The sequence below is a fragment of the Pleurodeles waltl genome, chromosome 9, assembly GCF_031143425.1.
Source record: "Pleurodeles waltl isolate 20211129_DDA chromosome 9, aPleWal1.hap1.20221129, whole genome shotgun sequence".
NCBI lineage: Eukaryota > Metazoa > Chordata > Amphibia > Caudata > Salamandridae > Pleurodeles > Pleurodeles waltl.
In genome coordinates this window covers 1,064,498,671-1,064,642,849 of record NC_090448.1, presented here as the reverse complement: position 1 = coordinate 1,064,642,849, position 144,179 = coordinate 1,064,498,671, and positions in this window count along the sequence as shown.

Sequence of the window (144,179 nt, the reverse complement as noted above, 5' to 3'; positions counted from 1 at the left end):
CCCTCAGTGAGCAGGCTGTTGAGCTTCTGAGGTCCATCTCTGTAGGGCAGTCAAACATAGTGAATGTCATCCGGGGGCTGGCATCCTAGATGCAGCAATCCAGTGCCTACCTTGAGGGAATTCACGGTGGCTTGGCGGCCCAACAGAGATCGTTTCAGGCCCTGGCCTCCTCTCTGATGGCAGCCAGTGACCCTGGTCCTACCGTCACCCCTCCAACTACCACTTCCCAGTCTCCTCAACCCCAACCCATCCCATACACACATACAGACAAACATGCACACACAACATCACACAAGAGTGGCACAGACAAACATTGGCACCAAACTTCAAGTCACAAGCACTCACACAAATACCAGACAGATCCACACACAACAACATCCACTGCCTCCACTGTCTCTCCCTCCTGCTCCTTCCTCACAATCACATCCGTACTCACACATGCATGCACTGCATCAATAGTTTCAGACCCTGCCACCTGTACACCCTTGCCCACAGACACCACAGGAGCAGACCCGCAGACACGCACACCACATGCGCAGTCACCATCATCTTCACCACCTCATGCAGCACAGCCACCTCACTTGCAGACACCACCACAACATCCATCCACACGTCCTGTTTGTCCTCTCCCACCCTGTCTGCTCCCCTCCAAAGAAACACAAACGCTCTCAATCAGACCCCCAACAGCCATCCACCTCACACACGCACACTGTCCATGCACCTGCATCCAAGTCTAACACACCTACTCCTCTTACTACCACTCCCTCTACCTCCACTCCCATCCCTCCTCCCACATCCTTCCCCAATATCCTTAAGAAGGTTTTCCTTGCCCATCTTGACCTCTTCCCTACCCCTAACTCCAGTCCTGCCCATAAGTGCAAGGTCCCAACCAGCCAGCCAGGCACCTCAGCCAACCAGACTGCCACTGCTCCTACCCAAAAATATGCTGCTGCCACTAAGGGGCCCCTGAGTAGGAAGGCAGCCACTCCCAGCAAGGACACAGCTTTGCCTCAGAGGTCTAGGGTAGCAGAACCCAAGAGACAGAGGACAGGATCAGTAGAGGCACCTCCTAAACCAGTGGAGACAAGGACACAAGTCACATGACAAAGGCCAAGGGGGCCCCTCATGGGAATGAACCCAAGGATCCCCATCCACCACCTGAGGGCAAGGATCCCTATCCACCACCAGAGGACAAGGATCACCATCTACCACCCGAGGCCAAGAATCCCCATCTACCACCTGAGGGCAAGGATCCCTTGCCACCACCAGAGGCCATGTAGCCCCCCCCCGGACTGTGGCCTAAGGCTCCCCCCCAGGGACAGTAGACAAGGAGCCCCCTCCATAACCAATGGGCATGATACCCACTCCAGGGACTGTGGTCTAAGATTAACCTCCAGGGATAGTGGGCAGGGAGCCCCCTCCAGAACCAGTGGGTATGATTCCCACTCTAGGAACTGTGGCCTAAGACTCCCCTCCAGGGATAGTGGGCAAGGAGCCCCTTCCAGAACCAGTGGGCATGATACCCACTTCCGGGACTGTGCACCCTATGCACCGCAACATTGCCACCGGCTCGATTATAAGCCTGAGTCAATGTTGTTGGATGCTTCTTCTAGCAACATGTTTATTTTTTGCACTCCTTGGATAGCTATAGAAAGCCTAATTTCTGCTTGTGAAGATTTGGTCTGTTCCAGATCCTGAAGAGATTGATTGGGATAAGGTTCCACATGACTTTTTTGGTCCTACCAAGTCTATTCAAATTGCATGTTTTTAAGATTGCGATGAACAATGTGATAACACTAACGCCCTCATTACGAGTTTGGCGTATAGAAAAGGCTGCCCTCCAAACTCCCGCGGTCAGGTCACCGCGAGTTCTGTGACCTTCCTGTGGCCCCTATTATGAGTTTCCCATTGGGTCAGAGGGCAAAAATAGAGTTTCCACCCGCTGGCCCAGCTGGGAACATCCCACAACATTGACTCAGGCTTGTAATCAAGCCGGTGGCAATGTTGCGGTGCATAGGGTGCAATAGCACCCGTAGCACTTTTCTCTGTCTGCTAAGCAGACAGTGAAAAGCATTAAAGGGCTGTCCATGAGGGGCCCTTCAGTGCCCATAACAAGTGCATGGGCAATACAGGGGCCCCCATGGGGTCCCATGCACCCTGTCTCTGCCAGCTTTTACATGGCACGGCAACCGCCATGTAAAAGCTGGCAGAGAAGAGGGTTGTAATCCCCAGGGCAGAGCTGCATGCAGCACTGCCCTCGCAGATTAGGACCGCCCAGCACTGCCTGTCCCTCCAGTGGAGGGAAACATTCATAATGTGGCGGTCTGGCGGTCTGAATGCCCCCAAAACTGTCGGACCAGCGCTTTGGCGGCAGTCAGACCGGCATCGCGAGTCTGGCAGTCGTAGGACCACCAGACTTGTAATGAGGGCCTAGGTGTTGTATCTGATGATTGGGATATGACCACCATTTCTTCAATGCTTTCTGAGCTTGAATATTATACTGTTTAAGAAAGTGAACACATGTACATAAATTCAGCCAATTGCTGTGAAATGTTTTGTTACCATCACTATGCAGACAATTACCTACATAGAGCTAGCATCCCAATTTTTTATGGGAACATTGCCCAAGTCCACTAGTAAGGAGTTCTAAAACATAGTAAGACATATTCACTTATTTTTCATGGCATGATACTTCAGAACTGGTAACATACTTTGTTAAATTACCATCGACAAAACCCAGAAAAAATATGTTGACCACTATTAAATTAATTTACTCAAATTCATTTGATTCCCAACTGGCCAATAAAGGCTAGGAATAGTGGAAAGATGCAATTGATTTAAAATCGGTTTGGGGAACAAAGGATTGGCAGGGCAGGTCACGTTTGCCTTATTTAAAGCATGTCTGATTCCATCACAGATGATTTTTTTTCTAAATGACACAATTCAGAAGATAACTTGCCTAGGTCTGGCAAAAATAAAAAAAATGAATGTGCTCAATATCTCTTCAATTTCACAATTTGACAATGGCAAATCTTTGGCAAATTACACAGAAGATCAGCTCAAAGGTCTGGTACAGAATGGTAAATTTAATTCAATACTTTCAGGTCCCAATGGGTGTTTAGAGTGGCCAGTGAACACAAATGGTTGCAATGCACGTTTAAAGCAAGCAGACCAGACCCTCGTTATATCCATACACAGTACACAGGATTTGTCACCAATTACAGCATAGGGAAGTTATGCCAGCAATGGTTACAACATTCCACTGTGTCAGCTGTATAAGAGCACCTCTCTCTCCTCTCTGATGACATGAATGTACAAGAGTTCTTGTTTTGTCCTATCTGCCATTTACAATTAAATTTGAAAGCCTTCTCAAGTGCAGTAAATAGATGTCCCTCCTATGCAGTTTTCTGAGGCATAGTGGCATGCAATGGGTGTTGCTGTAGGCTTTCCACCGCAATACCCATTGCTTTTGACACTGAGCCAGATTTAAGAAAAATCATAATTCTGTGGCAGCGCCAAAAACTAACACTACCCCATGGATGGCAATAGCATGATGCAACGAGAAAGAATACTCTTATTCCTCCTTGTTTTTGCTTTTTCTATATGCGCTGCATTCTGCAGCACACATAGAAAGAGCAAAACACCATGAATGATTGATTATGTGTAGGGAGGTGTCCTTTCCTGCACATAAACAATAGTTCAAAAATGATGATTTGGTACTTCTATGTGTGATGTATCTTACAGCACACATCGACGTGCCGCATCGCCATTGTAGATTGCTTATGTGCAGGAAAGGACACCTTCCTGCACATAAACAATCACACCCCTCAATGCAGACACCCTTGCACTATGGTGCAAGGATGCCTGCATTGGTGCTGGCAGCTAAATTGAGCATCCGTTCAGGGGGAAACACAGGTATGCACCCTATTTTTGCAAATACAGCACATTACTGTGTTTTAAAAGAGGCACAGCATGGCACTTCAAATTCTGTTGCTGCACTGCACCACTTTTTTGTAAATCTGGGCCTAAAGGTGAAACGTTTGACTGGGGAAATCCACCAACTTCTACACAACAGCAGTCCAGTTTGAGCCAGTTTTGAAAGCTGAGTTACAAATGTCCTGTTCAGCCTGTATACTACCATTATTTTTCACTTTCTCTGTGTTATTAATAAAAAAGTAACTGTTTTTTCTATAACTCTGAAACCCTGAGTGCAAACGCCTTCTTATTATTGTCATTTTACTCAATAAATGATTCTATTCGAGTTTAAGTTGTTTGGCATTTGTATTTGTATTGTTGTATTGGTGTTTTTCCATGTATGTACAACATGCATTACACGGAGGAAAACCACGCTCATTATGCCAGACTACCCATGGTGAGCATAGTATTCTTCACAGAATTCAGCTTCCCTTTCAGATTGTTTTGGCTTTGGGAGTGCAGTCAACAAAAGGCTTTGGACACTCAAAAGCATACCAAATTTCTGCAATGTTGTTCAGGTTGCTAAGAGTATTGTTATGGTATTAACAAATACCAAGATGCTTTATTGGTAAAGACATAACAGATTAGTGTCTTGTGTCACATTTATGATAATATGTGGAAATTGTATTTACTTTTGTTTGGGATATGGAGATTTATTTAGATGCATTACAAGTCTACCAGAATTAACAATGAGTGCATTCTGCATGTTTAGATGTCTATTGCTGGGTAGGAGAGAAGAAAACATATAAACCTGGATAACCCTTCAGAGACTGGAATGAAGCAATGCAAGTGAACATACATTCAGTGTAGATGTAGTATGATTAGATACATATCTGTCCATAGTTGCTTCCAAATTTACAGATAGTCAGGCTGATTCAGTCTGTGGTGCTGGCATGGTACCCAGGCATTATCAACGTCTAATAAACATACAAAGCAAGGTAGATAAGAGATCATGCATGATGAATGTCTCAGAAGGATATGGATGATAAAAGACAGTTGCTTGAGTAAAGAAACATTTCAGATGATGGAGAGCTCATTCAACAAAAAACATGTTTTAAATCTTGTTTCTTAAGAATCCCACTTTTTTATTTCTGTGTTAAGAACAAGCAGTGATAAATTGCCAATAGATAAATTTACAGATCCTAATATTGAGTTGAGTTAGGCAACCAAGTTACCAAGGAAATCTATTTGGGATTCAATGAAATGCCACTAGAAATTAAATGAAAACCTAGATATCTCTTTTATGATTTCCATATGCTCATTTGTCTGGTTTCCAATATGGTTGGTGTTGACAAAGCTGAGCCAGTTCCAAAGTGGCCTGGAACCTGAGACTTTCAAGTATTTTAGTTAAAATAAATATATTACCAATGTTACTCGAATGAGGATTAACATTAAAGAACAAGAGACGAGAGGCATCTAGCAAAACAGGAAACGGTTCATTTAGTTAAACATTACGTCCGGGAAAGCAATTACAGCACCGGGGTTTGAAGTCTGTCTCTCATAGCACACTGAAATGACCCAGATTTTATACATTTCTCTGGGAACAATAAACACAAAATATTTTTTCTCTGGTGAAATATGTGAACAGTTGACAAGGAGTCGTAGATATGATTTCCAGATAAGGAATGCAGATGAGCCTCAACCTGATGTGGACACTATGCGGACTAGCGAGTACATGTCCAGATGTCCAGCTTGAGGGGTGCATGGTCACTGCATATGCTGTGTGTACTGTGTCCTGATTGGCTAAGTGTACCTAACTACTTGTGGCATCTACCTTTGTGGTGCTTAGGAAATGCATGTGTCCCTTTGGCCATTTCTGCTTTACTGGGGCCAGTCTCTGGGGACAATGTAGTGTTGCTGCCTATCTGTTGGATCTGATCTAAGTGTGTGTGTTTGGCTGTCAGGTATGTGTTACCCTACCTGTGACCTGTCAGTTATTAACCTTCAGACCTGGGCCACAGAGCCTGCCTGACCATGTACCTACATGCTGGAGACGTCAGAGAGTTCATGATGGGGAATTCCAAAAGGGGTGATGTGACTTTGTTTGTGTATGAAAATGTATTGTTTGTGTTTAAAGGTGTTGTGTGCATTGATTGATCCGATATCAATATTCCCCACTCCAGTTGAATTTTAGCTACACCATTAAACCCATAAGTCATGATAGTCACACTTTGTTGTTGCATCTCCCTCACTACTTGTACTTGCACCCTACCCAATTTGGGGAGTATGTTTTTACAGCAAGAATCCCCCAATTGCAGGACACCACTCATAAACAATAACATGATGAAAACAAGTAACAATGACTCTGCACAAACCGGTCAGCCACCGGGGAAGCCAGGAAAAACAGGTTTTGAACCACTTCTGCTCATAAGCACCTCACGCATGTCTTTGTCCAGTTGATGCAATGCTTGAATGGCAAGTGTCAAAGTTTCATTGTCCATGTCATTGCAAGGCACAAAAGTCAGTACTGTTCATCATCTTGAGCATGTCCCACTGTGTTATCTGCAACCAGTGGGTGTTTGCTTTTGTCTGCAAGGTGATGAAGGGTAGAGAGCCTCCTGCTGATAATTGAACATTAGTGAACATTCTAAACTCCTCAGAAATGTCCTTGTACTGAGCCCAGCCAAAATAATCAGCAACTCTTTTCCTTCGACCCTGATGCAACAGTGTTTTTTCCTTCCTCAGCAGGTGTTGGTGCAGTTCAGACAGATCTTCTCCAGGGATGGCCAGGGTTGGAGTGTGTATGGTGAGGAGGGAGAAGAGGCCATCCCAACAGAGGATGAGCTGGATATACGTGAACTTGCTTCATTGACATATGTGTCCATCAGCATGGAGGTACCCCATTGCAGATCCGGTAATTGCAGTATTGTACCACAATTCGTGTTCATGCCCAGCGGAATTGTTCCTTTGACTCTGAAACATAAAGAATATAGGCGGTCATTACAACTCTGGCGGTCGGTGTTAAAGCGGCGGTAATACCGCCAACAGACAGGCGGAAGACAATGTACAGCCCACACTATTATGACAGGCCAATCCGCCACCTTTTCCAGGGCGGATTCACCGCGGATAAAAACACGGCGGAAACAGGAATCCCGAAGGAAAAACGCTCACCTCTACACACCCCACGAGGAACGAGGACGAGGAACGTGGACGCCATGGATCTCCAAATTCTCCCTGCGATAGTCTTCCTGCTCCTCTACCAGGAGCACGAACGCCAGCGGCGAAGACCACGGTGAGTACTGCACCTCCGACACAGTGGAGGGGGAGGGAAAAAACAGGGACACACACACGCAACACCCCCACCCCCACCCCCACCCTCACCCACTACAACACACACACTAATGCATATCAATACATCACAGTTACACCCCCAAGCCCCCCAGAAGAATGCAAAGACAATAGAAAATGAGTGTAACCATTGTAATATATTCAAAGCATGTAGGCAGAAATATATATATATACACCATGTACATAATATATACCAAGCATAGTGGTCCAGGTAGTGCACTAAGAAAGTCTGTGGAACACTGGGACCACACGGTATGGGTGAGGCCCACACAAGATCCCCGACCATGACGGAGAGAACACTGCAGGGGCATCAGACAGCAACTAAACAGGCACCTCAGGGGGAGGGAAAAGGGGGGGCACCTCAGCCGCTTGAGTGCACAACGCCAAATCCACGAGGGGGCCACATGCCCACTTCCATATCCTGGGGAGTGCAAAGCCACAGTCTCTCAAGTCTCTACAGTGGGTGGGTTGCCCACTGCCATATCCTGGGGGAGTGCAAAGCCACAGTCTCTCAAGTCTCTACAGTGGGTGGGTTGCCCACTGCCATATCCAGGGGAGTGCGAAGCCACAGTCTCACAAGTGGATGACAGTCTCCACTGGTTCTGGAGGGGGCATGGTGCCCAGAGTGCTTCATCCTGCTAAGGACAGAGGTAGTGGATGTATCTCTCCACTGGTTCTGGAGGGGGCATGGTGCCCAGAGTGCTTCATCCTGCTAAGGACAGAAGTAGTGGATGTATCTCTCCACTGGTTCTGGAGGGGGCATGGTGCCCAGAGTGCTTCATCCTGCTAAGGACAGAGGTAGTGGATGTTTCTCTCCACTGGTTCTGGAGGGGGCATGGTGCCCAGAGTGCTTCATCTTGCTAAGGACAGAGGTAGTGGATGTATCTCTCCACTGGTTCTGTAGGGGGCATGGTGCCCAGAGTGCTTCATCCTGCTAAGGACATAGGTAGTGGATGTATCTCTCCACTGGTTCTGGAGGGGGCATAGTGCCCAGAGTGCTTCATTGACCCTCTGACGGACTCAGTTGCGTCAGTGCCCCTGCCGCTCATGGGCTAGCGGTGCTTGAGACGGCGGTGCCCTGTTCAGCGGTGCTTGAGATGGCGGTGCCCTGTTCACCGGTGCTTGAGGCGGAGGTGCCCTGTTCAGCGGTGCTTGAAGCGGTGGTGCCCTGTTCAGCGGTGCTTGAGATGGCGGTCTCCATTGCAGGGTCTCAGCTGCTGGCGGTCCTTCATGGCCCAGCAGAGGGCTTTTGCTGGTGGTCCTTCATGGCCCAGTGGGGCTTTTGCTGGTGGTCCTTCATGGCCCAGCGGGGCTTTTGCTGGCGGTCCTTCATGGCCCAGCGGGGCTTTTGCTGGCGGTCATTTATGGCCCAGCGGGGCTGGTACTGGCGGTGGCCTCCTGGGCAGCTGGGCTGGAGCTGGCAGTGGCCTCCTGGGCAACGGGGCTAGTGCTGGCGGTGGCCTCCTGGGCACCTGGGCTGGTGCTGGCGGTGGCCTCCTGGGCAGCGGGGCTGGTGCTGGCCTCCTGGGCAGCGGGGCTGGTGCTGGCAGTGGCCTCCTGGGCAGCTGGGCTGGTGCTGGCGGTGGCCTCCTGGGCAGCTGGGCTGTTGCTGGCGATGGCCTCCTGAGCAGCGGGGCTGGTGCTGGCCTCCTGGGCAGCTGGGCTGGTGCTGGCGGTGGCCTCCTGGGCAGCTGGGCTGGTGCTGTCGATGGCCTCCTGGGCAGCAGGCTGGTGCTGGCAGTGACCTCCTGGGCAGCTGGGCTGGTGCTGGCGGTGGCCTCCTGGGCAGCGGGGCTGGTGCTGGCGGTGGCCTCCTGGGCAGCGGGGATGATGGCGGTCTTCTCCGCTGTGCCGCTCTTCCCAGACTTGCCGGGTTTCTTGTGGCCCTTCCCCACCTTGGAAGGTGTCACAGCTGACTCCACACTCCCACCGGGACCACTGGGAGCAGCTTTGGTGGCTGGAGTCTTCCCCCTCTCCCGCCAGGTACTGGCCAATTTCTGATGCTTCACAGGTGGGGGACTGTCTGTGCTGTGGTTCCGTGCCACACTGGCTGCCCTGGTGGCTGGTGCACTCCAAATTCCGGTGACTACAGGCACCACTGGTCCCGGAGATGTTGTGGCTGAGGTGCTATTTCGGGACCTATGAGACGGACGGGGTGGGGGAGGTGTGGGAAAGAGGTCAAGGTTGGACAGGAAAAGTTTTTGGGACACACTGGGAGGGGTAGCTGGAGGGGGTTTGGGAGTGGAGGAAGAGGTGGTGGTTGTAGGAGGTGTACGTTTAGTGACTTTGGGTGAAGGTGCATGCGCTGGAGGCTGTTGTGAGGTGGATGACTGTTGGGTGGGTGTGTGCCTGCGTTTGTGTATCTTGGGAGGGGGCGTCACAGACACACTGGGAGAGGACACAGGGGACATGTGAATGGTAGTGGGGGTGGTGACTGCACATGAGCGGGGTGTGGTGATGGGTGTGCTGGAGAGGGACGTAGTGGCTGTAGAGGTAGTGCATGCAGGTGTGAGTGTAGACGAGACTGGGAGGGAGGAGGGAGACGAGGAGGAGGGGGACACAGTGGAGGCAGTGGATGCTGTTGTGTCTGCATGTGTGTGATGCTTGTGTGAGTGCCTGTGGGATGTGTGGTGCTTATGTTTGCCTGAGCTTTACTTGGGTGTTGAGGTGTGTGCATGTTGGTCTGTAGGTGTGCTTGGGATAGGCTGAGGTACAGGGGATTGGGTCGGGGTGGAGGAAGTTGGAGGGGGGAGGCTAGACACGGGGACAATGGCTGACATCAGTGCTGAGTCCAGAGTCTGAAGAGCTCGCTGAAGGGCCGCCTGACCAGAATGAATGCCCTCCAGGAATGCATTGGTTTGTTGCAACTGCCCCTCTACACCCTGAATGGCATTCAAAATGGTAGACTGCCCAACAGTGAGGGACCTGAGGAGGTCAATGGCCTCCTCACTGAGGGCAGCAGGGGTGACTGGGGCAGGGCCTGAGGTGCCTGGGGCGAAGGTGATGCCCACCCTCCTGGGTGAGCGGGCACGTGGCAAAGGCTGATGGGCTGCTGGGAGGGCGTGCTGGTAGGGGGGGTGGCAACTGTACCTGTAGATGCGGGGGGCACAGATGTTGCCACCACCACAAGGGATCTCCCATCAGAGGACGAGTCTGTGTCGCTGGTGTCAGCTCCTGTCCCCGCCGTGGAGCTCCCCTCGCCCTCCGTCCCATTGGTGAATTCAGACTCCGTAGTGTCACCCTCCATGGCCATGTGGGATGCAGCTCCCTCGTGCTCCGGTGCCACTGCTCCTCCGCCTGATGATGCTAATGCACACAAGAACAAGGAGACCACAAAAAGGGGGGGGGGAGACAGAAGAAAGACATGTTGAGTACATGCATTACCGCTACCGTTGGGGGATACGACAGACACAGAAGCCCCCTGCACTATGCCGCGATCTTGGGCTCCACTGTTCCGTTCCTGGGAAATGGCCTACAAGGCTATGGACGACATCTGCACGCGTAGATGACACAGGGGCATGACTAGGTGTACTTGGCACTCTACAGAGGTGGGCTGGGGTGCCACATGGCCTGCCTTACGGAGGGGCCTTGCCTACGGAACTCGCCCTGGCCTAGGGAAACCCACAGCCCACCTCCCCCACCCAGACACCTCCACTGCGCACAAAGTCAGCAGAATGAGAGTGTACTCACCCCCTTGTGGCTGCTGTGATGCCCTCAAGCACCCATCCAACTCCGGGTAGGCCACCGCCAGGATCCTGAACAACAGGGGGGTCATGGTGCAACGGGCACCCCTCCCACGTTGGGAGGCCATCCCCAGCTGAGCTTCCGCCGTCTTCTTGCTCCAGCGGCGAATGTCCTCCCATCTTTTCCGGCAGTCTTTGCTCCGTCTGTGGTAGACCCCCAGAGTCCGAACGTCCTTGGCGATGGCACGCCAAATATCTTTTTTCTGGTGGGCGCTGACCTACTTGAAATGAACAGGGGAAAATGAGAAGTTATTACCAACTGCACCATCAAAGTGATTGGCCCCCATCCCTACCCTTGCCATGTGGCACATGCATTCACCGTCTTTCATGCACGCAGCACTCTTCCCCCTTCCTTCTTACATCCAGCCCTCTCCACACAGGCATAGCCCATACAACATGCTCCCTGTGTACTTACCTGTTTGTCTGGAGGACCGTAGAGTAGCGTGTACAGGGGGAGGACCCCATCCACAAGCTTCTCCAACTCCTCCGATGTGAAGGCAGGGGCCCTTTCCCCAGATACTCGAGTCATTGTCTCTTCCAGACCGAGGTCACAGCAGCACTTGCAGTGTAGGTCCTCTCCTGTCGAAGATCAGGTATCGAGTGATTCAACAGATATAAAATGGCGGTCACGTCCGTGGTGGTGCGTACCGCCACCGCCGGCGTACATCGTCATTGGCTCCTGGGACCCATAGGGTCCAATGTTAACAAATGCAGCATTGCGCCGAGGTCTTCGACCGCCTACCGCGACGGTGTACAACGCCAGCGCAGTTACCTCACATCCCATTGTCCCACTTTACAGGTCAGGCAGCCGCCATTTCAGGGGCCCACATGGCTTCATTTCCAAATGCGTCACACATACCTAGGCCTAGACTCAACACACATACAGGCCACATTTTGTGTATGATTGGTGTTCTGGGTAAACTGGGGGTACATACCTCTGAGTTGTTTGACTCTGTGCTCGCTGTTGTCCTTCATAGGCACCGTCCGCTGGGACATGTGAGGAGATGGCGGCATCCTCCGGTGTACCGACCGTTGGTGGACATGTCGACAATGGAGGAGCGACATTTGATTATCACATACAGGCTTGACCGTGCCACAATCCAGGAACTGTGTACCCAGTTGGAGCCAGACCTGATGTCAGCAATCCGTCATCCCACAGGAATCCCCCCTCAAGTGCAGGTGCTGTCAGTGCTCCATTTCCTTGCAAGTGGGTCTTTTCAAACAACAGTGGCCATAGCATCAGTGATGTCCCAGTCTATGTTTTCCAACGTGTTGTCCAGAGTGTTGTCTGCCCTTCTGTAACACATGCAGAGCTACATCGTTTTCCCTCAGGTGGAGGATTTGCCTACAGTGAAAGCTGATTTCTATGCCCTGGGACACATCCCCAACATCATAGGTGCCATTGATGGGACACATGTGGCTTTGCCCCCCCCCCCCCCACACAGGAGTGAACAGGTGTACAGAAACCGGAAGAGTTATCATTCTATGAATGTACAGATGGTATGTTTGGCAGACCAGTACATCTCCCATGTGAATGCCAAGTTCCCTGGCTCAGTGCATGACGCCTACATCCTGCGGAATATCAGCATCCCTTATGTGATGGGTCAACTCCAGAGGCACCGTGTGTGGCTATTAGGTGAGCACCTGGAGGCAAGTCAGTGGGAATGGTTGTCTGGGTCTGGGGATATCCCTCCAGGTTAGTGCATGTCTAACAGTTGTCCCTCACCATTTCCAGGTGACTCTGGTTACCCCAACCTGTCATGGCTACTGACCCCAGTGAGGAATCCCAGGACAAGGGCAGAGGAACGCTACAATGAGGCCCATGGGCTAACTAGGAGGGTGATCGAGCGGACCTTCGGCCTCCTGAAGGCCAGGTTACGGTGCCTCCATATGACAGGTGGATCCCTATTCTACTCACCAAAGAAGGTGTGCCAGATAATCGTGGCCTGCTGTATGCTTCACAACTTGGCTTTGCGACAACAGGTGCCTTTTCTGCAGGAGGATGGTCCAGATGGCGGTGTTGTTGCAGCTGTGGAGCCTGTGGACAGTGAAGAGGAGGAAGCAGAGGAAGAAGACATGAACAACAGGGACTCAGTGATCCAGCAATAGTTCCAGTGAGACACAGGTAAGAGTACAGACCTGCCTACTACATGTACTTTAACACTAACACCTCTCTACTGTGTGTCGTTTTCACCCAGTGTATGGTCACTGAGTTGTCACTTTCCCTTATGATTTCACAGATGTGGGTCCCACTGTGTGACATTTGCTTATATTCCTCATGGACTAGAGCTGTGTGACATAGGTATGTTGACATTACAATTGAACTAACATTTTGTCACTGTAATTGCTAATACACTATTTTTAAATCACAGACAGACTCCCGATTGTTTTGTGCTTTAACTGTGTTTATTTAAATACTTAATATTGGAGGGGGAGTGAAATGGTGAGGGTTGATGGCGGAGGAATGTCCATGGCAGAGTCCAGTGTATTAGTCTCACAGGTGCATTGCCCAAATGGGCATAGGAAGTGGAGCTGGGGCAGTTAAAGTATGGACAGGGTGAAAATGTGGGACAGTAGGATGACAATCAGGGTGGTCTCATTTCTTGGCGGGGGTCTTGGCACCGTGCTCTGTCTTTGTCCTGGATCTCAGGGACCGTTTGCGGGTTGGTTCTCCCTCTGCAGGGGGTGGGGTGCTGGTGTGGTGGTCCTGTGGCAGTGCCTCCTGTCCACTAGCGCCGGCGGAGGTGGCGGGCAGTTCATCGTCCATGCTAGTGTCAGGGGCCCCTTGTAGTGCCACAGTGTCCCTCCTGGTGTTGAGTACTTCCTTCAGCACCCCTACGATGGTGCCCAGGGTGGAAATGATGGTTCTGAGTTCCTCCCTGAAACCCATATACTGTTCCTCCTGCAGGCGCTGGGTCTCCTGAAACTTGGCCAGTACCGTTGCCATCGTCTCCTGGGAGTGGTGGTATGCTCCCATGATGGAGGAGAGGGCCTCGTGGAGAGTGGGTTCCCTTGGCCTGTCTGCCCCCTGTCGCACAGCTGCCCTCCCAGTTCCCCTGTGTTCCTGGGCCTTCGTCCCCTGGACCGTGTGCCCACTCCCACTGCCCCCAGGTCCCTGTTGTTGTTGGGGTGGTGGGTTATTCTGGGTTCCCTGTAGTGGTGGACACACTGCTGCTTGACGTGTCCTGGGGACGGAGGTATGGGCCCGCTGGGTGGGTGCTGTGCTGGTGTGTCCAGAGGGGGGAAGGTCTGTGGTGGCCTGTGACTGGGTGAGGGGAACCGACTGTCCCGAGGTCCCCGATGGGACGGCTGGTCATCTAGATCCAGTTGGACAGAGGTGCTGTCATCACTGTGGGCCTCTTCTGTTGGTGGTGTGGACATGTGTGGACCCTCCTGCCTGGTGACGTTGGGTAGGGGTCCTGCGGGGTATAAAAGGATGGTTATTACATCTGTGTGTGTCATGGTGTGCAATGGGTGGGTGACCGTGTACCCCAGTGCTTGCATTCCTGTGTGGGACCTTGTGTGAGGATGGTTTAGGGGGTTGTATGGGTTTGAGCAGCGGGCATGCTTTAGTGATGGGTGTCCATGTTTTGTTGTTGCATGCAGGGCTTGGTGTTGGGATGGGTGGTTTGTGATGTTGGGACATATGTGAGGATTTGGGGTGCTGGGGGTGAGGGTGGGGGTATGTGGTGGCATGCAGGTAGGGTGGGGGATGTAATAATTAAGATTTGTCTTACCAGAATCCATTCTTCCACCTACTCCTGTGAGGCCCTCAGGATGCAGTATCGCCAAGACCTGCTCCTCCCTTGTTGTTAGTTGTGGGTGAGGAGGTGGGGGTCCGCCGCCAGTCTGCTGAACCACCAGGTGGTGGCTTGAGACCATGGAACACACCTTCCCCCGTAGGTTGTTCCACCGCTTCCTGATGTCCTCCTGATTTCTTGGGTGCTGTCCCACTGCGTTGACCCTGTCCACTATTCTTTGCCATAGCTCCATCTTCCTTGCTATTGAGGTGTGCTGCACCTGTGATCCGAGTAGCTGTGGCTCTACCCAGACGATTTCCTCCACCATGACCCTGAGCTCCTCCTCTGAGAACCTGGGGTGTCTTTGCCGTGCCGTGGGGTGGTGTAGGTGATGTGTGGGGTGGAGTATGTGGTGTTAAGTGTGCTGATATGTAGTGGTGTGTTGTGTGAGGTGCGTGGAAGTTCTGTGGGTGATGGTGTTGTGTGCCTGTGGATGCTGTTGTTCTTGCTGTTGCTATCCCTCTCTGGCCTTCTTTCGGAATTTTGGGTCGTGGGGGTTTGTGGGTGATGTGGGTGTGTGTTTTATATTGTGATGGGTGTGTTGGAGTGGTGTGTGTATGTGTATCAGGTGTGTGTATTTGGAATTGTCCAATGTGGCGGTGTTTTGTAAGAGTGTGTGAATTTTGAGCGCGGCGGTGTGTACCGCCAATGGAATACAGCGGTTGAAAGACCGCAGCGTGGATTCGTGTGTCGTGATAGTGTGGGCGTATTTCTGTTGGCATGACGGTGGAGGTTTTGTTTTCGCCAGTTTATCACTGACCTTTGGTGTGGCGGACTTGTGTGGGTGTCTGAATTTTGGCGGATTCCAAAATGTGGGTCAAAATAGCTGTGGCGGAATTCCGCGGGCGCGGCGGTGTGTTGGCGGTCTTCTGCACTGCGGTAAGCGGCTTTTACCGCCAGGGTTGTAATGACCACCATAATGTGAGTTTCCGTACCATTATTGGTTGACCCTTTCCTCCTGTCCATGTGTACCTCTCTACCTCAATGTCCCAGATCTCCTCACACGAGGTTTCTATACTGTTATTTAACCCTCCCCTATGAGACTCATTTCCTTTCATGTCATCGAGGTGGATGACCATACACTGAATCTCCATATCCAGGGTCCATTTGTTGGTAATGAAGACTGTCCCAGACATATTAAGGGCCACCCTGGGAATGCAGATGGAAGCGAGGTGGATGTGTTTGTGCACTGATTTGGTGGTTTAGCTACCTCCAAGATTCTTGTCTTGTGAAAATCTCAGGGCCAAACAGTGTCTTCCTCATAACTCCCTTCTGGCGGATCCTATCTAGCTTGGTTTGGATGTTGCTAGGCTTGGTCAGAAGGTACAGTGCTGTAGGTTTGTTCTCATAACGTGTCAGATTTACTACTACCCTTTGGGTCTCTACTCTATTAGGTTGCATTTTAGCCCTAATTCTACACAGGTACAGATGAAGAAGGAATTTCGTTTTCTCAGGGCTACCTGTTGGGATAAGTGCAATTTATCTGCATCTACTGCATGTGATTTCAGCGAGCAGACATAACATGACCCGGCTGATGTTTTAGAGCCCACGGGGTCATGTGCTGATACCACATGTTGTGTAAAAGAGTGCTGTGTAGTGCGTGTGGGGTGCAGTGTAATTAAATGTAACATGAATGAGGTCCCTGAGCAAGGGTAACAACTCATGAATAGACTCCCTCAGATCAGACTGTTCATTAGAAATACATGGATGTGGTAGCATTCCTAACAACCAGAGAATTTAGAAACACATTAATACACATAAGTTAGGCATCAGTGTAGTTCCAAAGGTGATTCCGGCAAAGATGTCTTGTGGTTTTCTTGGTGATGGAAAACAGCTGAAAACGGTTCTGAAAGAGTCCTTGGGGCAAGGTGTGGTACGTGATCCCGTTAGGGGTATGGATGCAAAAAAAATTGTTGGAGTGTGTTGTGGCTCTTGATCCTGCTGGGTATTCTGGTGAAGCTGATGAGAAGGTGACTGTCTACTGTAGAAGTGGTGCATTTAATCGCTTTACTGCAAACCTTTTGGGAAAAAGCTATGTTTGTTCATTCTGAATGAAAAACATTGCATATCTGTATGTTGCCAATTGATCCTTAAGCATTTATGAACTCTCCATTTATTTTGGTGTGGTGCTGGGAGATTGACCTCAATAGAGACACCTGGTTCTGGACGAAATAAATTATTTATAAACATTTCATTTTTATACATCATCAGGTCTCCCCTCTCTCCTTGATTAACAATGTATATGTTTATATGGTGTATTTTATGGGGTCATTCTCATGTAACACGTGGTTTTCAACCTTTTAATTGGTGCTATGTTTTCATTGCCAGCCCCTCAACACCCTGGTGTGTGCACGGGGCAATGTCAGTGGAAAGAGGCAGTGTTTATAGCCTACATGTGTAGGGGGATGCGAAAAGGGAGGCGTTTCACACTGAACGTTAGTCAGTGAACACAATGTGCTCTAAGGTCCCATGTGCACCCAGCTGGCCTCAGCACGTGGTGTGCCCTGTGATCCTCCCAAGTGGCACTATGGCCCTTATTACAACCCTGGCAGTCAGCGCTAAAGTGGTGGTAATACCGCCAACAGGCTGGCGGTAAAAAAAATGGGATTTGGACCATGGCTGTTACCGCCATCCAAAACCACCACTTTAACACACTGACCACCAGGGTGGTAACGGCCGATGGGCTGGAGACTTTAGTCTCCAGCCCAGCGGCCGCCACAATCCCACCCTCAGGATTAAGACCCGGTCTACCGCCATGGTTTTCGTTCCAAACATACTGCCACAAAAACCATGCCGGTAGGCACTATCAGTGCCAGGGTATGCCTTCCCTGGCACTGATAGCGGTCTCCCCCGCCCCCTCCCGCACCTGCCCCCGCACATATACACACCCACACGCGCACCCATATACACACATGCACACACGCATACCCACCACCACCCATGCATGCACACCCAGACACCGCAACACACACCAACATACCTTGTCACACACATGCATTCACAACATACAACGCTCACAATCACTCATTCACGCATGCATCCTACGTGACTCACACCCGCATGCATGCTTATCACTACATACACACACACAACCCCACATACACACAACACCCCCCACCGCCCTCTCCAGTCAGAGAACCCGACTTACCTGCCTGCAGGAGGTCCCCCGACTGGAGGGCGGTCCGCAGCAGCGTCCACCAGTAAAACACCGCCAGGCCGTATCCTTGCTCCTGATACAGTCACCAGTGTTTTGCTGGCTTGGCGGTGCTGCTGTCAGCAGCGCCCCCTTACCACCGTCCGCCACCATGACCATCGGCGGTGTTCCGCCAGCATTCTGGTGGAATACTGTCAGCGATCATGATACCGGTAGATGGCTGGTAGCCACGGTGGCGGTATGTTGGCGGCCGTCGCCGTGGCAGTAGGTGGTTGATACCGCCAATGTTGAAATGAGGGCCTAGTCGTCCTAACTACACCCTTTTTCCCGAAACTTCCTTTGGGAAAGCTTAGGGCTTCTTCATTTGTTCTTGGGTGTTTCCCTAGACATCTGAACTTTATTGTTGCATACTGGTGGGAGTCGGAGTGTGGCTCCGTTGCCCCTGTGTCTCTTTTTTAGGCAAAACTCAATATTGGAATTTTTGCTCCCTTTGAATGGTATGAGGCCTTGCATATCACCCTATTGCTAAACTTGTTGCAGGAGTGAACGTATTCCTGCGTTCTGCTCGGACCTGCAGTGGATGGTTTGGAGTGCCCTCCCTAGTACCCCCTATCCCTTGGACCATATCTTTTTGGCTGTTATTAGGAAGCTCTGAGGGTAAGGAGGAGGCAAAAGACATCACCATGTGGGAAGTATGGAGGAAGGCCAGAAACTCGTTGGAGTTTTTTGCTCGCATTATGGTGATGGTCTGAGGTGGTTGCATGTCCTGGGGATTTGATGCCATGTGGTGCCTCATTGGAACTCATGTGTGTGTTGTGAGCATTATGTGGTCAGGCTACCCCCAGTGCATGGCACCCTGGTTTCTATTGCTGTGGCCATTTTGGAACCCTCTGGATCCTGCAGTGCAAGTTCCCTTCATGACTGGTGCCATATGCACGATTAGTGTCAATTTGGCCCCCTCGTGGGTGGTTTTCCTTAGCTTATGTTTGATCAACTTAGCATTGTCCCTCTGGGCCTTTTTCTCTTTCTCCTTATCTTTTTCTTGTTTCCTCTTGTGAAAGTGAAATATCTGTGCATATATGTCTCACCAGGGTTTGTTTCTAGCTCTACTATGCTGTTCAAACCACTTTGTATGTCGGATGGCTGTCCCTTCTTGAGAATGTTATAAAAGAAAATTACTTGAGGGCCCTATCTGTCCAATGCTGTCCTGTTCTTGTCCCCACTGTTCTCTCATCCTGTCTAGGAAGTCTATAATGGTCTTACCAGGTTTCATAGTTTACACCATTAATCTACCTACATCTGGGCAGTTAGGGAAAAATTCACTCAGTCAGGGAACAATTCCCTCAGGGCCATCCATATCTTGTGCCAGTAGGAATTAAACGCGGCCCGTCATGCTCTGAGTTGGTCAAATGACCATTGGGATGTGGACACGGGCGAATAGCATGTTGATCTGCTGCTGCGTAGAAGACTCTTAATGTCACCTATGGCTAGAGTGATCCCTGTGGTGTTTTTCTCACAGCATGAGAACCATTTCCTGACCCCATTCAATAATGTTGGTGGCTTGGCTCTAAACCCCTTCTTATCAATCTGGGCCCATGGCACATAGATAGTCCCTGATGTGCCCCTCTGTAGTAACAGACACATTCTCGCTCTGGACATCTCTAATGGTTTTCCCTCTCCATGTAAGGGAAGCTCCATTTGGGATCTCCCCTTCATGCTGGATGAAGTCTTCAGCAGTCGCTGTTTCCTCTGGTTCGAAGGCCAAGGCCTATCGTACTGATCACTTCTTTTGGTCCAGCAAGCTAGCAGGTGGTAAAAGGGCAGGTGAATATTTTGCCTTCATTCTGAGCTACTATGTCCCTTTGGGTTGGTTTACCTGTCCTGTGCATTTTGGGGGAGTAGCAGATGTCCTCGTCGCTGCTCTCCTCATGTGTACACAGTGGTGCTATTTTGGTCCTCCTGTGTCTAAGCTGGGTCTGCACCAGGCTGCCTTGGTCCCTAATCTCCTGTTCAGCCCCTCTCATTGGCTGGCATTCTGGTGAGGTATGGACCCCAGTCAAAAGCTTCCCTTCTGGCTCTATCTTGCATTCTTCCATGACTGGGGCTCCATACCTACCCTGACTCTTCTCAGGTTGAGGATACTCTACTCTACTCTCTCGCTGGGCTTCCAGGGTGTGAGCTCTCTCCCTCTCTCTATTCAGTTCATGCCTTTCCCCTGACCCTCATCTAGATTGCCTCCTATGCTTGGAGCTAGGTGCTGTCCTTCTAAGTTGGGACCTGCTCTAATGCTCGCTCTCACTGGTTTCCTTGACTACCTCAGCGTACCCTGTGGCTCCCTACTCACTGATGGATCTCTGAGGGCTGGGTCCTATTTCCCTCACTCTTGCTATCTACCCCACTTTCCAAGACGGCTATAAATATCCCTTTCACTCAGGTTTGTTCCCCGCTGTGCCACTGAGTCTCGGTCTGCTGTCTGTGACAGACGGGGGGGTCAAGCTTCGGGGCACTCTAGCACTGGACTGGGGTGGTGCAAGGAATGTCAGGTCCTGTGGGCATAATGATCTGCCTGCTGTTAGGTAGGAGCCCTGAGCTCCCTCGACTGGGGTGTTAGTGTATCCTAATGCGGGGATAGTAGACATCAGGGAGAGCAGCACCATACCTACATATGATAGGGGTGGTACAGACGCCTTGCTTACTGGTGATGGGTCAAGGTTATCGGCCTGGACTGCCTCAAAAATGGTCCAGAGAGTGCTTCCTTTTTGTCCTTCTTTTGTCCTGTATACTTTGTTTGTACGTATGTTCTTATGTGTGCAATTATATTAGTGTCAGAGGTTTTTCTTTTTGCCAGGGGAACGTGTGAATCTTGGTATGTGCGAGTAACTCATGGCAGAATTTACTAAGCTTTTTTGTATGAGTGGGGAACTTACTCTGCATGTGTTCTAAAGGTGATCCCCCGGTGGTATTTGGATAGTCTTTTCAGGGTACAGGCATTCTACTAAGTTTACATTCTTTATCTGGTTTTTAAATTACATGAGTTCTCTCTTTTGCTTTTTATTGGGTTTTCTTTCTCTAGTTGATACTTTTCTGTTTTTATGAGTTTCTAAATTTTACCTCTCTGGAAATGGGGACTATATACACAAGGGATTTACCAAACTTAATCTGGTGGGGGAGGATATACACACGGGGATTCCTAGATCTTATGAGCTCAAGATCAGTCACAGATGCATCAGAAATATACATTTAACAAACAAATGCATGAAGAGACACAATCTTAGAAAAAAGTGCAGCTCGCAATTTGGCAACAAAATAGCAAATCTTACTTTGGCATCAAACAACAGATTGTGCAACTCAACAATTTCTTCATGAATACATTAATACATTGACAACAACACAACACAACATTCAGCATTTAAGACAAACCTCGTCACATTGGTCTACCAGCATCATAATATCAAAACGACACCATTTCAACTCGCAGGAGAGATGCTGATTATGTCCCAAAAAATCAGGGGACCGTCCTACCCCCAATACCTTAGCCTTGTCCATTTCTAGCGTACCTTATCCAGTGACTAAGGGAAGTTCTGCGTTATATAAAGCTTGGGGAGACTGATAATCTTGTTGACACCAGTTCGGGGGAAAAGATTTCAGCAATTTATGTTGATAAAGAAAGGACTTACTTCACTGACCATAGATCGTACTTGCCAGAATAAGGCCATGCCTAATCCCAATCGCTCTAGTACCCTAACATCCGGATTCCCCCTATGTCACACCCAGGGGTCCTGCGTACCATCTGTGTCACAACCGGTGGTCCAAGCGAAGCATACCTCTCACTTCTTTCAAATACCACCAGCGTTAAGAAACAAGTGGCACTGAGAAAACCAGGATAGCTTAATAAGATTAAGATGTGTGACCTATACCACACCCAGAGCCTATGTGTACCGACTGCATAACTCCCAGCGGTCCACACAAAGGTACCTCTTAAAACAGGGAGCTGGCTCTATGTCAAACCCAGAGCCTTATGAGTACCATCTGTATCACGTTCAGCAGTCCAAGTGGCCAGCAACCCAAACACCCTTTATTACTCCCAGGGGTCAAGCCTACCAGCTGTGTTATGCCCAGGGGACCAATCGATCACCCTTCCTGACACTCACAATCAAGAAAGTGACTTCCACTGACTATGATTTGTCCTAGTTTGCCACATTCCAAATGGTAGGACTAAGGCTCTGATGTAGTCTCTTACTCTTCTGACAGTGGCTTCAGGATGGATCTTTGGTTGAGGTTGAGTTCGCAGAACCAATCAGCTCCTGTCTGACTCACCAAAACGCTGCTCAAATGTGAATTTACCTTAAAAAGCAAGAGACAAGAGGCATCTGGCAAAACAGGAAACAGTTTGTTTAATGAAACATTATGGCCGAGAGAGCAGTTAGAGCACCGGGGACTGTCTTTCATAGCGCATTGAAACAACTCACATTTTATACATTTCTCTGGGAGCAGTAAACACATTAAATATTCTTTTCCAGGTGAAATATGTGAGCAATTGACAAGAAGTTGTAGATAAGATTTCTCAATAGGGAATGCAGGTGGGCCTCCACCTGGCATGGACACTATGTGGGCCAGCGAGTACGTGTCCAGACAGATGTCTGGCCTGAGGGGCACGTGGTCCCTGGTTGTTCTCTGTCCTGATTGGCTAAGTGTACCCAACTACATATGGCATCTAACTTTATGGTGTTTTGGGAAAGCGTGCGTCCCTCTGGCCATTTTGTTTTATTGCCGCCAGTCTCCTGGGAACATTGTGGTGTTGCTGCCTATCTGCAATACTGAGGTGCAAACAGGAAAAATGGAGCAAATAATTAACCTGCTCTGTAGGTTTTCTCAAAATTACTCTTCAGTGTCTCTTTCCTTTTTCTTAGCAGAGAATAAACCCATCCTTGAAACGAAGAGTGACTTGCAACAAGCACAAGTGTGAGGTAGAGTTGTGGTACATAATCCAAAACATGAAAGCCAATGAATGTCATAGTATTTCTCTTTTACAAGAGACAGACTCTGAGATTTTCTGAACTCTTGGTAGGACGAACAGAGCACACTCAAACCAATCCTTAATTGGTACCACAGTATCGGCAAAAAACAGCCTTACTTCTGTGATCCTTTACAGTCTCAGACGAAGGATGGCTTCTAGTTTTCCTTTGCAAAGGCTCTTCCAGAAATGATGAGGCATCATTTAGATTCACCTCAATCTTTTGAGCAGTGTATGTCCAAGGCAAATGAAGAAATCAAGAACTACAACTCTTCCTCCTTTCATTTCGGTGCGCCTGTGAATGATATTGAATTGTAAGTGCTGCTTCAACTAATTCAGAAAAGAATATAGAACAGGAATGTAGCAATTCATCTTGAGTCCCTCTATCAGATCTCCACTGAATAAAGTAATTAGTGTTTTCTCCAACCATGGGACTTCAGCAGCCAACTAACTGGCAACCTGTTTCATAAGAGAGCATACCAATATGCCATGTTCAATATCACACAAGACTTCTTCTGCTAACATCTTCTTCTAAGAGTTTAGGAATCCCACATACACATCAGGACAGGGACTTTATTCAGCCTCTAAAGAAGTTGCGAAACTTTCCCCCAAAAGACTGCTGTTTTATTAGCCCACCTTAGAGAAAACAAAAGAAAACTTTGCGTTTTGAAAGGCAAAGTGTACTAACAAGTTGTCCAGAAACTGTTTTCATTTAGATGGGTCTCCAGAGTAGTAGTAGATTATGGTGGTCATTCTGACCCTGGCGGTCTTTGACCGCCAGGGCGGAGGACCGCGGGAGCACCGCCGACAGGCCGGCGGTGCTCCAATGGGGATTCCGACCGCGGCGGTAAAGCCGCGGTCGGACCGGCACCACTGGCGGGGTCCCGCCAGTGTACCGCGGCCCCATTGAATCCTCCGCGGCGGCGCAGCTTGCTGCACCGCCGCGGGGATTCCGACCCCCCCTACCGCCATCCAGATCCCGGCGGTCGGACCGCCGAGATCCGGATGGCGGTAGGGGGGGTCGCGGGGCCCCTGGGGGCCCCTGCAGTGCCCATGCCACTGGCATGGGCATTGCAGGGGCCCTCGTAAGAGGGCCCCTACATGTATTTCACTGTCTGCTGCGCAGACAGTGAAATACGCGACGGGTGCAACTGCACCCGTCGCACAGCTTCCACTCCGCCGGCTCGATTCCGAGCCGGCTTCATCGTGGAAGCCTCTTTCCCGCTGGGCTGGCTGGCGGTCTGAAGGCGACCGCCCGCCAGCCCAGCGGGAAAGTCAGAATTACCGCCGCGGTCTTTCGACCGCGGAACGGTAACCTGACGGCGGGACTTTGGCGGGCGGCCTCCGCCGCCCGCCAAGGTCAGAATGAGGGCCTATGGGTCTAATAGCCAGATCATCTTGAACAGCCAAGGGTTGCCTAAGTCTAGCATCTTCACGTCATAATTGTTATAATTCTTGAGATTGCTATTGAATTTCTGCAGCCAGATGCTGTAATGGGCCCAATGCTGAATTAGCACTAGGGAGTAATTGAATTTGCAATTGATGGATGCAACAGCTGCACCACCTTCTCCCATCAAAGCTGCCAGAAGTGACAGTGACTCCATCCTGTAGCCACTGTGCTGCTTAACACTCCTGAATATCATGTTGAAGCAACAGGCATCTCTTTGAAGGGTCAGTAATTGGAGGGAAAAAAGAAAAGAGGCAAAGAGCTACTGTGTTGCTTAACACTCCTGAATATCATGTTGAAGCAACAGGTGTCTCTTTGAAGGGTTGTAATTGGAGGAAAAAAGCAAAGAGGCATAAAACCATTCCAGGCAAGCAGTCAGATCCGGAGTAGAGAATTACAGAGGAGACTGGCAAACACAAACTCTATACTGTGATAGATGAGGACTGGATCAAGCAAGCACAGAATTCCAGAACTGAAAACAATATCCACAATCTAGGAAAAATTCTGATGGAAAAATCTGGGACAGAAATCAGTAACTAGGGGTGAAGAACCAGCTACCAACAAGGATTGGCAAAGCCAATATGTCTCGACTATACCAGACCTATTGGCTTTGGCAATGTGTTTCTCCATGTTGTACCCCAGTGTGGCTGCTATTCACTTAGTGGTGTCAAGTGTCAGAGTGGAGTAGGGGAGGAGAGTGTCATAGAGTGGATTTGATGGAATGTCGTAGTGTGGAGTAGGAGGACTAGATGTTGTAGAGTTGAGTAGAGGGGTGTAGAGTTCAGTCGTTCAGTAGCAGAGAGTGGAATAGGGTGGAGTGTGTTGGAGTGGATTGAGGTAGGGGTAAATTGAATTGGTGTAGAGTCTGTGGATTGGATTGGATTGGAGTAGAGTAGGGTGGATGGTGTGTGTTGGATTGGATTGGAGTGGGGTAGCTTGAAATGGAGTGAGATGGATGGGATTGGGGTGGATTGGATTGGATTGGATTGGGGAGGGTGGTTTGGATTGGAGTGATAGGGCTGGGGAGGGGTGGATTGCATTGGGGTAGTGTGGATTGGACAGGAGTACAGCGGAGTGGGGTAGATTAGATTCAACTGGAATAGGGTGGATTAGACTGGGCTGGAGTCGGGTGGATTGGATTACAGTGGGGTAGATTGGATTGGAGTGAGGTGGACTGGAGTTAGTGGGTTGACTGGAGTGGAATGAGGTGGATTGAAGTGGGGTGGATTGGAGTGGGGTGTGGTGGGCTGCAGTGGGATGGAGTGGGGTGGAGTGGGGTGTGTTGGATTGGATTAGGGTCAATTGGATTCAGGGGGATTGGAGTGGGTGGATTGCATTAAACTGGGGTAGATTGGAGCACGGTTGGGTGAGTGTATTGGATTGGAGTGGGGTGGAGTGAACTAGGGAGGGGTGGATTGAACTGGAGTGGAGAGGACTGTAGTAGAGTGGAGTGGATTGGATTGGGTTGGATTTGAGTGGGATGGACTAGAGCGGGTAGGCTGGATGGATTGGAATGGAGTGCAGTGGACTGAACTGGGATGGGTGGGGTGGATTGGGGTAGAGTCAGGTGGATTGGAGTGGAGTGGGGTTGATTGGAGTGGGGTGGAGTGGATTGAAATGGGTTGGGGTGGACTGCAGGGAAGGAATGGGGTGTGGTGGTTTGGATTTGGCTGAGTTGGGTTGGAGTGGGGTAGACTGGAGTACAGTAGATTGGACTGGGGTGGATTGCACTGAGGTGAGATGGATTGGAGTGGTGTTGGGTGAATTAGACTGGAGTGGGATGGACTGGAGTGGGGTGGACTGGAGTGTGGTGTATTGGATCGGGGTGTAAATTGGATTGGGTTGTCTCAGATTGGGGTGGGGTGGAGTTGAATGGATTGCAGTGAGGTGGATTGGATTGAGTGGGGTGGATTAATATGGGTGGGGAGGATTGGATTGGATTGGAGTGGGGTAGATAGAACTGGGCTGACTGGGGTGGATTGGTGTGGGGTGGAGCGGAATGGTATGGGGTAGACTGGATTGTAGTGGGGTGAATTGTGGTTGATTGGAGTGGGTGAATTGGGACGGAGTGGGGTGGATTGGAGTGAGGTGGATTGGATCGGGGTGGCGCAGATTGTTTTAGATTGGAGTGGGTTGTTTGGGATTGGAGTGGGCAGATTTTTTTGGATTAAGGTGGGGTAGACGGAGGTGCAGCAGAATGTTATGTATTGGAGTGGGGCAGATTGATGGATTGGATTGGGTTGGATTGGATAGGTGTGGGGTGGGGTGGGGTGGATTGGATTGGGTTGGGGTGGATTGGAGTGGGTGCGGTGGACTAGAGTGGAGTGGACTGGAGTGGGGTGGATTGGATTGGAGTAGATTGGATAGGATTGGAGTTGGGTGGGGTGGATTGGATTGGATTAGATTAGAGTGGAGTGCATCGGAGTGAGATGGAGTGGATTGGATTGTTGTGGGGTGGATTGAGTGGAAAGGTGTGGTTTGGATTGAGCTACAGTAGATTAAGGTGGTTTGGAATGGGGTGGATTGGACTAAAGTAGGATTGATTTATGTGGACTGGATTGGACTGGAGTGGGGTGGATTAAAGTGGATTGTATTGGAGTGGGGTGGATTGGATTGGAGTGAGGTGGACTGGGTAACAGTGGATGTAGTTGGAGTAGGGTGGATTCAACTGGATTGGAGTAAGGTGGGTTGGGTTGGGTTGGATTGGAGTAGGATGGGTTGGAATGGAGTGGGGTAGGTTGGATTGGAGTGTGTAGGATTTGAGTGGGGTGGATCCAACTGGAGTGGGGTGGATTCGATTGGAGTCGGGTTGATTGGACTGGACTGGATTAGGGTGGGTTGGATTGGATTGGGGTGAGGTGTATTGGATTGGAAGGGGTGGACTAGATTTGGCTGGATTGGGGTAGATTGGATTGGTGTGGGGTGGAGTGCATTGTAGTGGGATGGATTGTGGTAGATTGGAGTGGGTGAATTGGTGTGGAGTGGAATGGATTGGAATAGGTTGCGGTGAGGTAGATTCAATAAGAGTGGGTCAGATTGCTTTGAATTGGAGTAGGGTGTTTGGGATTAAAGTGGGGCAGATTGGAGTGCTACATGCTGTTCTGGATTAACATGTGGCAGATTGGAGTGTTGCAGGTTGTTTTGGACTGAAGTGGGGTAGATTGGAGTCGAGTAGAGTCTTCTGGATTGGAGTGGGGCAGATTGGAGTGGATTTGAGTGGGGCAGATTGGTCTGGGTTGTAGTGGGAAAGATTGGCGTAGGGCATATTGTTTTGGAGTGGAGTGGGGCATATTGTTCTGGATTAGAATGGGACAGCTTGTTTTGGATTGGAGTGGGACACATTGTTTTAGGGTGGATTGAAGTGGGGTGGATTATATGGGTGTGTGGGGTGGATTGGATGGCAGTCAGGTGGATTGAATGATTGTGGGATGGATTGGAGTGGGATGAAGTAGGATGGAATGGGGTGGATTGGATTGGGGTGGGGTGAATTGGATTGGAGTGAGGTGTACTTTTTGGATCAGAGTGGGGCAGATTGGAGTAGAGTGGATTGGAGTGGGACTGATTGTTTTGGAATGGACTGGGCAGACTGGAGTTGGGCAGATTAAAGTGGGGCAGATTGTTTTGGATTGAAATGGGCAGATTGGAGTGTGGCAGATTTGAGTGGAACAAATTGTTTTGGATTGAAGTGGGACAGACGGGAGTGAGGTGCATTGCAGTGGGACAGATTATTTTGGATTGGAGTGGGGCCAATTGTTTTGGATTGCAGCGGGGCAGACTGGACTGGGGCAGACTGTTTTGGATTGGAGTGGGGCAGGTTTGAGTAGGATAGGTGGGAGTGGGGCAAATAGTTTTGGATTAGATTGGGGCATATTGTTTTGGATTGGAGGGGTCGGTTTGGAGTGGATTGAATTGGGGTGAGTGTTTTGGATTGGAGTGGGGTGGATCGGTGTGGGTAAAGTCAGGTGGATTTTAGTGGGACGGATCGAAGTGGGTGGATTTGGGTCTACTGCATGATAATGTGCCAACGTATCACTTTAGAAATTATACATAATAAAGAACCAATGTTGCTTTGCAACACTTCAAACAAGTTAATTGTCAACTTTTGAGAAAGTGCCCATGAGCAAAAACAAAAGGAAACATGAGTGGAAAGTGAGAAAAGATGTCTTTGCAAAATTAAACAAAGTTAGCTTTAAAACAATAAAACTTTGCAATTTTGTTGTCCTGCTGGTCACAAGCCTCCTGTTTGCAGTGCACTAAAAGTTTAAAAAAAAACAAGATAGTACTTTGATCATGTCGAGAGCAATGGATGGGCATTAATTAAGTTGAATCAATCAGTGCTTGGTCCCTGCTCCACACAGAGGAGCGGAAGTGATGCCTGGCCTGTCTTAACGAATTAGAAGGCTGTAAAGTAGAGTGCCATGTAAATCATCAAATTGTGAGTGACAGGCGGGCTCCAAGCCCTTTACTGTACACACAAGAGTCCTGCTAGCAAGAAGCATGCACTAGCGCATGCACTCACAGACTCAACCCTAAAAAGTTCCTTGAGCATTTGTAATGCATGGTACTAATGGTTCCAGCTGTACAAGCAAGGAAAAACAGGAAGTTAGTAAGGGGAAAAGCAGGAGTGAGATGCAGAAACTTACTCTGGTTGAATGGATTGGACAAATGTGAAACAGATGATGGGATCCAGGTTCAGAAAAAATAATGTCACTTCCTGTTTTGGAAGATGAAGAAAGAGGAATGGATGCATTCTGTGCAAGGCCTAGTGTTACTCAAAAGAATCAGGAAATGTTTCTGGGCTTGTGGAAAGTGAACAACATTTCCCATTGGTGGGTTCCAGAAAAACATGAAGAATGAGAATGCTTGATTTTAAACAGGAATGGGCTTGTGTGTCTTCATTTTGCTCCAGAAATTCATGCTGGGAGGAACACAGATTGTGCAGGTGAGGGAAGAAGACATCACACAGTGTACAACCCAGAACAAACACATGTGCCTTTGAGGGAATTTGCTTGGGGATCCTTGGTCTTTTTGCATACCTGCCAAACATGCAGCACAAAAGAGCAGATCTGGATGAATGGTTGCAGGGAGGATTTGATGGATGCATTTTAAAAGCAATTGATGGTTGGGTAAATGGCAGTGTTGTTGTACTTATATATAATTTGATCAGAAAGTTGCAACAACGTTTGGTAACACACTGACTCCGGACATCTTGCCAAAAGGGAGAACTTGTGAAACAGACTGAGTATTAAAAAAGTCCCACAGGTCCCACAAGAAGAGGCTGTTGGGCCTCCACTGAGAACCATGGTAAAAGAGAAAAACAAGCTACAATTGGTGAAAGTTCCACTATGCTGGTATAGCACGGCAGACCTCTATTTTATTACAAAGTGTGGCTTCTGTAATGGACACAGGAGCTGGGTAAAATATATTTAGAAGTAGCAGACAATTCTAACTTAGGCAGGCCAGGCTGCTGAAACGAGTCACATATTGTTGAGTCAAAGTAGGAGTGCTTACAGTGATGCTGAGCAAACCCATAGTTTTGCATCAAAATCATAGCCAGAGTACTAACAAGGATGGTAATCCACAAACTTACAGTCAAGAGAATGCTACACTGAGAACCCATAGTGAGCAAAAACCCATAGAAAAAGTCATATTTGTATTGTGTAAGCTAATGATAATCACCTCAACATAAGAAATTAAAAACATAGGAGTAACTTTGTGAAAAGGCACTAGTTGTCACATGGAAGCAAGACTACATTTAGTGTAACAAATGTTTCTCTTTTACAGTACGTATAAAGATGAAAACTGGCAAATGGTAGAGGTTTAGAGTAGGATTAGGCAGATTATCAAACAAATCTTGTCATTGTAACCTGGGGGAAGGCATGTCAGATTATGTGATGAGTACGAGAGACTAGCAATATCCAGTTCTACCTTAAACTCAGTTAAAAATTCTGCATAGGACACACTTAGTACCCCTCATCATACATTGAATATATCCCAATCCCTCCAGCAGTTTCCTGGCTTGCAGATCAGATATGGCAGTTATGTACCAGATGATTGGTCACTAGGGGCCAGATGTAGCAAGCATTTAGCATGGGATAAACTGCGAAAATCGCAGTTTGCGCAATGCAAAATGCCCATCACGATGCACATTCACAATTTGTGAGTCGGTACCGACTCGCAAATTGTGAATGCGACTCGCAAATAGGAAGGGGTGTCCCCTTCCTATTTGCGACTCGCATCGCTATGCTAAATTGCTTTGTGACCGTGAATGCGGTCGCAAAGCAATTCGCAGTTACCACTAGTGTCACTATGGGACCCCTTCCCCTTTGTGAATGTTGCCCAAAATGTTTTTTCAGAGCAGGCAGTGGTCCAATGGACCACTGCCTACTCTGAAAAAACGAAACCAACTGGTTTCGGTATTTTTTTTATTTTGCAACTCGTATTCCTTTAAGGAAAACGGGCTGCAAAATAAAAATAAAAAACTGCTTTATTTAAAAAGCAGTCACAGACATGGAGGTCTGCTGTCTCCAGCAGGCCACCATCCATGTGAGTGCAGGAACTCGCTGTGGGGTCGCAAAATGCAACCCTCCTCATTAATATTAATGAGGTGGGTCTTTGCGACCCCATAGCAAATCGCAAATGGTGAGTGAGACACCGTTCTGCATCCGATTTTGCGAATCGGAAATTGCGAGTCGCACCGACTCGTAATTTCCGATTCGCAAAATCAGAACTACCTACATCTGGCCCCTAGAGTTGTGGCACTATTTTGGGACAAATAGTGACCACATTGAGAAGAGGTGTGGGGAGTTTGAGTCCTTTAACTACAATGCAATTCATTGTGGACCTGCATTTAACAACAAAGAAAGTGAACCTGTTTGATAGTGCCGCAGTAGGGACCTTAAATAAATATTTGGTTTAGGGTGTAAATCTTACCAACTCATCCGGGTATAAAGTCTTCGCTTTCTCATCTGGGCCCAGGTCATGGACTTTGTTGATAGATGAGAGTAACCAGGAGCTGCACATCAAATCAGCTTATCACCAAAAATGATTAATCAATTTCGTGTTCATGGGAGTCAATGATGAGATTTTGGTATGTTTCAAAGCTTTATTCACTTTTTTAGTAAGTATTTCTTTATTGAAAGCCATCAATATTGATCAATTAAATTATCAGTACAATACAGAACAAAGCATGAAGCGCGTTCCATATAAGTTGATCCCTATTCTAACCTACACAGAGTGAGAGACAAGCATCAGTCAGAACCTATAAAGAGCTCTAGATTTGAGATGTGAAGGCATAAAGCTTTTAGCATGCATTTCAGATTGTAAGCAGAACTTTCCATAAAGAGAGGTTTGAGAATACCCAGTAGAGTATCAGAGAAGCATAGTTTCAGGCAGGGGAACTAAAGTGTCTCTCAGAATGAATCTGAGAAGCATCATCATTGTGCTCTGAAGACAGTATGGGGAGTGAGAGTTCTCAGCCAGAATGGGTGTAAGCATGTGTTTTCGTATCTTGGAACATGTAGTTTAATAAAACTTCATACTTGTAGGAGAAATAAACTGTTGCAATGCACAGTCGGCTCATCAGCATTCAGTGTCATTATGGGAACAGTACACATTCTGTCTTCTAAGCAAACTAAGACAAAAGAGATTCGAAACATAAGATACAAATGTGCTAGAGATTGTAATGTGACTAGCAAATCAATTTTGGTTCCCATCACCTTTTGCTATAAAACAAAAAGGATTCAACATTACATTTCTAGGTGAAGCCATTCCCTTTCACATACACTTCTATTGACAAGATCTATTCATAAGGACACATTCTATGGAAATTAATACAAAGTATTGCAATGAGAAAGTTGAAATATACAACTTTATCCATGGAGTATACTGACACAATATATATTTGGGTAATTTAGTTTTACATTTACATTCCTGACTCAAATTAGTGTGAAAGGAAAAATGCATTTGTCAGCGGTTCAAATTAAATACATGTGGTTATGGAAGCCTACTGTTCACATTTGCATTTAAAATACTGCTTTTTACTTAATGCCTACACGTGTTATTTCTACATGTTAATTGGATTAATTTATTTAATTGTATTAAAACATTTTCACAGTAGACTAGTTGTGCTTTGCTTGTTATTGGCACAAAATCTAATAATGCACCATTTACATGATAAGAGCCCATTGCATGACTTATGGTGCAAATATGTCCATTAATAAGCTGGTGCTGAGGAGGGTATGGATGGACAAGAAGCCCGATGATAACCTGAATGCATGAAGATAATTGTGGGAGATATCAAAAGGTCACTGATAAAGATAACCATACTCAAACTACTGAAACTTGAATCATGTGATTACAGTGAAATTTGTTGAAGAGCCAAAAGTGTAACGTTGTGGATGGAGAACTCCATGATTCTCATGAATCCACATCTTCAATTTACTTCTTAGGACTAATATTCATATGTTATAATGTAACCAAACAGCCTCTATTGTAAACAATGTCTTTATTGTTGTTTCAAAGGATTCAATAACATACATTGTTTGAAAGAAGAAAGTTAGTTGAGTGCATCCACCAACACATCTCTTATGAACATGAATTAAATTACATGTATCATGGGAAGGACCTGATTCTTGCATTGTGAGAGCAGGTTTCATTAGCCCTTCTGAACAGCCGCAATCCCAATGAGAGAACACAACTCAAAAGCACCAACAAAAATACATATTTCTAGACATATACACTGTAAAGACCGAAACAAATACTCCTACTGTAGAGCCAGTGAACAAGTATGAATGCCAGGCATAAAAGCACAGAGAATCAGCGTACAGCACCTCTACCCTAACCACCCTCTATGAATACTATTTGATTAGTGTTACTTGACAAACATTCTGGTGTGTGTTTTGTATTATTTTTTAATATATAGTTGACTTTATGCTCTTTAGTTGTGATTTAGTATACTTTATTAATGACTTTAGTAGATGAGTGATGTTATGCTCTTTATTTCTTAGATGTATTATTGCTTGGTTGCTGTACACAACACAGCACAACATTTTGGATATTGCTTGGACACCTAGGTCAAGCTTCCAATTCTGAGCCATGGTTTTTCTTTATTGCATCCACTGTCAGGGCAATATGTGAGCACAACCACAACTGCCACCAACTTTGTTGCATCTATTCATCATCTCTTCCTCATATCCTGATAGTGTCTCTACAATCTACAAGCCCATACAAAGCCATGTTTCATGGCTTCTTGTGGCCTTGTAGATACGGAGTATGGCAATGCAGCCATGTTGCTGTGTTGCCTTACTTTGCATCAGGGAGGCATTCTATGGGTGTTGCAGTGGGTGTTCCCACGCAACGCCCATGGATTTTGACGCATTTCCTGATTTACAAGGTTTTGTAAACCTGGGAATGCGTCAAAAGCCGATGCCTCCCAGGTGTGGCTTTAGGGTGGTGCAACATTATGACTCCCCTGTTTTTTTCCACTTTCTACTTGTGCTGCATTTTGCAGCACACATAAAAAGAGGAAAACGCCTCTTGTGATTGTTTTTGTTCAGTAAAGTGTCCCTTCCTACACAAAAACAATCATTCCTGCAATGCAGACACCCTTGCACCATGATGCACAGTGGTGTAACAAAGGCCTCCGCAGCCCTGTGGTGCGGGGGAGCTCAAGCTTCAGGGGGCCCCGTCAGCACAGTACCTAGGCCTGGGAGCGCCTGAGTAAGTATGGAGATGGCCCCCTGCATGTGCTTTGCAGGGAGGCCCCCTCATACTTAGTTACGCCACTGATGACCCAAGGGTCCGTGCCTTGGCATGTGACCGCAATTTGTGCACCAGCGCAGGGGACAAGGGCAGAAATGCACCATATCTTGTAGCTACAGTGCATTACTGTCCTTTTTATGACAAAAGGCAGTGCAGCAAGAACATCTGCAGCACTGTCCTGTGCCAAAACTTTGTAAATGAGGCCCTACATGTATTAACCCCTTCGCTGCCAGGCCTTTTCCCGCTCAGGTGGCAAGCCTTTTTTTGGCTGTTTGGGGCAGTTCGCGCTTAGGCCCTCATAACTTTTTGTCCACATAAGCTACCCATGACAAATTTGCAGCCCTTTTTTCCAACATCCTAGGGATTCTAGAGGTACCCGTACTTTTTAGGTTCCCCTGAACGAGACCAAGAAGTTACCCAAAATACAGCAAATATTTCGGTTTTTTTCAAAACAATGGGAAAAAAGGGCTGCAGAAGAAGGCTTGTGTTTTTTCCCTGAAAATGGCATCAACAAAGGGTTTGCAGTGCTAAAATCACCATCTTCCCAGCTTTCAGGACTAGCAGACTTGAATCAGAAAAATATATTTTCAATACAATTTTGCCATTTTAACAGGACATACCCCATTCTTACTATATTTTGTGCTTTCAACCTCCTTCCAGTTAGTGACAGAAATGGGTGTGAAGCCAATGCTGGATCCCAGAACACTAAACAGTTCTGAAAAGTAGACAAAATGGTGAATTAAGCAGGGGGTAGTTTGTGTAGATCCCACAAGGGTTTTCTACAGAAAATAACATCTGAAATGAAAAAATATTGAAATTGAGCTGAAAAAGACAGCCATTTTTCCCCCCGTTTTACTCTGTAACCATTTCCTGCGATGTCAGATTTTTTCAAGCAATATACCATTACATCTGCTGGACTCTTCTGGTTGCGGGATATATAGGGCTTGTTGGCTCATCAAGAACCCTAAGTACCCAGAGCCAATAAATGAGCTGCACCTTGCAATGGGTTTTCATTCAATACCGGGTATACAGCAATTCATTTGCTGAAATATAAAGAGTGAAAAATAGGTATCAAGAAAACTTTTGTATTTCCAAAATGGGCACAAGATAAGGGGTTGAGAAGCAGTGGTTATTTATACATCTCTGAATTCTGGAGTGCCCATACTAGCATGTGAATTACAGGGCATTTCTCAAATAGATGTCTTTTTTACACACTGTTTTACATTTGGAAGGAAAAAAAGAAGAGAAAGACAAGGGGCAATAACACTTGTTTTGCTATTCTGTGTTCCCCCAAGTCTCCCGATAAAAATGGTACCTCAATTGCGTGGGTAGGCTTAATGCTCGCGACAGGAAAAGCAACAGGGACACATCACATTTTTAAATTGAAATCTGACTTATTTTTTGCAAAGTGCCTACCTGTAGATTTTGGCCTCTAGCTCAGCCGGCACCTAGGGAAACCTACCAAACCTGGGCATTAGGGGAATCCAAGATGGGGTGACTTGTGGGGCTCTCACCAGGTTCTTTCACCCAGAATCCTTTGCAAACCTCAAAATTTGGCCAAAAAAAGACTTTTTCCTCATATTTCGTTGACATAACATTCTGGAATCTGAGAGGAGCCACAAATTTCCTTCCACCTAGAGTTTCCCCAAGTCTCCCGAGAAAAATGGTACCTCACTTGTGTAGGTAGACCTAGTGCCCATGACAGGAAATGCCCCAAAACACAATGTGGACACATCACATTTTCCCAAAGAAAACAGAGCTGTTTTTTCCAAAGTGCCTGGCTGTGGATTTTGGACTCTAGCTAAGCCGGCACCTAGGGAAACCTACCAAACCTGCACATTTCTGAAAACTAGACACACAGGGGAATCCAAAATGGGGTGACTTGTGAGGCTCTCAACAGGTTCTGTTACCCAGAATCCTTTGCAAACCTCAAAATTTGGCTAAAAAAACACTTTTCCCTCACATTTCGGTGACATAACATTCTGCAATCTAAGAGGAGCCACAAATTTCATTCCACCCAGCATTCCCCCAAGTCTCCCGATAAAAATGGTACCTCACTGTGTAGGTAGACCTAGTGCCCGCAACAGGAAATGCCCCAAAACACAACGTGGACACATCACATTTTCCAAAAGAAAACAGAGCTGTTTTTTGCAAAGTGCCTAGCTGTGGATTTTGGCCTCTAGCTAAGCCGGCACCTAGGGAAACCTACCAAACCTGCAAATGTTTTAAAACTAGACACCTAGGGGAATCCAAAATGGGGTGACTTGTGGGGCTCTCACCAGGTTCTGTTACCCAGAATCATTTGCAAACCTCAATATTTGGCCAAAAGCGTGTTTACCTCTCATTTCAGTGACAGAAAGTTCTGGAATCTGAGAGGAGACACAAATTTCCTTCCCCTCAGTGTTCCCCCAAGTTTCCCGATAAAAATGGCACCTCACTTGAGTGGGCAGGCTTACTGCCCGCAACAGGAAATGCCCCAAAACACAACCTAGACACTTCACATTTTCCCAAAGAAAACAGAGCTGTTTTTTGCAAAGTGCCTAGCTGTGGATTGTGGCCTCTAGCTCAGCCGGCACCTATGGAAACCTACCAAAGCTGCGCATTTGTGGAAACTAGTCACCTAGGGGAATCCATGATGAGGTGACTTGAGGGGCTCTCACCAGGTTCTGTTACCCAGAATCCTTTGAAAATGTCAAAATGTGGTCAACAAACAATTTTTCCTCACATTTCGGTGACATAACATTCTGCAATCTGAGAGGAGCCACAAATTTCATTCCACCCAGCGTTCCCCCAAGTCTCCCGATAAAAATTGTGCCTCACTGTGCAGGTAGACCTAGTGCCCGCAACAGGAAATGCCCCAAAACACAACGTGGACACATCACATTTTCCAAAAGAAAACAGAGCTGTTTTTTGCAAAGTACTTAACTGTAGATTTTGGCTTCTAGCTAAGCCGGCACCTAGGGAAACCTACCAAATCTGCGCATTTTTTAAAACTAGACACCTAGGGGAATCTATGATGGGGTGACTTGTGGGGCTCTCACCAGGTTCTGTTACCCAGAATCATTTGCAAACCTCAATATTTGGCCAAAAACATGTTTTCCTCTCATTTCGGTGACAGAAAGTTCTGGAATCTGAGAGGAGACACAAATTTCCTTCCCCCCAGTGTTCTCCCAAGTTTCCCAATAAAAATGGCACCTCATTGAGTGGGCACGCTTAGTGCCCGCAACAGGAAATGCCCCAAAACACAACCTAGACACTTCACATTTTCCCAAAGAAAACAGAGCTGTTTTTTGCAAAGTGCCTAGCTGTGGATTTTGGCCTCTAGCTAAGCCGGCACCTAGGAAAACCTACCAAACTTGCCCATTTTTGAAAACTAGACACCTAGAGGAATCCAAGATGGGGTGACTTGTGGGGCTCTCACCAGGTTCTGCTACCCAGAATCCTTTGCAAACTTCAAAATGTGTTCAACAAACAATTTTCCTCTCATTTTGGTGACAGATAGTTCTGGAATCTGAGAGGAGCCACACATTTTCTTCCCCCCAGTGTTCCCCCAAGTCTCCCGATAAAAATGGTACCTCACTTTAGTGGGTAGACCTAGCGCCCATGACAGGAAATGCCCCAAAACACAACCTGGACACATCACATTTTTCCAAAGAAAGCAGAGCTGTTTTTTGCAAAGTGCCTAGCTGTGGATTTTGGCCTCTAGCTCAGCTGGCACCTAGGGAAACCTACCAAAGCTGCGCATTTGTGAAAACTAGACACCTAGGGGAATCTATGATGGGGTGACTTGTGGGGCTCTCACCAGGTTCTGTTACCCAGAATCCTTTGAAAACGTCAAAATGTGGTCAACAAAAATTTTCCTCTCATTTTGGTGACAGAAAGTTCTGGAATGTGAGAGGAGCCACAAATGTCTTTCCCCCCAGAGTTCCCCCAAGTCTCCCGATAAAAATGGTACCTCACTTGAGTGGGTAGACCTAGCGCCTATGACAGGAAATGCCCCAAAACACAACCTGGACACATCACATTTTTCCAAAGAAAACAGAGCTATTTTTTGCTAAGTGCCTAGCTGTGGATTTTGGCCTCTTGCTCAGCTAGCTCATAGGGAAACCTACCAAAGCTGCACATTTTTTAAAACTATACACCTAGGGGAATCCAAGATGGGGTGACTTTGTGGGGCTCTCACCAGGTTCTGTTACCCAGAATCCTTTGCAAACCTCAAAATTTGGCTAAAAAACACTTTTTCCTCATATTTCGGAGACATAACGTTCTGGAATCTGAGAGGAGCCACAAATTTCCTTCCACCCAGCATTCCCCCAAGTCTCCCAATAAAAATTGTACCTCACTTCTGTGGGTAGGTCTAGTGCCCGTGACAGGAAATGCCCCAAAATACTACGTGGACACATCAAAATGATCAAATACAAAACAAACTGTTTTTGAAACTGTTTTTGTGGGGGAGTACCTGCTTTTTTGGTCCTGGGCTCAGCAGCCATGTAGGGAAACCCACAAAACCCAAACATTTCTGAAAGCTAGACACCCGAGGGAGTCCAGGAAGGTGTGACTTGCGTGGATCCCCCAGTATTTTCTTACGCAGAATCCTTTGCAAACCTCAAAATTTGCCTAAAAAAAACACTTTTTCCTCACATTTTGGTGACAGAAAGTTCTCGAATCTGAGAGGAGCTGCAAATTTCCTTCCACTCAGCGGTCCCCCAAGTCTCCCGATAAAAATTATACCTCACTTGTGTGGGTAGCCCAGGTGCCTGAAACAGGAAAATTCCAATAACCTGTGGAGATTGAGGGGTTAGCACAGCGAGTTGATAAGCACATATTTTTATTTACACATCTTTTAGACTGACTCTGCTTTGGGGACCCACACAAGTGAGGCATCATTTTACTTGAGAGCCTGAGGGAAACACTGGGTGGTAGGAAATTTGTGCCAGAGCGGTGATCCTACAAAGAAAAGTGAGGAAAATTAGCTTTTTCAAGCAAATTTTGAGGTTTGCACAGGAGTCTGGGTAAGAAAATGTTGGGGGATCCAGGCAAGCCACACCTCCCTGGACTCCTTGGGGTGTCTAGTTTTAAAACATGTCTGGGTTTGGTAGGTTTCCCTAGATGAAGGCCTCACCAGGGACCAAAAACATAGGTGCCCCCCACAAAGAGAGGTAGTTTTGCAATAGATCATTTTGATGTGTCCACGTACTTATGTGATGTTCCAAACACTAAAGTTGTTAAAAGAAACACACTTAGGATATGATAAAAAGACCCCTCACCCACCAACCAAGTTGGTGGCATGCTTCATCATCGGGGTCCCACCCGAGACACCTAGTATGTCACTGGTGTGCTGCAACGCTTGATTACAGCGGAGAAGGTTTTGTTATTTTTATCTCACATACTGATTGGATTAGGCACGAGGGTGATTAATAGTTCAGTAGATCAAATTTTATTAACAAGAGATTTCACAAAACTTAAATGCACTGTTAATAATTGAAAGGCCAAAAAACTGAACCAATGACTCACAACCAGTAAGCTGTAAAGCCACAATAAAGCACCTACCGCTTTACAGTTCTTTCACACACCTTTCATACATGACATGCACAAGACCATTCACCCTGCCAGCCACGGGCCCAGCACATTACAACACTCGCATTGACAGACAGCGCCACTCAAGGGCCCATCACTCACATATGCCCTCATGTCTGATACAGCAATCACACCAGCAGAGGGGAGTGTGTGGACTGGCGTTTGCCTGGCAGTGTGTTGCAGTAGCCAACAGCAAGTCAATATTTACACCGCCAGCCAAGCGCCACACCACACACACCGCCAGCCAAGTACCACCTGATGCACACCACCAGCCTAGCGCCACCCCACGCACACCGCCAGGCAAGCGCCACCCCATGCACACCACCAGCCAAGCGCCATCCCACACACACCACCACTTTTGTTCTGTTTTTAAACAACAAAGAAACCACTAATTATAAATAAGTACAAAACTACAAACACAAAAGCTCTAACTGAATACATGACAGTAATGCCAACCGTGGAACTGAACATATGAAAATATAAAGCAGCTCATGGTATTTCCCAGTAATTCTTCTGTGTGTGGTAGCTCCTGAAACAGCCACCCAAACACAGCACCCAGGCTTTGAAGGACAATCAGGGCAGTACATCCTAGTCTCCTTCCTGATACCTCTTCGAGCACAGACTCTACATCTCTTAGCAGGAAAGTTTTTTTTAGCCGTGGGAGGAATGTGCTCAGCAAAGTGACGATCTTTCAATCTAGCCACATCCTGCACCACTGCTTCTCTAGGAACTCTTGCCTCTTTCAGCACAACAAGGCTCACTAATTTCACAAATGTCATCCTTGACTCTGGAGAACTATCCTTGAACACAACAAAAGCATTAAAAGTTGCCAAGTGGAACAGGTGAACCGCTAATTCTTTATACCAAACATAAGACTTACGAGCAGCAGTGTAAGGTTCCAAACGCTGATCTACTCTATCAACACCACCCATGTGCTTATAGTAGTATAAGATGCACACAGGTTTGTTCACTTCAGCAACTTGACCCCAAACAGCCACAGGTGAAGTACTCTCATCATGGATGCTTGTTAGCATGCACACATTCCTCCTGTCTATAAATTTCCGAGCTAGCAGCTCATCATTCCGCATGGCACTGCACTGTCCCTTCTCAAGTTTTTTACAGACAAGCTCTCTTGGATGGCCTTTCCAATTAGAGCGGATTGTGCCACAAGCAACAGTTTCCACTCTGAACAACTCATTAAACAACTGAACTCCATTGTAGAAGTTATCTACATATAAATGGTGATCTTTGTTAAACAGTCGTCTACCAAGTTCCCACACAATTTTCTCACTAACTCCAAAAGTAGGTGGACAACCAGGGGGTCAATACTGGAATACCAGTGTAGACCCGCAAATTATAAACATATCCTGTACTACTTTCAGACAGCATATAAAATTTAATTCCATACCGTCCCCTCTTGCTAGGAATGTACTGCAAAAAAACAAATGACCCTTGAACAGGACCAAAGACTCATCTACAGATATTTCTGTGCCTGGAACATAGATCTCTGAAAGACGATCTACCAAATGATCAAGGACAGGTCTAATCTTAAAAAGACGGTGAGAATTAGGGTGATCCCGTGGCAAGGCTAAAGCATTATCTACAAAATGCAACATCCGAAAAAGAAGCTCATACAGGTTACGACTCATGATTGCAGGACATATAGCAGTTGCCATCAAGGGACTAGTAGACCAATATGAAGACAGCGATGGCTTCCTTATCAGCCCCATCAAAAAAGTTAAACCCAAGAAGATTTTCAACTCTTCCAGATTTGTGGGAATCCACCGGCTAGCTCTAGAGTGTGGCCTAAGTCTGGCAGTGTTGTCCCTCAAATACTGCTCTGCATACAAATTATACTGCTCAACAATCTCGTCCAAAAATATATCGTCCATAAACAACTCAAAGAAGTTGACAGGCAAAAAGTTTTCTGTGTTAACTCTCCACCCTGGGAAACCAGTAAACGCAGGTAACTGTGGCTGCTCCATGTTTGGTGCAACCCACGTGTCAGGTCTTCCAATTGGAAGCCTTTTAGATGCTGGCTGCTGCACCATTGACACATCAAGTGTCCTCCTCTAAAACAGGCCCTTCATCAGCTCTGAGAGTGGCTTCATCATCAGATGATTCTTCTCTGACAGAAAATTCACTTCCAGAATTTTGCACTTCTTTCTCTGCCTCAGATGAAGAGTCAGTCTCATAATCATGGTCGGAAGACGACTCAAAAAGCACACCAACAACCTTCTGAGCAGTCATCCTACGGCTAGCCATGATCCTTCCTACAAAAAGTAACCAGACAAATGCACCACCAACAACCAGCACTGTGTAAGATAAGTAACAAAGTGTAGATTTATCAATAAGAGTTATAAACTCAAAAACTACACCACTCACTTGCCTGAAAAAGCTTGACTCACCAGCAACTACTCTGCATAGCCGCAGCAATCACAAATGATATCCCACTAAAAAGAAAAAAAATGCAAATTAGACATATGACAACACAATAATCATTGTGCATAAATCTAAGGACAATTTCACACACAATCCTGCATTCAGTACACCACCTACAAACATGTCATTCATGCATGGCAACAATACTCCTTTGGAGTAAATCTATTTACTTCCCTAAAACATGCAACTACGCAAACCACAAGACAACCACTGCCTAACCGCAACAAGCCACAGCAAAGAAAGCAAAAGCTTTGAACTAGAACAAAAAGGAGAAATAAACTGTTATTATCATAAATGTAAATACTTCGCCAGTTGACAAACACCCCGCCACCAACCATTTTAAAATTTTCCCTGGTGTCTAGTGTTCTCTGCTTGGTGGCAGATGGGCCTAAAAAAATAAGCCAATCTGCCCCCAAAGGGGGCAGAAATGCCATAGAACATATTGCCCCCTTTGGGGGGCAACCCTTGCCAAAGGGGCCACCCCCCCCACACAAGGCACGCACTTGATCCCTGGCGCTAAGTGGATTCTAGATGGGCCTAAAAAAAAGCAGGCCGATATGCCCCCACTGGGGGCAGAACTGCCCAATGGTGCTTTTTGCCTCTTGGGGGTGACCCTTGCCGAAGGGGGTGCCCCCCCCCAATACAGAAAAAACAAAAGAAAGAAAACCAAAAACATCCCTGGCGTCTTAATGGTTTCTGCCCCCCTTGGGGCAGAAGGGCCTAAAGGAAATAGGACAATCTGCCCCCAACGGGGCAGAAATGCCATAGAACATATTGCCCCCTTTGGGGGGCAACCCTTCCAAAGGGGCCACCCCCCCCACACAAGGCACGCACTTGATCCCTGGCGCTAAGTTGATTCTGCCCCCCATGGGGGCAGCTGGGCCTAAAAAAAAAGCAGACCGATATGCCCCCACTGGGGGCCGAACTGCCCAATGGTGCTTTTTGCCTCTTGGGGGTGACCCTTGCCGAAGGGGGTGCCCCCCCCCAAATACAGAAAAAACAAAAGAAAGAAAACAAAAAAAATCCCTGGTGTTTTAATGGTTTCTGCCCCCCTTGGGGCAGAAGGGCCTAAAGGAAATAGGCCAATCTGCCCCCAAGGGGGGCAGAAATGCCATAGAATATATTGCCCCCTTTGGGGGGCAAACCTTGTCCAAGGGGGCCACACCCCACACAAAGCACACACACACATGATCCCTGGTGCTAAGTGGATTCTGCCCCCCTTGGGGGCAGATGGGCCTAAAAAAAATAGGCTGGGGGCAGAACTGCCCAATAGTGCTTTTTTTCACTGGGGTGACCCTTGCCCAAGGGGGCGCCCCGACACAAAAAAAAAACAAAAGAAAGAAAAAGGAAAAAATCTGTGGGGTCTTCATGGTTTCTGTCCCCCCACCACCCCGGGGGCAGAAGGGCCTAAAAACAATTTGGCCAATCTGTCCCCAAGGGGGGCAGAAATGGCATAGAATATATTGCCCCCCTTGGGGGGGCGACCCTTGCCCAAGGGGCCACGCCCCCCCACCCAAAGCACACACACACATGATCCATGGCAATAAATGGATTCTGCCCCCCTTGAGGTCAGATGGGCCTAAAAAAATAGGCCAATCTGCCCCCAAGGGGAGCAGAACTGCCCAATAGTGCTTTTTGCCCCTAGGGGGCGACCCTTGCCCAAGGGGGCGACCCCCAACACACAAAAAAAAGAAAAAAACCCTGACGTCTTCATGGTTTCTGCTCCCCGGTGGCAGAAGGGCCTAAAAAAATAGGCAAATCTGCCCCTAAGGGGGACAGGAATGGCCCAGATTATATTGCCCCCTTTGGGGGGGCGACCCTTGCCCAAGGGGCCACCACCGCACACAAGCACACACACACATATGATCCCTGCCGCTAAGTTGATTCTGCCCCCCTTGGGGGCAAATGGGCCTAGGGGGGCAGGACTGCCCAGTAGTGCTGTTTTGCCCCTTGGGGGCAACCCTTGCCCAAGGGGCCGCCCTCCAACACAAATAAATCAGCCACAAAAACAATCCCTGGTTTCTAGTGGCTTTCTGCCCCCCCTTGGGGGCAGATCGGCCTAAAAATAAAAGGCCGATCTGCCCCCAAGGTGGGCAGAAACAGCAATAAATATAATGCTCCCCCAAGGGTCGCTCCCCCACACTGTAAACACACACACAGTAATTCCCTGGTGTCTAGTGGCCATTCATGCAGCCTAATCGCATTGCGATCAGGCAGCAGGAATGCTGAAAGAGACATCGAGGGAAAGGAAAACCCTTTCTTTTCCCCAATGCCTCTTTTACAGTAATCCCCCACGCCCAAAGAAAAAACTCACCTCCGTTCTGTTGGACGCGATGGAAGCAAATGGCTTCCAGCGCGTCTTGCACTCTTTGATGATGTCAGCACGCGATCGCGCGCTGACGTCATTGGGGGGCAGGGGTGGAAGGGGAAGCAATTCCCCTTCCAACCCTGATCTCGGGGGGTTCTGGGGTGGCCTTTGGGTGCCTCCCCTGATGGCCGGTTCATAGACGTATTGGTTACTTCCTTGGCGCCTGAGAAGCTCAGCCATGGACATAACAATTAAGTCCATGGTGAACAAGGGGTTAAAAATCAGTGAGGAAAACCATTACAGGATATATAAGATGAAAGGCCCATATAGGATGTAGGCTTGCTGTTGACACTTCCCAGCATATATTAGCAACTACCTATGTTTAAGTTCCATACAAGAAATGGATGCCCTGTGTGGGTCGAAGAGGAACAAGCATTGTTTGTGTTTTCAGGCAACACCATAGGGTTGCATGCCTGGACTTGTGGAAGCACTGTGGTGACTCTGGAGGATTGTTGAACAGCCATCTTGGACTACAGGTAAAGGACTGTGGCAATGGGATCATAGAATGCAGTGCTGGGAAAATATGACCTTGGGTTTCTTCTTTGCTTGCCAAGTGCCCACCATGATTTCTTTAATGAGGGTGTGGTCAAGCATGATAATGTACTCTTTCCAATATGGTGATCTCTCTATAGCATATTATTTGAGAATTCCAATCTAAGTACAGTTCCTCTTAGAAAAATATAAAAGGAAGCATTTAGATGTGATGATAAATAACTGAATGAATGTGTTATAGGGACTCCTTCATTTAGAAACATATAAAAGGAAGCATTTCTAAGTGAAGGAGTCCCTATAACACATTCATTCGGTTATTTACCATCACCTTCCCTGCTTTAGGTTCTATTTGTGCCCCTTATTTTTGTTTTTTGCAGCTGGATGCTTCTACTGGATTCTATTTCTGGAATTTGGGCTGGTCGTTTCACCTTCCCATTCCTGAGGACGAGATTGTTTCTTTGCTTTGTCTTTGTTTTTATTCTTCACCTTTAATCAAGATTCATATGAATGCACGTCAGCATTTCCTCTTTTTTCCTTCCTATTTGTGACCCGCTTAAGGAGACACTTGTCTCATTATAATATACTATTCTGTGCAGTTTGGCACTGTGGCTACCAGGAGCAGTCATCCTTTTTTAAGTCCATCTATAAGGGGACTCAACAGATGATCTAAGGGGCAGATTTACAAGACACTGGCGCATCAGCACTGCTGCGCCATTTTTCTTGGATCGGCCCTACCCCACCTAACGACATCATGGGTGTGCGGATTTATAACACGGTGCGCCATGGCTCATGTTAAGGCAATAGCGTCAACGTTTTTTATGCCATTGTGGTCCTTTGTTGACAATAGCGGAGCAAAGTGCAAGGAGGCACATATGTTAATATGGGGGCTTCATTTTAATGTCTGCTTTGAGCAGGTGTTAAAATGACGCCACAAATGGCAGAGTGAAATCTTGTAGATTTCACTGAGTCAATTTTTGTGGGCCTCCTAACGCCAGAATGCCCTTCTTGCATACATTATGCCTGGTGCAGGCATAATGTGGTGCAAGAAGGTGCAAGGTGGCAGAATGCATCCATTGCTCCACATTGTAAATTGGGTGCAACAAAAATGCCGCCCTAACGCCAGATTAATGTAAAAAAATAATGATGCTAATGTAGCGCAAGAAGGCGCTAGGGCTTTTTTAAATCTGCCCCTAAGTGTCCAGACTCAATAGAACCTGCACTCATGTCGGAGATTCTGTACATACAAAGCTAGGCCACAACAGTGCTGTCAAGAAACGTATGGCCAGATTGACAAGGTCCTAGCGCCTCTTAGTGTCACACTAGCGCCAGGCATATTGTATGCAAGGGGGGCTGTCCTCCGCAAGGAGGCCTGTAAAAATTATGTAGTGACATTTATAGCATTTCACTGTGCCAAGTTTAGTTTAGTGAAAATTCTTGCCACTTACCTTTCTCTTTTCTTGAACAATCTATGAAACAACATGAGGTCTAATGTACATACAGGCATCGCAAGAAGTGGATGCAAAAAAAAACAACTTTTTGACACCGGCATGCTGTTTCCTGATGTGACCCATGTGCTAATGAGTCACGCTTCCATTTGCAGAGGTTCTTAAAACAGCCTATTGTTAATTAGATGGGTAACAATTTGCGGCACCTATTGATTGACTGTGAATGCAGTGATAGCGGTGTGCATGGGGAGATAGTCAATTTACATTTCCAAACGGGAATTTTTTTTTTAGCTGTCAGTGGCAATGAAAGGGACAGGTGCTGCTTTAAAACAAAAATGTTTCCAATTTGGGAAAACATCGGGCAGAGCATGCAGTGGTTCCCTGGAATACCTTCTGCTCCACCTGAGACTGTCCACCTTTTTTTCCCAATGGTAGCTATTCCACATGGACAACTTCTTCTTTGCGTTCCTAATTCCACCCACTTTGATCAATGCTTGTGACCACCATTGCGACTGCAGAGCGTCGAGACAGTATAACTCACAAATAGGACGGGAACATGCCTTTGATTCTCTCGCCAATTTGCAATTTACACTGAGTAGCAAAACACCTTTTACGAGTTCGAGAGACTTTTCTGACTCGTAAAATTGGTTTTGTATACTGCAAAATATTGTCTTGTGGTCGCAGCCCCTTTTTCATTACTATTACTTATTTTTGCTATTCACAGGATTTGCAATCTCACAATAATTTCCTACATAAAAACCTTAATTGCCATCTACCACTTTATATGACGATTGTTTGCTGATTACCTCTCACATTTCCCGCATGGGAGGTGGTCATAATATGCACAACCACATTCCATAGTATGTTTATTGCCCTGAAATTATTTGCACAGTAATAAGATTTGCATACCAAACCACTTCATTCTCTTTTATACACTCTTTACTATGTCCCCCCTATTAATTTCACGTGCATGCAATAGAAAATAAGATACAAATGATTACATGTAAGCTGCGATCTCGCTTGGACATTTGTCCTGGAGAAGTGTGGCAAGAATAAGAGGCATAGAAATAGCCCTCCCTCAACTTTGAAAGGAAACATGTTCCCATTAATAATCACGTCTCCGCACCCCTGGCAACAAAACATCCAAACTATGGCCTCTGTGTCCTTCATTACCCACCCCCCAGAAGACCAGTTCTGATGAAGCAGGACTTTTTCTGGGTGAAGAAAGGAAGGTGAGCTATAGGGGGGGTCTCAACCTCATTAGTGGCAATGGGAATCATTCCTCGGGTTCAGGAGGCCTCCATTTCATTGATTTTTGTTTTTTCTATATTTCTCCAGTTCTACAATTTACGAGGTTGACTGATTTAAGAAAAGATATGCAACGATGCAACACTTTTGACTCCGCAACTTGGAAGACCTAAACTTAAATCACATTAAATGCATCACATAAAATTCATTAGAACCTATAGGTCGCATGTGTCATTGGAATCTAATTTCAAACATTAATTATATGTACACACATTAAATAATAAAACATAAGGACGTAGTAGATGGGGTTCTGGGTGCAAAGAAGTGGGCATTTAGAAGTTCCACCCGTGGTTGGAATTCTAAAAATAATGGAGGGGCCTTGCTCAGTGAGCACTGCACTGCACTGACTGCTCGGAGTGGGCTCTCGACACTCCATTGCCCTCAGAAGAATCACGCAGAAATACAGTTCCCACTTCATCACTGAACAAGTGACCTTATGTGACAGTCTCTGCATGAATACTCCGCTAATCACAGGAATGATTGTGTCTTGTTCCCGCTGCAGGAGTCCGCCAGCACAGCCAGTCACATTATCAATTGCAACTCGGGGAAATCCATTGCCATTACCGGGAGAAGTGTGACAGTGTTTATGAATGAATGCAGCCTTTACACGGGGATTCATTTCTCAGCACAGGAGAAGGTATTTCTTTTGATCTTTAAAAAAAGATTGGACTTGCCATTTATAATCATTTGAGTTACTCTGCTAAAATACCAGGAACCATTTATTTCCGGGCATTGTTGCTCTGGAAATGCTGAAGACGCTGCTAGATTGACAACTTTAGTGGGTATGAGATACGAGGAATCCAAAACGATGAAAGGAGAACAAAGGAATCTAGTGCCACACATTTGAACTCTGTTTTTGTTGTTTAGTCTATCTTTCAGTAAGGTATTTTTCTTGGCTAGATGATGTAGATGCTTCTGTACCAAAATGTTTGCATCAGTTTTACGAAAGAAAAACGAGAATGTTAAGATTCAACAACTTGATAGTGAAACTTTAAGCATTTCCTTTAGGTCCTTAAATTGAGAGTTTTTAATACTATGGGCCTCATTTACAAGAAACTGGCTCATCATAGATGATGCGCCACTTTTCTTGCAACCCCTACCAGCATCTAACGACACCAGGGTTGTGCCATATTTGCAATACGCTCTCCATGGCGGTCGGTAGCACAATAGCGTCAACATTTTTGACTCTATTGTGGCACTTTGCTACACTACCATCAAACCTTTTGACACTAATGCAACAAAGCACAGGGAGGCCCATTAAATGCAATGGGTGTGTCATTTTAATGCCTGCACTGAGCAGGCCTTAAAAATGACAGGAGAAATGGTGCAGTGAAATGTTGTAAATTTTACTGAGCCATGTTTTTGTGCCTCCCAGAGCCGGAATGCCCCCCATTGCATACATTATGCCTGATGCAGGCCTAATGTGGTGCAAGGGGTGTTCAGGTGGTGCAATGCAAGCATTGTTCCACTTTGTAAATATAATGCAGCAGAAAAGCCACCTTTTGGCTGCTATGGCAGCGCTAAGGGAGCGCAAGAGGCTAGTAAATATTTGTTATTTTTCATTAGCATTTTATTGGAGGGCTTCTAGAACGTGCAATGTCCATTTTACAGAAGGTTGTGAAGGCTAAGATATTAGTTTTTACATTGTATTATCAAAACGAAATAGTGACATCCCAGTTAAGAAGCTCTGGCAATGCCAATTGTTTTGACTTTTTTTTTATGTAGAACAGATGTTGACAAGCTTGAGTAATGAGAGAAGAGGCTGCACGAGGGTAGCAGTGGTAATGGTTATTTCCCACACATAATTTTGCTCTGCTGCCACACATGCATCTGATTTGTGTATAGAAGGAAACGTATTAAGCTACCACCTGTAACTTTTCTTTGCACTAAGAAATGGAGCACTTCTTCTGGCCATTGTGGACCTTTGTGATATCGTAGTGAAGCTTATGGACCACCTTTTGATTACACAAAGTACTAAGGGCGTCATTTATCAAGCAGCCATCTTGCTGTGCTGCGCTGCATGAACAACTTTCTAGTCCATCTTCTGAAATCAAGATGTTTAGGTGCCTTATTTAAGCTTTTAGCATTCAAGGGATGCAATGCCTTTTTAACAAATGTATTTTAATATTCTACTTGGAGGGGGTTTCTTATGTAGCCTGTAATTGGCAGGATTTTAGATTTATATTTTGATCTTTTTCTTGTATGCTTAACAATTTTTGTTTAGTTTATATTGTACTTACCTTATGTATGTTTGTATGGTTGCTTTACAACTGAATAAAGTTATTTGAACTGAATTGAATTGAACAGTAAAGGGCAGGGGTGCGCTGTATTTAGTATAATATGGTGGATTCCTGTCTTTTCCTTGTGCTGGTGCCCTTTTGGCTGCCTAGTGCCAACAATGGCACCCTTGCACCATGGTGCAAGAGTGTCTGGGTTGTAGGCAGGATTGTTTTTTGTGCCGTAAGGAATACCTCACTGCACAAAAACAATCCCCAGAGACATTTTCCTCTGATGCAGAATACATAAAGCTTAGAAAGAGAAAACAACGGGGAGAAATAAAGATATTTCTGCTTGTTGCGCCTCCCCTGGGGGTAGCGGTTTGACACATTTTCAGGTTTACCAGTGTTGGTAAATCTGGGAATGCACCAAAAGCCATGGGAGGTTGCATGAGAACATCCATGCTTCACTCATGGAACATCTCCCAGGGTAGAGTAATGCTATGCAGCAATTTGCGCTGTGTTGCATTACTCCAAGTTTATCAAGCCACACAGGGACACACAAGGTGGCATTGCATGGCTTGATAAATCTTACTTTATTGTTGCGTCACCCTTGCGTTCCCTTTGCCTAGTTGAAGAGCAACACAACACATTGCTCAATAGGCCCCTAAATGATTGGCTCTATTATGTGCAGGATGGAATTGGGTAGAAAGATGAGTGTGACTGGGTGGAGAAAGCATGGTGCAAGTGGTTGAGTAGCACAATGTTTAACGGGGTGGGTAGTACAGAGTGTGATAGTATGGGGATAAAGACGTGTCTTGTGGAGGATGAAACTGAATTAGGAGTGTGATTTGCAATAATGAATAACAGTGCAAGGAAAGTGGGCATGCTGCAAGGTGAAAAGGCATTACACCAATGGAAAACTAAGTACAAGGGAGAACATAGGTCACAAGGTGGCTTTAATGCCCGAGTTGGAAGGGGTATAAAAGGTGTAAGAGGGTGACATCACAAGACGTGTAAGGCTGTGGGAAGTGCAGCATGCAATTGGAAGGGGAAGTCTTCGATGTGAGGAAGGGCATGGGGAGTGCAGAGTGAAAAGGATGAGAAATCCATGGTGCAAAAAAATGGACAGCACAAAAAGTACATGGGAAGTTTCCATGAAACATGCATCAATGAGCATAATAGGAAACGAAAAGAAAAAAAAATAAGGTAGGTCACAGTGCAATAAATTAAGTAAAGGATAGTTTAAAGGCACCATGTTTGAAGTAAAAAAAGACGAAATCAGAGGTATCAAAATGGTAAGACAGAATGACTTTGAAAAGCTATCTAAATAACAAATGGATTCCTAGGGGATTGAGAATACTGACTTTTCCCACTTCTGAAGACCTTGAGGAGGATATTCTCAAAGTATGGGAAGATAATTTACCTGGTGCTTCCTTTAACATGATGCATTTCTTGATAAATAATGCTGACAGAAAGGCTGAGAAATAGAAGACTCAGATCTTTGAATTGGAAAAGGAAATCAAGGTAATGCATTTAAAAGAACTAACTGACAAGAATAAGGGATCTTGAGGGATGTGAACAATACACATCAGCTGTCTATTAAAGAAAGGACCATGAGTAAGATTAGAAGTGATGAAAAGGGCTATAAAAATGGTAGGATTTTCACCTTTGCTAGACAATTTGATGAAGCCTTCAAGTTGGGGGTTCATTAAAGATAAAGATCAAATGATAGAAACTAGCTGTGTTCCGAATTGTAGCTCAGAGATCTCTTCATTTGATGAGCCGGGGCTAGTAATAGTAAGAGAACCTAAAATCCTCCCTGACGGGTCTTCTTTTTCCAAAGAGGTGCAGAGAATAAGAATATTAACGTGGAGCGGTACAGGAAGGCAAGGAGAGGAAGGATGAGGTCCAGCAAAAACAGAGATGGTTACTGGAATCCAGGAAAGACCAAGGGATGAGGGCAGATGTCAACGATGGCAGGTCAGAATGTGAGAACATGTTACAGGTGATCACGATGTCTCTGAGAAAGTCATCCTTTTTTGTCATGATCACTCCCATTCTTTGACTTTTACTGTTAGTTTCTTACTCTGTTCCCTGGGTTCTGCTAATGCGACTTAGTGTCAGTGCCTTGTTTAAAGGGCATATGGTAATTAGGTAAAATTACAATTGGCATGACAACCTACCTGTAAGTCCATAGTCTATGGTAAGGCGTGTAAGTTTAGAGGCTCGGTAAATTTCATACACTTACATGTGCACTGCTGTAGTGCCTGCTTTCATTTTTAAAGACAGCCCTGCCCTGCAGGCTGCTTTGAAAAGCAAATTACATGTACACTGAACTTTAGAATTAAAGGTACTTCCAAAAGTCCTAAACTACCTTATGTTTACATATATGTCACCCCTAAGGTCTCCTATAGGTGCCGCAGGGATAGGGTGCCATGTATCTATAAGTCCAAAGATAAAACTTTGACTGAGGCCTCCTGCTCAGTGTATTCGAGTCGGACTCCATCACGGTCAGCCTTAAACTTTGACTTGGTTCTGGTCAAGCACGACCATATGTCCCCAGATGGCGCTATTGGCTATCAAGCACTTGAAAGCACATTGTTTGATTTATTCTTTAAATATTCATCTCTCTAGTTCCCTACATCAGATTTTTGTTGTTTTGGTGTCATTTCACTCATAAAACATTTCCTATTTTTATAAATTGATGTTGGAATTTTATTTTGTGTTGTGTCTTACTTATTTATTGTATTAACAATTTTGGAACTGCAAGATACACATGTTTTGTTGTAATTTTATATTTAATAATGATGAATTGAATGTGGATGACTTGTATCCTTCATTGGATATCAAAATAGATTTTAACTGTGATAGTGGCTTGGGTCCACCTTCTAAATTTACACATCAGGGAAGTCAGATCTCGGCTATTGATTTGTTTATGAAAAGGACATCGTAAGATCTATATAAATTAGAGGGCAAAACATTTAGAAGAAGGGGTAAAAAGATTTCTGATACCAATAATAATTTGGCCCATGGGGGCGTGGCTTCGGGCGTCAAGAAGGCGGTCGCACTCTAATAGTGCTCTGGACCCCTCCGTCATCCGCCCGTGGTTAATGCGGTCTGGCTGAGTGAAAGACACCGTTCCAAACTTCCTCGCGGCCCTCGGATCCCTGGGGGGCCGGGTGCGGTGAGCAATCGAGGATTTCGGACCCCGTGCCCTCGCTACGGCCCGACCGACCTGAGCGACAAGATGGCGGCCGCGGCTGGGCTTGCCCGGCAGGGCTGAGGTTGGACCGGTGACTCCTCTCGGCGTGACCGCTCCGAGCCGGAGGAGCGGCGAAGGTCTTCAACAATCTGGGCCGTGGACCCCCACGGGCTGGGGAGCCGGCGCGACCCGACCCAGGAAGAAAGCTCAGAGTGAGCGGAGCCGCTCCTGCGCGCCTGTCCGAGGGCGCTGACCGGGAGAGGCTGCGACGCCCGCCTGACTAGCGGAGCAAGCCTGCGGGACTGAGCCGGGGCAAAAGGAGCGCCGCCGCAGCTGCGTTCCCCCCCCCCCCGGTGTCCCAATTGGCCCAGAGAGCGCGCTAGAGACGCGCAGAAGACCGGGGCTGAGCCGGAGATCGGGCACAGCCCCGTGGAGGGTGCGGACACAGCCCGAGGAGGAGGAGAGGGAAGAGGGGAAGGAGAGGAATCGGGGATGAGAAGGACCCCCCCTTCCCTTCCCCCTCTAAAACAACGGAAGAGGGACCCGGTGGCTTGTCTCCGCACCCCCCCTTCAGACCCTTGATCGGATGGGGCTCGCCATAGCCCGCAACAGTGGCTGGGAACAAACTGGGTCCTGAACTGTGGAGAATGGCTTCCCAGAATTGTATTATAATCATGACTCCGAACCACAGATGACCCGTCCCGGCCAACTTGATAGTGGAAGTCAACGACCTGCCTGAGCTGAGGCTGGACCTGTCACAGAACTGCTAGGCCCTGGGAGTGAGAGGGGTTGGACCCCAAGCTGTAGCAAGTTCCTTCCCCCCTGCGCAGAGAAAGTGAGGAGGGGGCGGTCGGAGGAGGACCAGCGACTTGGGTCCCCCATGGAGCCGGTAGGGGGGCTGTCCTTGTGAGGCCCAGAGGAACATGGATGGGACTGGAGGGTTCCCCTGAGTTTGCGACCTCCCGGCTTCCTTGCGCTGAACACCAAGACCTCCTGGATCTGCCTGTTGTGGCGGGTCCACACCGTGATGTGCCCTCCCTAGACCCTTGATAGCCGAAGCGCATTGGGGACCTAGACTTGAATCGAAGCACGGTGGGAGCAACATATCTGGCCCCCGTCCCATGTGCCACGATGGGGAAGGACAAGGCGAACAAACAACCCCCACCCTCCCAGCAAAAGATTGACCAGTTCACGATGATGACGGGCCAGCGAGGAGGGGGAGACGCGGCTAGTGGAGGCCCAGCGCCGGACGGAGTGAATGCCATCCTTCTGGCTATCCAATCAACGCAGACGGCCGTGGAGACCAAATTCGGAGAAGTGCGAGAGGATATGGGCCTTATTAGGCAAGACCTCAGAAATGCAGTGCACAGAATCACAGAGGTTGAATCCCGAGTCTCCCAGAATGAAAATGATCTATCTGACCTTAAAACCAAAGTGGCCCAGCTGCAGACCCGAGCCAGCGAGCTTCACTGCCGCGCGGAGGATGCTGAAAACCGGTCAAGACGCAATAACCTGCGTTTCATCGGTTTTCCGGAGGGCATAGAGGATGACAGGGCCTCCGAGTTCCTGGAGAGATGGATCAAAACTTGGATGCCGGACCAGTCCCTCTCACCCTGGTTTGAGGTTGAAGGGGCCCACAGGGCACTTGCCCCGCGCCCCCCTCCCGGTGGCCCAAAACACCCAATGATTGCACGCTTCCTTAACTTCAAAGACAGAGACAATATGCTTTAAGCTAGGCGATCGGAAGATCTTCAATGGGAGAACCACAAAATCCTAATTTTTCCGGACTACACCCGGGAGGTCCAAACTCGCCGCCGGTCGTATGAGCTGGTTAAACAAAAACTTAGAGCAATGCAACTTTCATACATGCTCCTCTTCCCCGCGCGGCTCAAAGTCCTTATGGCTGGGAAAGCGCACTTTTTTGAAACACCGGAGGAGGCATGGGACTGGCTGACAGAGGAGGGCGTCAGAGCCCGGAGGGGCCCCCTAGGGTCTGCCAGGAAGACCCCACGTGTCGGACCATCCCCCTCGGGGGCCCCGGAGGAGCCGGCGCCGTACCAGATCCCGAAGAGTTAGACAGAAGGACCCTGACACTCCTGCGGACAGTGAGACGGCCCGAGACTCTGGTTCACAGACGGAGAAAATATCCGCTGCTCCCTTTGGACCTCAGACCTCAGCCCAGACGTCTGAAGACAATCGCCTGAGCCAATCCCCGGTGCTCGGCTGACATGAAGTGTACTGCCTCTTCGATGGACGTGGAGGGGACTCGCACGGCCTGACTCGCTCGCACGGGCCCCGGAGGGGCTACCATTGATGACACTGAGCCTTCCTACTATATGGTGCCTAGAGCTCGACTTGTGACCGTTAATTGCAATTGATCCGATTGAAAGGAGGGGTCCACCACTCCACCCCAATGACAGTCCTATTGGCTGTCTGGTTCTGGTTGGGTATTTGGGCGACAGATGCTTCTGGGGTGGGAGTATGGGGAGGGGAGGTTTGGGGGGGGAGTTTGAAATAGGTTTAGATGGCAACGAGTTAATTAGCCTTATTTGTAGTTTTAATATTCTACTGATATGTTTGAAATGGTCGTCCCTAGGTCTGCAGCCACACACCCAGCGTTGTATAGCACCTACGCAACCCACGCCTGGCCCTCACTGACTCAGGTCCTTTCCTGGAATGTAAGCGGCCTGTTAGACAAGATCAAGAGATCAGCAGTATTTAGCACTCTCCGTAGATATTCCCCCTCAGTGGTCCTTCTACAGGAAACCCACCTCCTCGGGTCTAGGTGCCCCATGCTTGCGCGAGGAGGATACGACAGAGTATACCACGCGGGATTTTCCAGAGGCTCTAGAGGAGTGGCCATTCTACTCCATCGGTCTCTACCCATTGTGATCACAACCACGCAGTCCGACCCACAGGGCAGATTTGTAGTAGTCACCGGGACTCTCCAAGGGTCACCGATAAAACCTAGTGTGTGCTTACGCCCCTCCGTCGGGACTTGATGCCTTCTTGCTTTCGCTCCACCGGGTGACTACGGGGCTTCCCCAGGGGGCCACCCTGCTGGGAGGAGACTTTAACGCTGTTCTCGACCCCTGCCTGGACGTCTCTGGTGGGATTACCCCCGGTAGATCCAATCGGGCTTCAGCCCTAAGTAACTGGGCGGAGAGCCTCGGCCTATGTGAGGTGTGGCGCACCTGGCACCCTAGTGAACGCCAATATACACACACATCGGCTGCCCACCAGATGCATTCCAGAATAGATCTTGTTGTCATGCCCGCCTTGGACTTCTCAAACGTCACGGGGGAGATACTCCCTCGGGGAGTCTCAGATCACGCACCAATACGTGTCCGACTGGGCGGAACAGATCCCACCAGGCGCCCGGTGTGGCGCCTGAACGCATGGCATTTACAGGACAAAGACTACACACACGAGATCAGGAACCACCTCAATCAATATTTTGAATTGAACCTGGGGTCGGTTCGATCCCCAGGAACAATATGGGCCGCCTGTAAGGCTACCCACAGAGGGCATGCCAAGCACCTCCTCCGATCCCGCGAGCGAGACCGGAACTCTCAGGTCTCCGAGCTGGAGACCAAGGCCTTAAGACTGGAGTGCCAACATGCGAACTCAGCGTTGGCCTCTACCATGAGGCAGCTGATTAGGGTTAGAGACGATATTAAGCACATAATGCTGGATTCGGCCAAACACATGTGGAGAGCCTCAGCAGCCCGAATATATGGCTGGGGGGACAAAAATGGGAAGCTTCTGCACTGGTTAGCCACCCGCCCCCTGGCCAACAGGATTATACCTGAGATTTTAGAGGACACAGGCTCCCTCGCCACAACACCTGTCGGAATCGCACAAAGCTTCGCCTCCTACTACACTCGTCTATATGCAAAGCACCCTCGTCCGCTATCGAGAGAGAGACTCCCCTTTTAAATGACATCACCCTTCCCAGGGTCTCCCTGGAGGCAAGAGACAGGTTAGAGGAAGCCATTAGCCTCGCAGAAATCACCAATGCGATATCTAATCTGGCATCGGGCAAGACCCCAGGCCCTGATGGCTTCCCAGCAGAGTTATATAGCAAATGCAGCGATATTCTGGGTCCCCACCTACTTAATATGTATGAGGAAGCTGAAAGTCTGGGCCGCTTCCCCATTGAGATCGACCAAGCGACAATTGTAGTGATCCCTAAGACTCAACCCCCGTTGCGACATTGCTCGGCGTATCGGCCCATCTCACTTCTAAATATTGAGATCAAAGTGCTCTCCTTGATCCTTGCCTCCAGATTGAAGGAGGTAATGCCCACGCTGGTCCACCCTGACCAATGTGGCTTCATGCCCACTCGTGGTACTAGGCACTGTATCAGGCGCTTACATCTGGCCCTGGCGCACTACAAAACCCTGTCGCACACACCTTTGGCACTACTCCTACCTGACTTTGAAAAAGCCTTTGACACAGTGGATTGGTCCTATCTTGAACAGGTCTTGCAAAAAAACGGACTCGGTCCAAATTTCGAGGCCTAGTGAGACTCCTATATTCCAACCCGACTGCAGGAGTCCAGGTCAATGGAGTGGTCTCTGACCCGTTCCCGATTGGTCATGGAACTCGACAGGGATGCCCACTATCCCCCTTGCTCTTTGCGCTAATAATAGAGCCCTTGGCGATCCTGCTGAGAGACGACCCACTGATCAAGGGTTGGCCCTGGCCCTCCGGCTTGGAGGACCGTGTGGCGTTATACGCAGATGATGTTCTTCTGTATATTTCTAACCCGCCCAAAAGTGGCCCCTGCGTCTTAGAGATCAAGGGCCTCTTTGCGGAAGCCTCAGGACTGACTCTGAACCCCGCCAAGTCCCTGCTGGTCCCCCTACATCGCTCCCGAGACTGTGTGGATTGGCAACGAAATATCCCAGTGCGGAGGAACAGTTTTAAATATCTAGGAATACATATCTCACTTCTTCCCGAGTTGACATGGGAACTTAACATTACGCCGCTAACTAGGAAAATCAGGACTGATCTTCTGCGCTGGAGGACCCTCCCCCTGAACCTGCTTGGCAGAATAGCGCTCTATAAGATGATGATCCTCCCCAGGCTCCTCTACCTCTTGCAAAACTTTCCACTTCCCATCCCCAAGAAATGGTTCGGGGGGATGGACACTCTAGCGCGCCAATTTATATGGGGTGGCACCCGTCCATGACTGGCGCTCAAAACCTGCCAGAGAGATATATACGACGGTGGATTGGGCATGTCCAACATCCAATACTACCACCTTGCAATGCACTTGCTCGTGATTAATGACTGGGTGGGGGGCGGGTGGACAGATCCCGCAAATCAACTGGAATTGCAAACGATGGGCTACTCACGGATCTTTGGCGCCCTCTACGGGAACCCGATCTCCCGAGATGTCCCAGACGTGACCAAAGTGGTCTTACAAGGATGGCGGACAGCTCAGAGGCTGACGGGGTGGTGGGGGCGTCTCACCCAGCAGACCCCGCTATGGCACGGGAGGCAGTTGGTAGAGGTGGCGGGCCTGGAGGGTTTTCAGAACTGGGATAACATTGGCATTTCCACACTGGGCGACATCTGGGGAGGGTCACACATGCGGTCCTTCGAAGACCTTCAGAAACACTTTTCATTAAACAAGACACAGTTCCACCGGTATCTTCAGCTTCGCCACACTCTCCTAGTGCATGTCCAGACAGGAGACACCATACCCGAGTATAGCCCCATGGAGGCAAAGGCATTGATGGGAGACCTGGGCAGGGGAGGAGTTTCCCAGATATACCGCACCCTAGTCACCGTCACTGCTGGTTCCCTGGGGGTGCTCCACCAAAGATGGGAGGAATGGGTGGGGCCCATGGAAGAGACGGACTGGGCAGAAGCACTGATGGCCCCACGTGCCCTTACAATGGCCACGCGTTTCCGCTTAATACAAACCTACTATCTTCATACAGCCTATCTCACGCCCACCAAATTGCACAGGGCGGGCCTCCGCCCCACAGCGGAGTGCCCCCATTGTAGGAGCCCCGTAGCTGACTTCTTCCACATGGTATGGGCTTGCCCAACCATGGTGACTTACTGGGAAGCTGTCTTGCAGGAAGTCTCAGGGGTCCTACAGGAAGAGATAAAGAGGGTGCCTTTGCCCCTCCTTCTGGGGGTCATGGGAGACACTGGGCTGTGAAGAGCAGATCAAACTTTCTTGGGGGTGGCATGCCTGGTGGCCAAGAGGGATATAATGGTGGACTGGAAGGCCAGGGATGCCCCGGCATTGACTAAATGGAGACGAGGGGTGGACTGGTGCGCGCAGCGTGAAAAACTTGTATATGAGGCTGAAGGATGTCCGAATAAATATAATAAGATATGGGGGAAGTGGGAGGCCGTAGCAGGCTTCTAGATTGCGTATAATTCTCATTTACAATGTGCTGCTGGGACAATGGGTTCGATCATCGTTCGGTGCCTGTTGGCATCGTGTTAACTGTATGTATCATTGTTTCTTGCACAATCAATAAATTCTCTTTATCAAAAAAATATATATAATAATTTGTCCCATGATGAATGAAATGCCATGAAAGGTTTGGGTGCTGATGCCTCCATTGTTATACGTGAGGCAGACAAAAGGGGCAATATTGTTATCATGAGAAGATATGATTATGGTAATGAAATCATGAGGCAATTGAGTGATCAGAATTGCTACGTGAAAGGTAATCCACTTCCAATAGACAAATGGTTGATTTCTGATACATTGCATGCCTAAAAGGAGACAGGATTTATTTGTGAAACAGAATATGGATATATCAAGGTAGAATTACTTGTTTGCCTTGTATATCCTACCAAAAGTTCATAAGTCCAGAGTTGCTCCGCCAGGACTACCAGTTATATCTGGTGTAGATAGTTTGACAGAACATGTCTCAGAGTTTATGGATTTGTTCCTGAAGACCTTGGTGGTTAATCTACCCCCTTTTAAAAGGGACACAATGCATATTTTGAATAAGTTAAATGATAGCAGTTGGGACCCAAGCATGATGTTGTGTCTCTCGATGTTGTGGGTCTGTACACCGCTATTCTTTCTATCAAGTAGGAGTGCAAGTTTGTTTGAGCACTCAAAGAGGCTGGTTGCAATGGCAGTTTTGATCCTGACAAACCAGTTTCCCTTTCAATAATGAATGGTAGCTTCAGATTTAGGGTACATCGATGGGGTCCCGGTTTGCACTCTCTTATGCAAAACCTTTTTATGGGTTGGTTTGGGATGGTGCATGTTTGGGCCTCATCAGTGATGAGTGGATGGCATACATGTATTTTTGAGGATGATTTATTGATGGCATCCTTTTAATATGGACAGGTGTGAGTGAGCTGTTAGAAGGTTATCTTCAGTTCTTAAATTAAATGCTAATGACTGTAATGTAAGATTTACCATGTGTTATGACACCAGCAAGATTAGTTTTCTTGATGTGGAACTATATGTAAGAGGAGATTCAGTTCAAAATAAACTGTATACAGTTTCCATCCTAGCTCAGTTATCAAGAGGATTTTCTATGGAGAAATGACTAGGCTATGGAGAAACTGTAGTGAGGACCAGAACTGTGAAGAAGGAATTATTGACTTGAAAAATAGGTTGAGTGGACTGGAATATAACAAAACTTTATTAGATCAAGCCAAACGAAGAATCCGGATGGTGGACAGTAAAACACCTTTTGTACAAAAACACTGGAGAAAGTGAGGGAACAGATTAGCACTAGTCACTACATACTATCAGGAACATGATGCTATCTATAGGATACTTTGAAAACATTGTAGCCTCTTGGAGAGTGTACAGGGACTAACAGAAGTAATTGCAGAGAAACCCCTGGTGACCGAAAGGAGAGGATACACCATGATAGGTAGAGTTACTAAAAACTATCTAACACCTGTTAAACTCAAAAGTGACAGCTAGTTACCAAGCCTGCCTAAGGCGTTTTATGTATGTGCAGAGTGCAACATCTGCCGTTTTGGTCTCAATAAAAGCAAGAGTTTCAAATTTAATACTGGAAAGATCCATTTTAACTAACAATTAATTAATTATAATAGTGTGTATGTTTTTATGTCATCATTTGTGATTGTTCCAAGGTTTAAATAGGGAATACAAAGAGGGCACTTAAATGTAGAATACATGAACACGTTAAAGCAATCAGCAATCAGGACTCACATTCCCTTTTGGCATAACATATTAGAGAATGCCACCCTCACTAGAACAATGTAAAGTTTCATCAAAGGATGGATAATGATCCCAGAGGAAGGGATATAGAACCAATGCGCTATCAGATGGAGACAAAATGGATCAGCAGATTGAGTACTTTGGAGAAGGGGCTCAATATAGAGAATGAATTGCAAAATTTCCTATGACATCATCTAGAGAATGAATGCTCTAAGTATTGTGGTATGGTTTGTGAACCAGCTGTTGTTTGATTAAATGTAGGATAGGGTGTTGTAGAGGGTTTTGATTTGGAAGAATGACATGTTGAAATGTCTTCGTTAGCTATAAAACTGACCAAAGAGAGCAGTGTTAGGTAGTGAGGAAAGTGGAATTTATATACAATGGACTGCCGGTTGAATATAACATTTGCGCACATAAAAGAGTTACAATAGGAGTGGTTAACAAACTTGATTGCTAGGCTAGTGTGCTGGAGTAAAATTATTGGTATAGAGTTGACCAACGATCTCTGATGTGAAAATTGGGTTTATGAGTGTTGGATGGTACAGTGATGTTATGGTGGAGCTGAGCTGTATACTACACATTGACCAATGGGGTAAGTTCTAATAAGTGTGGAGTCGGTATACAGTGGACTGATGTGTGAATATAGTATCCTTTCACATATGAGAGTTACATTGGGAGTTGTGAACTGGTTCAATTGATGGACATGTGTATTGGAGTGGTTGGATTGGATATATGCTTGACCAGTAAGTCCCAGTGTGAGCATTGGGTTTTTGTATGCTGGGGGATACAGCAATGCTCTGATAGAGCTGAGCTGTATCCTGAACACAGTTGACCAGCATGTGAATATACTGTTCTGTTCTCATTATTAGGCAACAATATCACTCACAAGGTGGGCTGTGTGTTTTTATATAATATTTGTTCCCAAATAAATGCTATGATACAGGTAGGGGAAGGATTTGATTAGTGGGTCTGTGTATAGGATGGGTTTGATGGGTTGCTTGGTCAACCAATGAGCGACTGAATGAGAACTGAGTCTTAGGTGCAGCAAGGTTATTATGAAGCTGTTTTGAAACATGACATTGCCTGGGTTACTAAATGATAGGATAATGGTCAGGGAAGAACCTGATTGGTAGATCTGAATGTAAGAGTGGCTTGATTGGGCATTTGGTTGATCAATGAGTGCCTGTGCGAGAATTGAGTCTTCAATATAGCAAGGCTATGATGAAGATGAATTGACACTCTGCATTGGATATGGAACCAATGAATTGGAGAGTAGATTTAAGATAGGTGAATGGCATGTTCAGCAAAAGCTGGGCTGAGCAGTAAGTTGACGTGGGAGCTTGAAAATAATTGGAAGAAGCCAAATATAGAGGGATATGAGTGGGTGTTTGCTCTAACCACCCACACAGTAGGTTAGTTTGGAGAAAAATGAGAAACAGGAGTAGTATGGTGTGTGGTGATAGGTGAAACACTGATCGCGAGGGAACCAGTAAAAATGGTATGTAAAGTAGCTTTTGCTGATAGGTGGAATATGAATTCCTGCTTTTGGGATTAGATGGTGTTTAGTACAAATCAAAGGGTACTGATCAGGGTATTCTTTTCCAGCTATAGAGGAAGGAGGTTACGCATGAAGCTGAAGTATTTTTGACAGTGAGGAGTGTTGAAGGTTCATTGTATATGGGGATTCAGTGAGATGATTTGGTGTGTTTGTTTGGATTTGGTTGTTTGGCTTTTATGATTTTGAGTGCTATATGTGGTAGAAAGACTTGACTGGTGGTTAACGAGTAAATAATGAAGGGAATACAATAGGTTTTACAAATGGGATGGTAGAATGGTTTGGAATGTATATGGATTGAGGGGATAAAAAGTATGATAGAAAAGTAGGATACATGATATTTTCTACAGCCAATACCTTAATTTAGATTGGAAGAATGAGGATTCCGATCATGGGTATGGTGCAAATCATGCATTCTCTCCTCCTTCTGGAATGACTTACTGGTGGCCATGAATTGCATTGCAGTGGTGGCAGGTTTCACCACTTTTGCATAGAAGGTAGTTTGTGAGGAATAATACAATTAGCAATATACTGTTCTCTCTTGTAAGTACTCTTTACTTTTGTGATTCTAGTTGGCATGCATTACACTTGGTATTAGTAGAATATCATTATATGCAACACTGAATGATCTATCATTGAATTATGTATTGATGGCTTTGAGATGGAATATGGTAACTGAGGCTCTTGGGGCATATTTTGACAATGTGATACAAATAGAATAATGGTGGTCATTATGACATTGGCAGTGACTGTTAAAGTGGCGATAATACCGCCAACAGGCTGGTGGTAATTACTGCCAAATTAAGACCATGGCAGTGATAACTCCCATAGACAACCAATGTACCACACCATCCGCTAGGGCGTTAACACCACACACCACGGCGGTAGCCATCAACAGCCAGACGGAAGCCAAGGTACCGCCCACCACATTATGACATAGCACACCGCCATGATTTCTGGGGTGGTACCAACACCATCAAAAGCCTGACGGAAACACATCACAGAAGACCAAAGACTCACCAACAGAAACACAGAGAAGCTTAACGCCGCAATGGAACCGAAACTTCACATCTTCCCGATGCTCTTCTATGCCATGCTCCACCTGGAACACCAACGCCGACAAAGATGACGATGGGGAGTACAGCTGCCTAGCACATAAGGGAGGGAGGAAAAGGAGAGTGACACACACACGCACAACACACAGCATTCACACAGGCGCACCATACACACAACCAGCTGCAGACGTAAACCAATGGCACAGGACACACGGCAAGGCAAAAGCCACCATATGAACCACTTTTAGAACAGAAGGACATAAACAATTGTCCAGAAGGACCAATGCCCAGTCCAAAGTCCATAAGGCCCACATGGCCACAGGGCACAGTACAAGCCCCAACTTGATTCTGACACTACGCACAAAACTGTGCAGGGGCAACATCACGGAAGTGAACAGGCACCGCGGGGGGAAGGGGGTGGGGGGCATCTCCGCTGAAGTCTGGAACTTGCCCATTGGTTCTGGAGGGGACTCCAGGCCCATTTCCCAATGCTGGGGAGTGCAAGGTCACAGTCTCTGAGGTGGGGAACTTGCCCATTGTTCCTGGAGGGAGCTCTATCCCCATTTCCTAATGCTGGGAAGTGGAAGGTCACAGTCACTGAGGTGGGGAACTTGCCCATTGATCCTGGGTGGGGCTCCATGCCAATTTCCCAATGCTGGGGATTGCAAGGTCACAGTTACTGAGGTGGGGAACTTGCCCACTGATCCTGGAGGGGGCTCCATGCCCATTTCTCAATGCTGGGGAGTGCAATGTCACAGTCTCTCAGGTGGGGAACATGCCCACTGATCCTGGAGGGGGCTCAATGCCCATTCCCCAAAGCTGGAGAGTGCAAGGTCACAGACTCTGAGGTGGTGAACTTGCCCACTGATCCTGGAGGGGGCTCCTGGTACAGCAGTCCCTGGAGGGAGGCCTACATGCCCTCTGCTGGAGGTGAGGGCTGCTGTGTCTCAGCTGGCGGTGAGGGCTGCATTGTCTCTGCTGAAGAAGGTGTCTCCTGGGCAGCCTCTGCTGGAGGTGAGGGCTGCACTGTCTCTGCTAGGGTAGGTGTCTCCTGGGCATCCTCTGCTGGAGGTGAAGGCTACTGTGTCCCAGCTGGTGGTGAGGGCTTCTTGCCTGTCATTGATGGTTGAGTGGGAACCTTTTCTTGCATTGGTGGTTGCGTAGGAACCTTTTGTTGCATTGGTGGTTCAGTGGGAACTTCTTCTTCCATTGGTGGTTGAGTGGGAACCTTTGCTTGCATTGATGTTTGAGTGGGAACCTTCTCTTGCATTGGTGGTTGACTGGGAACCTTACCCCTCCTGGCTGGTGGAGTGGGATCCTTCCCTTTCCTGGATGGTGAAGTGGGATCCTTCCCTTTCCTGGATGGTGAAGTGGGATCCTTCCCTTTCCTGGATGGGGGAGTGGGATTCTTCCCTTTCCTGGATGGTAGAGTGGGATCCTTCCCTTTCCTGGATGGTGAAGTGGGATCCTTCCCTTTCCTGGATGGTGGAGTGGGATTCTCCCCTTTCCTGGATGGTAGAGTGGGATCCTTCCCTTTCCTGGATGATGGAGTGGGATCCTTCCCTTTCCTGGATGGTAGAGTGGGATCCTTCCCTTTCCTGGATGATGGAGTGGGATCCTTCCCTTTCCTGGATGGTGTAGTGGGATTCTTCCCTTTCCTCAACAGTGGAGTGGGATTCTTCCCTTTCCTGGATGGTAAAGTGGGATTCTTCCCTTTCCTCGATGGTGGAGTGGGATCCTTCACTGTTTCGCCTCCACGACTAGGAGGTACCTCCACTGTCACCATGGACTGTTTGACTGAGGAGCTGGGCTCGGTCATTGGGACCCTGCTCTTACGGTCAGGACAGGGGGCAGGGGGAGGGAAGAGGGCAAGACGTGCAAGGAAAAGCTTCTTAGGGGCTTGGGGGTGGGATGTGGGAGGAGGGATGAGAGTGGAGGTTGAGGAAGTGGTTGTTGGAGGAGTACATCTGCTGGACCTGGGTGCAGGTGCATGGGCAGTGTGCTGATGTGAGGTGGATGCCTGTTGGGTGTCTGAGTGCCTGCGTTAGTGTCCTTTAGGAGGGGGGACAGACAGGGTGGGAGAGGACAAAGGGGACGTGTGGATGGATGTTGTGGAGGTGTCTGCTAGTGAGGTGTGTGTGCTGCTTGGTGTGGTGATGCTGGTGGTGGTTGTTGAAGCAGTACATGCAGGTGTGAGTGTGGACGTGACTGTGATGGAGGTGGAGGAGGAGGGTGTACCGTGGAGGCAATGGATGTGTGTGCAACTTTCTGGTGTTTGTGTGAGTGCTTGTGGACTGAAGTTTGGTGCCTATGTTTGACTGTGCCACTTTTGTGTGTTGTGTTGTGTGCATGCTCGTCTGTATGTGTGCATTGAATGGGTTGGGGTTGAAGAGGCTGGGACTGGGAACTGGTAGTTGGAGGGGGGACAGTATAAACAGGGACAATGGCTGCCATCAGAGAGGAGGCCAGAGCCTAAAACGATCTCTGTTGGGCCGCCAATCCACAGTGGATGCCACCCAGGAATGCCTTGCATTGCTGCATCTGGGATGCAATCCCCTGGATGGCATTACAATGGTACACTGCCCTACAGAGATGGATCTCAGGAGGTCAATAGCCTCCTCACTCAGGGCAGCAGGGCTGACTGGGGCAGGGCCTGAGATGCCTGGGGCGAATCAGATGCCCACCCTCCTAGGTGTGCGGGCACGGGCAAATCCATGAGGGGCTACTAGGAGGGTGGTGCTGGTATGGGCGGCTGTACCTGCAGCTGGGGTGGTCACAGAGGTGTCCGCCATCACCAGGGAGCTTCCATCGGAGGAGGTATCTGAGTCAGTTATGTCGCCTCCTGTCTCTGCTGTGGTGCTCCCCTCGCCCTCCGTCCCACTGGTTCTCTCAGCATCTGTAGACTCTGCCTCCTGGGTCCTGTGGGATGCAGTGCCCTCTGTAGCCGGTGCCCCTGCTTTTCCACCAGATGATGCTAATGCACACATGAACAGGATGACAGAAGGAGAAGGGTTCAATTACAGCACCAACACCACCGTTGGCATACACAGTACCGTCACACACAGGGATCAGGAATGAGCACTATGCATTGCGCTGGCATTCAATTGGCTACATGGCACAGCAAGATGAGGGCCAACCACTGCTAACTGCACCCCTCTTGGGACCCACAAAGCTCTGACTGACATGGAATGCAACCAAGTTATGCTACCTGCATTTTCTATACACCCATTACACTTGAGCTGGATCACACTGCAAACTCTGTCAGGGCATTAAGGGGCACCCACTAACTCACACCCACCAACCGGATCCCATGCCACCTACCAATTGTTGTAGTAACACCCACTGTACTCGCCCCCTTGTGGCTGCTGTGAGGCCCTCAAGCGCCCATCCAGCTCTGGGTAGGCCACCGCCAGCATGCGGGCCATCAGTGGGTTCAGGTACTGACGGTCACCCCTTTCTCATTGGGAAGCCAGCTGGGCTTCCACGGTCTTCTGTGGCCAGCGTCCCAGTCCTCCCACTGTTTCCTGTAGTGGGTGCTGCACCTGCTGTAGACCCAAGGGTCTGCATGTCCTTGGCAATGGCACGCCACAATCCGTTCTTTTGTTGGGTTCTGACCTGCAGAGGGAATACAGACAGGAGGACACCATTACACATACAGACTAGCCTGTCACACATATGGACAACAAATCCCTTTACCAACTCCATTGGCACACACATTGCCTGGCGCCCACCTTGCACAGTACCTACAGACCTCCCCCCAAATGACACAATGCCTGCACACACATCTTGATGGAACCTTCCCACATGCATTGTGCACAAGGTATACTCACATGTTGGTCTGGAGGCCCATACAGCTGTCCATACTGGGGTAGGACCACATCTGCAAAGCGCTCCAACTCCTCCAAAGTGAAGGCAGAGGCCCATTCCCCAGTCAGACGGGGCATGGTGGGTTCCAGAAACAGGTCCCAGCAGCACATGTAGTGTAGGTGTTCTCCTGTGGAAAGTCAGGAATCAAGTGAGGTTATAGACAGAAAATGGCGGTCACATCCGCTGCAATGTACACCATCACCGCCGCCGCTGATCCCCATTGGCCACTGTACTCCGTAGAGCCTGATATTAGCCAATGAGGAATTGCACGGCGGTGCAAGACCGCCTTCCACCACGACGCCCAACATCGGTGGAGTTACCTCACTTCCACCTGTCCCTAGATACAGGACAGGCGGTCACCATTTCATGGTGGTGGGCTACATACAGATCTTCCATAACTGCGTCATTGCTGAAAATTGCACATACCTTGCCGTTCCTACTGTCCCATCATCTTAATGCTTTATGCACACTGAGGTGGTGGTTCCATTGTTCAATTTTCGATGGCCTTCTAACTTTTGTGTCCCTTAGATACCTACCACTGCAGATGAATAGGAGGAGGAGAAGACAAACCCCCATGGACGGACCTCTTGTGGACTTGGCTACACTGGAGGACAGGCACATTATACTCATCCTACAGACTGGACAGGGCCACAATCACAGAGCTGTGTGCACAATTGGAGCCTGACCTGATATCAGCTATCCATCATCCCACTGGGATCCCCCCTCTTGTGTAGGTTCTATCAGTGCTCCATTTCCTGGCAACTGATTCATTCCAGGTGGCAGTGGGCTTGGCAGCAGGAATGTCACAGCCAATGTTCTCAATCGTGCTGGCAAGGGTATTGTCTGCCTTGGTGAAACACATGTGCAGCTACATTTCTTTCCCCCAGGTGGAAGATTTTTCCACTGTGAAGGCTGGGTTCTATGCATTGGGACATATACCCAATATTATTGGGGCCATTGATGGTACACGTATTGCGTTTGTCCCCTCCTGCCAGAATGAACAGGTGTTCAGGAATCGGAAGAGTTTCCACTCACTGAATGTGAAAATGGTGTGCCTGGCGGACTAGCACATCTCCCATGTCGTTGTCAAGTATCCTGGGTCGGTAGAGGAATAGCAGCATCCCAAATCTGATGGCCCAACTACAGAGACATGGTGTGTGGCTAACACAACTGTATATCAGTGTATGCCTTCAAGTGTTATCCCCATAGGATTGTGTAAGGCTAAATTTTGCCCCTCAATATTTGCAGGTGACTCCGGCTGCCCACACCTATTGTCGCTCCTGACCCCTGTGAGGAATGCCTGGACAGGGGCTGAGAACCGTTATAATAATGCACATGGGTGAACCAGGAGAAAAATCGAGAGCACCTTCACCCTCCTAAAGGCCAGGCTCAGTTGCCTGAATCTGACAAGTGGATCCCTGTACTACTTACCCAAGAAGGTCTGACAGATATTAGTCACATGTTGCATGTTGCAAAACCTTTCCCTCAGATGACATGTGTCTTTTCTGCAGGAGGAGGCGACTGGAGATGCCCCAGTGGCAGCAGTGGACCCTGATGACAGTGAGGATGAGGAGGCAGAGAATGAGGATGAGGACAATGGAACATCAGTTATATGTCAAAACTTCCAATGACACACAGGTGAGACAGTGGAACTGACCATTACTCTGACTATTGATGTTTTCTGTGTGGCTATAGCATGAAGGCATTCACGTCCTTTGCATCTCAACTTACTGTCACCTATGGCTTGTCCTTCTACAGATGTTGGAGATATAACAACAGTATCCTGATGTGTTTACTGCGGACAGCTACAGGTCATTATTTGTGTGCTATCACAGTGTTCAGAGCATTTGCACTCAATGTGTCTGTCCCCATAAATGCACATTTTCAACACATGCAATGGTGTCACTCAAATTGTGTTCAAGGGCGTTTACTGTAGTGCAAATAATTGACTTTAAAGTGCAATGAAATGGGGTGATGGTAGAGGAACGTCCAGGGTATTGTTCCAGTTTGTTTGTAGCACAGGTCCAGTGTCCAAGGGGCCATAGGAAAGGGAGCAATGGCAGTTCAAAGTGGACAAGGTGACAGGGTGGGACACATGGGGGACAATCAGGCTTGTCTCATTTGCTGGCAGTGGTCTTGGTCTTGGCAGGTGTCTCTGGCTTCTGTCTGGGTCGCAGGCAATGTTTGTGGGGTGGTTCACCTTCTGCAGGGGGAGGGGTGCTCGTGGCCTGTGGGTCCTGTGGCAGGGCCTCCTGCCCACTAGCTGCAGCAGAAATGGAGGGCTGGTCAATAGACTGGCCAGTGGTAGGGGCCCACTGGTGTGTTGTCCATTCCTTCATGATGTTGGCCATGTCTGCCAGCACCCCTGCTATGGAGATCATGGTGGTGTTGAGAGCCTGCAAGTCCTCCCTGATCTCCTGATGGTGTTCCTCCTGCTTGTCGGTAAGGATCTGGCCCATCGTGTCCTGGGATTGTTGGTAGGCCCTCAGGACATTGGTGAGTGTCTCCTGGAGAGTCAGTTCCCTGGGCCTGTCCTCCCCCTGGAGCACAGTGGTCCTCCCTGTGTCCCAGTTGCCCTGTGTCTGTGTCCCCTGAACAGTGTGTCCAATGCCACTGACCCCAGGTCCCTGATTGTCTTGGGTGTGAGGTGTGGACTGGGGTCCCTGTACAGGTGGGCACGCTGCTGTTTGACGTGTCCTGTGGACTGAGGTGTGGGGACGCTGGGTGGGTGCTGTGGTGTTGGATACTGATGGGGGAGGCTCTGGTTGACTGAGAGTATGCTGGGGTGACTGACTGACCAGTGGTCCCTGATGCGCCAGGTAGTCCATCCAGATCCTGAAGTCCAGATTTACTGTCATCAATGGGGGCATCTTCTGTTGGGGGACTGGTTAGTCGTGGTACCTGCTCTCCTCTGAGATTGGATGGGGCATCTGTGGGGATGTAAGTGATGTATTACGCTTCATGTCTGTGACACATTGTACATCCTTAGCTTCCCCTCTATTGTTACTGTTGTCCTGCCACCTTTGTTTGTGCATGCTGATGTATTGTGGGGTTGTTAGTTCTCCATGCTGTGCATGCTTTTGTGATGGGTGCCCATGCAGGGCTTGGAGGGCTGTCCATGCTTTGGTAGGGCATGCAGGGCTTGACATCGGAGTTAGTCAAATGTGTAGGGGCAGTGTGTGGGATGGATTGGAGTGATGAAAGTGAGGGTGAGGGTGTGAAATGGCATACAGGTATGGGGGGTGATAAGTAGTAAATGTTGACTCACCAGTGTTCTCCGGCAACCCCAGCCAGTCCCTCAGGATGCAGTAAAGCCAAGACTTGCTCCTCCAATGCTGTGAACTGTGGGGGAGGAGGTGGGGGTCCACCGCCAGTCCTCTGTATGGCGAGCTAGTGCCTTGCTGCCACGGAACGTACATTCCTCTGTAGGTCGTTGCACCGCTTCCTGATGTTGTCCCTTGTTCTTGAATGCTGTCCCACGGCGTTCACCCTGTCCACGTTTCTCCGCCATAGCTCCATCTTCCTGGCAATGGATATTTGCTGTACCTGTACTCCAAACAGCGGTGGCTCTACCCTGACTATTTCCTCCACCATGACCTGCAGCTCCTCATCTGTGAAACAGGGATGCCTTTGTGGGGACATGGGTGTTGTGTGGTGTGTGTAAGTGTGTGGGTGTTGGGTACTTTGGTTGGGTGTGTGAAGTGGGGTGCATGAGGGATGTATGGGTGTATGTGTCTAGTTGGTGCAGTGGTCTTGGTGTCAGTCTGGTGGCAATAACTTGTATTCGTAAATGGTTGTGGGTAATGTGGTTGTGTGTTTTATAGTGCTGTGGGTGGAGGTGTGTGGTGTGTGTATGAGTGTCAGGTGTGTTTATTTGGTGTTGGCCAATGTTGTGTAGTTTAGGATTTGGGTGGCCATTCCGAGCGCACCAGTGTGTACCACCAAAGGTTTACCGCCATTGAATGTCCGCCGTGGTGATTTGTGGGTCATGATGTGGTGGGCGTTGTTCTGTTGGCGTAAAGATAGGGATGTTGGCACCGACACTTTAGCACTGACCTTTGGGCTGGCCGATTTGTGTATGTGGCAGTATTCTGTCATATTGGTGTGTGTGTCTCTGTTGGACCTGGCTTTTTGACAGGGACATCCCCAAACTTTTTGCCTCCTTCCTCCTATTTTTTCTGACCTGCTGTTGTTGGCTTTTGACCTCTGAGCACTTTACCACTGCTAACCAGTGCTAAAGTGCATATGCTCTCTGTGTAAATTGTACTATTGATTGGTTTATCCATGATTGACTATTTAATCTACCTGTAAGTCCCTATTAGAGTGCACTACATGTGCCTAGGGCCTGTAGATTAAATGCTACTAGTGGGCCTGCAGCACTGGTTGTGCCACCCACCTCAGTAGCCCCTTAACCTTGTCTCAGGCCTGCCATTGCAAGGCCTGTGTGTGCAGTTTCACTGCCACTTCGACTTGGCATTTAAAAGTACTTGCCAAGCCTAGAAATCCCCTTTTTCTACATATAAGTCATCCCTAATGTGTGCCCTAGGTAACCCCTAGAGCAGGGTGCTGTGTAGGTAAAAGGCAGGACATGTACCTGTGTAGTTATATGTCCTGGTAGTGTAAAACTCCTAAATTCGTTTTTACACTACTGTGAGGCCTGCTCCCTTCATAGGCTAACATTGGGGCTGCCCTCATACTCTGTTGAAGTGGCAGCTGCTGATCTGAAAGGAGCAGGAAGGTCATATTTGGTATGGCCAGAATGGTAATATAAAATCCTGCTGACTGGTGAAGTCGGATTTAATATTACTATTCTAGAAATGCCACTTTTAGAAAGTGAGCATTTCTTTGCACTAAAAACTTGTTGTGCCCTTCAATCCACGTCTGGCTAGGTTTAGTTGACAGCTCCTTGTGCATTCACTCAGACACACCCCAAACACAGGGTACTCAGCCTCACTTGCATACATCTGCATTTTGAATGGGTCTTCCTGGGCTGGGAGGGTGGAGGGCCTGCCCTCACACAAAGGACTGCCACACCCCCTACTGGGACTCTGGCAGACAGGATTGAACTGAAAGGGAACTTGGTGCATTTCTTAGAGACTCTTTGAAGTCACCCCCACTTCAAAGGCACAACTTAGTATAAAACAGGGCCTCTGCCCTACCTCATCAGACACTTGCTGGAGAAGAAACCTGAACCAGAAACTACATCCTGCCAAGAAGAACTGCCTGGCTGCTCAAAGGACTCACCTGTCTGCTTTCTCCAAAGGACTGCTGTCTTGCTGTTGCCCTGCTGCCTTGCTGAACTCTTGTCTGGCTGTGAAAGTGCTCTCCAAGGGCTTGGATAGAGCTTGCCTCCTGTTCCTTGAAGTCTCAGGACCAAAAAGACTTCTTCCTTTCACGTGGACGCTCCGTGCGCCGAAAATTTTGACGCACAGCTTGTTTCGCGGCGAGAAAAACGCCGCACACCGACGCTGATCAACGCGACGCCCTCGGGACGATCGAGACTTCGACGCACAACCTCGCAAGGACAAAGCCGCCCGACTTCCAAGGAGAAATCGACGCGACGCCTACCGTGAGTGCGAAACTTTGACGCACGGCCTCGCAAGGACAACGCCGCCCGACTTCCAAGGAGAAATCGACGCGACGCCTGCCGTGAGACCAAAATTTCGACGCACGGCCTCGCAAGGTCAACGCCGCCCGACTTCCAAGGAGAAATCGACGCGACGCCTACCGTGAGATCGAAACTTCGACGCGCAGCCCCGCAGAACGACGCGCAGCCGGAAAATAAGCAGGAGAATCCACGCACAGACCCGGGACATCTGGTAATCCTCGCGATCCACAAAAAGAGACTGTCTGCGCGCCGGAAAACGACGCCCGACTTCCCCGCGTGGAAAAGAACGACGCAAGTCTGTGTGTGCTGAGCGGAAAACGACGCACACACCCCTTTTTCCACGCATCTCTTCTCCTGTGGCCCTCTGAGGAGATTTCCCACCAGAAACCAGGGACTCTGTGCTTGAAAGACACTTTTTTGCTATTTAAAGACTTAAAGACTCTTAATATCACTTTTCAGTGATATCTTTACAAATTCGTATTGCAACTTTGATCGTTTTGACCTACAATTATCCAGATAAATATTCTATATTTTTCTAAACACTGTGTGGTGTATTTTTGTGGTGTTATACTATGGTGTTGTATGATTTATTGCACAAATGCTTTACACATTGCCTTCTAAGTTAAGCCTGACTGCTCGTGCCAAGCTACCGGAGGGTGAGCACAGGCTGATTTTGGATTGTGTGTGACTTACCCTGACTAGAGTGAGGGTTCTTGCTTGGACAGAGGGCAACCTATCTGCCAACCAAAAACCCCATTTCTAACATTGGTGATCAGCGGTGAGGATAGGACTTGTGTTTGTGCAGTGACATACAGTAGCTAAGTATTTCACTACCTACCCACAGTTGAAGGTCAACTTGATTTTTTATCTATTTTTTGACTTTTGGTCTCTGATGTCCTCCTGGATATACTATTGATATTTTGGACTTTGGATTTTGGTTTTTGCTGGTAAGATCCTATCAGAATGGGATCGCTTACCTACTTATTCTTTTTGCCTACTGACCACCTCACTAAGGCTGACCTAAGGAAGCTTTGCAGAGAATGTGGCCTTCCTGTAGCAAAGAGATCTACTAAAGCAGAGATGCTACATGCCTACATAGTCTGGGAGGAAGACAGATGGGCAGAGAGAGAGGCAGCAAGAAACCAAATGACTAAGTACCCCTCAGAGGAGGAGGAGGACGACTCAGATGAGGAAAGAGACCCAGTGAAAAAAGAATGGCTCATGGCTCAAGCACGGTGGATGGAAGAGCTAGATGAGTTTATTGAAAGGGCTGAGGCAGCAAGTCTCTTAGCCCTGGAAGAAGAAAAGATTGCAGCTCAAGAGCTGAGCTGTAAAGAGCTGAAACTGGAGGCCGGAAGGGCTGAGTCCAGTTCAGATGGTGGCAGCAAAAATCTTGCATCTAGTACTGCTGAAGAAGGGCACAAGCCCAGAGATGTGGTACCCAACTTGAAGAAGAGAGTTGACACACCCCAGGCGGTTCAAGGGTATGAGGTAGTTCCCGTTATGCACAGGGTCCCTGAGAAGGATTGGGGAACTGGCACAGGGAGTCATATTCCTACTGGGGGGAGGGACACTTTACTGACTCTAGCAGAGAGTGACAGAGAAAAGGGTTCCCCCCTGGTGGACGTCCTGGATATAGAGTGTAGAGACATCCCAGAAGAGTTTGGGTTGAGTGTCAGGGACAGACAGAAACTGTCTCACCAGTCTCAAGAGGGTGATGTAGAGTGCTTTTCCAAGGCTGAGTTACTAGGTGGTTGGGTGAAGGGTACTGTGGTTAATACATGTGAAGGGCAGAGTGATGTAATTGCTGGAGAGCATATGTCTGGTCCTTATTTTCCAGAGCTACGCCAACACCAGGTGGAGTGTGAGTTCTCTGACCCCAGGGAACTTACAGTGGAGGCAGACTTTTGGGTGAGTACCAGAGAGTCTGAAGAGGCATTTGGGGGTGCTCCTGAAGGGAGTGGTCTAGGTGGTTCCCGACCAAGTGAGGTGGGAGAGGATTGTAGTGTCCCAGGTAGGTCTCAGAGCCTAACCTGTACCGTAGGGCCACCTTTTGAGGGAAGCCCCGCAGTGTCAGAAGAACTTGGGGGGATGACTGTAGACAGCATCCCAACAGTTCTGGTGTCTGGCAGTACCACTCCTAGTGAGGGGGTGCAGAAGTCCAGACATAGGGTTGAGAGGGGGTGGCAGACCCCAGTGGAGGATCTTGAAAGTCAGGGGTCACCTCTGAGAGCAGAGCCCCCCAGGAATGACCCAGGTGAGACCGTTTCTGGTTTGGGGGAAACCCAGACTCTGCCGGATGGGCAGAGGTCGGGAGACCTGCGCCAACCAGACTCTTGTGTGGCCCTTGGGGACGGCGTGTCCCTTGTGGGGGGTGAGAGTGCCCCCCAGGAAGTCCTGGCATGCCAGGCAAAGATTCAACCTCAGGGTGGTGACTCTGGGTTGGATAACCGGGTTCAGAGGTTAAACTTTGACCTGGTGGGGGGTAGATGTGCCCCCCAGAAAGTCCTGGAATGCCAGGCAATGGCTCAACCTCAGGGTGGTGACTCTGGGTTGGCTTACCAGGTGAAGAGGTCAAACTCTGACCTGGTGGGGGGTAGGTGTGCCCCCCAGAAAGTCCTGGCGTGCCAGGCAGTTGTCCAACCTCAGGGTGTCGACTCTGGGTTGGATGGCCAGGTTCAGAGGTTAAACTCTGACCTGGTGGGAGGTAGGTGTGCCTCCCAGAAAGTCCTGGGGTGCCAGGCAATTGCCCAACCTCAGGGTGGTGACTCTGGGTTGGCTAACCCGGTTCAGAGGTCAAACTCTGACCTGGTGGGGGGTAGGTGTGCCCCCCAGAAAGTCCTGGTATACCAGGCAATGGTTCAACCTCAGGGTGGTGACCCTGGGTTGGAGAACCAGGCTCAGAGGTTAAACTCTGACCTGGTGGGAGGTAGGTGTGCCTCCCTGAAAGTCCTGGCCTGCCAGGCAATGGTTCAACCTCAGGGTGGTGACTCTGGGTTGGATATCCAGGTTCAGAGGTTAACCTCTGACCTGGTGGGGGGTAGGTGTGCCCCCCAGAAAGCCCTGGTGTACCAGGCAGTTGTCCAACCTCAGGATGGTGACCCTAGGTTGGAGAACCAGGTTCAGAGGTTAAACTCTGACCTGGTGGAGGGTCAGTGTGCCCTCCAGGAAGTCCTGGCGTGCCAGGCGATTGTTCTACTTCAGGGTGGTAACTCTGAGTTGAATGGCCCAGTTCAGAGGTTAAACTCTGACCTGGTGGAGGGTCAGTGTGCCCTCCAGGAAGTCCTGGCGTGCCAGGCAATTGTTCAACCTCAGAGTGCTGACTCTTGGTTGGATACCCAGGTTCAGAGGTTAAACTCTGACCTGGTGGGAGGTAGGTGTGCCTTCCAAGAAGCCCTGCTGTGCCAGGCAATTGTCCAACCTCAGGGTGTTGACTCTGGGTTGGATGACCAGGTTCAGAGGTTAAACTCTGACCTGGTGGGGGGTAGGTGTGCCCCCCAGAAAGTCCTGGCGTGCCAGGCAATTGCCCAACCTCAGGGTGGTGACCCTGGGTTGGGGAACCAGGCTCAGAGGTTAAACTCTGACCTGGTGGGAGGTAGGTGTGCCTCCCAGAAAGTCCTGGTGCGCCAGGCAACTGTTCAACTTCAGGGTGGTGACTCTGAGTTGAATGGTCAGGTGCAGAGGTTAAACTCTGACCTGGTGGAGGGTCAGTGTGCCCTCCAGGAAGTCCTGGTGTGCCAGGCAATTGTTCAACTTCAGGGTGGTGACTCTGAGTTGAATGGTCAGGTGCAGAGGTTAAACTCTGACCTGGTGGAGGGTCAGTGTGCCCTCCAGGAAGTCCTGGCGTGCCAGGCAATTGTTCAACTTCAGGGTGGTAACTCTGAGTTGAATGGGCAGGTGCAGAGGTTAAACTCTGACCTGGTGGGGGGTAGGTGTGCCTCCCAGGAAGTCCTGGTTTGCCAGGCGGTGATCCAGTCTGAGGGTACAGACCCTGGGCTGGAAGACCAGGTTCAGGGTGTCCCCCCGGACCTGGAGGGAGGGGCTACTGATAACAGTGCCCCTACCATGTTGTCTTCTGAGGAGGCCACTCCTAGTTGGAGGGTGCTGGACCCCAGAAGGGAGGGCAGGGGGAGGGAAGCCTCACCCCGGGCCCTAGTCCAACCTGAAGGTACAGACCCCAGGTTGGAGGGCCAGTGGCAGGTTAACAGCCCTGCACTGGTGGAGGAATGGTACAGGGCGACTTCTGTAAGCCCCCTGGCCATGTTGGACTCTGGGGGTACCGCTCCGGGAGGGAGGGTACAAAGCCCCAGAGGGGAGGACCAGGTTCAGGCTGTCATCCCTGACCTGGTGGAAGGGAGAGTGGTTAAAGGGTGCCCAGCACCTGGGGCTACCGCCCCCCACTCTCCACAGCCACAGTGGTTGGAGAGCTTTGAGAGGCCTGGGGCCCGGCTCTCATCCCTGGCAGCTGTCAGTAATCACTGTGGCTTGCTGTCCGGGTGGACAGAGTTATCCCTGGGGAGGGGACAAGTGTCACACCCCAGGGGTAGAGTGGGCAACACCACTATGTTGGTCATTTGGGTACTATCCTGCTCCTGGGATACATCTGTGAGCAAAGTAAGGTTAGGTGCTGCACAGATGGGATCCGCAGGAAAGGAGAAAGGTTCCCCATGGATGGGCTTAATGGGCCCTGAGAGTATGGACAGAGGGACCCAATGGGAGTCAAGAAGGCGAAGAACTGGAGCATGCCCTGCTGTTGTGGGCCTGGGTCCTTGTTCTGTCGCCTCAAACAGGGAAGTACATCAGGATAGTGATTGTTCTCCCCTGGCTTTAGGCTGGTGGGGGGTCATGTTGGACCTGGCTTTTTGACAGGGACATCCCCAAACTTTTTGCCTCCTTCCTCCTATTTTTTCTGACCTGCTGTTGTTGGCTTTTGACCTCTGAGCACTTTACCACTGCTAACCAGTGCTAAAGTGCATATGCTCTCTGTGTAAATTGTACTATTGATTGGTTTATCCATGATTGACTATTTAATCTACCTGTAAGTCCCTATTAGAGTGCACTACATGTGCCTAGGGCCTGTAGATTAAATGCTACTAGTGGGCCTGCAGCACTGGTTGTGCCACCCACCTCAGTAGCCCCTTAACCTTGTCTCAGGCCTGCCATTGCAAGGCCTGTGTGTGCAGTTTCACTGCCACTTCGACTTGGCATTTAAAAGTACTTGCCAAGCCTAGAAATCCCCTTTTTCTACATATAAGTCATCCCTAATGTGTGCCCTAGGTAACCCCTAGAGCAGGGTGCTGTGTAGGTAAAAGGCAGGACATGTACCTGTGTAGTTATATGTCCTGGTAGTGTAAAACTCCTAAATTCGTTTTTACACTACTGTGAGGCCTGCTCCCTTCATAGGCTAACATTGGGGCTGCCCTCATACACTGTTGAAGTGGCAGCTGCTGATCTGAAAGGAGCAGGAAGGTCATATTTGGTATGGCCAGAATGGTAATATAAAATCCTGCTGACTGGTGAAGTCGGATTTAATATTACTATTCTAGAAATGCCACTTTTAGAAAGTGAGCATTTCTTTGCACTAAAAACTTGTTGTGCCCTTCAATCCACGTCTGGCTAGGTTTAGTTGACAGCTCCTTGTGCATTCACTCAGACACACCCCAAACACAGGGTACTCAGCCTCACTTGCATACATCTGCATTTTGAATGGGTCTTCCTGGGCTGGGAGGGTGGAGGGCCTGCCCTCACACAAAGGACTGCCACACCCCCTACTGGGACTCTGGCAGACAGGATTGAACTGAAAGGGAACTTGGTGCATTTCTTAGAGACTCTTTGAAGTCACCCCCACTTCAAAGGCACAACTTAGTATAAAACAGGGCCTCTGCCCTACCTCATCAGACACTTGCTGGAGAAGAAACCTGAACCAGAAACTACATCCTGCCAAGAAGAACTGCCTGGCTGCTCAAAGGACTCACCTGTCTGCTTTCTCCAAAGGACTGCTGTCTTGCTGTTGCCCTGCTGCCTTGCTGAACTCTTGTCTGGCTGTGAAAGTGCTTTCCAAGGGCTTGGATAGAGCTTGCCTCCTGTTCCTTGAAGTCTCAGGACCAAAAAGACTTCTTCCTTTCACGTGGACGCTCCGTGCGCCGAAAATTTCGACGCACAGCTTGTTTCGCGGCGAGAAAAACGCCGCACACCGACGCTGATCAACGCGACGCCCTCGGGACGATCGAGACTTCGACGCACAACCTCGCAAGGACAAAGCCGCCCGACTTCCAAGGAGAAATCGACGCGACGCCTACCGTGAGTGCGAAACTTTGACGCACGGCCTCGCAAGGACAACGCCGCCCGACTTCCAAGGAGAAATCGACGCGACGCCTGCCGTGAGACCAAAATTTCGACGCACGGCCTCGCAAGGTCAACGCCGCCCGACTTCCAAGGAGAAATCGACGCGACGCCTACCGTGAGATCGAAACTTCGACGCGCAGCCCCGCAGAACGACGCGCAGCCGGAAAATAAGCAGGAGAATCCACGCACAGACCCGGGACATCTGGTAATCCTCGCGATCCACAAAAAGAGACTGTCTGCGCGCCGGAAAACGACGCCCGACTTCCCCGCGTGGAAAAGAACGACGCAAGTCTGTGTGTGCTGAGCGGAAAACGACGCACACACCCCTTTTTCCACGCATCTCTTCTCCTGTGGCCCTCTGAGGAGATTTCCCACCAGAAACCAGGTACTCTGTGCTTGAAAGACACTTTATTGCTATTTAAAGACTTAAAGACTCTTAATATCACTTTTCAGTGATATCTTTACAAATTCGTATTGCAACTTTGATCGTTTTGACCTACAATTATCCAGATAAATATTCTATATTTTTCTAAACACTGTGTGGTGTATTTTTGTGGTGTTATACTATGGTGTTGTATGATTTATTGCACAAATGCTTTACACATTGCCTTCTAAGTTAAGCCTGACTGCTCGTGCCAAGCTACCGGAGGGTGAGCACAGGCTGATTTTGGATTGTGTGTGACTTACCCTGACTAGAGTGAGGGTTCTTGCTTGGACAGAGGGCAACCTATCTGCCAACCAAAAACCCCATTTCTAACAGTCTCATAATATGGAGCACGGATTTTCGCCACCACAGCGGTATGTTGGCAGCCGTCATCAGGGTGGTAAGTGGGATTTACCGCCAGTGTCATGATGAGGGCCTAAGTCCGTAAATATTGTATATGCTGGGGTTTTGAAGTCAAGATGGTTTCTAAATCTTTGTCCTAAAAGGAAGTTTAAGGTGAGCAGAGAACCCATGAAAATTGTACTTTGTTTTTATGTGTGTTTTATGTGTTTTCAAAGTTGGCTTTGTATATGTGTGTTTCATAACTTTGATGAAGTCTTTTTGAAGAGACAAAACTCATTGGCTGTGCGGGATTTGTTTTATTGAACAATAAAAGTGTGTTGAGTCTACATTATGCCATCCTGATGAACTGAATTATAGATGAACTAGTTTATTACTATATAATTGAATGACCCCGGTTCACCTTTGTAATTTGATAGCTCTCCCTTTTCTGCTCAGATTGCTCTAAAAGAATGAAAGAGGTGGCCCTCAGAACCTTAAGAATTCCATCATACAGTCCTGGAAACTGAATGTGCCTACTCCAATACAAAAGTTAACTAGCTAACTGCCTAAAGTAACTATCTAACTTAACTACCTGCCTGGGGAAGAGCTGAAGAGCTGAGGAGAAGTGCTGCCCTGCCTGTGCTTTGTGGAGCTATCCTGCGGTTGCTGCTTCTGCCAGAGTAAGAGGGCAAAGACTGGACTTTGTTTGCCTTCCATCTTGTGAAGAAATCTCCAAGGGCTTGATTTAGAGCTTGCCTCCTGTTGTTTGAAGTCTCAGGGACAGCAAAGACTTCTCTCTGCCAGCACCTGGAGTCTCTGGAGAGACTCCTGCTCTGACAAGTGGTGCCCTATTGAGTCCCTAGGCCCTTGAAAGGAAAGCTGGTGCAAATCCAAGGAAATCGACTTCGGACGACTTCGGAACGACGCCACTGCTGAATCCAGTGACGCCACCTGCACCCGATGCTGTGACCTTCGCTGGAACGCGACGATCTTCGCAGGCCCGACGCCGCTGCAGCCCCGCTGAAGTCTGCGACTCCGTGGAAGTCACCGCACCACGTCGTGACCGACGCCGCTCAAAGTGCGCGGATTCAACGTTTTGTCTCGTTTTCACTCTTCACCAAAGGTACTGTACTTGGGGGTCTACGCGACTCCGTGTCCGCCGCAGCTGGTGTCAGCTTGTTGGGAACGACTCCATCATGACGCCGTGTTAACACCTCATCGAAGCATTTTTGTTTCTAAGCGCTATTTTTGAGTTTAATCTTTAAAAATTCATAACTTGACTTGTGTATGTTGGATATTTGTTGTTTTGGTCTTGTTTTGTTTAGATAAATATTTGCTATTTTTCTAAACTGGTGTTGTGTCATTTTGTGGTGTTTTCATTAAGTTACTGTGTGTGTTGGTACAAATACTTTACACCTAGCACTCTGAAGTTAAGCCTACTGCTCTGCCAAGCTACCAAGGGGGTAAGCAGGGGTTAGCTGAGGGTGATTCTCTTTTACCCTGACTAGAGTGAGGGTCGTTGCTTGAACCGGGGGTAACCTGACTGTCAACCAAAGACCCCATTTCTAACACTAAGTAAGTTTGTCTCGCTCAAAGGTTATACCTTCTGACTTAGTTTGTGGAATGGAAGTCAAAATCCTCTAGTGGGGCAAGGCCCTTCGAAGTCAGATAGGTATTGAGTAAAGTTTTACTGAAGCCATTGGTTGGGGGGGAAAAGCTCTGATGAGGAAAAGTCAATTTCACATGCAGGGAGGTCTTTTTGTCAGCCAGATACTTTTGGCACCTTCGCCGGGTCAAGATTTTCAACTTTGGACATAGGCCCATATTTATGAGGACCTTGCGCTGCTATTCACTTTTTGTAAAGCAAGGGTGGCGCAAACCACTAAATCATATTTATGAGGCCATGCAAAGCCACTTTGCGTGGCTTTGAATGACCTCATAAATATAGAGTTGCCTTACTCTTCTGGTTTCCATCTGGTCTCTGTCAGTTGCCTCTTCTGGTATCTGGCTGTTGCCAATTTGCCAGCTAGTAGAGTTGGCTGCTGATCTCTGCCTATTGCCTGTTTATTTGTTTGCCTGATAGTCTGATAGTTTGTTTACTCATGACCTGAGGATCTGTTAACAGCACACAGCAGAACTCAAAGTTAGGACAAAATCAGCACAAACCAAGCATCTCTGGTTATGGTATGGCTGCCATTTTAACATCAGGCACCTCGTGGTGCACTTCAAGTGAGCTGCAAGGAGATTCGATGAGTGCCCATTGCCAAAGGTCCAGGGTGGACCATGGATGAGTTAGAGAGAGTGCTTGTTTAGATCAGGGAGGCCTCAGGGACCGTGCCAGAGATATGAAGAACAAGGCAGAGAAGCGTTGGTAGGTTGCTTAAGTCGCTAATGGTCTCCACATGCCGGTCGCAGGCATGCTGCTGAAACGGTAATGGGAGCTCTGCTGGGTCTCAGAAGGCGACCTCCAGGCTTACGATGAGGAGGCAAATGGTCGGGTGCGCAGGGAAAGCAGAGTGTTGGATCAGTGCAGGTAAGCCACTTGTAGAGGAAGAACAGGCCACTACTTATTTGATGCCGATAGTGTTGTTCAGCTGGTGAGGTACAGCAGTGGGGTGCATAGAAGATGTAGTGGTGCGGCAAATGTAGCACTGACCACTGCAGTTGAGATGTAGTGTGACTACTGCAAGTGTGGACCGGTTGTTGTTATCACTCGCAGGTCATTGGGCAGGTATTGAGCGTGGGAGGCTTGCAGAGGTGGTGGACGCCATCTTAGGCAGCAATGTTGTTGGTGGCCGCAGGGGGATAAAGGAGAGCACCTAGTCAAACAGACTACTGAAATCATTCTCCGGTTAGACTGCTGAGATGCTGTGCTGTCTGGCTGATGATGAGGTCACTTTATTTGTCTGGATGGACGTTCTGAGAGTGCAAAGTGAATGGATGGAGTGTGGAGCTGACGATCTAGGCAGTAATCACTCTCAGATGCACGCCATGACCACTCACTTGCGCTGCTTAATTTTGGGAAGAACAGTAAATGTAGGCCTCATAGCCTGTCACCAATAGAGCATTGAACTGCACAAATGATAGAAAATAAGCCAACACCAGATTTAGTAAGACTTACCTGCTGATGATATTATCAGTTGCACTCTCTTGAAAACTGGCTGCCCTGCAAGGTGCTAAGTCTTGGGATCAGAGTCATATTGGAAAGGTGGGGTCTCAGACATTGGGCGATAGGTTGGTGCCTAAGGGTCATCTGTGGGCCATTTCTTTAGGTTCTTTGTTACCCAGCCCATAGAGTCTTACTGCCTTCCCATTCCTGTGTCAGGCCACTGTAAAGTGGCACAAATATCATGGGCGGGTGGGCAGGCCCTCAGGGAGCAAGAGCTTCATGCAGCACCATTTGGCCAGGATTGTTATGGTTGGGGAAGGATGATGCTTTGATTCTTGTGGGGCCGGCTCACTGCCGATCAGTGACCCCTCCTGTAGCACTGCTAAATTAAGGCAGAGGATAAGGAGAGTGCAGCAGCCTCACTGTGGGACAGATGTTGCTCAGGCCACTGGGCCATACTCACCTCAGTCCCCTGTGGGCAAGCCCATCATAGATGCAGTGTATTTTGGGACCCCTTTGCTGGTGGGCCATCACATTCAGGCCAAGATGGGCAGGGGAGGGTGGGCAAATGCAGAAGCGTCACGGGGGCAGGCAATTTAGTGGCTGTTGGGATCACTTCACCCCCTGCCCCCATTGTTCAAGCAGCAGGAGCTGTGTGTTTTCCTTGACCCTACCCCTGCCATTGCCCTGAGACTATGGTTGGCTGGGGAGAGGTGAATAAGTGAAGTGGCCTTGCTGGGGGCCATGTGTTGTCACCTTGGCCCGAGTGTCCTTCAGACCTTGGTGGAGGGGTCTTTGTAATTACAAAGGCATAGCTGTTAAGTTAACTTATCCATAAAAAAATAGAGAGGTTGTGGCATTATGGACGGAACTGACAACTTCAGAAATGGGGAACAAGGGTTGAGTCTTGAAACTGAGCATATCACTTAATCTCCCAAAACCTAACATAAAATGTAATTTGATCTTTTGTGATGTAACTGGTGCTCATTATTGCTCCATTGCTCTTGGGCCAAGCTTACTGTTAGAAATTGGGTCTGTAGTTGGCATCAGTATGCACCCTTTCCAAGTATGGACCAGAATCCTTGTCAAGGTAAGTCAGTTAAACTTTCTAAATTAACCTGTGCTCACCCTCTGGTAGCTTGGCACAGAGCAGTCAGGCTTAACCTACAAGGAAATGTGTAAAGTATTTGTGCAACACTTAAAATACATTAACACAGTGAAGGCACCACAAAAAGCCTCCACAGCAGTTTAGAAAGTTATGGAAAATTGATCTGATTAAAGTTAAGTGAAAACCACAAAAATCCAATTACACTTGCACAAGTTATTCAGGTTCAAGTGCAGTATTGAACTGATGGTGCTTGATAAAATGTGGGTGCTCCCTTTCAGGGATTTACATTAAGTTCTCTTCAGAGGAGTACTAGGAAAGCACTTGCGATGAAAGTGCTGATGTGGTCTCCTGACTAGGATGGTTTGCGGGGGATCTCGGTTTCCCAGCCCTCCTAGATTGGAAGTCAAGGTAGAACAGAACCACACAACACAGGTATCGCAGAGCTGCAGTGTGTGGTCTTGCTGGGTATGCATGCATGAAGGTGGAGCAGTCGGGCCGCTCCGCTTACTCACAGTACCTTGTCAGTGTCTGCATGATGAAGAGGTCCTCAGTTGCAGCCGATGGGCCGGACACAGAACGGTGTTGCACAATGTTGAGCCATGCGTGACACACACACAGCTTGGTAAATGAACAAGAACTACACATGCTGGCTTGGCAAATGAAGAAGTGCTACCCGCACTGGCTTGACAAACGAAGAAGCGTTCAGCACATGCAGACTTTGGTGAAAGAAGAAAGGCTTGACACAGTCTGACTTTGATGAATGAGAAAACACCCAACATACAGTGACTTTGGTGAAAGACAAAAGTGATCAACACAAGATGACTAGTAAATGAAGAAGTGCAGGACATGTGCTGACTTGGTGAATGAAGAGCCGCTTGACGTGATGTTCAGAGGGAGTGTGTCACACACTCGGAACAGTCAGACACATGGGGGGTCATTACGACCTTCAGCCGGCCGCCAAGGTCTGACCGCCGGGCGGCCGCCAATGCAGCCGCACTCCAGCCGTGGCCATCAGGAGATCCCTGCCCGCCGGCCCAGCGGGGATCTCAGCCTCGGCTGCAACACAGGAGCCGGCTCCAAATGGAGCCGGCGGTGTTGCGGCCGTGCGATGGGTGCAGTTGCACCTGTTGCGCTTTTCACTCTCTGCACAGAAGACTGTGAAAAGCTGCACGGGCCTGTGGCAGGGGGCCCCTGCACTGCCCATGCCATGCCCCACGACTCCCCTTTCCGCCAGCCTTTTCATGGTGGTGCAAACTGCCATGAAAAGGCTGTCGGGAGGGGGACTCGTAATCCTCTAGGCAGCGCTGCAAGCAGCGCTGCCCTGGAGGATTACTCCCGCCGGGACTAAAGTGGCGGGAAACCGCCGGGACTAAAGTGGCGGGAAACCGCCGGGACTAAAGTGGCGGGAAACCGCCGGGACTAAAGTGGCGGGAAACCGCCAGGACTAAAGTGGCGGGAAACCGCCGGTCCCGGCGGTGCTACCGCGGCGCTTCCGCCATGGTTGTAATACCAGGGATTTCACTGCCAGCCTGCTGGTGGTGAAATCTGCCAAAACAACCCTGGCGGTCTTTGACCGCCAGGGTTGTAATGACCCCCATGGTTCCTCGTTGAGGCACACTGCTACTGGACTCATAGGTGACAGAGTCCCACGGTAGTGGTGCACAGTTAAAATCTTTGGTGGCCCCAATTTTTCTAACAGGGGCATGCCTCAAGCCCTTGGAGGTTCTTGAGATGTCCTTTGAGTTTGTAGAGCAGCAGTAGTCTTTCTCACTGAAAAAGACAGCTAGGAGCAGGCCAACACAGCAGAGCAAGTTGCAAAGTGGGAGTCCCTCTGAGTAGCACAGCAATCAGCAGGCAGTATTCCAATACATCAGAGCAAGTAACTAAGTGACAGTCCCTCCTGGCAGCACAGCTCCTTTTCTTGGCAGTCTCCTCAGGACCCAAAAGCGAACTGATTTGGTGGGGCTTGGGGTCCAGTACTTATACCAAAATGTGCTTTGAAGTGGGGGGACTTCAAAAGAGGCCTTTGTAGATCACAATGTCCCTTCCCTTCCTTCCCTGGCTACAGAGACTCTACAGTGGAGTGTGCAACCCCTTGTGTGAGTTTACCTATCAGTTAGAGAACACAAAGACATCTTAAGAACACATTTTAAAGTGCCTTCGCCTTACATTTACTGTTTAAAGTATGTACTGATCAGAGTAAAATATATTAGCTTTGGGTGATTTTCTTCGTTTTCCCACTGGCCAGGACATAAAAACACTGGTCATACTGGTGAACAACAGGTACATGGTGACCTTTGCCAGATCACACGTTGTGGCCCTTAGGCTACTTTATTTCACATCGCCCGCTGGCCAAAATGCAGTGCTTCTAGTTTTCACCAGTTCACCAATGTTACTGGCTCTGCGTATTTTATAATGTTTAATTTACCAAAAATTCTCTGAAAATGAGTTCAATGAGACTAACCAAATGGCGTTTCACGAAAGCCCACGATCCAGGAATGTGGGTCAATTTTTGGAGATTTGTCCACGCCTAATTGTAATTCCAATCTGACCCTGCTTTCACTGTTGCAAAAAGGCAAACCAGCTGTAGATAAGCAAGAATTTTACAGTGGAGTTACCCTCTATTACAAGTTCTAAGGTGTGAATCTAAGATGTGTGCTTTAGGGTAAAGCACATATGTTACATGGAGGTAAATCAGGTAATAAACTCCTTGACCCTTGCTTGTGCCTGCTTTTACTAGGTTTGTGGATTTGAGGCAAAACAATAAAGAGTTTGCTCCGAAATTAGACCCCGTCAACCATATCGCATGGATATATTACCAGGGGAATGGCACCACCGGGTTTGGGTGCAAAGATCAACTGTAAACACAAAATTGGTGTTATGCATCAGAATGTATCTGTTGCTTCTTTTTGCTCTGCTTTGTGATGTTTTGCCGTGTTTTGTGCTGCTTTATGTCCCACGAGCACAAGTGGAAAGCTTTTCTAAATCGGGAAATATATGTTTTTACCAGTGGAAAATTGCCTTTTCTTTATCATGCCTTAAGATTTTATTTTCTACATTATGATCTGTCCTCTAAATCTTGACTGTGTGTATTCCATAGATTGCACGCAATGTTGTATCATTTTTATTTAAAGTGCTCTATGATCTTGCTTTCATGATAGGCACTATATGAAAATGAAAAAAAAAAAATTAAAAAAAATTATAAACACTGCAAAGGATTGCTCTTATCATTTTGAAGTAAAGAAAAATGTGCTGTATTAAAAATACGTGTATAGAATAAATACTCGCTATATTGAGGAACAGAGAAAACAGTAGACATGTTTACATTGAACTTGAAATTACGGTGATCCCTAGATTCGATTGACCCTCTTTACAATAACGCTTAGGCAATAAAGGCCTCATTTACAAGGTCTTGGTGCCACTGTTGAGTCATTATTTTTTGGTGCAACAGTGGTGCAAGCAGTGCTTTACACTGCTCCACATTTACAAACTGATACATTGGGTCCAACAGTCAGTTTGTTAAGCATTGCCTGGCATTATACCGGTGCCAGGTGTAATCTATGCAACCTAGGTATCCCTATGGGAAAAGCCACGCAGAACTGACGCAGTGAAATTTACAACATTTTGCTGCGTCATTCTGCGACTTCACAGAGCCAGAATTTTAAAGCCTGCTCAGAGCAGACATTAAACTGACACAGGGCTTTTCTTTATGGGAGCTTTTCTCGCATTGCTAGAGTAGCATAATTTTTTTGATGCTATTCCAGCAATGCGCCAGTTTAGCACCACAGATGAGTCCGAATTTCTGACGCAACGGAGCTCTGTATTGGGGGTTGTACGGCATTTCAAGAAATCTGACATATCAGAGATAATGTGTCAGATTCTGGTAAACTAGGCACTAAGGCCCATATTTATAAATTTTAACCACCGCATTTGCGCTGCTTTTTGATGCAAAAACGGCCTTAACTTACAAAACACAATTGTATTTTGCAAACTTGCCCCGCTTTTGCGTAAAAAAATGATGCAAATGCGGCGCTAAAAAGTATAAACATGGGCCTAAGGCCCATATTTATACTTTTTGACGCTAAACTGCGCTAACGCAGTTTAGCGTCAAAAAATTTAGCACCGTCTAACGCCATTCTGAAGCGCCATGCGGGCGCCGTATTTATGGAATGGCGTTACCCGGCGCAAGCAGACCGGCGCTGCCTGGCGTGCGTGGAAAAAAACCACGTAGACCAGGCAGCGCCGGCGTTGGGAAAAAATGACGTTAGGGCGTCTTAAAATGGGGCAAGTCAGGTTGAGGCAAAAAAATCGCCTCAACCCGATTTGCGCCATTTTTTTACGACGCCCAGACGCCATTTCATGACTCCTGTCTTAGTAAAGACAGGAGTCATGCCCCCTTGCCCAATGGCCATGCCCAGGGGACTTGTGTCCCCTGGGCATGGTCATTGGGCATAGTGGCATGTAGGGGGGCACAAATAAGGCCCCCCTATGCCACCCCAAAAAAATAAAAAAATATAAAAAATAATACTTACCTGAACTTACCTGAATGTCCCTGGGGTGGGTCCCTCCATCCTTGGGTGTCCTCCTGGGGTAGGCAGGGGTGGCAGGGGGGGTCCCTGGGGGCAGGGGAGGGCACCTGTGGGCTCATTTTGAGCCCACAGGCCCCTTAACGCCTACCCTGACCCAGGCGTTAAATAGTGGCGCAAATGCGGGGTTTTTTGACCCGCCACCTCCCGGGCGTGATTTTTGCCCGGGAGTATAAATACGACGCATTTGCGTCGCCGTCATTTTTTTAGACGGGAACGCCTTCCTTGCATCTCATTAACGCAAGGAAGGCGTTCACGCAAAAAAATGACGCTATTTGCCCATACTTTGGCGCTAGACGCGTCTAACGCCAAAGTATAAATATGGCGTTAGTTTTGCGCCGAATTTGCGTCGAAAAAAACGACGCTAATTCGGCGCAAACGGAGTATAAATGCGGGCCTAAGTTTCTCTCTTTGTTTCTAGGGAGAGCAAATCATTAGCCGATATGTAAATCAAATTAATTAACAAGCTTTACTGATCTCTCAGGTATAAATTGCAATTAAGTTTAAGATTATACTTCATTTAAGAATTGCAGTGCAAAACACAGATCATGTGATGATTTATAAAAATATAGCAACTTTGCTTGGAACATGGCAGTAGTTAAAATTATAATGATTATTGTTATCACTCTGTCATCTCAAGTACTGCATGCTACTCCTCATTTTTCTTACAGGCTTCTTGTGTGATGAGAGAGGAGGACCGAAAATGGTGTCCAAAAAATGATGCTGAAGTTGTATAGCTTACGACACCAGTATTAGTCCTCATTTTATTTTTTTCTATTTTTCATTTTAAGAGTGAGGATGAGAAGTGATAGAGAGGAGATTGCAGAAGAGGTACAGAGAAGGCAATGAACAGGAATGCAAAGTACATAGTAGATTGACTGTGAGTCACTATTTGTATGGGAAAAAGTGGCACACCGGCGGCGCAAGGGGCTTGTATATAAGCCCCCAGTGACAAGGCATGGATGTCATACGGGGTAGCAAAAGGAAGCAGCTGTTACCCATGGTTTGCCATTTTGTATACCCGGGACCTCTCCTGCTACTCTTCTTCTCAGGGGGGGATGAGGCAATGGCAGATAAAGAATGCAAATGGGACTTTAAGAGCTGTGTTTACTCTAGTTTTTTTCTTCTAACCACTTGGCAGTAAATAAGAGACTGCGGAGAGTCTATGAAGATCATGTCATTAGTCACTGAAAGGGATTATTGATGTTCCATCTCATACCCGTCCATTTTGGTAAATGATGCCCTGAATGATCATTTGAAGTGTCATTTAGGGCCATCATCACTTGCCTTCCTCACTCTATGTTGCAGCAAGAAGGAGGAAGGCTATGGCTTGAGAAATGTTATCTGGGGTGAAGTAGAGTGACAGGTGAGGAGGAAGGGGAGTGAGGTAGCTGGGGCAGAAGAGAATTTTTTTTTTACAATCACAACATACGCTTGCATAGTTCCTGATTTTTGCTTAGTTGTTGTAAACAGAGTTGTCCTGTTTCTACGCCTAAGCAGTTTTCCCTGTCAGACGGGCAATATTTCATTGTGATCGCCAATGTTTTTTGCAAACGTCCCAGTGCTAGCTGTGGCTGAAAATAGATGTGCAATTGATAGCGTGTCAGAGCCTTGATAAGTAAATTTACAAGAAGACACGCCTAGGTTGATGAACCTTTGGACCACGTTCGGGGACTTCCCAGTACGAGGCGTCTCTTTGGCATTACAAATCAATAGATCAATAACTCAATCAATAATCACATTAACTAGTCATTAAGCTAATCAATATCATTCAATTACAATCAATAAGATGAACACATCATGACCTTTTAGTCATGAATAACCACACCAATTTAGTTGAATGTTAGGCTATTTATTTCCCTATTGATTACAATCTAAAGTCATTCCTGTTAATCTCATTAGCAATTCACCTCATTAGTAACTCTTTCAGATTTGCAATGAGAACACAATTAATCAATGCATAGAAAATATTCATTCAGTATTTAACACGTTGTTAATAAGAAGCAACTTAGCAAAGTCTCAGTAGTACATGATTCAACAAAGCAAGAACTCAGTCATTTGTCTATTTGTGTAGGATATTTGTGAACACCTTAACTAACCTCTGATTAGCATTAGCATGTTGGGCTTCATGCAAAACAACTTAGCAAACACGAATTTGGAAAACATCTAACTATGGCCTCTATCAAAAGAGCAGTTGGTACCTAGAAAGGAAAGGCAAACAGACAATTACAATTTTGCATCAGATAGTTACCAATCCCACGGATTAGCAAACAGCGTCAGTCTTCATCCTCAGGACACCAGTCGTTATCATCATCAGCAAAGATAGGACGGGGCAAAGTCTCATCATAGGATAGCTAAGGGATAGGATCCTCCCTCATATGGAGGAGAAGTAAGTATCAGGTAAGGAATCGATTGAGGATGGTTTAAGGTATCAGAACGAATAAATGGCAAAGTCACAAAAGAATGGCCTAAATGGCTCAGTAGAATGGCGAGGAATGGCGAAGAATGGAATGGATGGTTTCTCCTCAGGTTGTGCGATTAAATCAAAATTGCCTAATCTGCTCTTAATTCCTCATTGGACAATAATTGGTGCATCGTTATCTCTGTCCAATAATTCTCCACGCACTTCACTAGAGTTTTCCACAAAACACAGTTCTCTTGTCGTTGATTGGCCCATGTACACTTTACACTCCAGTCAGTAGCTCTATTGTTTTCTCCTACTCCAGGCAGCCTTGCACCTGTTACAAATTACACTGTTGCATTCAGCAAGAATGTCTCCTTGAGCAAGTCAGGTCTCATGAGAAAGAATTTACTACGGCTACACACACATCTAGCTTCTGGAAAAGTACAGCGTTGTGTCCTTCAGGAAAACAGCACATTGCACGTTAGAAAAATACAGTTTAATATTAGACCAGGCAGCTAGGCCCAGACCCTCGCTAAACTAAGGTATAATGATTAATAAACAAACCCCTAATACATGACTCTAATTATGATATGCTAATACAAATTCAAAACATTAGTCCATGATTAATTCATCATTAATAACTTTCATTAGTTTTCGTTTACATTGGTAGCCACTCTCCGTGGGCACATTTCAAACGTGTGCATTATTTTCTACGTTAACACATTTTTTATGCAGCTTCATCACCCAATATATTGCAAGCTTTTTCATGTTGATATTAATTTTAAAAGACACACTCCAACACCAATTATTTGCAGATTACGATTAACACCACTTGTTTGTGTGATTTTTTCATGTTGTTGCAAAAACTTAAAAGGGGCACAAAAGTCTTGAATCTAAGGTGAAAAACAGACAGACAGGAACATCTGCGAGCTATCTACTGTTGAAATCATAATATTGATGAGAATTTGGTGACCTTTTCACTTCTCCAGATGTAGAGCCCTCTGTAGTGTTGTACCAGTTACACAACTGGTACATCGGATGGGCCCAGGGGAGACGCATCTGAAAGGGTGTTTATGTATTGTTATCCACAGCACAGGTGCGTATGGTGTAGTCCCAATGTCACATGGGATGGCATTAATAAATACCGGGCTGGGCAGGCGGAGCCAGTGAGGCCACCTATGCCCAAGGCAGAGTCCCACACAATCTGTCTCTTTCTTTTATTGCCTCACGGTCTTGCCTAGGGGCTGCCTTGACAGCAACTAGCCACAATCGTGCCTGTGTGCCGCAGTACCCAGACTGACTGACACAATATTCTTGATGAGGGTGTCACTCTAAGTACCCCAGTGTGCCCTCACACACATAAGCCCACATGGGGCGGCCAAGTACTCCCTCCTGGAGTGTACAGTTCTTATGCTGCATGGGTTTTCGATGATGACAGATGACGGTGCATCTTCCTTGTTGGGCCTTGATGAGCCCCTACACTAGACTGACAGCGATGGCATGCTGCTGCATGCAGACGGGACACATGGAGGCAGCTTGGCCTGCAGCTGATGTGAGGTGCCCCATCTCAGGTCCAGTTGTGAAGGTCCCTCTTTGCTAGGAAGGAGCACGGTGCTGACGAAGTCCCATCTCAAGCTTCACACTGTGGGTCACAGTGACTCTGCCTAGCAGGCTGTACTTTTTGGGATGGAGAGTAAAGAGAAGCTGTGCATCAAAAAAAGTGCTATGCCTGCACCAACGTACCCCACATGACCCAGCTGTATAACCTTATGGGCTGACCATTTGACCCCTAGGAAGATATTAATTCCAGCCTGCCAGGCACAATATTACTCACAGAAGTCCAAAGTGTTTCCCTGCCTGGTTTCAAAAGGTCAACAGTCTGAAGCTTAATGACTGTTATGGCAAACATTCCTCCCCTTGAATCCTTCATAGCAGAAGGAACCCCCTTTGTGCACATGCACCGGTGGAGAGACTGAGCAAAGAGGGTGTATTTTAAGGTCAATGAAGTTCCGGATGAATGAAAAAGGGCCATGATTCTTCATCTAGAAGGCAAGACCATACACAGAATCTCAAAAGCCATCACAGAAGCTGTCCCAAAAAATGCATGCAACAATCATAGCAGCCTTTAATGCATACTTTGAACCAGTGGCCAATCAGGACTATGAAAGATTTGTCTTCTGCCAGGCCAGGCAACACACAAAGGAGTCGATCAATGCTTTTTACACCCGACAAAAGGAGTTTGTTCGAGTAAGGGAAGAAATACAAGTCAAAATAAACCATGGCTATACATCAGTAAAGCTTCATGAGCACATCCTACAGAAATCAGGCAAATCACTAGCAGAGATTCTAACCATAGGTAAAACTAAGGAACTATCTAGTGCGTGTGTCCCACATGGAAGCTGCTCTGCAATGGATAGTAAAGTCGGAACCTGTTAGTGCTGTAGCTCCACAGCAGAGTCCCACTACGCCCAAGAAAACCACAGCAATAATGTGGCCATATGGGTATTGTGTTGGACCTGCTCACCCTCCAGAGGTCTGCCTTTAAAAGGCAACAAATGTGCAGGATGCGGGAGATACAACCACTTTGCAAATGTTTGTTGCTCAAGCTAAGGACAAGCACCCCACACCTCGGTCAATACCATACCCAAAATACAGGCACCAACAGCAACATGGCCGATGACGAGGCTGCAGAGCATACAGTTCACTCCTTCTTCACAATTGGTACCACATTGCAGTCACTGCACCACCTACCCCAGTGTCAACTTAATGTAGAAGTGGACCCAATACTAGCCACTGTGGACACAGGGGTGCCCATCAATCTAGCATCAGCAGAAACATACCAAACAAAACAGCCTGCTCCACCCCTCCAGAAAGCAGCGATCAGAGTATTTGCATGCTGACAAGACGAGCCTCTGCTTATGCAAAAGAAAATTAAACACCTATCATCCATGTATCTCATTCCATAGACGCCTTGGCCCTTGTCACGGAAGAGGGTCATGGCATGCTACTTGGATGTTGCACTGCTGAAGCACTAAGGATAGATACTTTCCCATTTGGAGTTCACCAGGAAGGTATGTCTCCTATCCTGGCAGAGTTGCCAAAAGTGTTTGAGGGGATAGGTTGCCTAAAAGAGAAGGAGATAAAGCTTCAGGGGAAGGAGATGAAGCTGCATATTGACCAAACAGTACAGCTGGTAGCCCTGAGACATCAACAAATCACTTCCCATCTGAGGCCTCAGATAGAAAAAGAATTGGAGAATTTGGAAGCAGCAGAAATAATCAAAGGTGTTGGGGCCCACCCCTGGCTATTCCCCATTGTAGTGACCCAGAAGCCAAAGCAATCTGGCGAGGTACGAATGTGTCAATATGCAGCTCCCCAATGTGATGATGAAAAGGGAACGCCATCTGACTCCCATGATCAATGACCTGTTCGTAAAACTGAGTGGAGCTATCTGGTTTTCTAAGGTAGATCTCAGATTTGGCTACCACCAGCTCAGACTAGCTGAAGATTCCAGGTATATAACAACGTTCTCCAATCATGTTGGCCTGAAGTGCTGCTGAAGACTGAATTTCGGCATTTTGAAAACCGCCAGGGTGTTCCAAAACACCATCCAGGAATTCCTGTAAGGCCTACAGGGAGTAGTCAGTGTCAGAGATTACATTGTGGTATACAACTAGTCAGTACAAGAACATAACACTAGGTTGTGGAAAGTTCTCCAGTGGATATGAGACTCCAGACTCACCCTCCGCAAAAGCGAATGTGAGTTTCTCAAATGACAACTGCACTTTTTTGGCTACATGTTTTCAGCGAATGATGTAGCACCTGATCCCAAAAAGCTGTAAGATATCAAAGAGGCTTCCCCACCTTCCAGCGTGTCTGAGGTCCGTAGATTTTTGGGCATGGTGAAATAGTGTGACAGATTCATCAAAGACCTGACAACTTTGACTCAACCCCTCCGTGACCTCATAAAATCTGGAGGCACTCAGGCACTGAGGCGTGGCACAGGAACGTACCTTTCAAGCCACCAAAGTTGCCCTATCAGCGCACACAACCCTGATGGACTTTGACCCTCTGAACGAAACTTCCATAGTTGTGGATGGTGGTCCAAAAGTCTTAGGAGCAGTACTTATGCAATGATCCAGTGGTCAAGAATGGACCCCAGTGGTATGTGCAAGGTGATCCCTCACAAAGACTGAACAACAGTACCTGCGTATCGAGAAGGAGGCAATAGCCATACATTGAGTCTGCCATCATTTCCAATTATTTATAAACGGACAGCCGTTCATGGTGACCACAGATCACAAACCTCTCATTCAGCTCTTCAGAGGGATGGCTTCTAAGCCATCCTCCAGAATTAAAAGGTGGATGTTCCAACTACAAGACTATAATTGCCAGGTAGAACACCGCCCTGGAATGACAAATCCCACGGATTATTTGTTGAGACATCCCTATGCAGCAACCCCGAAGAAAAAGACGAAGTAAAGGAGACTGAAGAATACGTGAGGTACATTGCTGATTGCTCCCGCCCTCTTCCCATCCCTGTGGATGACATATGTCAAGCCACTGCACAGGATGAATGTGTTCAGAAAGCACTGGAAGCTGTCTGGAGGGGATGGTGGCATCAGTCCAAAAACAACTGTGCCCAGCACATAACAGCCTATACCATGCACAGCAGGAATTGGTCGATGAACAAAACACCTCTGCCAGACTCATCCTGGACGTTCCCTGCATGAACACATCACCAAACATCTAAGAGACCTCCACTGGCTCCCTGTCGAAAAGAGCAAAAACTTCAAACTGCTTGTCCACACACACAAGGCTCTCCATGACCTAGGACCCACCTACCTCAACCTCCATATCTCCTTTTACTCCCCTGCCAGACCTCTCTGCTCCGCTCTACAGGCACTTGCCACAGAATCCCTCATACAGAAGAACTCGGCTGGAGGAAAATCCTTCACCTACCTCACTGCAAAGAGCTGAAACACCTTGCCTCTTCACCTCAGACAGTCAGTATCACTACCTCGATTCAGGACAAAAGTATGTTTCCTTCTCATGGACGAGCAAGTAGAGACCTTGGTGGGGTCCTGCCAGTGATGTCAAGCTTCCGGAGGGCCAACCCCTCTAGCCCTCATGTAAAGAGAGAGAGGGCCTCAACAGCCATGAGTTTGCACCAGTCTAGACTTCATGAGTTTCCCAGATGGTAAGTATGCCATGGTGATTATTGTAGACTACCCCAAATACCCTGAAGTAGAAATCATCACCTCTCAAGGAGCACGTGACATGTTGCCCAAGCTGGAAAAGACAATAGCCACACATGGCCTGCTCAAGAAGCTGAGCACTGACAATGGCCCTCCCTTTCAAGGACAACACTCACAAAGCATTATCCTTTGTTGGCCACAAGCCAACGGGGAAGTGGAACGCTTCATGAGGACTTTAAACAAAGTCATTAGGATTGTGTACGCCATCAAGCAACCTTACGAGTGGGCCATCTACTCCTTCCCACTGGAATATCACCAAATGCCACACTCCACCATGGGTTGGGCTCCCAGGCACATATTCATGGGGCAAGTAGTACAAGACTCCATCCTTCACCACTCAGAGTAGATTCCAAGGACCATTGATAACCAGAAGGTTCTCACCAAGCAATATGCCTCAAATGCTCATGCCACCGACAATGAAGCCTGACCAGGCGCCCTGACATGCCAGTGATTCGAAACACTAGCTCCGATTATGAATTGTGTGGCAACCCTGTGCCATCTTCACCCCTGCGGGACCATGTGGTGTGATATCCTGGACTGGCAAGGAAGGTAACTCTAAGTTTTCATTACCTTTGTATGTCCTGAACTATTGCCTTGTAGACTGTTGAGTTTATTATGCCAGGACAGCAGTCTGGAATCATGCTGGCTGTTAAATGTAATGTTTGTAGTTCATTTGTCTTAAAATAGTGGAGGAATGTAGTGTCATACCAGAGCTGCAACTGATACATTTTGGGGTAGACCCAGAGGGGACACATCTGAAGGGGTTTTCATGTACTGATACTTGCAGAGCAGGTGTATTTGGTGTAGTCCCAATGTCACCAGGAATGGCGTTATTAAAATACCCGGCTGGGCAGGCGGAGTCATGGAGGCCACCTATGCCTGAGACCTGCATATTCTGTCTCCTTGTTTTATTATCATGAGGTCTAGCCTGCATGCTGCCTTAACAGCAACTAGCCCTAATCATGCCGGTGCTCCACAGTACCTGGAGCGACTGACACAATCCCCGTAGCTTCACTGATGTAGGGTTGGTCACAATCTTCAGACACCACTTCTCAGCCAAAAACCTTGGTATGCATCTCAGGAAGGTAAGCTACCTTTTGGGGGCATATTAGAGATCCCCCACACTAAGAGCCTGATTTATACTTTTTTAGCACCACATTTGTGTCGTTTTTTTATGCAAAATCGGTGCAAACTTGCTGCTTTTGCATCAAAAAATCACACAATGCGGTGCTAAAAAAGTATAAATATGGGCCTACATTTTACAGGGTGAATTATTTTCTGTTCATGCCACCACGAGGAGGACAAGGTAAATGTCCTACATCGAATGCTGAAAAGTGCACCTCAGGACACCACCATTAATACTTTACCATTCACCGCTCAATAGAGAAGGAGGAAATAACACGAGCGAGGGAGTAACTGCGTTGCAAAAGCTTTAATGTGCAGTTTTTCGTACAACAGAAATCTTTATTTACAGTCATAATAGTAATTCCAATGAAAGCGAAGATGGCTTGCTAGTGCATTAGTATGCAGTTAAATTTAAACTGTTCTACTTTCAATGCGTTCTTTTCCGCACGTTTATTCTTTAGAACATAGAAACAGCTTTTGAAACGGAATGGGAATGATATTAGCCAATCTAGATGTAAAACACTGTACCCATCTTTTGTTCTAAAGGAGCTGATCAGTAAAGGCAGCTTCTGGGATGCGCCTTTGAGAAGCAGTCATATGGTATTGCACAATTTTAAATAAAATACAAAGAAAGAATGACACTGTACAAACATTATCAAATGTGCAGCTTAGCGAGCAAATTGTAGGTACATATTGTACGGGTGTGCAGTTTTGCGCCGTTATTTCAGTTCTATCAGAATGCCGTGTGCTGACAGAATATAAAACCAAGTTAATTTTTGAGAAACAATTATTTATTTAATAAAAGTAACAGGTTGCAATGTACAAAAACACAAACAAGAGCAAGAATTTGATTCTGAACTAAATACATCACACGTATAAATAAATATAAAAACAAGATACTTGTGCTTGTGTGGGTCCCACACAGTTAAACATGTAGAGTTAACCAAGATATAGAGTAGTGCTTCCATCCTATTATTAAACTGTGAATGTCACATATTCTGCATAACTGGCTGTTTAGTTATATTGCATTCAAATGTAGTGCTAGCTGTTAGCTGTGAAGGGGTCACTAGTGTGGGAGAAGAGTGTAGAACTATAGATTAAGGGACACATTTATCAAAAAGTCATGCAGCACGGCAACTCACCTTGGTGCACTGCGTGACAGAGAAAGGGCAGGAATGCGCTGTATATAGTATTATACTGCATTTTCCTGCCTTTCCCCAGCGCTGGCACACAATATGCTGCCTATCGCCAATGCAAGCACTCTTGCACCACAATGTGAGGGCGCCTGCATTGTAAGTTAGAATGGACACCTTCCTGCACAAAAACAATCCCTTGAGCTATTCTCCTTTTTTTATGTGTGCTGCAGAATGCGCTATTGCTAGACGTTGTACTATCAGTTTGGATGCAGCTGAATATAAAAACTAAGCCTGCTGCTAGCATGATGCCTATTATTTTAGAAACTTAGCTAGATATGAGAGCTCGAGTTCCTCTGCAGTGGGCAGGTTCCAGTTTACCGCAACACCTGCTTCAAGTGAGTCCTCCGCCACTGTGTGGGGTCCTGTTGACCTGAAAAAGATATAAAGGAGAAAACACCAGACAACTATTCCACAGCACCAAAGTTAATGCACAACCATGCAGCACAAGGGAAGTCCATACATTCCGTCCTTGGTAGAGTTCTCTCAGCTGTGATCTCTTGTTTTCCTTGAGTCAGCACTCACTATAGCTCTTGAATTTTTGAATCTGCAAAAATCCTAATGGCACAAGGAAAGAAAGACATTGGATTTGTTCTGATATACCAATTCACTGTGAAGCAACAATGCTATGGGAATGTTTGGTGGGATAGAACCACTTCTATCAGTGTTCACAAACTTGGAATGCTGCAGTATTAAAGCCTTAGTTCCAGAGAGACTGTCTGTAGAAGAACTTGTTTGAGGTTGAGTTCCAAAGAAATGTTGTCAATTACTGAGTAAAGAACTGCTAAAGCGTCCCTTTATGATAATTTATTACACATCAGGACTCGTTTTAGGCCAATGAATCTTTTGACCCAGATGAGAGACACCTTAGGACGAGATAGCTAATCATTATATCAATCAATACATCAATACTGTCATCAATATTTATTACAACAATACATTTCACTTTAGTCAAAGACATCAATCAATTCAAGACACTACCATGACCTGGCAGTCATAAATAACCACACCAGTTTAGTAGAATTTTATGAGTTTTATTCCCTATTAATTACAATTCTAAGAGCAAATGTGTTAATCTCAAAACCAAGAAACAAAATAGCATAGTCACAATATGGCAACTCTGATAAGATTTCATTAAGGCAAGAATCACAAACATCAAAACATAACACGACGTGAACATAGGTCAACTTTTAGCAGAGTGTCATTAACGCGTCGGTTCAACAAAGCATAGATTCAGTCGTTTGTCTATTTGCGTCAGTCTACTGAACACCTGTCCTAACCACTGATTAGCATTGGCATGTTGGGCTTCATGCAAAACAATTTAGAGCATCAGTTTTGGAAAACATCTAGCTATGGTCTCTGTCAAAAGTAAGCAGTTGGTACCTAGAAAGGAAAAGCAAACAGACAAATCACAATTTCATTATCATAGTTACCCTCCAAGGTTTGGGTCGGCACTCAGGTTCAGTCTTCGTCTTCAGGACATCAGTTGATTCGCCATCAGTCAAAACTCAGCTCACGGGGAAAATGGGGCCACTTCCCTCATGAGGAGGCAAAGTGTCAATTGGGCAATCTAAGAAAGGATGGTTCATTAAACCATATAAGTCACCAAACAGAGGGACAGAGTTTCTGGATAAAATCAATAGCATTCCCTAACACCTCTCTCAGGCTCCCCGTGTCATGGGTTTTTATCTCTTTTTCATTGTACATTCCCCTAAAATCTAATTGGCTAAGGGGTTGTACCCCACTATCTCTACCCAATTAACTTTGAATTAGGTCATCAAATTTGTCACCCCACAACAGTTCACAGACAGTTTATTGGTCCATATGATTGACGTCTTCAGAGGTAGCACGTCCGGTATGATTTCATCCTTCTGTAATTCTTTGCAAATCTTTTGGTCAGTAGCTCCATTGTCTTCACCGGTTTAAATGACCTTGTACATTATATTAATCTACACTGTTGCATTTTGGCTAAACATTTCTACAAGCAATATGAATTTCATGAGAACGGATTCACTATGGTTACATTCAGCTTCTAGTTTGAAGAAAACAAGAGGTCATGTCCTTTTGCGAGTCAGCACACTGGACGTGAGTTAAAAAATACATTTAGGCCCGTATTTATATTTTTTGACGCTAAACTGCGCTAACGCAGTTTAGCGTCAAAAGATTTTGCGCCGTTTAACGCCATTCTGAAGCGCCATGCGGGCGCCGTATTTATTGAATGGCGTTAGCCGGCGCAAGCAGACCGGCGCTGCCTGGTGTGTGTGGAAAAAAACCACGTACACCAGGCAGCGCCGGCGTAGGGAAAAATGGCGCTAGGGCGTCTTAAAAATGGTGCAAGTCAGGTTGACGCAAAAAATCGCCTCCACCCGATTTGCGCCATTTTTAACGACGCCCAGACGCCATTTACATGACTCCTGTCTTAGTAAAGACAGGAGTCATGCCCCCTTGCCCAATGGCCATGCCCAGGGGACTTATGTCCCCTGGGCATGGTCATTGGGCATTGAGGCATGTAGGGGGGCACAAATCAGGCCCCCCTATGCCACAAAAAAATATTTAAAAAAAATATATTTATACTTACCTGAACTTACCTGAATGTCCCTGGGGTGGGTCCCTCCATCCTTGGGTGTCCTCCTGGGGTGGGCAAGGGTGGCAGGGGGGGTCCCTGGGGGCATGGGAGGGCAGCTGTGGGCTCATTTTGAGCCCACAGGTCCCTTAACGCCTGCCCTGACCCAGGCGTTAAAAAGTGGCGCAAATGCGGGGTTTTCTGCCCCGCCAACTCCCGGGCGTGATTTTTGCCCGGGAGTATAAATACGACGCATTTGCGTCGCAGTCATTTTTTTGGACGGGAACGCCTACCTTGCATCTCATTAACGCAAGGAAGGCGTTCACGCTAAAAAATGACGCTCTTTACTCATACTTTGGCGCTAGACGCGTCTAGCGCCAAAGTATAAATATGGCGTTAGTTTTGCGTTGAATTTGCGTCGAAAAAAACGACGCTAATTCGGCGCAAACGGAGTATAAATATGCCCCTTAATATGAGAGCCAGCCAGCTAAGCTTCGGCTCATGCTAACTTAAGGCCTACAAGATTTATTTAGCATCACTTTAATAACATAATCATTAATAATTAGTACAAAACCATTCTCTAATACAAATATTCATAGGCATTAGTCTTTTTCATTAGTTCCTGTATACATTGGCGGCCACTCCCCGTGGGCACATTTCAAGCGCACGTTTAAGCGAAACAGGTTAATACACTTTCTATGCATCATTATTACACTTTAGTTCATAAACATTTCACGTTAATATAGATTTTATAAGCTACGCTCTCTCAGAACCTTCCTCAGTATTTCCAGTAAGACATCCAGGCATTTGTACAGGGACTCTGAGAGTGGCAAGAATAAAGGTGGTTCAAAGGTAACTGTTCCCAGGTTCCCCAATCTAGCGATTATAACTCTCATGGAGATTTGGTGTGAAAGAGGGATTGGGGTGCTAAGCCTTGTTTTCAAACTAACAAAGGGATGAACTGGACTTGAGGCCTTAGCATATGCTCTAATAATCCATTGCATTTTCCTTATTCAGTAGTCTGAACTGATCGCTCACCTAGGCTGAGTGACACTGATAGAGAGCAAATATTATCAATACAAATATGAGTAGACAAGTCTTATAATTAACGTGTACTTGCTAATGCGTCCCTTTATGACCAATTTACTCACTTTGGGACTCGTTTTAGGCCAATGAATCTTTTGACCCTGATTGAAGACACCTTAGGACGAGATAGCTAATCAACATGTGAATCAATATGTCAATAATGTCATCAAAGTTCACAGTAATTCGACAATTCAAATTATTCAAAGTCATTTAATAAACTCGAAAGACCACCATGACCTTTCGGTGATGAATAACCACACCAGTTTAATATGATTTTGTGAAGTTTATTCCCTATTAATTACAATTCTACTAGCAAGTTTATTAGTCTCAAAACCAAGAAACACATTAGCATAGTCACAATATGGCAACTCTGATAAGATTTCATCAAAGCAAGAATCACAAACATTAGCATATAACACGTCGTCAGCATAGGTTATTTTACCAGAATATCATCATAAAGTTATTCAAAAAGCATAGATTTGGTCATTTGTCTATTTGCGTCAGTTTTGTGATCCCCTCTCAGCTAACCTAGAATTAGCATTGGCATGTTGGGCTTCATGCAAAAACAATTTAGTAACACCAATTTAGAAACATCTAACTATGGTCTCTGTCAAAAGAAGCAGTTGGTACTTAGAAAGGAAAAGCAAACAGACAATTACAATTTCATTGTCATATAGTTACCCTCCGTATTTGGGTCAGCACTCAGGACATCAGTTGATTCGCCATCAGCCAAGAATTCAGCAATCTGGTAAAAGGGGCACTTCCCTCATAAAGAGGTAAAGTGTAAACGGGCAATTTATAAGGCAAGAATGGTTTTAAGAACCAAACAGCAAAGTCTCTATGCAGAGTGAAAAAGTGTCTGGGTCATAGCAAATCGCATCAGCATTTCCCCTAACTCTCTCCTATCCCTCCTGTTCTCTAGTCTCTCTAGTTCTAATTTACTTCCTGGTGTCAAGGGTTTTTAATCCCCTTTTCGTTGTACATTCCCCTAAAATTTGGTTGGAAAAGGGGTTGCTCCCCACTATCTTTAACCAATTGTCTTTACATTAGCTCATTGAATGTGTCACCCCATAACAGTTCTCACGTATTTTATCGGTCCTTATGATTGACGTCTTTAGCGGTTGGAATGTCCAGTAATATTTCAGAGTCTTGTGGTCTTTTGCACATCTTCGGTCAGTGGCTCCATTGTCTGTACCGGTTCAGGCGACTTTGTACCTGCTACTGGTCTACAGTGTTGCATTCAGCTAAAATGTTTCTGCAAGCAAGTCGAATTTAATGAGAACGGATCTACTACAGTTACATTCAACTTCTAGTTTGGAGAAAAACAAGAGTTCATGTCCTTCAGCAAGTCAGCACACTGCACGTTAGAAAAACACATTTAATATGAGAGTCAGGCAGCTAGGCCTCAACTCATGCTAACTAAAGCCTAATGATTCATTAGCAAAACCTTAGCATATAGATTTTCAATATTAATGCACAATCACAATTTTAATAAAGATTTCATAATTATTAGTCAGTTTCATTAGTCCCAGTATATGTTGGCGGCCACTCACTGTGGGCACATTTCAAACGCACATTTTAGCACAATACATTGATACATTTTCTATGCGGCATTATTACACATTAGTTCATAATCATTTCATGTTAATATAGATTATATAAGCTACACTCTCTTATACTTAAAGAGCTTAATTAGAGAAACGTGTTAGAGAAAAAACGTGCATGCTTGAAATGCAGTTGACATGGTGTTCACCACTTTGAGTTTTATGTGAAATAACAAGTAACTGTGAAAACGCATTTTGATAAATCATAACCATTTCTATTGACAAAAGATAAGTAATATTGATGAATAAAACTAATGATCTGAAATTATTATTAGTTAAATAATGTACTAAAGATGGAATTGTTTTATCCTTCATGTATTAGCATTAGTAAAAGGGCTAAGCTTTAGTATTTTTCCACAAATACAGAGTTCAAGATGTTATGCTGACTTCATTGAAACCCTTTTGCAAGCATTGTTTATTAGCTATTCCATTGAAAGCTCACAGTGGAAATTTACTGTCCTGTTTCACTCTGTTCATTCTGTACTTCTTTGTGATAATAATTGAAAGTTTAACAGTGAGCTTTAGTTTCTGGTAGGAAGTAATATTAGCTTAAATGTCAAGTTCCGTGCGGTTTTCTACAATGTTAATATTCTGTGGAAACCGCCGACTGGAGAAGAGTGTCAACAATGGCCTAGCCTGAAGAAGAGTGAACACAAGATACAGTAGGAGTCAAGCTATTGATTTTTGGGACTTTATTTAAGAAAGTTCTAGATGATGTAGTTCAGTGTTGGTGAGAAGTTTTCAGTAGTTGATGTGAAGAAGTGCTGTTATGTTTACGATTGTAACAGTTCAGACACTTTAGGACCAACTTTACTGAACTGTTGCTCTTTCATGTTCCTAATGCTGATCGCTAAATTCTTGCTGTTCCTGTGCTCTACTGACAAAGACTCTGCTAACTGCTGTCTCATTTAAGAGAGGTACAACCAATGTACATTTGCTTTGTTTTCCTTTTGCAGGTTTCTTCCTTAGAAATCCAACTGCTTATTTTTATTAGCACCATAGTTAGATGTTTTCCAAATTAATTTTTGTCTTACTTTAGATTTTTGCATGTGACAAAGCCAGGATTAGAATTTGGTAGTAAGGATGTCCGACCCAATAATTGAATTGAATGTTTATTACTTGATTGTGACTATTTCAAATGCACAACTAATGAAATCTGTTGCTATTTCTCAAATAATTCTGTTGTTATTCTGTATGCTTCTTTTGGAGTGTTCAATGGTGATTGCACTTATTAGATTAGGATTCTTTGAATGTTTTGGACAGCCTGTGTTGTTTCTATTTTGCTACCACCTGGTTTGCATATTATTTAAATGACTTTAGCATTGTTAATATGAGGGCAAAAACATTTCAAACTTTACTAAATTGGTGTGGTGATTCATGGCCACCTAGGTCATTGTGAGTATAACTTAATGACTCCTTATTGCATTTCATTGTTGTTTATGGCTATAGGCTTTTATTATTGGATTTGATGATATTACTACTCCTGTCAGAGTCAACAGATTTGAGTCGACCTCTGAGGGTAGTATATGTCACTGCTCTATTACGTGTCACGTTAGCCTAATTTAGGAGGTCACATACCCACAACACCAGTGATGCCAAGCCAGACCAGACACCCAAGAAAACCAAAGACCAAGATGTAATTCAGTTCAACTAATCCCATTCCCCTTTCCCTCATTGGACTGATTGGTTCCCAAGTTGCTGTTGTTGTTGGGCCAGGTAGTCACAGGGCAGAGTTGGGATCTAGCCTTTGTGAATTAACTGTTCCTCCACAAGATCATACAAAGGTTAGTGCCCAGGTACTTGACACTTCATTGGTTAAGGACAGTCATGTGTGGCAAGTCAGTTGGCTAACCACATAATCGTAGTTCAAATGAAGTAGCTGTACACCACTGAAAGATGCTTTTTCATAAAACTTTGAGATCTTCAGACTAAGTTTCACAGGCTTCCATGCAAATGTTTGATAGAACATGTGTAGGCAATTTCAGTTGTAACATGATATATATATATATATATATATATATATATATATATATATAGTTGTACCCTCACACAGAGCGTCTGAGGGAAGACCATCAGAGAAAGTCATCCTGCCATTTTCCTCATTAATTGGTGGAGATTGTCTTGCCCTCCTGCTGTCCACAATATCGTATTGAATTGTTCATTCATTGTCAGATAGAAAGTTAGATGCTAGAAAATGGATTCACCATATTTCAAAGTCTTCAGGACCCATTTGAATAGAAGTGTTTAAGGCTCTTATAAGATCATGCAGAGAGGAATACTCCATTACATACATAACGGATATCCTGTCCGTCTTATCACAATCCCATTATATCCTATGAACATCGTACAAGGGTGGACAGGATATTCTTCACATTTGTGATGGAGTATTCCCCAAGATCTAAATCAGTCCCTAAGTAATTTTTCATGTTGCACATCATTGGCAGCACCTCACATTTAGGCTTTTTGATTCTAATTCATGAGAAAGAGGGCAACTTTGTAATCAGTTCCTTCAATTCTAATGTGCAAGAGTCAGGATGGGAGAGTATAAGGAGTATATCATATGGATACAGGAGAAACATCTGTGAACCCAATAGGGCTTTCAATTTCTTCATTCCATCATATTCCAACTGCCAATGGTTCTAGGGGTAATAGAAACAGTAACAGGGAGAGTAGGTACCCATGACTGGTACCCTTTTGGATAAAGAATGGTCTAGTCATGTTTCTCTACAGCTTAGCAGGTAAGAGTACAGTCAATTAACGTTGTTGATGAATTTAACACTCTGGCCAGCTGTATGCAGTGTACTAATAATGTACATCCACTCTACACAGTTAAATGTCTTTTTGGCATCACGCAAAATTGCCACTTTATCAGCAGAATTATTGTGGACTTGCAACGAATATGAAGTAGTGTTTTCATTTTGTCTCAGGAGGAAAGAGATGGGACTAACCCCAAAATGGGTGAGTTTAAGGGAAACTCTATCACTCTCTTCAGTTTATAGGTCAGTATGTTGGCACACAGTTTCATGTCTGAATTGATAAGAAAGATGAGTTGGTACCTGGAGCAGTGCAGTGGGTCTTTTCCTGATTTCAATTAGGGAGATGACTGCTCTATTAATCTCAGGGTGTATAGAGCCCAAATATTCCACATTTTTTAAAGATTTTACAAAACAGCTATGACATATTGGATTTGATGATGTTTTGAAATTTTGTAGGGAAGTCATCTTTCCCAGTACTTTCCCAAACGTCATATCTTCAATGGATTGCTCTAGTTTGTCCTCAGTGATTTCACTTACTATTCATCTTGAAGAATTGCTGATAGAGTAGGTAGTGTGACAGAGATAACAAGGTTTTCTTTTAATTCCTCAGTTGATGCCTGGTCCAAGTCATAGAGGGTCTTGCAAATGCAAATGCAGCAAGTAATTACAATGGACGTATTGCAGCTCACATTGGCTGTTATGTATTATACCTGTGTGTGCTGCTGCTTCCATTTGTCCCCTACAAAATGTACCCACATTCTCACCTTGCGGGTAGTGTCTCCACGTCATCCTGAATTGTGTGCATTTCACTTGCAAGGTGAAGTAGGCATTAAGTTCAAATTAGACATTCTATAACTCTCACAGCAATTGTGATAATGCATTTTTATTATATTTGTCAGTGAGGTCCCTGACCATAAGTTCTAGAGATGTTCTGAGGCCAATGTTTTCTTATGTTTCATGGCAGCATCATGCATCTTGACCCCTCTAAATCTAAAAGATGCCTTTCTGCTGCCCACAATATCATATTGAACTGTTCATTTATTGTCAGACAGAAAGTTAGATGCTAGAAATTGTAAACTTCTTTTCCTTTCCAGCTATCTATATTTGAACCAGTTTAGTTGTGCCAAATTCCATTAGCAGTCTAGAACGTTTTCACATAAGACCAATTTGGAGCCATTTGGGACATACATCAAACCTACAGTCCATATTTTCCTTGATTCTGTACTTCAGAGAACACACAATGTTCCTCAGGTTCTGAACATATCTTCAGTATCTTTAAGGCAGCGTTTTCCTGACCGAGATTACCAACCCCCACCCTTTTTTATAGGCTGTCAGTTTAGTATCACAGGCAGAGGGGTTATAGATATGACACACATGGACAACTTGGCTCAGCCAGTCCCCTCTACGTTTATTTTATTCTCTTGAAGACAACTGTGTTTCCAGTAGTGTGGTTTGTCCTTTCATGTAATAAGGGAGACCATTCACATTCAGTGACACAAAAAGAGATTTCTTAATGTGGCCCATATTGTGGTCCGGATAGATATTGCAAATGTATAGGCAAGGGAGGTAATGCAGAGCAAGCCTCACCTTCCACCCTTTAATCTAACCCATATTGTTATAATGGTAGTGGGATGGGGGCAAAAACGGATCCCAGTGACCTATAGTGGTTTTATGCCTTGCACTGGGTAGGACACAAGTGAAATAGTATGAAACCCACAGCATGATACACTCTGACTACCTAATAGTACAAAGATTCAAAGAGAGCATGAATAGGGGAAGCAAGTATTGAGAATAGGAAGAAGACAGTTCACCAAAGAGAACCCATGAGGGAAATGGAGAGGACAGTCAGTTGAAGAAGAAAAGTAGAGATTGCATGGAGTGAGGAGAAAGGAAGTGGAAAAGAGAAAACTGGAAATGCTGGAAGATATAGGGAGAAAGACTCTTCCAATTCTAAACTCTAATCTTTAAACTTTAAGCAAACGGGGCAGCTAGTCATGCTCCATTGCCTGGTGAGCTGCCATCATCTTTAAAGAAAAATTGCAGCCTTCTAGAAAGCCAAGGGTACGAAGGTGGTGCATCCAGTGGGTTATCATCCAGTTCCAGCTAGTGCCAAAGGATCCAGTCCTGGTCCTTTGTCATCTCATGAGGTCACTGCCCTACCACTAGAGGTCTCTGCAATCATAAGGGAAGTATGGGTAATGCAGAGTTTTGTCATTATCTATTCCTGCTGGGATCACCCTTAGCCATTTTTTTACTGCATCAGTTTACAGATAAACTTTAAGCAGCAACCTAGAATTGTTTTTGCTTCTGTCAGGCGTCCCGTTTTTATGCCAGTCCTTATCTGCCTATCGTCTGTAGCAATCTCAAGGTGTTCCTGTTAGTGACATTTTTGCATTTATTGAAAGAGGGTAGGGACATTGAAGTCAAGAGTGGAGCCTCATTGCTAGTGCTGGGTTGCGCACTGGCATTGCAGAGAAATCAAGATGTTCTAGGTACTTTCCAGTTCTACAGGTTCCTGAGATTCCCTATGTTTCCCATGAATATTGAGCAGGATGGTGGTGACTTTTAGCAGGACAAATCTAATGTCTAATTTATTCATCTGTCACCTTGTCTCTAGTACCTTCATCCATTGCAATACAGTTTCCTGTGAGAAATATCCTGTGAGAAAACAGGGCTGATTGCAGAGGCCCCCTAACTTTTTGCCCCCATTTTCCACTTTTGGCTGGTGCTTTCCTGACTCTGATGGTGCCCTGGGTACTGCTAACCAGTCCCAGGGCCTGTGCTCTGTGTAAAATCAGTATGCAAAATAGGCTAATTATAATTGGCTAAGTCAACCTACATATAAGTCCCTAGTATATGGTAGGGCATGTAGGTTTAGGGACCACAGCATAGGTAGTGCACCCATAGGTGCACTGCTGAGGTGCCCAGTGTCATTTTAAAGGCAGACCTACCTTGCTGGCTGTTTTTAAATTAAAGTTATATGAAAATTCGACTTTGGAATTAAAAGTAGTTCCAAAGACTTAAACTACCTTATTGTTACATATACACCACCCCTAAGGTGTGCCCTATGTGCCCCTATGGCTGGGTGCCATGTAACTATAAGCAGGGACCTTATAAAAATAGTTTTATAAGCCCTGGTGAGGTAAAAACAGGCACATTCGTTTTTCCCTCATTGTAGTGAATGGCCTTCATAGGCTAGAATGGGGGGACTTTATTTTAATTTTAAAAGTCCCCTTAAGTGACAGATACAAAGGGTTTGGTGTCAAATGAATTGTCATAATAAATTCCACAACTTCCAGTTGTTGAATTTAATATAACTTGTTCAGGTAAAGAGTTTAAATTTTACCTGAAAAGTTGCCAACTTCAGCCCTGCATTGTTTTTGCTGCTGTGCTCTGATTGGCCAGCCTCTGCAGCGTGGCCAGGCTGCCTTGATGAGGTGTGAAGTGGCCTGGCTTCACACAAAGAGATGTGCCTGTGGGAGCGGATCTCCCCTCAACAGATGGTGAGGCAGGAAGGGGGAGGGCTGCCAAACTGGTCTTCAAAGGCAGAGAAGGACATTTGGAGCAACCCAGCAACAACCCACATCCTGCAGGCCCAGACAACTAGGTGCCCCCTTGATTATATTAGGAGAGGGCAGGAGAGGGGTGTGTTTAAGATTTTTAGCCACACCAGTGGGTGGGCTCAGCCAGATGTAACCTCCAAAAATCACTTTCAGCCATGATGGGGTTTTGAGGAATGTTGCCTCCTAGAAAGTTGACCGGGACCTCCCAGCCAGCATATCCGAGGAGGGCTCCAAGGATGTCGGATCAAGATCCAGATTTGCCACGGTCGAAGGATTTTCACCTCGAAAAAACGACTAAGTCCGAAGGTAAAAATCTCCACCGAGGGCTCCCTCGACGCGTATCCGGAGAGGAGTTCCAGGAGGTCGGATTGGACTGGCAGGTTGGTCCCGCTGAAGAAGATCTTCAGAAAAACGAATAAGTGCGAAGGTAAACTTTTGGCAGAGGCCTCCCGCGGGCTGTAGCCGAGCAGGGCTCCATCACGGTCAGCCTTAAACTTTGACTTTGCCCCGGTCGAGGTGCGACCAGATGACCCGATTGGCGCTTTTTGTTTCTAGGCGCTAGAAAATAATAATTCTTTAAAAATTCCTATCTCCGGTTCCCCGTATCCGATTTTATTTGTTTTTGTGTCATTTTAAAGATAACATTTTTATAATCTATTGTCATAAATTGGTTTTGGATTTTTAAACTGTTTCCTGTGTTTTATTTAATTACTGTTTTGTGATATGTGAATGCTTTACACTCAGTTCATTCATCCATCCAGCAGATGAGATCACCTGCCAGGCCTGTTGTTGATGAAAGAAACACAAAATTACTTGTCTTGCTGCATTGTGATTTTATTAGTGTTGTGTGACTGTACATAGCGAGCCCTCTGAAACTCTAGGGCTGGCTCAAGGGTTTGTTGTGTCAGATCACTAATAAACAAAAAAAATAAGGTAATCATATCATCCTCTTCAGTGCCATGTGGAATGCCATAAAACCAGATATTTCATGGCAGTTTCTACCTTTAATTTTGATGGCCTTTTTGTGTAGAATTCACATTTCTTATAATCAATTTTGCATGTGATATGTGAAGTCTAGTTGCTTTTCCTCAGACATCAGTCTTCTATCAGTGGTATCCAGTCTTGATATGAAGATGGCTATGTAACATCTGCATCTGTTTCAGAGGTGCTGTCCTTCAAACAGTATATAGATCTGTTTAATCAGAACATTATAAATCCAGTCTAACCATAGGTGCAGCATGGATGTGCTTCTTTTTACCCCTGACTGCCTCCGTAAATAGTAGTGGTTCAATGAATTTTGGGTTAGACATATGAGGGGCTTACACAAGACAGAATCATTAAATATGCCACTGTAGGACCCTAATCATCTGTTGTACCTGGGGCTTCTGACACACCTATATTCACTAAACAAAGCATTTTTTTTTTTACAAGTAAGGACACTATAGATTATACTCTTGCAACTGCTGAGCAGTGCGAAGAACCCTCCTTCATGGTATCTATCCACATTTACTTTGAGTTCTGAACAGCTGATTCCACCCGAACACACCTCACTGAAAACACAATTTGTCCATTATAGGCCATATCTTTGCTTGGCACAGAAGATACATGTTGGCACAATGTGTTTGAATGAAAGGGCATGTCTGGCTTGAAGAATTCCAATAGGTGCAAGTAGGGGTAGTAGAAATAAAATTGCCTCCACAGAACAATTTGAACAATACCTCTAATGGCAGAGAAGCAAGAAAGACTTGACCCATCCTAGAAAAGATCCTTTCATCCTCCTTTTCCCTACCAGAAGCTCCTGAAGGCGAGTTTGCATTAGCTCCCCAGCAACTGCTCAGCAGGTGCCTAACCTAAATGAGTTGTGAAATCTACTCCCAAAGCAGAGATAAAGGTCTGTGTGCGAAGAGATTATTTTCTTCCCCTTGCAGGAAGACCAGTTAGTGTAGACTCAGGATGTTTATGAACTTGTATGGGGCCTGCTCTTTCACAAAGGCAACTCTTTGTTCCCACAGTCAGCCTGGCTACGAACACAGTAAGTGAAGTGGGCGCTTCTCGCAGAACCAGTTTTGATTGACCATGAAAGGTAGGGGGTATCATTTTCTTGGGTGCATCTCTGGGGCACATGCTCAGTACAAGGAAGAAGGAGTTTCCGCTTCTTGGATTTAAGGCATAAGGTGCACCATGTGATTGTTTACAGTACGGTGTACACAAACTGCTATAAAAGTGAACAGAGTTGCTCCTTGGAACCTTTAAACCGTTGGTTACAAAGGACCCAGGAGTCACCCCAACCTGTAAGCTATTGCCTACCATAAAGGTGTCACACCAAGACACCTTCCTTGGAGGAATTGCCTACTTGTTCCCAGGACAAAGAAATGGACTACAAGCATGAGTTGGCTGTGTGGCTACAGGGGCACAACCAGCTGCAGGAGGCTTTTGTCCTGAAGAGCCCACTTGGCCAGCTGAAACTGGACCTGGACTTTGCCCTGCCGATGGCCTCTTTGGAGTGTGTCCTGAAATCTAAGTGCTGTCCTTGAGGGCTTGGGACCCTAGGCTGGGTCTAACTCAACTTCTTCTACAACCTGTCAGAAGCTGTAGGACTTGGAAAAAGTCCAACTACCCTCTGCCTGAGGACCTAGGAAACCAGCAGAGTTAATTCAGCCAAGGTGACACTTTGATGGGCTGAAGAAAAATGTTTCTCCTGATAACGCGTCCCAATCTAGATAATTTATTCACTCTGGGACTCGTTTTAGGCCGATGAATCTTTTGACCCTGATTGAAGACACCTTAAGACGAGATATCTAATCTGCATGTCAATCAATAGATCAATAACCTCATTAATATTCACAATAGCGAATCAATCAAATTATTCAATAACATCAATTAAATTGAAACACACCATGACCTTTCAGTCATGAATAACCACACAGAATTTTGTAAGATTTATGATATTTATTCCCTATTGATTACAATTCTACTAGCAAGTTTATTAGTCTCAAAACCAGAAAACACATCAACACTGTCATAATATGGCAACTCGAATAAGATTTCAGCAAAGCAAAGATCATGAACATTAGAACATAGCACAACTTTAACACAAGTTAATCTTGGCATAGTATCATTTGCGCATTATTCAACAAAGCATAGATTCAGTCATTTGTCTATTTGCGTCCATTTAGTAAACTCCTTAACTAACCTCGAATTAGCATTAGCATGTTGGGCTTCATGCAAAACAATTTAGCAACATAAATTTAGAAAACATCTATCTATGGTCTCTATCAAAAGAAGCAGTTGGTACCTAGAAAGAAAAGGCAAACAGACGATTACAATTTCATCATCATATAGTTACCCTCCATAATGGGTCAGCATACAGAGTCAGTCTTCGTCCTCAGGACAACAGTTGATTCGCCATCAGCCAGGAAACACAGCAAAGTTCAGTAAGACGGGCAATAAAAGGTCCCTTCTCTCATAAGGAGGAAAAGTAAGTATCAGGTAAGGAATGAGCTGAGGATGGTTAAAGTATCAGAAGAATAAATGGCAAAGTCTCGAAGAATAATGGCTAATAATGGCTAATAATGGCTCGGTGGAATGGCAAGGAATGGTGAAGAATGGCTTATTGGCAGAAAGTGGCTGATTTCTCCTCGGGTCATGCGGTTATATTAAAATTGTCGAACAAGTCTCTAATTTCCAACTGGTCAATATATGGTGCATCACTATCTCCATCCAATAGTTTACTTGTCTCCTCATTAAGATTGTCACCCCATAACAGTTCTCATGTAGCTCATTGGTTCGTTGGTTTGACGCCTCCAACGGGTAGAATGTCAGGTTAGGAATAAGTGACATTTGTTACTCAAGTCAGTAGTCCCATTGTCCTCCCTAGTCTAAATGACTTTGTACCTGTTACAAATTACACTGTTGCGCTCCACAAGAATGTCTCCTTGAGCAAGTTGGGTTCTCATGAGAAGATTTACTACTGTTACACACACATCTCTAACTCCTGGAAAAGTACAGCCACATGTCCTTCAGCAAGTCAGCACATTGCACGTTAGAAAAACACATTTAATATGAAACCAGACAGCTAGGCCCCGACTCATGCTAACTAAGGACTAGTGATTAATTAGCAAAACCTTAACATATAACTCTTAATACTAACACAAAATCATACAATAGTACATTAATACTTCATTATTAGTCAATTTCATTGATCATCGAATACAATGGTGGCCACTCCCCGTGGGCACATTTTAAACACACGTTTAGTAAAAGCACAGTAATACATTTTCTATGCGGCATCATTATGCATTAATTCGCAAACATTTCATGTTAATTTTGATTATAAAACTATGCTCCAACACTCCCGCTTGGAATTTCTTTGAAGCAGCAGGTTCATTTCAGTCATCCCTGGGTATCCAGCCTTGTTAAACTCATCGCCCGATACAGCCTGCAGCCCTGCCCACTAATGGATTTCCATTTCCATTTCAGAGAATAAGTCCAAAGGTAAAATCTTTGACAGGGACAAACCTGCTTATTGTGTCCAAACCGCGCTTCCTAGCAGTTGGCCTAAAATTGCCCTTATGTCGCAGTCATCTGTGAACAGTGATTTTTGATCAGCGCTTTCCTTTTTCTTGGTGCTTTTTCTTCTGAATCTTTAAAAATTGATAGCTCTGGTTCCCTTTACTGGATATTTGTCATTTTCATGTCATTTAGTTCATCACATTTCACTATATTTTTCTAAGTTGTGATTGGATTGTGTTTTTGACTTTGAACACTTTTGTTACTTTCAAATGCTTTACACATTTTTGCGAACTTGCTCTGTGCCATACCTACCAACAGTTGACCACAGGTTAAAATCACTGAAACTTTTGCCCATACATAACAGTTTTCTGACTTTGAGCCAGAGTTATTATTTTGGAGGTAGGCCCATCCTCTGATGAGGTAATGGAGTAAGTTACTCAGAGATGCTGACAGACAAATTTAAGAATGCTCACTGGCCCAGGGGGCACATCTAGCATTGGCAGCAACTGTCATCACACAGGTTCCTGTTAATAGATTGTAATGTTGCCATGTGGCTCTGTCAACCTGACAGTACCAATTTGTTAGAAATGGGGTTCTTGGTTGGCAGTCAGGTTACCCCCTTTCCAAGCAAAAGCCCTCACTCTAGTCAGGGTAAGTGTTGGACTTTTGCTTATGCAGGGTCATCCCCAGACTTTTTTGCCTCCTGCCTCCTATTTATTTCTGACATGTGGCTGTTGGCTTTTCAACTCTGAGCACTTTACCACTGCTAACCAGTGCTAAAGTGCATATGCTCTCCTGTTTAAATTGTATGTAAGTGGTTTATCCATGATTGGCATGTTTGATTTACTAGTAAGTCCCTAGTAAGGTGCACTAGAGGTGCCAGGGCCTGTAAATCAAATGCTACTAGTGGGCCTGCAGCACTGGTTGTGCCACCCACATGAGTAGCTCTGTAATCATGTCTCAGACCTGCCCCTGCAGTGTCTGTATGTGTATTTTTACACTGTAAATTCGACTTGGCAAGTGTACCCACTTGCCAGGCCTAAACCTTCCCTTTCCTTACATGTAAGGCACCCCTAAGGTAGGCCCTAGGTAGCCCCAAGGGCAGGGTGCAGTGTATGGATAAGGTAGGACATATAGTAATGTGGTTTATATGTCCTGACAGTGAAATACTGCCAATTTCGTTTTCACTGTTGCAAGGTCTGTCTCTCTCTTATAGGATAATATGGGGGCTACCTTTAAATATGATTAAAGTGTAGATTCCCCTAGAGAGTAGATGGACATGTGGAGTTTGGGATCCCTGAACTCACAATTTAAAAATACATCTTTTAGTAAAGTTGATTTTGAGATTGTGAGTTTGGAAATGCCACTTTTAGAAAGTGAGCATTTTCTTGCTTAAACCATTCTGTGACTCTGCCTTGTTTGTGGATTCCCTGTCTGGGTCAGTTTGACAGTTGGGTTGTTTTTCACCTCACACCAGACAGTGACACAAAGGGAGCTGGGATGTAATCTGCATTTCCTGATTAGCCATCTCTGCTAGGAGGGAGGGGTGGAGTGGTCACTCTCATCTGAAAGGACTGTGCCTGCCTCTGACAATGCTGTCTCCAACCCCCTGGTGTGTGTCTGAGGCCTTGCCTGGGCAAGGCAGGATTTCACAAGAAGGTGTGAGTCCCCTTTGAAGGAAGGTGACTTCAAAGACTAAAATGGGTATAAGAAGGGCACCCAAACTTACAAACTTTAGAAACACTTCTGGAATCAAGGGGAACCTCTGCCTGGAGAAGAGCTGATCGCTGAGGAACAAGTGCTGCCCTGCCTGTGACTGTGCTTTGTGGAGCTTTCCTGCAGTGCTGCTTCTGCCAGAGTAAGAGGGCAAAGACTGGACTTTGTGTGCCTTCCATCTTGAAGAAGAAATCTCCAAGGGCTTGATGTAGAGCTTGCCTCCTGTTGTTGAAGTCTCAGGGATAGCAAAGACTTCTTCCTGCCAGCACCTGGAGTCTCTGGAGAGACCCCTACTCTGCTCTGTGGTGCCCTTCCAGTTCCTGGGACCCTGAAAGGAGAGGCTGGCAGCCTAAGGACAAAAATACACGCACCGAGCGCCGTGCGGAGAAAAGATCGACGCGAATCCGATCGCGGCTGAGAAAACGACGCGACGCCGGCTCCGCAGCTGAGAAACGACGCCGCAGGAAACGCGACCGAAGAATCGACGCCCGGAGCAGGAGAAACGACGCGCAGCATCGCTGACGAAGGCTGAGAGATCGCAACCTGCGCCGCGGGACTTTCGGACCGTCGCGTGGCTGGCTTTTTCGACGCGCATCGCCGTGCCGAGTTGTTTTCGACGCATATAACCGTGCAGGGTTATTTTCGACGCACACCGCCCGTGCGGGGTTATTTTTGACGCAAACCAGGTACATTTTCACGCTAGCAGCGCTAGTGTGTTGTTACAACTACCTAAAGACTCTTTTTATTTTAAACCTTTAAAAAAATCATAACTTGACTTGTGTATGTTGGATTTTTGTCGTTTTGGTCTTGTTTTGTCTAGATAAATATTTCCTATTTTTCTAAACTGGTGTTGTGTCATTTTGTAGTGTTTTCATTAAGTTACTGTGTGTGTTGGTACAAATACTTTACGCCCAGCACTCTGAGGTTAAGCCTACTGCTCTGCCAAGCTACCAAGGGGGTAAGCAGGGGTTAGCTGAGGGTGATTCTCTTTTATCCTAACTAGAGTGAGGGTCCTTGCTTGAACAGGGGGTAACCTGACTGTCAACCAAAGACCCCATTTCTAACATTGGTGACCAGCGGTCGGGATTGGACTTGTATTTGTACTTGACATACAGTGATTGAGTGTACACTACTGTTTTGATCTCAGACCACTACGTGACCACATACTACTTGTTTGGTGATCTTTTGATTTTTCTCTTAAGGACTCCTTTTTGTTCTACTTCCATGATTTTGCTGATCCCTTGACTGATTCTTTTTATTTCATTGGGAACTTATTTTCTGCCTTTGGAACTTTGCCATTGTGACCATCATGTCTCAATCTGGAGATGCAACAGCTGGAGCTGTGTTTGAAATGGAGAAACTGAAGGAGTACTCAGTTGCTCAATTGAAACAGTTCCTTAAAGATCTTGACTGTCCCACTGAGAGCTCCACCAGGGAGGGGGAGCTGCAACAGGCACAGAGGGCCGGGGTGACAATCAAGAAGGCTGGAGGGCACACAGAGGAGGAGAATGTGGGTGGGGAAGTGCAGAGGATACACAGTGGTGTAGTGGAGGTACCTGTTACGCCTGGGGGGAGGGTCCCCAGGAGGGGTAGCAGGGTGTCATCCAAGGGTCTGACTCCTAAAGAGTTACAGGACAGACAGGCAGAAAGGGTTCGCCGGTTGGAGGCAGAAAAGTTGAGGATGCAAAGGGAGTATGACAGGTGGGAAAAGTTGGAAGAAAGGAGGAGGAACTTAGAGATTAAAAAAATGATTTATGCTTACGAGCTTAAATTGAAAGAGCTGCAAGTCATGAGGGCTGAGTCCAGCTGGAATGGTGGCAGCAACAATTGTATATCCAGTGATGCTGCAGAAGTGCACATGCCCAGAGAGGTGGTGCCCTACTTGAAGGAGGGAGTTAACACACGCCAGGAGGTTCAGGGGTATGAGGTAGCTCCAGTGATGCACAGGGTCCCTGAGGTGGATTGGGGAACTGGCATGGGGAGTCATATTCCTACTGGTGGGAGGGACACTCTACTGACTCTAGGTGAGAGTGACAGGGAGAGGGGTTCCCCCCAGGTAGAAGTCCTGGTTATGGAGTGTGAAAACATCCCAGAAGAGTGTGGGTTGAGTGTCAGGGACAGTCAGGTACTGTCTCACCAGTCTCAGGAGGGTGATGTGGGGTGCTTTTTCAAGGCAGAGTCACTGGATGGTTGGGTGAAGGGTACTTTGGTTAATTCATGTGAGGGGCTGAGTGATGTAATTGCTGGAGAGCATATGTCTAGTCCTTATTTTCCAGAGCTATGCCAACACCAGGTGGAGTGTGAGTTCTCTGACCCCAGGGAGCTTACAATGGAGGCAGACTTCTGGGTGAGTACCAGAGAGTCTGAAGAGGCATTTGGGGGTGCTCCTGAGAGGAGTGGTCTAGGTAGTTCCCAACCAGGTGAGGTAGGGAAGGATTGTAGTGTCCCAGGTAGGTCCCAGTATAGTGGGATGGGTGAGGGACCCCATGTCCAGTCTCAGAGGAGAGGGAATGGGGATGGGTTGAGGCCCAAGGTGCCCGAGATCCAGTCCCAGGTCCTGGAGGGTTCCCTGCGGGAACACCAGGAGGGGAGCCTAGCCTGTACCATAGGGCCATCTGTTGAGGGAGACCCCACAGTGTCAGGAGAACTTGGGGGGGCCGCTGTAGCCAGCGTTCCACCAGTTCTGGTGTCTGGCAGTACCACTCCTAGTGAGGGGGTGCAGAAGTCCAGACAGAGGGTTGAGAGGGGTTGCGGACCCCAGTGGAGAACATGGAGGGTCAGGGGTCAGCTCTGAGAGCAGAGCCCCCCATGAATGACCTTGGTGAGACCATTTCTGGGTTGGGGGGAATCCAGACTCTGTCAGATGGGCAGAGGTCAGGAGACCTGCGCCAGCCAGACTCTTGTGTGGCCCTTCGGGACAGTGTGTCCCTTGAGGGGGGTAAGTGTGCCCCCCTAGAAGTCCTGGTGTGCCAGGCAATGGTTCAACCGCAGGGTGGTGACTCTGGGTTGAATGATCAGGTTCAGGGGGTAAACTCTGACCTGATGGGGGGTAAGTGTGCTCCCAAGGAAGTCCTGGTGTGCCAGGCAGTGGTTCAACCGCAGGGTGGTGACCCTGGGTTGGATGACCAGGTTCAGAGGGTAAACTCTGACCTGGTAGGGGGTAGGTATGCCCCCCAAGAAGTCCTGGTTTGCCAGGCAGTGATCCAGTCTGTGGGTACAGGCCCTGGATTGGGAGACCAGGTTAAGGGTGTCCCCCCTGACCTGGAGGAAGGGGCTACTGCTAACAGTGCCCCTACCATGTTGTCTTCTGGGGGGGCCGCTCCTAGTTGGGTGGTTCAGGACCCCAGAAGAGAGGGCAGGGGGAGGGAAGCCTCACCCCTGGCCCTGGTCCAACCTGAAGGTACAGACCCCAGGTTGGAGGATCAGTTGCAGGTTAACATCCCTGCACTGATGGAAGAATTGTGCAGGACTGCTTCTACAAGCACCCTGACAGTTTTTGACTCTGGGGGTGCCGCTTCTGCGGGGAGGGTACAGAGCCCCAGAGGGGAGGACCAGGGTCAGGTTGTCATCCCTGACCTGGTGGAAGAGAGAGTGGTCAAAGGGTGCCAGGCACCTGGGGCTACCACCCCCCACTCTCCACAGTCACAGTGGTTAGAGAGGCCTGAGCTCGGGCTCTCATCCCTGACAGTTGTCTGGGGCCACTGTGGCTTGCTGTCCTGGTGGACAGAGTTGCCCCTGGGGGGGGGAGGACGAGAGTCACACCCCGGGGGTGGAGTGGGCAACACCACTGTGTTGGCCCTGGTGGTACTATCTGCCCATTGCAATACATCTGTGAGCAAAGTAAAGTTAGGTGTTGCACAGATGGTGTCTGTAGATGTGGAGAAGGGTTCCCCATGGGTTAGCTTAGTGGGCCCTGAGAGTATGGACAGAGGGATCCAACTGGAGTCAGGAAGGCGTAGAACTGGAACATGCCCCTGCTGTTGTGGGCCTGGGTCCCTGTTCTATCGCCCCAATCAGGGAAGTACATCAAGGTATTGATTGTTCTCCCCTGGCTTTATGCTGGTAGGGGGTCGTGTTGGACTTTTGCTTATGCAGGGTCATCCCCAGACTTTTTGCCTCCTGCCTCCTATTTTTTTCTGACATGTGGCTGTTGGCTTTTCAACTCTGAGCACTTTACCACTGCTAACCAGTGCTAAAGTGCATATGCTCTCCTGTTTAAATTGTATGTAAGTGGTTTATCCATGATTGGCATGTTTGATTTACTAGTAAGTCCCTAGTAAGGTGCACTAGAGGTGCCAGGGCCTGTAAATCAAATGCTACTAGTGGGCCTGCAGCACTGGTTGTGCCACCCACATGAGTAGCTCTGTAATCATGTCTCAGACCTCCCCCTGCAGTGTCTGTATGTGTATTTTTACACTGTAAATTCGACTTGGCAAGTGTACCCACTTGCCAGGCCTAAACCTTCCCTTTCCTTACATGTAAGGCACCCCTAAGGTAGGCCCTAGGTAGCCCCAAGGGCAGGGTGCAGTGTATGGATAAGGTAGGACATATAGTAATGTGGTTTATATGTCCTGACAGTGAAATACTGCCAATTTCGTTTTCACTGTTGCAAGGTCTGTCTCTCTCTCATAGGATAATATGGGGGCTACCTTTAAATATGATTAAAGTGTAGATTCCCCTAGAGAGTAGATGGACATGTGGAGTTTGGGATCCCTGAACTCACAATTTAAAAATACATCTTTTAGTAAAGTTGATTTTGAGATTGTGAGTTTGGAAATGCCACTTTTAGAAAGTGAGCATTTTCTTGCTTAAACCATTCTGTGACTCTGCCTTGTTTGTGGATTCCCTGTCTGGGTCAGTTTGACAGTTGGGTTGTTTTTCACCTCACACCAGACAGTGACACAAAGGGAGCTGGGGTGTGATCTGCATTTCCTGATTAGCCATCTCTGCTAGGAGGGAGGGGTGGAGTGGTCACTCTCATCTGAAAGGACTGTGCCTGCCTCTGACAATGCTGTCTCCAACCCCCTGGTGTGTGTCTGAGGCCTTGCCTGGGCAAGGCAGGATTTCACAAGAAGGTGTGAGTCCCCTTTGAAGGAAGGTGACTTCAAAGACTAAAATGGGTATAAGAAGGGCACCCAAACTTACAAACTTTAGAAACACTTCTGGAATCAAGGGGAACCTCTGCCTGGAGAAGAGCTGATCGCTGAGGAACAAGTGCTGCCCTGCCTGTGACTGTGCTTTGTGGAGCTTTCCTGCAGTGCTGCTTCTGCCAGAGTAAGAGGGCAAAGACTGGACTTTGTGTGCCTTCCATCTTGAAGAAGAAATCTCCAAGGGCTTGATGTAGAGCTTGCCTCCTGTTGTTGAAGTCTCAGGGATAGCAAAGACTTCTTCCTGCCAGCACCTGGAGTCTCTGGAGAGACCCCTTGTTAGAAATGGGGTCTTTGGTTGACAGTCAGGTTACCCCCTGTTCAAGCAAGGACCCTCACTCTAGTTAGGATAAAAGAGAATCACCCTCAGCTAACCCCTGCTTACCCCCTTGGTAGCTTGGCAGAGCAGTAGGCTTAACCTCAGAGTGCTGGGCGTAAAGTATTTGTACCAACACACACAGTAACTTAATGAAAACACTACAAAATGACACAACACCAGTTTAGAAAAATAGGAAATATTTATCTAGACAAAACAAGACCAAAACGACAAAAATCCCACATACACAAGTCAAGTTATGATTTTTTAAAGGTTTAAAATAAAAAGAGTCTTTAGGTAGTTGTAACAACACACTAGCGCTGCTAGCGTGTAAATGTACCTGGTTTGCGTCAAAAATAACCCCGCACGGGCGGTGTGCGTCGAAAGTAACCCTGCACGGCTGTGTGCGTCGAAAACAACTCGGCACGGCGGTGCGCGTTGAAAAAGCCAGCCACACGACGATCCGAAAGTCCCGCGGCGCAGGGTGCGATCTCTCAGCCTCCGTCAGCGATGCTGCGCGTCGTTTCTCCTGCTCCGGGCGTCGATTCTCCGGTCGCGTTTCCTGCGGCGTCGTTTCTCAGCTGCGGAACCGGCGTCGCGTCGTTTTCTCAGCCGCGATCGGATTCGCGTCGATCTTTTCTCCGCACGGTGCTCGGTGCGTGTATTTTTGTCCTTAGGCTGCCAGCCTCTCCTTTCAGGGTCCCAGGAACTGGAAGGGCACCACAGAGCAGAGTAGGGGTCTCTCCAGAGACTCCAGGTGCTGGCAGGAAGAAGTCTTTGCTATCCCTGAGACTTCAACAACAGGAGGCAAGCTCTACATCAAGCCCTTGGAGATTTCTTCTTCAAGATGGAAGGCACACAAAGTCCAGTCTTTGCCCTCTTACTCAGGCAGAAGCAGCACTGCAGGAAAGCTCCACAAAGCACAGTCACAGGCAGGGCAGCACTTGTTCCTCAGTGATCAGCTCTTCTCCAGGCAGAGGTTCCTCTTGATTCCAGAAGTGTTTCTAAAGTTTGTAAGTTTGGGTGCCCTTCTTATACCCATTTTAGTCTTTGAAGTCACCTTCCTTCAAAGGGGACTCACACCTTCTTGTGAAATCCTGCCTTGCCCAGGCAAGGTATCAGACACACACCAGGGGGTTGGAGACAGCATTGTCAGAGGCAGGCACAGTCCTTTCAGATGAGAGTGACCACTCCACCCCTCCCTCCTAGCAGAGATGGCTAATCAGGAAATGCAGATTACACCCCAGCTCCCTTTGTGTCACTGTCTGGTGTGAGGTGAAAAACAACCCAACTGTCAAACTGACCCAGACAGGGAATCCACAAACAAGGCAGAGTCACAGAATGGTTTAAGCAAGAAAATGCTCACTTTCTAAAAGTGGCATTTCCAAACGCACAATCTTAAAATCAACTTTACTAAAAGATGTATTTTTAAATTGTGAGTTCAGGGATCCCAAACTCCACATGTCCATCTACTCTCTAGGGGAATCTACACTTTAATCATATTTAAAGGTAGCCCCCATATTATCCTATGAGAGAGAGACAGACCTTGCAACAGTGAAAACGAAATTGGCAGTATTTCACTGTCAGGACATATAAACCACATTACTATATGTCCTACCTTATCCATACACTGCACCCTGCCCTTGGGGCTACCTAGGGCCTAACTTAGGGGTGCCTTACATGTAAGGAAAGGGAAGGTTTAGGCCGGGCAAGTGGGTACACTTGCCAAGTCGAATTTACAGTGTAAGAATACACACACAGACACTGCAGTGGCAGGTCTGAGACATGATTACAGAGCTACTTATGTGGGTGGCACAACCAGTGCTGCAGGCCCACTAGTAGCATTTGATTTACAGGCCCTGGCACCTCTAGTGCACCTTACTAGGGACTTACTAGTAAATCAAATATGCCAATCATGGATAAACCACTTACATACAATTTAAACAGGAGAGCATATGCACTTTAGCACTGGTTAGCAGTGGTAAAGTGCTCAGAGTTGAAAAGCCAACAGCAACATGTCAGAAAAATATAGGAGGCAGGAGGCAAAAAAGTCTGGGGATGACCCTGCAAAAGCAAAAGTCCAACACCCCTACTCTGCTCTGTGGTGCCCTTCCAGTTCCTGGGACCCTGAAAGGAGAGGCTGGCAGCCTAAGGACAAAAATACACGCACCGAGCGCCGTGCGGAGAAAAGATCGACGCGAATCCGATCGCGGCTGAGAAAACGACGCGACGCCGGCTCCGCAGCTGAGAAACGACGCCGCAGGAAACGCGACCGAAGAATCGACGCCCGGAGCAGGAGAAACGACGCGCAGCATCGCTGACGAAGGCTGAGAGATCGCAACCTGCGCCGCGGGACTTTCGGACCGTCGCGTGGCTGGCTTTTTCGACGCGCATCGCCGTGCCGAGTTGTTTTCGACGCATATAACCGTGCAGGGTTATTTTCGACGCACACCGCCCGTGCGGGGTTATTTTTGACGCAAACCAGGTACATTTTCACGCTAGCAGCGCTAGTGTGTTGTTACAACTACCTAAAGACTCTTTTTATTTTAAACCTTTAAAAAAATCATAACTTGACTTGTGTATGTTGGATTTTTGTCGTTTTGGTCTTGTTTTGTCTAGATAAATATTTCCTATTTTTCTAAACTGGTGTTGTGTCATTTTGTAGTGTTTTCATTAAGTTACTGTGTGTGTTGGTACAAATACTTTACGCCCAGCACTCTGAGGTTAAGCCTACTGCTCTGCCAAGCTACCAAGGGGGTAAGCAGGGGTTAGCTGAGGGTGATTCTCTTTTATCCTAACTAGAGTGAGGGTCCTTGCTTGAACAGGGGGTAACCTGACTGTCAACCAAAGACCCCATTTCTAACAGTAAGTCACACACAATCCAAGATTATCCTGTGCCCACCCTCTGGTAGCTTGGCACGAGCAGTCAGGCTTAACTTAGAAGGCAATGTGTAAAGTATTTGTGCAAAAAATCATACAATACCACCATATAGCACCACAAAAATACACCACACAGTGTTTAGAAAAATATATAATATTTATCTGGATAATTGTAGGTCAAAAAGAATAAAGTTTGCAATGGGAAATTGTAGGGATATCACTGAAAAGTGATATACAGTGTCTTAAGTCTTTAGAATATAAACAAAGTCTCTTTCAAGCACAAGTACCTGGTTTGGAGTGAAAAAATCTCCTCAGAGGGCCACAAAAGAAGAGGTGCGTGGAAAAAGGGTGTGTACGTCGATTTCTCCCCAGCACACACGGACTTGCGTCGTTATTTTCCACGCGGGGAAGTCGTGCGTCGTTTTCCGGTGCGCGGACAGTCTCTTTTCGTGGATTGCGGGGATTACCAGATGTCCCGAGTCTGTGCGTGGATTTTCCTGCTTGTTTTCCAGCTGCGCGTCGTTCTGCGGGGCTGCGCGTCGAAATTACGATCTCACGGCAGGCGTCACGTCGATTTCTCCTCTAGAGGTCGGGTGGCGTTGTCCTTGCGAAGCCGTGCGTCGGATTTTCGGTCGTCCCAAGAGCGTTGCGTCGATCAGCGTCGGTGTGCGGCGTTTTTCTCGCCGCGGAACAAGCTGTGCGTCGAAATTTTTGCCGCACGGAGCGTCCAAGTGAAAGAGAGAAGTCTTTTTGGTCCTGAGACTTCAGGGAACAGGAGGCAAGCTCTATCCAAGCCCTTGGAGAGCACTTTCACAGCCAGACAAGAGTTCAGCAAGGCAGCAGGCCAACAGCAAGGCAGCAGTCCTTTGTAGAAAGCAGACAGGTGAGTCCTTTGAGCAGCCAGGCAGTTCTTCTTGGCAGAATGAAGTTTCTGGTTCAGGTTTCTTCTCCAGCAAGTGTCTGATGAGGTAGGGCAGAGGCCCTGTTTTATACCCAAATGTGCCTTTGAAGTGGGGGAGACTTCAAAGAGTGGCTAAGAAGTGCACCAGGTCCCCTTTCAGTTCAATCCTGTCTGCCAGGGTCCCAGTAGGGGGTGTGGCAGTCCTTTGTGTGAGAGCAGGCCCTCCACCCTCCCAGCCCAGGAAGACCCATTCAAATGCAGATGTATGCAAGTGAGGCTGAGTACCCTGTGTTTGGGGTGTGTCTGAGTGAATGCACAAGGAGCTGTCAACCGAGCCCAGCCAGACGTGGATTGTAAGGCACAGAAGGATTTAAGTGCAAAGAAATGCTCACTTTCTAAAAGTGGCATTTCTAGAATAGTAATATTAAATCCGACTTCACCAGTCAGCAGGATTTTGTATTACCATTCTGGCCATACTAAATATGACCTTCCTGCTCCTTTCAGATCAGCAGCTGCCACTTCAACAGTGTATGAGGGCAGCCCCAATGTTAGCCTATGAAGGGAGCAGGCCTCACAGTAGTGTAAAAACGAATTTAGGAGTTTTACACTACCAGGACATATACCTACACAGGTACATGTCCTGCCTTTTACCTACACAGCACCCTGCTCTAGGGGTTACCTAGGGCACACATTAAGGGTGACTTATATATAGAAAAAGGGGAGTTCTAGGCTTGGCAAGTACTTTTAAATGCCAAGTCGAGGTGGCAGTGAAACTGCACACACAGGCCTTGCAATGGCAGGCCTGAGACAATGAAAAGGGGCTACTTAAGTGGGTGGCACAACCAGTGCTGCTGGCCCACTAGTAGCATTTAATTTACCAGCCCTATGCACATAAAGTGCACCTTACTAGGGACCTATAAGTAAATTAATAGTCCAATCAGGTATGATTCAAGGTTACCATGTTTTAAGGGAGAGAGCATATGCACTTTAGCACTGGTTAGCAGTGGTTAAGTGCGCAGAGTCTAAAAACCAGCAAAAACAGTGTCCACAAAGTGGAGGGAGGCAGGCAAAAAGTTTGGGGTGACTACCCTAAGGCTGTCAGGTCTAACACAATTGTATTTGTTTTAAAAAAGAAAATCCCAAAGCTTGATTTTCCTTTAAAAAAACAAAAACAAAAGAAATGCCCTTTTGCAATGGGAGTTTTCTCCCACAGGGAGTGGGGGGGCACTGAGCACTTTTCAGTGCCCCATACTGCCACAATTTATCTTGCAGTGATGGGCATTGAAAAGTGCCTATATGTCAGACCATCTAAATTAGTTGGGTGGACATATAGCCAGATCTCCAACAGCGCTTACTCCTTCTGATCATCTGAGAAGTTTGACTATAGCAGATCATCATCATCTGTCAGCTCTGTGATGGCAGTGATATTTATGAGCTTTTGTCTGCAGACCTGGAAACAAACAAAAAGCCCATGAAGCAATAATCAATATTTTATTACGACCCAGCCTCACAGTCAACAGGGCTTTAACTACATCAGTGGGGATTTTAGAATGTCATTGGCCGAAATCAAATCAGGCGGTAGTTTTAGAACATGGCTATTCACCCCTGAGTGTATCCAGGCACTGAGACCTCCCGGGACTGAGCTGAATAGCCATGTCTTGAGTCCACTTCTGAATTCCACGAGAGAGGGAGACATTCGTTTGTGGACAGGTAAGTAATTCCAGGACTTGATAGTGAGGTAGAAGAAGGAAAAACTTTCACTTTAGCTTTGGCGAATGCAGGGTGTGTGTGTGTGTGAGGGTGGTGGAGCGCAGGTGACAGGCAGGCTGGTGGATATTCAGTCCGTGGGTGATGTAGGCTGGACCCTTGCTGTGGAGGGCCTTTAGGCGTGTGTCAGCAACTTGAACTGGATCTCTTCTGGTCGGGAAGCCAGTGGGGGTTCCTAGGATGGGGGGTAATTTGGGTCTATTTGGGAAAGTTGAGGGTGAGTCTAACTGCTGCGTGCTGTATGGTCTGGAGTCTCTTGAGGAGTTGGGTGGTGATTCCAATGTACATTATGTTTCCAAAGTCCAGTCCAGCCGGCTGGTGACAAGGGAGTGATAGTATTTTTTGTGTTAAAGGGGATCCATCTGAATATCTTTTGGACCATGTGGAGGGTGTGAATGCAGGAAGCTGAGGATACTGCATTGATCTGGTGGTTCGTGATCCAAGATCAAAAATGTAAGAATATGGTTTGGCAATGCTCTTGATTTTGATCATCAGATTGTCAACCTTGCATAGGTCTGCTTTGGCATCCTAAAGATGCTCTGTATGATCCTGGGGTCACTCCCTGGTGTGGCGGATCAGACAGTAGTCCAAACTCTAATGGTGTCAAGGCTGGACTACAGCAATGTGCTCTACCTGGTGTTACCCATGGTAGAATGAGAACTCTTCAACATGTACAGAATGCTGTGGATAGAACGCTGCCCAACATCCCTAGATTTTCCTCTACACGTACTGCCCTTAGACAACTACATTGACTCCCGATGAGGGAAAGAATTTCTTTTAAAGCACTAGGGCCCATATTTATACTTTTTGACGCAAAACTGCGCTAACGCAGTTTTGCGCCAAAAAAATTAGCGCCGGCTAACGCCATTCGGAAGCGCCATGCGGGCGCCGTATTTATTGAATGGCGTTAGCCGGCGTTAGCCGACCGGCACTGCCTGGTGTGCGTGAAAAAAAACCACGTACACCAGGCAGCGCCGGCGTAGGGAAAAATGGCATTTGGGCGTCCAAAAATGGGGCAAGTCAGGCTGAGGCAAAAAAATCGTCTTAACCCGATTTGCGCCATTTTTTGTGCGCCCAGACGCCATTAACATGACTCCTGTCTTAGCAAAGACAGGAGTCATGCCCCCTTGCCCAATGGCCATGCCCAGGGGACTTCTGTCCCCTGGGCATGGTCATTGGGCATAGTGGCATGTAGGGGGGCACAAATCAGGCCCCCCTATGCCAAATTTTGTTTTAAAAAAAATACTTACCACAACTTACCTTTTCTTCCCTGGGATGGGTCCCTCCAGCCTTGGGTGTCCTCCTGGGGTGGGCAAGGGTGGCAGGGGGTGTCCCTGGGGGCTTGGGAGGGCACCTCTGGGCTCATTCTGAGCCCACAGGTCCCTTAACGCCTGCCCTGACCCAGGCGCTAAAATCCGGCGCTAATGCAGGTTTTTTAGTCCCGCCCACTCCCGGGCGTCATTTTTGCCCGGGAGTATAAATACGACGCATATGCATCGCAGTCATTTTTTAAGACGGGAACGCCTACCTTGCATATCATTAACGCAAGGAAGGTGTTCACGCAAAAAAATGACGCTAACTCCATGAAGTTTGGCGCTAGACGCGTCTAACGCCAAAGTATAAATATGGAGTTAGTTTTGCGTCGAATTTGCGTCGAAAAAAACGACGCAAATTCGGCGCAAACGGAGTATAAATATGCCCCTATGTTTCTGCCACCAAATTTTGAACTTGAGGGGCCCTCGCTACTTACATTCTCTGATCAAACCTTACTATCCTAATTGTTGTCTGAGGATTTCTGGTGCTGCTCTTGCTATAGTTCCCAGGACAACTAGAGGACGAATGGGACGTTGTTCCTTTCACTATCTTGCTGCAAAACTGTGGAACTCTCTTCCTGTGGATCTGAGGCAGGAACCGACCAAAACAATTTTGTGGACAAAACCAAAAACCTGTTATTTAGACAATTTTAAAACATTTTTTCTTTTAGCAGTGCAGCTCAGGCTACATTTGAAGTGTGAAATCTCAGCGTGGGGGCACTCTGGAGTATCCATTGTGCTTTATAAATGAGATAAAATGGTGAGCTTGCTGTCCAGGATGATGCCAAGGTTGTGGACATGGGAAGTTGGAGTGGGTGTGCGTCCGAGTTCTGCAGGCCACCAGGTGTCGTTCCACAAAGAAGTGTTGTTCCCAAAGATCACTACTTCCATCTTGGCAGTATTGTGTTTCAGGCAGTTAGTCTTCATCCAGTTGGCTACACTAGTAATGGCACTGTGGAAGTTGGTTTTAGTGGTGCAGGGGTCTTTCATGAGCTAGAAGATGATATGGGTGTTGTCAGCGTAGGATATGATTTTGAGTCCATGTGTTCTGATGCCATCAGCCAGAGGTGTCATGTAGATGTTTAATAAGGTGGGGCTGATAGATGAGCCTTGAGGGACGCCACAGCAATGCTTTAGGGCTCTTTGGTAAAGGGTGGCAGGTGGATTCTCTTGGTGCGTCTTTTGAGGAAGGACTCAATCCAATTGAGGAGGTCTTCCTGTATCCCCATGCAATGGAGGCTTTTGATGACAGTGTGGTGGGACATGGTGTCTAAAGCGGCTGAGAGGTCAAGGAGGATCAGGGCTACTGTTCCGACCTGGTCAAGGAGGGTTCTCATGTCATTGGGGGCAGGAATCAGGGTGGTGTTTTGCTGCTTAGGCTATGTCTTCAACAATACTTGACATGAACTCTGTAAAAAAAAAATCATTTCTCAGTTGTTGTACACACATTTTTCACTTTTTCCACGTTTTGGATATGTTCATTTTTGTGATTACATTTTCACCACGCTGACAATGATTCACTTTCTTAATGAAGTCTATTTGCATTTCGCAGGGAGTTCCAGAATTAACAAAACAAATGAAATCTCTCAAATTCAGAATAACTGAAGCAGCTTCTTGTGCCTGTTATCTGCCCTGAAAGAACACCAACGAGTAATGAAAATAGATTAACCCGGTCTAATAATTGATTAGGATGTGCCTTGAAGTCATAACATGCCTTGCTTTGTAACTTGGATAGAAATTTGCAAGGGTTGAACAATCTCCGATATCTGGAATTCAAAGATCCCTTTATCTTAATAATATAAATTGAGTGGGTGTATGTGTTTTGTTTCCAGAAATGCTTATTACCCCATGCTCGCAGTAATTCCCTGAAGTTTAGCCATAAACTCGATTTTCTTTTCTTGATTATCAATGGTCACATGATTTCACGCTCTGGTTTCTTTGTTAGCCATAAATTTATTAACAAACAACGCTTTTGCATGAGTCATTTGCATAAACAACCCTGGTCGACATGAGATAGTACTTGAAACATTCAGAAGTAGATTTTAACATATGGATGCACATCTGATTAAATCCACCACTGATTATAAATGCATTTCATCTCCAGGCAGAACATAACCAATTTGTGTTGTCTTCACACATGGCTTGATCTAAATTGAATTAGTCTCCCGTCCTTTCAATGAGTTGGCAACTCCATGTATGAATGAGACATGCAGCACCAGCTGTTGTTGTAAGATTTATTGTGACCACCTTCCTGCTTTATTTGCAATAGAGGCCTGGGAATGAAAACATGTTAAGCAATTTTTAAATAAAATATGTTGTGGTTGGGTCACAGCATCAAGTAGGTCAATGACTTCACTGATATAAACACAGCTGTTGATCTTATTTCAAATATTATATATTCAAGGAAAAACCATACCAGAATTATAAGGCCGCAACGATTTATCATTGCTTCTTCCATGGTTGTTACCGGGATGTGCTAAATCTTGCCGCTAAATATACAAAAAAAGTCTTATGACTCGAAATGCATTGTGACGGTCGTCTGCATGAAAACTGTATGCAAGAGTTTACCTTGAGTGCAAGTCATGCGAGACTCTATTGGGAGACTGCTTCGGATGGAAAAGTTCTCTCTTCCCAGCACACAGCATTTTTACAGTTCTTGTTAGACATTTTCTGCTCGAAGCAGTCTAGTACAAGTGTAAAATACACCGAAAAAGTGCTACTGACCAAGCAGCAAAATTATGCAAATTATGTGTAACCGAAATACAGAAGTACCATCTGTTTTATTAAAAAATCGCAATGGTTTGCATGTAACAATCAATGAGAGATTTCCAACTTAATAAACAAGTAATTACTTTAGAACACTCATTATGTGAACATTCTTGGCATTAATTTAAATCCCATTTATTGTCCCTCAAAAAAGTATTTTGATTGCCTCTCATGGTTCGTCTTGTCCATTTAGCACCAAGCATGATCCCTCTACACAAACCAAAGTCCTGTATAAGTTGCCATGGCTTCTAATTGGTTAATAGCAGACCACTGTCCTTTTCTCCTTTTCCCTCGTAGTACGATGGTGCCGGGATAACTCTTGCACTAGGCATGCGGACATTGGCCTAGTTACCTATGTTTGACGATGGCCCTCCAGCAGCCTGTTCTTCATCACGAGGCGCCAGGGATGGCGCCAACAGAATATCCACATCGGCAAGTCGACCACCAAGATCTACCAAAACATAATATACGTTTGGTGTAAATATTTGACAGTTATAAACTGATTTGTAAAATAAAGACATGCATGTTCTTCACAAAACTAATATTCACATACCACTGTCATTGTAGATTCACCTGTAATGTATACTTCATTTTCCATACCAACGTTTTGTCGACAATAATGGTCCCCCAAGTTTTTCATCTCGTGTAAAGTAAGGCCAATGCTTTAAAGTTCTGCTGAAAGGACGCATATTTCAACACACTTTCACAATGATTACGTTAATGGTGATGGGGTACGCTGGGGACTTTACCTTTCCTAGATGGCTGCCACATTCAGATTCAGTTGCTGTTTTAGTCCTTGGCAGTGGTAAGACTACCATGGAAGTCTCATTAAGTGTGGTTCATGAGAGTTTTACGCAAGGCTGGCAAGCCTCGTGCTTTCGCCGGAGGTATTTCAGTGGGAAAAAGATTTGCCACCACTCTGATAATAAAGAATGGTCCACATGAACACACGTTAGGTATATTCAATAATTGAATCAATCAGAATACACATGACTTGGGTAGTTGAAAAAAATATGGCCCACTTGCAAGGCTGCACAATGTGTAATATTTGCGTGACAAACTAACAAAGAGAAAATACTAAAAAAATGTGCATCTGCAATTGTAGATGAACATATATAGTGCAATGTTAAACCAGCAATAAAAAACACCAGAGAAGTGAGTGTGCATAGACTTTAGCAGCTCAATCGATGTGCCACACTGAGAGCAAAAATAGTATGTCCCCCTTGTCTGTATCTACCAAGTACAGCATGCCTTGACACCAACGCCTGCTTTTTTCTATAAAAAAAATAGCATTGTTTGTACGTGCTACGAAGACAGGTCGGCAACGAGAGGCTCCAATAAGATGCATACTGAAAAAACATGGTGCCACACTGAAAAAACATGGGTTATAAGTGTTGATGGTGGTTCAATTGGATATCTCGAACTCCACTTCGTCAAATATAAAACGTACTCACTTGTTGAAGAAATAGTACAATAGTTAATGAATGCTTGACATTGTTCTGAAATGCCAAAGACAACAGGTGTCAAATAAAAAATCCAATTTAATTCATTTCAAACTTTGGCCTAAATTTAAGAAAAGCATTGCTTCATGTCACGAAGTGCCGCTTTTCTTGCGGCCCGTTGCACCTCACTAATGCCACCATGTGTGCACCATTTTTAATATACGGTGCACCATGGTGCAGGTTAGGGAAAATAGTGTCATACGTTTTATACGCTATTGTTGTACTTTGCAGGATTAGCGCCAAAAAGTTTGGTGCTAATCCTACAAAGTACTTAGAGGGCAATTACAAATAATGATGTGCCGCTTTTTAACGCCTGCTTAGAGCAGGCATTAAATATGCCACTAAAAATGGAGCAGTGGAATCTTACAAATTCCACTGCACCATTTTTGCAGGCCCCCTATCGGGGGAAACACCCCTTTTGCAGTCATTATTCCTGGCTCAGGCATAATGTGGAGCAAGGGTTTCTAAAGTGGGGCAATGCAAGCAGAGCAGCACTTTGTAAATATGACGTAGTGATAATTGCCACACTATTGCCTCATTAGTGTAAAAAAATGACGCTAACGAGGCGATACTTGCGCTAGGCCCTACTTAAATTTGGGCCCTTATTTGGATAGGTTTCCTTAAAATTACAATCATGCACAATAAAAACATACAAATAAATACATAATAAACAATTCATAAAAACAAACGGTTAGAGTCCAATAGCTAATCAGCATGAGCAATATAGTGCAACTAAAGCTGTTTACTCAAGCTTATAAAATATTCATAGTGCTAAGAGCTCACACAGCTTTTTTCAGAAAAGCACCTATGTGGGCAATAACCTCTTCATCCACAAGATGAAGGAGAATACTAAATGTACCACAAAATCTTTAATATTGTGCCTTTTTAGAAGAGGAAGAAAAAAGTGTTTCTTATACATGGAATAAAAACCACAGAAGAACGGAAAGTGCAACATAGATTGACCTGACCTCCCACCATACGGACAAGGCAATGAGTCAAGATTTTCTTGGAATTCCAATGGAAAACACAGCAGATATTTGATGGTGCCAGCCCTATAACAAAACAGCAAACTGCACTCCCAAGGACCCATTGATCTAGTAAGGTACCCCGCGGTTGGGCTGTATATTGTGATGTTCAAATTAGCTGCTGTGCTTGTCTTCTCCCTCTCTACGGTCAATCTTTCAGTGTGAGCGAGTTTGAGTAGGACTTGTTGTAACTGTTTTTTGCTAATACTAATTTTGGCTGAAAACGAATCTTTTGAAAGCAAGATTCCACTTCGGCTAACCAAGGAATCTTGAGATCCTTGTCACAACTAAGACAGTCTATGATGATGTCTCTGGAATGACTTGCCTCCTTATTTTTCCACACTACTAAACATTGTAAGGGTGGTTAAGCTCTAATATAGTCTTCTTCATATAGGGAGTTTAATTCTCTGTGGCAGATTGAAGGGAAGATGAAATTGGAGCAGTCAAAAGCTTTCAGCAGATCCTGCTTTCTTCGGTCTGAATAATATTACATTTAGAGGTACCCCATACCTTTGACCCATATGCTACTGTTGGGATACACTGCATTGTATAGATTTGTAGAAGGGGCAGAAGAACTTCTCCACCCCTGGGCTGAGGTAGGCAGAATAATGTATCACTAGCCCTTGTGAACTTAGTCCTGCAATGAGAGATGTGCACAGTCCATAATCCGGTAGCAGCATAAATTAGACCTAGGTATGAAAAAGTGCTGGTGCATTTCAAGCTCTTGTTTCTGACAGTAAGAGTGGACAGGTGGTGCTTCTTAGGGCCATGGGCCATGATGTACGATTTTGTGAAATTGGTGTGGAGACCCTGTACCCCCATGAAGTCCACAAATCCTTGTACTAGGAGACGCAGAGCTCTGGGTGTGTGTGCCATCAGCACTGCATCATCAGTGTACAAAAGGGAAGATAAAGAGAAGTCTTTAACTTTTAGGATATCAGAGTTAATAGTAGTTACTCCACAAAAAACTCCTGTATCTTTTGAAACCTCCCCTTACATGTTAATTCTGACTTTAGCCTTCATGTCCCTGGGTAAATAAGCTAAAAAGTGCACTAGTGCTTGGTCCATCCCACAAGAGAGAAGATTTGACCACAATTTTGAGCGATAAACCCAATCAAATGCTGAGGTTATTTCCATAAAAGCCAAGTATAGGGGGGACTGTTTAGCTACTGTATATTTCAAGATAATCAAATTCAAATTCAAGCACGGTTCGACTGTTCAACCTGATTCCAAAATCCGTATTGTCAGGGGTTTAAGATAGACTTCTCCTCCGCCTACAAAATCCAATTGCACAAACTCTACTAAAATCTTTACTGTAGTATAGGTTAAAGAAATGGACCTGTAACAGCCCAGCTGTGAGCGGTCACCTTTTTAAAAAATAGTCACTATAATAGAGGTCGACGATGAGCTCGGTAATGGGGAATGGGCGAGGCTATTATAAACATTCACTAATAACAATGCGCAGTATTCAGGTTTACACTTTATAAGGTCATTTGGTACCCCATCTGGACCAGGGCCTTGCCCTCGATACTCTGGCCTATAGCGTCTTCTATCTCACTCTGGGTCACCAACACTCCCACACCATTAGGGCCAAAAGGGGGTTCACTTTCAGCTTGTATGGCAGCATAAATACTTGTTAAGTGTGCCTCCCATAGCTCACTAGTGATGTGGCATCTAATTTGTGAGACACATGTCTGATACAGCTGCTCCAAAAAGATTGCTGTTCTTTTTAATTGCCACCAAAGCTAATGATTCTGATTGTTGGTCTAGTACTTCCCTCCCCCTCCTAGTGGTAACCTCTTTGTATACCTTACATAGAGATTTCACCTCCAAGGGATCCCTAGGTTTAGCCATAGGGGCCCTGTGCAACTTGCGGTTGGCCACAGAACACTCATGGTTAAACCACCTAGGTCTTTTACCAATTGGGCACTGAGGTCTCTGTAATTGTTTCCTAAAGTTTCAACAAAGCTGAGTAAAAACACCAACCACTTGATGCTCAGTATCATCCTCAGCTAAACATACTGTAACAAGATCTAAGTTTCCCTTAATCATTTTATGAAGCAATTGGGCAGGATCTTTTGATTTCCATATCAATCTGAAGCTATCAGTGGACGGTTAGAGGTTCCTTGCTGCACAATACGCTCTACATTTAGGCTTGGGGGACAAAATGAATGCTACCTCAGTGGGATTGTGGTCCCGTAAATTGATGGGACAACTTTCCGAACCAGCAGCATTTTCTCCAAGTTAGCTGATGTGAAGAAGTAATCTATTCTAGAGGAACAATTTCTAGCCCTGTAAGTGGGGAACGGTGTATTGTTTTGGCCAGCTATGTCCATTACATTATTTAGGTCCTGGGAAATCAAATAAGCCATTAGCTCTGAGCCCCTAGAATCAGTGGTATTTGGAGAATACACTGGGTTTTGTGTTGCAGCTACAGGTGAGGTGCTAGAGAGATTGGCCTGGGAATATGGGCCTCGCATTGAAATCTCCTGCTTAACAAAAGCCTGTCAGTTTCCCTTTGCCACCAGCATTGCTTTGTAACAGTGTAATATAATCAAATAAAAGAGGAAATTTGGTGTTTTGGTGTTGATAAAATCATTATTATAAAAATTGATTAAATACAAAATCGGGCCCCTCTTACATCTTATGACCTGTACATTTTCATTTTGCGTCTCAGTAGTCTTTGCACAACCCCATCAGAGAGGTTCACCCAGATTGCCAGACCACCTGCTGCTCGTCTAGAGTGGGAAGAGGTTGCTGGGATACTACAGCACTCAAAACCATTAATTGATAGTGTCGCCCAGATTTCCTGAAGGATGAGTATATTACATTGACTTATGAAAGTTAACCAATCGGGTATCAGGTAGGCCTGGGCAGAGCTCGTGGAATTTCACACTGTGGAATTCTGTGGAGTTACCAAAAAAACTTCATGAAATTCCACATAATTCTGTGACCAGGCAGGGTATGACTTTATTCAATGCTATTTTCTGAAGTTGGAATTTCAAGCGCCACCATCTGATGTACTAAAGCATTGCTTACACTATAGGGTGCAGCACAACCAAAGTTGCAAGCTATGGGTCCTCACATTTCATTTCACCACTTTTCAATCAGAGGGCATAACATGAGTTTCTGTTCCCTGGATTGGAAGTTTAGAACATACATAGAAGGCATTGGACATGATAATCAGAAAGTCATACCTGAACAGCGTTGCATGGCTGAGTGCACCCACGGATAGTGCCCACAAAGACCCATACTGCATGCAGAAGCCACAAGTGTGGGTTGTGGTTGGTAAAAGAGTAGACCCTTCCTCATAGCAGCAAAGGCAACAGAAACTTACCTGGCAGTCGAAGAAGGGGGGAGGGTCAGAGGCTCTGGCTGCCCCCAAAGACTGAGAAAATGTTCCTGCGCTGCATGATCCCAGAGTCCCAGGGAGTGAGTCAGCACAGAGGGAGGCTCCTTGGCGGTGGGGGTCCTCCCAATAGGAGTTATTAAACTCATGCCTGCATGTCTGGGATGATGACCTATGTGAGCAGTCTTTGCCCAACAGTACCACAAGGGTCAAAAGTGAACACTAGCCTCTAGAAGTCCTCGCAGGCTGATTTGTATATAGCTGGGTCCAAACTGGAATGGCATGGCAAACAAAGAACCTGATGGATTAAACCCAGATCTGTGATAAGGGGGATGAATGATTGATTTGTTCTGCATTCCATCTATCATCTGTTGTTTTTGCAACAGTCTCTGAAACCAGCACTAAGGTCAGGTGTCCGCAGTGCAGTAGATCATCATTCAGAACGCTTCCCCCCAGGTGCACCGTCCTCAAGCTGCTCTCTTCAGGACTCATACAGTAGCCCAGGACCCAGACTATGGCCTACACCTCGAGCAAACATAATCAATGCAGCCATGCCAGCTTCCTTGGCCTTCTCTGGAAACAATCAGGGGGAGGCCTGCCAGAGCTTCCTGCATGGGAGCTATCGCTGTTGCTCTCCACAAAGCAGCCACGCACAGTTCTTCACTGGGGCCCCACACACCTAAAGCAGCAGTCTCAGGGTGACTACCTGATAGTAGCCCACAGGCCCCAATTCAACATTCTCTGGCTCAGGCTGCACTCAGGCTGCACTCAGACCTCCACTTTGCACAGGTCGCAGCAGCAGCATCCATAAAATGCACTCCAACCTCAGGGAACCGCTGAAAGAAACCCCTCAAAGACTTCATTTCATTTTGAAACACCATCCAGTATTGAAACTTACTATGTCAGGAGCACAAAGTTACATGCATCGACCCACAGAGACATATTGAGGCCAAAGGGATACATGCAAATCTAATAAATGCTACAGTGTCTTCTAAGATGGCAGCCACACTCAAGAGCTCCACTCTTGACAGACGAAGAAATGAGAATGCATGCATACTAATATAACAGTGAGCACATCATCCAAGATGGCGGATATTACATAAACAGACTTCAAGGGGCCATACATGTTTCTAATGGAAGTCAATAATTTAAGAATTTTACATAATTTTAAAGGGATACAAACAATTTGAAAAAATGACAAAATACTGAATGATCACGTACCATGCAGTTTTAGGAGTCAACAACTAACTAGGCCTGTGTTTTTATTTTACCATAGACCAATGCATCATCAAGGTGTGCATACTATAAAAAATATATGAACAAATACCGTCCCATATCATGCAGTATAAGGAGTGATTTGAGTGACTCTCCATCAATGCTCATAGATGATCGCACATGGCAATAAACATTCCTACATAATGAAACTTTTCTGAGGTATCAGTTGTTGTTTGCCATAAGAACTTTAAAACAGACATAGGCAGAAGTCTATTTTCATAGACATCTGAAGCAGCAGCTTGAACCTGTAAATATGCAATAGAGGAATTTACTAACAATTTGAAATGTACTCAAAATGTAAAGCCAATCATATTGGATCTTTGGTACCTGGACCTCTGCTTTGAGTGAATCCAACTAATTGACTCACTTTTAGCATTTGCCAAAATGATTTTGAGTAATACAGTTATTGTTAGAAATTAGGCTTATGGTTGCTACAGGTGTGCTCACTGTCTAGAAAGGAACCACAATTCTCATCAGGGTAAGTCAGATATACACTAAAAGTTAACTTGTGCTTGCCCCCTGGTAGCTTGGTACAGAGCAGTCAGGCTTAACTTACGAGGCAATGTGTAAATTATTTGTGCAACACTTCAAACAGTAAAACAGTGAAACCTCCACACAAAAAGACACCATGCCTGGTTAGAAAAATAGAGCTTGGTTTTATGAGTAAAACAAGAACAAAATGACAAACATCCAATGAGTAGAAGTTGAGGTATGAATTTTAAAGATTAAAATGCAATATAGTGCTGAAAGGTATAAAGCACCAACTGGGGATTTCTGGTTGCGCTAGACTGGGATAAATCCAAAAGTTTAGGCTGACCACGATGGAGCACAGGTTGCATATGGTCCTGGGTAAGTCCTGCTGAAGGTTTATCTTCTCATAATTGAATAAAGAGTCCCACTTGTGGGGGAGAAGTTCGCCGAGAGCAAGGAGAATGTCGTTGGCAGTGGTCCGTGGGCGCAAAGAGTCAGCCGGGCATCTCTCTCTCTCTCTTTCTATATATATATATATATATATATATATATATATATATAACAGAGGGTATAAACTAAATAAATCCACTGTGCTTGAACTGTGACTCTTCTAAAGGTCCACTTTAGTCTTTAGATATCAACACTTCTTTAGTACATTCTAAGTCCAACTGTGTGACTCTAACAATATCCAGTATCTCTGTCTCTCATGTCCAATTCCCCTTTGAGCAAGTTTATTGTATAACCTCATGATAGTAGTCTGGAGCTGTTTTGGACACTGCCATAGCTCCTGTTGATCATGTGTGGTTACAATTTGGTGTTTATGCTATTTCTTAATGCAACCTTTAATTAGATTCTGTTTTTAACTACCCGACTGGGCCAAGATAATTGCATTGCTGACCAGCTGCACGTTCGAAGCCTCCTCAAACATTAGGGCAATTTTGAAGGGATTAGTCATCTACTTGTAGAAGGAGAACCTGGGTAGGAAATCTACATGGGTGATTAGCTGGCACTCGACTACCAAGTGTGGACACGCCCTTCTCTCAAAGACAAAATAGAAACTGGTAGACCTCTGGCACAAGCCACAAGAGGGGCTCCTATTGGAGTCTTGAAGGCAAAGAACAAGTTTTGACTTGTCAGTTAGGGATGGAGAGAAAGAAAATGAGAGTTCTTGCATGCAATAACTTGATTCTACTATTTTTGAAATAGACAAAAGGGGGTGGACCAGTTAATGGGTTGCTCTTAGTAAGTTTCTGTTCAGGTGTATTAGTGATGTGGCATCTCTGAATTGGGCAGAGAAACCCACATTCTAAAACTCTTCACCTCTACGTATAAACCCCTGAAAAAGGGTAGAGAATGGAGGGAAGAGATAAGTGTAGAAGAGAAAGTAGGGATCTGATGTGTTTGATTCTCTCCATGGAGAAAATGTGTGGTTTGTACTTCCTGGAACTCTGTGGTTATATATATTCCTCAAGGTAGTAGCCTGAAGGAGCAGACGCATCACCATTGCTCTTGTTGGCTAGGGGGATAGGGTCCTACTTGAACAGTGGCAGGTCTCCATGGGGATCCCTCACTCATTTTCATCGGGTCACCTTAAGTTATTTGGGGTGCAGAATTAATTAACCTGGGAGACGTTTTAGCTAGAAACAAGCACTTCTGGAGTTGGAGGCCTTAGAATAGAGTCTGTGCTAGGTTTTTCAAGTTACTAAACAACTAAGTAAATTTATAAAAAAGAATCGGGCACTGAAATGTTGAATGGTTTGATTCTTTTTTGATCTGCACAAATGAAAGTCAAAATCACTGCATATTTGTCGATGTCAGTAAAAGTTAGCACTTTCTTGAAAGGTGTTTAATGCTGATTTGCATCACGGTTGATGGGTCTGTTTTGTTTTTGACTATTAGGATTAGGGATTGCTGGCGTGTAGAGGTACTGCCAACAGATGAGGCCCATTAAACATACATTGGGTAACTTAGCCATGTGACCTTTCCTTGCTATGCTAGTCAGTTAGCTTTTGAGTCTGAGGTCCTTCAAAGTGTGTTACCACGGGTATTTTTACCTGCCAATCTGTAATTATCAGTACTGTGTGTAATTTTCACAATCCTGTTGACAAATGTTGTGACCAGGAAAAGGTCACAGATGGTTAGCTGAGATGTCTGGGCTGTTAAGGTAAGAGCATGGAAGCAGAGGGTGGCTGCCATGCAATTGCTGTGGAGACTGCTCCGGACATTGATATGAGCATGTCAGGTGTTCCTGTAAATTGAACTACATTAGTATACTGATATCTGTTTTGTGATGTACTAATGCTTGTCTATTTGAAACTCTGCATTGATTATCACTGGGTTTATAGTAATCCATTATAAATAGGGCATGCAAGATTTTGAAACCTCTACATCCACCTTGAAGACAATGGCTATATAAGACACAACCTGGTAGGCAGTTTATTTCATGCCAGCTGCCATTGTGAGAGGAAGAGAACCCTAAAAGACTCCATTGTGAACTTCTTCTTTGGCAACAGCGAGTCACTTGATCTGGCAGGTGTTGTCTCTGACAACTTAACCATGCCCACAACCAGCAGTGAGAACCTGAAAAGTAAAAAGAAAACAGAATATAGCTGAACAACACAAGACAAAGTAAGTCAGATTTGTTTAAGATAACACTCAGTGTTTGAAGTAAGTCAAGTTTTAATTTTGAGGTGATAATCTGGGAAGAGTAACATTTCTAGGAATCTTTTGAGAAAAGCATATGTGAAATTATCAGGAACATTGGGGAGAAGTTGCCATTTAAAATGAGTTCATTTTTTTGTGCAGCAAGATATTGATAAATGCAATCATAAGATTCAGAAGGAACAAACAAACTTTAAAAACCAGAGAGCCAGTATAGGTGCTCAGCTTTTAAAAAGGTGACCACTCTATAGTTATACGTGGGCCAGAGTATCCATAAGAAGGGCTTTTTTGTTTTGATATTAACATTGGCACGGTTTGATGAATCTTCACAAAAACTTTACAAAAAAAAATCCATCTCAGCTCCTTCCATCAAGCAGTGGCTGAGAAAAGGGAGGGTCCAAAACAAATTTCCCCTATGCATATTCCCCTAGGAATAGGAGTGATATCGAAAAAAAACCACTAAAAAGAATTACACCTAAATTGGTAGAAAGGAAGTAGATCTTTATTCAGATAATGCCCTTTTACTGATTTGGTGTAATCTGTTGGGCTGTTTTTGAGAAACTAAGCTTCAAGATATAGTGATATGTGGATAGTTGGTACTGCTTCTGTACCATAAGTTACAAAGTAGAACATTATTATTGGCCATGTGGCCTTTTTTCACTTCGACCCCCTCAGTACTGCGTGATCTGCACTGGTCCAGTGGTAACAAGCAATCTGATTGGTTGACTGCAACATTAACAGAAATTTTGCAGCTGCCATTTCAGGGTTCAGGGGCTCGGGCCCCTTGTCCTGAATTTAGAAAAAAAGGTACAAGGGTGCAGGGTAGGGGTTTCCTGACCACCTGTTCTTTTGTGGGTGGGGAATCCTGCAGTATTCCCATCAAACATAGAAAGGCCCCATGTAGTCCTGCAGTACTCCAGTGAGCCCATCATCGCCCTTTGTGTACTTTTGTACATCACACAAATTGGTTAGGATGGTAATGTTTGAAAAAATACTATGCATTTTTCTACAGGTAGACTGAAATCCCTTCATTGTTGGTTTGAGCTTGGTGTTCACATACTCCCAAATTATTAAATTGTTATTGCGTTCCACTTCTAATGGATGGCAGCGTGATGCACTGAAGTGTTTAGAGCACTTCATAACTACTGTTGGTTCTTACTATACGTTTGGGTTGTTCAGTAACTTATTTTTTTTCCGATTCCATAACTTCTTCAGTGGGGCTGTCAAATTAGGATAAACTTTGTCTTTTGTTCTTTGTATATAGCAGTCAAAAATGTTATTCCACTTTATTCATTAAAACAAATATGCATTAATAGAATAGAGGCATAGTAATATCTCCTAAAAGTAGGGAGTGCAACCCCTCTGTACTCCCTTGTGAGACATATCCTAATCAAGCTTGTGAAAGCTGAATTAATCTCTAATAGTTTTGCATTTTATTATTGGCTAAGAATTTGCATAAATTAGGCTAACATAGAAAATAATGTCCAACTTAGAAAATGTGCCCACTTGAGTGGCCGCTATTAATGCGTAATACATTTAGTGAATGCATATTATAATTTATTACTGTGCACTTGTACAGAAAAATGTATTAGTATATCAT